Source organism: Plectrocnemia conspersa, unplaced genomic scaffold, assembly GCF_051122295.1.
Source record: "Plectrocnemia conspersa isolate PC_06_02 unplaced genomic scaffold, ASM5112229v1 ptg000006l, whole genome shotgun sequence".
NCBI classification, from domain to species: Eukaryota; Metazoa; Arthropoda; class Insecta; order Trichoptera; family Polycentropodidae; genus Plectrocnemia; species Plectrocnemia conspersa.
Window position 1 is genome coordinate 9,525,479 of NW_028277170.1, and position 120,962 is coordinate 9,646,440.

Sequence of the window (120,962 nt, forward strand, 5' to 3'; positions counted from 1 at the left end):
TTAGGAAGAAAAAAATATTTTACATAGACGGATAAAAAACGACATCAAAGAATTTATTGCTTCTAAGAATACATTATTTTTCGAATCAGATATAAAAAAATGTATTGACATGTGGAGAATAATTGTAGAAAAAGATGGAGAATATATAATTTAATAAATGTTCAACGTTTTAATAAGTTCTTTAACCTGCACCTTAAAAAACACAAAGACATGGAACAACCATATGGATGCCAGTACAGACACGCATATATGTATAGTGTGTTGTATAAACTAAAATACAATATGTATTTCAAAATGAACAATCTCACACCCAAACTGGAAAGCAAAAGTAAAATTAATGACCGCTAAATAAAAGTATACGGCTATCTATAAAGGCAGACTGAAAAATGAGCATCACGGTGTACTGAATGACAGCATGACAAAATATCGCGATAAATATCAACTTTAAATGAATTCGGTGGACCATTTTAACTCAGCATACGTAAAATGCATTGATAGTAACAACCTGACAACGTAATGAAATTACGTACTACAAAAAAAAACATTTATTTTAGGCTGCGTTGCTCGTTGTGGAACAAATGTGTATTTAGTTGAGCAAATTTAACCATAAGATATACAATATACACATGCAATAATAATTTTACAATAAGGCGGCTTCTATAAAAGATGTCACAGGTTTTTAGTGAATATTTAACCTTCCTAAGCCTGTGACATCATTTATGGAAGCCGCCTAAACCATAAATTTTAGTTATGTTGGTGTATTTACATACACATGACTATTGTTAACTTGATTTATGTATTCATAATTGTCTATACTTATGTAACATTACTTTAATCATTATATTGAAGCAAATGCTCAAGTATAAGTTTCATATTCGTATCCCTAAGTTTAAATGTATTGTCATTACTTTTCCTTTATGTTCAGGCTATAAGCCATAATCTCGTTATATGCTTATCAATCATTTCTTACTATTGTTATTTATAAAACATCATTGTTAATTGCGCCTTAGATTCGTTATTCACTTAACGCATTGTCGAGTCTTAGTTTGTTAGCAAAATTCTGACAGCATGGAAGACGTTAGAATAAGTGTTGCAAGTATAAATATAATTGGTCAACGGGCTTTCTGCTAATAAAAAAAATTAAATAACCAAAAAGTTTGTGTACTTTTATATAATAACTCTTTGGCTGTGCTCAAAAAATTCCATTGAACTTCCGTGCGCTGCGCTTTTTTTAATAAATTAAGATATGAATTTTTATACATAAACGTATCCTGTTACTTTAAATAAAAAACATGTCAATTTATATTTAAAGATTTTTACAATTCATAAGAGGTATGTGTCCAACATATGGGTGTTAATTGTTAAAACCGTTCTTCCATACAAAAATGGGGACTTATTCCCGCACTCCATATAATTATTATTAATCGATAATAGCGCAACAGTGGCGAGAATTGAAAACACCAATAATTCTTTGAAAAATATGTGGGAGCCTAGATTTGTTATGGCCAAAACTGGTCGGTATATGGTTCTACTTGAATAGCACTGGCGTGGCGGTTTTTCTCGACTGGCAATCTTCCACGCATTCGGACGCGTCATCTCGCGTCCGTCTTATAACAATGTAAACTTCATAAATCATCAATAAAATACTACTGCAGCGGCTCAAAGTGTATACTTGCCACCCGTCACCATCACCGAACTTAAAATATTTAATTTTATTATATCTATAAATGTTTTTAAGCAAACCTTAAGAGATATCCTTTGATAAGTGTTCTAATATTTCTTTCAAGCAATTTTCAACCTTAAAATATATTAAACAACTGTGATATAAGGTTCAATAGTGAATGACGTCTAGATCTGTCATTCGCACCTGAGCCTTGTGATGGCTGGATCCGTTAAATACACAGAAAGGCCTAAAAATTAAATAAGAATCAAAACATTTATTTTACTTATTCGAATAAGTAACATTGCATAATTTGACGACAAATGGTGACAAGTAGCAGACAAAGATTGAGCTGCTGCAGTGGGATTTATCTCTCTTTCTTACTATGTATGCGTCGCACCACACTTTCCCCTGCTCCGTTCGCAGGATACTCCACTTTCCTTGCACTGGGTCGTCTGCGCGCACCCTGGCCAGGATCTCGCGCATCACCTTCTCCGCCCGCCTTCCGACTGGATCTTCCCAAGATGTGCCTTCGCACGCACGCTTTACAAAGCTGCAGGCCACCCTCAACCAATTGCCGATCGGGTAGTGGCCCACTAGCTTGCCGCAAATGGAGAAAAGCACTCGTCGCGTCAACTTGGACCCATTTTCGAGTGTCGGGATGGAATTACCCCGTCTAAAGCGGAGGGAACCGTCCGCTTCCCGTCTCACCTCCATTCCCAACACTCGGCCGCCCTCCAGGTCCTCTGTCGGTTTAGCCTCCAGGCCAAACTCTTTCAATAACGCCTCCACTCTGCTCGCCTTCACGACGCTCTCGTCCACGATTATATCGTCGATATAATTATCGGTCCCCCGTCGGACCTCGGCGTCCTGTGAGAGGGCATGCTCCACAATTCGGTTCATTATCTTCGGCGCACTGCTCAGTCCGAAACCGAGTCTCGTGAGGCAGTACGGTTTCCCCTCGTACCGCACCAGCTGGTGACGCCAAAGATTCTCGTCCACTCTTACTTGGAGATAGGCCGCCTTGAGGTCGATCAACTTGAGGGGCCCTCTCAGTCGTCTCCATTTGCGCACTGTTTCATCGCATGCGGGCGCTTCCATCCCGGAGTTGCACTCGACGAACTTGTTGAGTTCGCGGTAGTCGAGTACCGGCCGAACTTTCGACTTGTTAGGCTGGGCCACAGCCATCAACGGCAGAACTCCTCGGGTTTGAGCCGACCACGGACGGAGCCAGCCTTTGTCGATCCACTTGTCGATCTCTTTTTTGAATTCGTCTTTCAAATTGTTTCGGCTGACGCTGCCGTAGTGGGAGATCGCGTTTTTGAGGTCTGCAGGGCCATCTTTCCAGATCCATCTGGTCGTCCACGACTTGCCGTCAAACCAGGCGCAGAAGTCCTTGTCATTAATGGTCACAGTCTGTGAACTGGAAGTCGCGGCTACGTCCGTCTTCCGCTCGCATACTCGACGACCTCTTCCGACCGTCGCTAGCGATACTTCGCCGAGAAATTTCACGCGGTCGCCGTTGATATGCACACCGCCGAACCGTTTAATGACGTCCATGCCGCATATTATGTCGACGCCGGGCAGCAGATTGTTCATCACTAAGCAGTCGATGGTCGTCGAATGACCGTCGATGGCCAATCTCACGTTCGCCGTACCCTCGCATCGCACTCTCGAGCCGTCCACTGCGACCACTGTCACTGCACTCGCTTTCGAAGCGATCTCGGTCCGGGTTCGGCGCGAAACTATTGTTTTAGCACATCCTGAGTCTATGAGCGCGCGAACGGCCCGCCCGTCAATCGTCGCATGGACGATCGGTAGCGCCGCAACGTTTACTTCGGGAGACCCACCGGCGCACTGGAACTCCCGGGCCCTTTTCCCGACGGGCATTCGCGCTGCATGTGGCCCGAGCCGCCGCACGTCCAGCACTCCAGCTTCTCTGTGCAGTCTCGGAGCAAGTGAGGGCCTCCGCACCGGAAGCACTTTTTGCCGCGCGCGTCGTTCAGCGAGTTGCGACTTCCCCTCGCCGCGCCTTTGCCGGTGCCGGTGCCGTTGCCCGTCGCTCGCCTCGCGCCGTTGACGTTCGTGGCTCCCACCGCCGCGACACTAGCGCCCTCCACACCGGGCTCGGCGTCCCTTCGCACCTCTCGCCGCTCCGCGTACTGCTCCAAGAGCGGCCTCGCGAATTCGGCCAGCTCCGACGGGGCGGCCGCTCCGCTCGCGTCTCGCGTCCAGACGGCGCTCGCCACTTCGGCCGGCAGGCAATACACAAAATGGCGAGCCATGAATGCATCTGTGTTGACGGACGCGACCGTCGCGAGCTTCCGCAGCTCTTCTAGAAACAGCTCCGGGTGCTCGCCGTTCCACCTCTTCTCCATCAGCATGGAGTAAGCCTTCCGCCCGTCAGGCGCGAATACTTTGAATAGCGCCGCTTTTATGGCCGCCACGTCCTGCTGCGCCGCTTCGCTGAGCGCGTCGACGATCACGCTCGCGCGTCCCTCCAGGAACAGCGGCACGATGGCCGCGATGTTTGCATCTCCTCGAAGTCTGACAACGCGCTCCAATTTCGTGAACCACGCCACAACGTCCCCCTCGCCGTTGAATGGCCGCACCACGTCGCAGATCCGCACTTCTGCCATGCTGCCCGGATAGCTTGTGCTGCCGTCCGCCTAGGTCGCTGTCCGGTTTTAGAGAGCGAGTCCTGCGCGTCTTCCCCTCGGCCGCCTTTCTCCTCCCCCCGGTGTTGCCATCACACCACAGCGACGCGAGCTCCATCGCGTACGGCGTAGCGCTCGAGATTGACGGAGACGTGGTGGAGGACGCAGCATGGCTTAGAAAGCCTACGGACGTTGGACACATCAACGTCGTGGAACTGGACGCAGTTCTTAAAGGCATAAACCTAGCTGTCAAATGGGGAGTTCGAAGACTGACCATCGTGACCGATTCGGCGACGGTCGTCAGTTGGTTGAACTCTGCGTGTGAGGCGGGCCCGAAGGCGAAAGTGTCCGGCGCCGCAGAGATGCTTGTCAGGAGACGACTGGGTGTTCTACGCGAGCTCTTCGACGAATATTGCATAAACGTCAAAATTGTGCAAGTTCCGTCGGAGAAGAATCGAGCGGACGCCCTTACCAGGGTAAAGAAGTCTTGGGTAGACCTGGTTAGGAGAGTTGAACCAGGTGAACCAGTTTGCGCCGCTACCGTTGAGGAGCTGCATCAAATGCACCATTTCGGGGTGGACCGCAGCCTTCATCTCGCGCGAATGGTAGTGCCCAGCGCCACGCGCGGCCAGATCGAGAACTGCGTACGTCAGTGTGACAGATGTCAGTTGATCGACCCGCACCCGACGACGCACGAGGAAGGTTCGTTGGAGGTCAAGCAGAAGTGGACGAGGCTAGCCGTGGATGTGACGCATTACGAAGGAGAGCGATATCTCACGATCGTCGACTGCGGCCCGAGCAGATTCGGAGTATGGAAGCCGTTACGCTCCGAAGCCGCATCTGAAATCGCGGCACAGCTGGAGCAGCTGTTCATTGAGAGGGGTCCACCTGAGGAGCTGCTTATGGACAACGGAACAGCCTTCAGATCTGACCGAGTGGCCGACATGTGCAACCGGTGGAACGTGCGAAGACGCTTCAGAGCCGCGTACCGACCGCAAGGAAACGGTATCGTCGAACGTCACCACCGCACGATAAAGAGAACGGCAGCTAGAACCAACATCTCCCCAGTTCAAGCGGTATTCTGGTACAACCTCGCACCAAAAGACCCGAAGGACATCACCTCGTCGCCGGCTAGAATGATATTCAACTACAAGTGGAGGCACCCGGCGACGACGACGGAAGGGAGCGACGCGGAAGAAGCGAGGTTCGAGGTTAACGAAGCTGTGCTCGTTAAACCAGCGCAGTCGTCGTGCACCAAACCTTGGACCGAGGGGCGCGTGACCGGGATTGTGTCGCGGAACAACGTCATCGTAGATGGCATTCCGCGACACGTCCTAGACTTGAGGAAGGCGCCAAGGGAGGACAGACCGCAGCTGACTACGATTAGCTTATTGCCTCAGCTGCCCTCGACCCCATCAGAACGGCCATCTACAGCAGCAGAAAACGCGACGACTCCCGCGCCCGACATTGAAGATTCCCGAGAAGAGGAGCAGAGCTTAACACCTCGACCAACACGGCAACGAAGACGTCCCGCCTACCTTCGGGAATTTATATGATGAGGGCATCAGGAGGGCGTGTGGTGTGATGGCAACACCGGGGGGAGGAGAAAGGCGGCTGAGGGGAAGACGCGCAGGACTCGCTCTCTAAAACCGGACAGCGACCTAGGCGGACGGCAGCACAGTATTGTTTTTTAAATTAAGTTACTAAGGTAATTTGGGGGTCCGTACGTCTTGTTGACGTAGCGGTTGACCGCTGATTGACGCTCACGCTCCATCACTCGCCTCCCCCTCTCTCGCCCCTCTCGCCCCGCTACAGTACTCCCCTCCAGTGAACTAGCCGTGAGCAGTTCACGATTAAGGCGAACCCAAGACGAAATCCTGCAGGTGGCCGGGTATTCGTAGAGTCCTGGTCGGTCTTGATGTCGTGGGGGGGCGGGCTGCGTAGCGTTGCTTGCTCATCCTCGGTTTCCGGGGGTAAAAGGTTGATCTCCGGCTGCAGCGGTGTCAGTGAAGTCTCGTTCGATGGGAAAAAGTAGTGTCCCACGTAGCCTTCCTGTGTATCTTCAGGTTGGATGAATGCAGGCTTGACGCGATCTATTGACACTGCAACACTTTTATCCCTGATCTTTAGCGTCAAGACCCTTTCCGTACGGGAAAGCACTTCGTAAGGTCCGTCGTAAGTTGGGCTTAACGGAGCTGCAGCTGCATCGCGTCGGACAAACACGCTCTTAGCTGATGCCAGGTTCTTAAAAACAAACGTTGGTGTGCTTCCATGCTGACGAGGATTCTTAGAGCGTAGAGCTGCCATCTTAACACGTAAGTTGTCGACGAAATCTTGCGGTTCGTTGGGCGTAGCTCGAGTGCCAGCTGATACGAACTCGCCTGGCAACGAGAGTGATTGTCCGTATACTAACTCAGCGGTTGATGCTCCTAGGTCGTCTTTCCATGCCGCCCTGATCCCAAGTAAGACAAGTGGCAGGATGTCCGTCCATTCTTCTCCGTTGTGGCAGGTTATGGCTGCTTTCAGTTGCCGGTGAAAACGTTCCACCATGCCGTTCGCCGCTGGGTGGTATGCCGTGGTTCGAATGCGGGCGGCACCCATCAGACTCGTTAGTTTCCTAAAAAGTGAACTCTCAAATTGCCGGCCTTGATCAGTGGTAATTCTTACCGGCGCGCCAAATCTCGCCACCCAACCGCTGAAGAAAGTCTTGGCAACCGTCTCTGCTGTTATGTCAGCGATGGGGAATGCTTCCGGCCATCTCGTAAAGTGGTCCACGCATGTGAGCAGGTACTTGAAATCCCCAGATATTGGTAGCGGTCCCACTATGTCCACGTGGACATGCTCGAAGCGGTTCGTCGGTGCCTCGAAGGTTCCTAAGGGTGCGTGTATGTGTCTGTTTACCTTAGAACGTTGGCACGGTATGCAGCTTCTAGCCCAGTCATGACACTGTTTCCGCATGCCCGGCCAAAAGTAGCGTTCGGTTACCATCTTGGCAGTTGTGTTCGTCCCAGGATGTGCTAATCCGTGTACCGAGTCGAAAACTGACCGCCGGTACTGCTCGGTGATGTACGGGCACCTCTCGTTGCACCAAATACTTGCACCCGACACGTGCCAAGGTAATCGCTATAACGGTATTTCGCCTGCTGCTATAAGCTTTCGTAGTTCGTCATCCGTCGATTGAGCTGCGGCTAGGTCGTCAAAATTGATCGCAGCAGTCACAGCCTCCGTTCTTGATAATGCATCTGCGACCGTGTTTTCCTCACCGGGCACGTAATGTATATTCGTCGTAAACTGTCCTATGAAGTCTAGGTGTCGGAATTGGCGCGGCGAGCACTTGTCAGCCTTCTGATCGAGGGCGAACGTCAGCGGGCGGTGGTCGGTGAAGATTGTAAAGTTTCGCCCCTCGACCATGTGCCTAAAATAACGCACTGCTTCGTACATAGCCAATAGTTCGCGGTCGTACGTACTGTATTTCCGTTGGGCTGAAGATAATTTCCGAGAGAAGAAAGCTAACGGTTGCCAGCCCCTCATGGAAGTTTGCTGGAGGACTGCTCCCACGGCTACGTCTGATGCATCGGTGAATAGCGCTAGTTTCGCCTTAGGGTCCGGATGGGAGAGTAACTTAGCCTCGGCGACGGCGCGTTTGCAGTTCTCGAACGCACTTTCAGTGGTCGAGTTCCATTCGATCGGCGTAAGGTCATTTTTTTTTACTCCGGTCAGCAATTAGTCCAGCGGCGCTTGCGTATCAGCGGCTTTACGTATGTGTCGCCGATAAAAATTCACCACTCCTAAAAATTCCCGCAATTGCCTGATTGTTCGCGGTTTTGGGAATTCGCTAATGGCCGTCACTTTTTCAGTCACTGGTCGCGTGCCGACTGCGGATACGCTATGGCCAAGAAACGTTACTTCCGAAGCGGCAAACACACACTTGGACGCGTTGATCAGCACTCCGTGATCCTTCAATCGCGTAAACACTTCGCGCAAATGTCGCTGGTGTTCTTCGACGTCCTGCGAGGCGACTAGAATGTCATCTATGTATGCGTATGCATAATCGAGCCCTCGCAAAACGCCATCGATGAACCGCTGGAAAGTCTGGGCCACGTTTCGAAGTCCGAATGACATCATAGGGAATTCGAAGAGCCCGAACGGCGTGATAATCGCCGTCTTCTGCACATCTTCGGCTGCCATCGGAATCTGGTGATACGTGCGCACCAGATCTATCGACGAAAATATTCTTTTACCACTTATCTGGCTTGCGAAGTCTTGAATGTGCAGCACCGGGTAACGGTCTGGTACCGTGCGTGCGTTAAGCGCGCGATAGTCTCCGCACGGGCGCCATTCTCCGTCTTTCTTGGGAACGAGGTGCAAGGGGGACGCCCAGCTGCTCTTCGATGGCCGGGCAATGCCATCACGTACCATCCTGTCGAAAGCGGTTTTCGCCTCCCGCATCTTCCTGGTGTCAAGGCGTCGCGGTTTAGCAGTCACCGGCGGTCCAGCTGCCGTCGTTATGTAGTGGACTGTATCGTGTTTAACGCGAGCGTTTGGCTGTCCGTCGGGTCGGGTTATTTCCGCGAACTCGGTGAGCAGCGCGTGGAACTGCGACTGGTTGGAAACAACATGGACTTCCTCCGCAGCGTTTCGTCCAATGGATCTCCCTTTCGTCGTCGAGTGAGCGGCTCCATCAGTGAGTGTCGCGCGTTTCAAATCTACGATGAGGTGGAAATGCGACAAAAAATCGGCCCCGACGATGGGCCTAGTAACGTCAGCCACAACGAACTTCCATACAAACGCTCTTCCTAACCCAAAGTCTAATTTGAAAGTTCGCTGGCCGTATGTCTTGATTTTGGCTCCATTGGCCGCGAAGAGCTCGTATCTTGTGGGTTCGATGACGTCGGCTGCGCGGCGAGGATAAATCGACACTTCCGAGCCTGTGTCGATCAAGAATCGTCCACCCGATCGATTGTCGCTGACGATAAGGCGGCGAGATATTTCGAGGTCGTTTTCCGCCGTTAACGACTCTCGCTGTCGTTTCCCGCCGCTCTTCGGGATTTGTTCCAAGCGCACGGGGGACGGCATCGTCTCGCTGCGCTTCCGTGCGTGCGGTGGAACCAGCACAAGTTGTTTCCGTCGGCGTCTGCGCATGCGCGTCGCTCAGCCGCCATCTTGTTTTGCGGTGCGCGCCGTCCGCCACTGCTTGCCGCATCGACGTATTTTTCGCGAGAATCCTCCATCCCCTCTGCGAGCAGTGCGTCGGCCAACTTCGCTGCCATCTCCAGCCTGGCGTCGTCTTTGACTGTCGCGTGCGTCACCAGGAGGCTGAGTACGCTGGCGCGTGCGCGTTCGGGCAGTTTCCGAACCCACGTGTCGCTGACCAGCTCCGACGGAATCGCGCTTCCGGCGTAAGTTCGCATCTGGCGGAGCAGCTCCGACGGCTTCCTGCCCTCCATCGGCGTCTCTTGCATCTTTCGTAGCCGCTCTACGAACGAAGGTGCGAACGCGACGAGGAGCCGCTTCTTTATCGTCGTGTACGGCAACTCGGAATCCGGCGCGAGTATCAAATCCGCGACCGCAGCTAGTGCCTTTCCGCGCAGTCCGCCAACTAGCACGTCGAATTTTTCGCTCTCGGTAAGCGCTTTCCTAGACCGGAAAACAGCTTCCATCTGCGCGAACCATAATTCACAATTGTCTATGTTAAATGGCGGAAAACCGCCGCTCGCTTCGAACTCCATTCTCGCGTCGCGTCGGGGTCATCAGTTTGGGGGTGCGTACGTCTTGTTGACGTAGCGGTTGACCGCTGATTGACGCTCACGTTCCGTCGCTCGCCTCCCCCTCTCTCGCCCCTCTCGCCCCGCTACAGTAATAATAGAAGGGGTTTTTGCCTTGGGCACCAAATAAGTAAATTTGAGGTTAAACACTGAGTTTCAAAAACTATTACCAAAGATATTGAAATAATATCAGGAGAACATGATGATTCAAATATATTTTGCTCATACTAATCGCACACCACTGCAAAAAACAGACGTATATAAAAGACCGAGTTGGTTCTCCAGGCTAGGGAAGATATCAATGGAGGTAATGTTCTCAACGCCACTGTAGCGACAGTTCTGAGTGCTTTGCAAATATCATAAATAAATTTAAGGAGCAATATTTTAGAGTTGTTGAGGTTAATTTGGAATCACCTTCTTTTCCAAGGTCAACTAAAATAAGTTTTTAATGAATTGGGAACTTTCGAGGGATTATTAATAAGCATTAAAAATATTATTTATTGAATGCATGGTGGATGGATGGTTTAAGTGACAAATAGACTGGGCCACTGCAGTAGTATTTTATTAAAAGTATATAGAGCTTACATGTTTGTTATTGAAATATATGAGTGAATGGTGAACAAGGCACCACCGGCCGTTGAATTCACCAAAAGAATGTGCTGCCTTCTACTGCCGTCACGTCAGTGCTACCAGAGGGTCACCAAGTTTTGGCCATAATAAATGAATAAGCAACTAGGCCCCAAATGTATTGATATACATTCAAAACAATAGTTGTATTATTTAAAAAAATGTAGTCATTAAATGGTCTAGTTTCTAATCACAAATAATCCGAGCAACGCTGAATATTTCAGATAGCAACTACTCCAGCTCTCGGATTTTCTCTAAAAGGGTCTGTGTGCTAGTATAATTTTATGTAACTAAATAATAAATTTAAAATAAAATTTATTTATATTGTATTTTAAGTAAATTTGACGTATTTTGTTTACAATAGAAAAATATTAATTTTTCTTTTTAAAACCGAGATTTCAACATATTTCATACTAGCAACTCTCGCCCCGCGGCATCGTTCGTTGGTTTCTGGTCGCGCATTCGGTTACGTCCGCAAAGGTTCACACAGGCTATTATCTATTACGAGTTACTATCTGCGATTGCGTATTTTGTTTTTTATATATACGTATACTACGTACGCGCGTCCCCCATTTTGATCACCTTTATAATTCAGTTCCTTGCGTTCTTCCAATTTGTCTGCCACGCCCACTGGGTGTGTCTCATGTTATAATTTAATTTAACGCGCGTTAAGCGTTTATATTCTGTTATGTCTAATGTTTTACCATTCTTCACTTTATAACTTTGAACAGTGCTTTCGTTGGGTCTGTTACGAGCATTAAGATTGAGTTTATATTATAAAGTTTCGACTATACAACGGCGTTTGTTTTCATTTTAATTTTGTCCGATATGTTTGGTTTGGGTGTGGTCTTCTGAGTAAACACTCATTCCAGAATCTCTAATAGCACTAAAGCATTTTATTAACATAACTATTAAGATTTCTAGCCGTTTACATTTAAAAGTGAACGCAAAACGTGGATATTATAAATTAATTTTCGACAAAAATCGGTTAACATGTTATTACATTGGGTTCTTCGTGTGTTAAATCTGTGTATTTTCCCTGTAGTCTATTTTTATTTATCATATTGATGTGTATAAACCATTATTGTTGTTTTTTGCCTGCATCTATAGTAATAGATCTGTTTTATATGTATATAAAGCATAACACTGCATGTGTTTAATACAAAAATTCATAATTTAATACTTATTTGAGGGTCAGGTCACCTGTGCCCACTCTAACACAATGCCAATCTTGGCGCTGATAAGCTGTAACTTTGTAATATGTTATTTTTTTGTATAATTTTAGGTTAAAAAACACTTTATTTTATTGAAATAATATTTAAATAACTTATCGCATAAATAGGTACTCTCCCACATATTAGCAAATTTCGAAATAACGCACAAAAATATCAGCTGCGGTGAAAGGGTTAAATACAATAACCAACTTCTTCGTCAACTCTTCAATAAAAACATCACATAACTGTGCTTGAGACTCATCTAGTCTCTTTCTCACGAAATCCTGTCCAATGAGATACGTTTTAAAATGTTTCTGCAAAACTGCACCTCACCAAATTTCTCATACATTTCGTTGATCAAAGAACTAGGAACATCATACCTTTATTCATGCTAACTTACAAAACTGGTGATATTTCAATCTCTCCACATTTTCTATAACTTTCTCTTTTGTAATAAACACAATTTTCTTATTTCTATTAATCTATAATGCTTGTGAAAGCAATACATTCAAACCAAAATATTATTTGTAATTTGTTCTGCTTTGTTTCACACCAACGTAAGCCAATACTTTTGGTTGTTATCATTTAACTATTGCCATTCTTGAGATCAAACACATGTTATTTTATATTTCTTTGACCACTCAATATGTGTTGTTAATGTCCTTATTGTTTTATCTTATATTAATGTAATGCGTCGCTGCCACTATTATACCTGTAATTAATTTATAGTAAAGCTTTCCTAATCACTTGCAATGTTTTATTTTCAGATATACCAATGCGCATGAACGGCTGCCATGTCTAAGATTGAGGATAGAACTGCATATTTAGACAATCCGTTCTTCAAGAAACATATCTACGGTGACTTCTCGCCTTTTTACATAGCGATCGCCATTTGTTCAGTCATCGGTGGGTTCCTGTTAATCTTGAACGTCGTTTGCTGCTGCTGTTCCAAATATTCTGAGTACTGGCAGGATAGACACACGGGTACGTTTTTATTGGATTTATTGTAGGGTTATTATCGATTGTTGCAAATTATTGAATTGTTATTTGCAGGTAATCGTTGGCTAGTGTCACTGTGGACGGCGACCCCTCACAAGCAGCCGTCGTTGGATTACACCGAATTAGAGAAGGGCATATCTGTGATTACTAGACCCGCACCGAAGACTCCTCAAGAATACTTGGAACTCCATAAGAGGGAGAGCGACATCTGAGTTGAAAATGCCGTTGATTATCTTATACCCGGCTGTGGCAGCATTGATGATGTTCATCGTCTGCATCATCATCGTCATGCTAAGGTTTGGGCCTAAGTTGTGTGGACTTAGACACAACGCTCTGACGACACAGTATGACTGGGAGGATCATGCATACGAGCAGAAAGTCTCATATGCCTAATGTATCAACAAAATCATTGCCACTTTTTTTATTAATATGATATTATTTTGTTAGTGTTTAGCATAATTAATTCTTGTGTTGTCAAATTATGTTTCATAATTAACGACGCAAGGGTCGATATTGGCAATATTATATTAGATCTGATTTTTTACATGTTTTTTTATGTATATATAACAAATGTAATTTGAAATATAAGCAGTAGATAAGCGCACAAATACAGTTAAGTCTGAAAGCATACCTCTTGTAAAACTAGTGCCTCAAAGTGCTGCCTTATAAATGCCAGCAAAAATAAACTTGACTGAATTTCATAAAGATTTTTGTAATACTTGGATAAAAAAAATTAAATTATATATGTAATGCCATATCAGTAAGTTGTATACAAATTAATGTTTTATTTTGTTAAATTTCATTATAAATTGATAAATATTTTATTCTGTCAATTTTTAGAAATATTTTTAATTATAATGGTTAAATATTTAAGTGCACAATTCATTTTGATATATGATCATTATTACCCCATTCTCGGTCATGCCTGAGAAAGTTGTATTTTGTGAATTCTCATCTCAAAAATCAGCAAACTTTTCATAAAAATTATAGCATTTTTTTGTTATATATTAAATTTGTATGAATATTTTAAAATGTTTTACATCTGTATGTTTTTATACTTTCTTTTTTTATACTTTACATCTGTATGTTTTTATACTTTCCATGCACAGGAAAGGGTGGGTCCATGCAATAAGTTTATGAGTAATTTTTAAAAAAATACTGTGACCGGGAAGTGGTTAATATAAGTTATCTCATAATACATTCAAATATATTATACAACATCAATCATATTTCCATCAATATTAAAACTGACTGAATTTTATAAAATATTGATTTACTATCAAATTAACAGTGTGAATTACAACATTTTTTTTATATAGGATTAGTCATTAATTTTATACAATGCAAATTAAATGATATTTTAATTTAATTTTTTTAAGAACTTTTTTATTTTTATTTTGATCTATATCAATTTAATTTGGCAATTCCAAATTGTATTCCGTCCATTTATACAAATTATAAAGTTTATATTATAAAATGTAGTGTTTTCATTTTTTATTCCTTCTCTTATGCTGAGTAAATAAAGAGGTAATAAAAAGAAAAAGATTTTTTATACATAGTAAACTCCCTCTTATCCTGCTCAACTGAGACTGGAGAGTTACTGAAAAACAATACTCTAAAATAATACATAATAAAAAAGGAAAGAATGTCAAAATATTAAAATTAAATGATACAAGTTGGACCAGCTTCTCGTAGCTGACATTAAATATATTATACCAATGCGCAATACCAGGGCATTAACATGTTGAATAGAATAATCTTGAGTCTAATAAATGCATGAAACGCAGTCTTCCACTTCTGTGGACTTTTGACTTGAAAACATCTTCAGAATCACTGTGATCATTGATGGCTTCATTATCTTCGCTAGGAAATTGGGAAAGAATATCTTCTAACAATGTATCTTCTCTCTCATCCATTTTATAATGATCACAGTAAAAATTACAAAGCAAAATATTTAAAATTATAGAGTTGGTATGAAAATTACTCAATATATTATAGAATATAGATCATGTATTATCACGAAATATTTGAAAAAACACAATTATACATAATAATATAACGAAAAAGCGCAGAGATTAAATAAAAACAAGTATAGTCTACAAATGTTTTCTTATCGCGGCCAGAATATAACTGAACTCATGAAGGTGTCTGTGTCCTCAGAGACGTCAAGGGACCAAACAAAAGGGAGAGAAGCTATTGCGATGATGATATTGCTTGATAACTAGAGCCCGCTCATTAACGTATTAAAGTAAGGTGGGTGGGACTCACAAGCATTTGGCTTTTTTACTCGGATGGTGCGTCGACGCACCATTTCAATTAATGAAATATAACGTAAATTTTTGGGTATTTCCTGTGTATGTTTTGAATGGCGTTTTTTCAGTGTTGTAGACAAGAGTTTCAAGAGTCATATCTTATCAAAAAATATCAGTTTTACCTGAATCAAGCCGGGGAGAGCTAATTTATCGGGATTTATTTGATGACTAAATTTAAAGGCAGGATTGCTGTAGCTTCTCCCGAAGGCAACAGTTGGCGTTCGTCCTTTGGTTGACACGCGTCGGTGACTTTTTATTGCCTACCGTGTTTTCGACAGTGTGTCGGTTGTCCGTAATTTGTGTCTAAGTAAAACTATATATAATGACTTTTCTTTTTTTAAATATTGTAAAAAAAATAGTGATATGGCTAAATATAATGATTGTGATGATATGTTTTGTAATGATAGTGATGGGGAGAATTTAATTTTTGATTTTTCATCTTCTAATGATGATAGTGAAGAAAGTGACGTCGAAATTAGGCATATTGGTGTGAATCTAAGATGGAATGCAGGCGATTTAATTATTAATTAATAGACGAAGAAGCGGTACCTCAAATAAATCAGAACAATAACATCAGAATCACCACATTAGAAAATTGGAGAATAGTAACTGGTAATGATAGTGTGCTAAAGCAATACTAATGTTTGCCACCAAGTGTTAAATGTCCTGGGCCGCAAGTTTCCGCAAACTGTACATTATTATTATTTTACACTGATGAGTTGGTTGGGAAAATTATTTTAGAAACTCATTTATCGTCAAGATCTACATGGCATAATTGGTTAGATACAGTGGCGTAGCTATGGGGGGGCGGAGGGGGCGGGCCGCCCCGGGCGGCACTTGCTTGGGGGTGGCATATTCGCGATGGAATCGTCTAGTGTGGTTCTTAACCCTGAATAAACTAAAATTTATGTAAATCTACGAATACCAAGAGCTTAACAATAAGCAATTTATTATTTTTAAAAATTCTGATTTTATGACTCTGCAAAAAATGTATAGGGGGGGGGGCGGCAATTTTAAGGATTGCCCCGGGCGGCACATACCTTAGCTACGCCACTGGTTAGATATTAACTTAGATGAAATGAATGCGTTTCTTGGAGTAATTTTTAATATGGGATTGTGGCCGGCAAAATATACACAGGATTATTTTTCCACTCGTCATAACTGCAATTTTCAATTTTTCGAGATATTTTTAAAAGAGATGGATTCGTTCAAATATTTTGGATGCTCCATGTTAATGCTGAAGAGACAAGTAATGATTTGCAGCATAGTATTGAGAAAGTCAATCCATATTTAAAATTACTGGAGCAAAATTTCAAAAAGTATTATGTACCCGGTCCGAATATCGTAATAAGTGCAAAGGGTTAATGTTCGTAGAATACACTAAGAAAACTTAAAAATAAATAGTACTACGGGAGGTGTGGAACGCTCTCTGGACGTAAAAAACCCAGATGCCCACCTGATGGGATGGAATCATAGGCTCCCAATACTAAAGGGCTGGTAGGAATGTTTAGGCTGCGGCTAGCACTTGAATGACACCTTTTTTTCAAAGATTTTGTCACTGTTGATGAAAGTTCTCTATGCACTACAAATTACCATAACACAAAACTATATATCAGTTGTGATAAAGAAATAGTTACAAAGTTTGCTATTATATTATAAGTAATTACACTTTTTGGTGAAAAAACTTACCCTGTGTCTGATTGGAGAGAGTCCAATATATGGGGTAGAATTCTCGACGCAGTCCTGATGGTACTTCTTGTAGTCGTTGTAGGCTGTAGTGGGAGGCATATTTCTCAACACCCCCATCAGCGGAACACAGCAAGATATAAGGCGGATTCTCAGTTTTAGTTGTGGGGCGAATTCCTGGTTTCATCCGAAGAGGCATTGACTCGGTAATATTATCTAAAGTTCCAGTTGAGACGGCGAGCCTTTCAGAAATAATGAGAGGATGTCTTTTTTTCCCTTCTAGGTATCGACTATGGTCGTATGATTAGTGCAACAACTTTTGGTTGTCATTGCTAGGAAAAACATCACCCGAACATTCACCGTTCGATACTTTGAGAGTAGTATATGCAAAGGTGTTGTAATCCCATTCTCCCTTCGAAATTTCGACGTGTGGGGTTATACGATTTGTATATGATTTGGCTCAATCTATACCTTCACATTGGATATTGTTTCGAGAAGTATCATATTTTCAGTTTTTGTTTATATTGTTTTTGAATGCTTAAATATTAGTTTCGAATAATTTCAACAAACAAAATTTTCAGAAAAAGCTGATTTCAATACAAAATATACAAACAAGCCCCTAGTCACTAGAGGTTTGTTTATATATTTATAAGGACAAACACTAGGGCTTAGTGTTTGTCTTTATAATGTCGAACAGATTAACCAGTGGAATTTACAATTTTTATTCATCAAAATATACCAATTTTTTATTGCATTATTTAATACCTTTCTAGCTGTTTAAAAAGACAACAGATTTAATTATACACACTTTCAAATACATTTAAAAATAAAGGCAAAAAAATGGCTTTCCATTTCTTGCATTACACTTTTAAGCCAATTATGTGGCTTCCCTCCAGTAATGTGTTAATCATTACTTTTTATGCTGTATAATACAATGTTTAATTAATTTGAAAAAATCTAAGCTAAACTAAGCTTTGAATGATTTTTGACACAAATTAATTATACACAGGAATGTGATTTTTAGGGTGAAAATAAAAAAAACTTTTATAAGAAAAAAATGTATTCTAAATTTCGAAAATTAACTACATAAAAATGTGTACATAAAAGCATATTCGCACAGTGAGTACAAAACGCTACTAACTGCATGAAATATTAGGGTTTCGATACTATTTTGTCACTTTATTTTACAATATCAAGTACGTGTCGATTATCGTTCTTATACTTTGTAAACAGACATTTATAATTTTTGCGCTTACTACTGTGCTATACATTCATATGTACACGAATACCACAATTTTTATAAATATTTTTAAATTTGAAAGACTGCTATGATTTTTATGATTACACTATATACATATAAATAAATATGTATGAATAAAATATAATTAGGTAAAAAATATAAAAATCAGAACAATACAATAGGAATAGTAATGTAACTAAAAAAAGTAAAGATTCATATTTAATGGAACATTTATATTCAAGTACTTATTTGCACTTGTGCAGTATGAACACCAGTAAGACAGATTCGATATTTTTACGTTTACAAAAATATTTTTCAGTTAAACTGCAAATATTATCTAAATTATACCAGCTTTACAATATAATTATGAAACGTTTAAGACAGCAATTACTGGTATGTTGACATTGTCACTCCAAAGAAAATATAGCTAAAAGTCCTAATCATTAAGCGATTTAAATATGAAGAAACAATTATAAATAAGATTAAATTAAACATTATGCACACTAACATTATGTACAAAATTATTTAGTACTGTAAGTCAATTACTTCAATATAAAATAATATAAATATATTTTTAATAAATATAACTCATCATGGACGTTAAGTAGTTTAATATTAAGAAACAATGTTAAAACTGATACTAAATTAATTAGGCACTAGCATCATACTATGACGTTATAGAAGAGCAAATAACTTCTTAATAGCCTGTAAGTAATATAAATTAAATGTCTTAATTGAGTTTAAATGCCGTTGAGATCGTTATGCCATGACCCACTAATTACTAGCTTGTTCTAAATCTTACAAAACAAAATAACAGTAATAAATGAGAATAAAAAAATATAAATGAATTTTCAATGAATAATTAAATCTTTTTTATTTTCAAATATATACATAACATAAAAAGCGTCCAAACGCCTCACCGAGTGCTGCATATGCAAATTATATTAATCTATACTGTCAACCTCATATAGCTTCGAACTTTTATCAGTCGAGTGTCTTGTCAGCATATTGTATCACGCAACTGCTGTTGTGCAAAAATATGATTTAACATGTTTATTGTTTAAATTACGGAGTTGTTGCAGCGTCGACGACTTCCATGAAGGCTCGCTCCAAACATTGATTCAGTTCGTTATAAGTGACTATGAGGACACTTTGCTCATTGCGGGACACCAGTTGAATCTGAGAAGATAATATTAACATTCATTCTAAAAAAAAACATGAGTGCGTTGCAAAAGAATTGTTACAAATTATATAAATTACATTACATTAAAACATATAATTTTGTCGCAAAGAATCTCAAGTTCTTTTGTTTAATAAGAGTATATTCCAGATTTAAAAATCTTTAAAAATTCTCTAGCATTAAAAACAGCATTACCAAAAAAATTCACATTAACCCTTTAACCGCAGTTGGTAGTTTTATACGCAATTTCGCACTTAGCTGTGGTGGGCACATATTCATGCCATCAATTCTTTAAATATTACAGTGCAATAAATTAAAGTAATTTTCAGTCTTAAATTGTATAAAACAACTATGTTAAAAGTACTAAAGGTACCTATAGATGTCATCCGCAGTGAAAAGGTTAATCATATATATTTTATTAAGCTCACTCTTTTATATATTTAATGGTTAGGTCAGTTGCATGTGTTTATTTAAAGAAATAGGATAAAAATTACGACACATATTTTTTTACCTTTTTATCATTATATAAAAAAGTTAAGCGCTCTGTAGAATATTTATAAAAAATAGTAATGCAATGCTATTCTTACACTTAACATTAATCGACGGGTTGATTTTTCGCCGCCTACTGCATGGCAGTATGCAATTTTGGGAGTATTTCGCACAATGCAAAATTAAAAGAAAAAATATAATAACTTTTGAATTAAAAGAAATTAGAAAAAATGGTGACTTGTTATGGTTAAAGGTAAATTATGTTTTGAGCTTTATTAAAAAAAATGTTTACAAAGAAATTTACAGCATCTTAAACTTTAGTAGTCAGCAGGTTAGAACAGAGCTAATGTGTGACAAATTAAAATTTATTAAAAAATTATGGCTGTCACACCGAAAAAAAATAGTGTAATTTTATGATCTCCATTTGTGTGTACAAAAATATGCTTTCATATCTATCGAAGGGAAAAAATAAAATTGTAATATATTTTTCAATAGTACAAATATTCATTCATAGATAGCAGCACAATAAGTTTTAGTTTTTGTAAATAACTCATCGTTGAACATCAGAGGATAAAAAATGTAGATTCTACCCATCCTGTGGATTATCTTCAGTGGACATGACAGGTAGGTACAATCTGACCCATCGGTTAAGTGTAAAATATTACATGACAGTATTGTGTTATCTTAAGTCTCTAGAAAAAGATTATGTTGATCAAAAACTATGCTATTGCTCGCATACTTCAAATTTTATTCAACATGGAATAATTTTTATTGCATTACTTTGTAAACAATATGAGAATTTTTTAAAAGAAAAACAATTATTTAACAAACTGGCAATATAAAGAAATAAGTTTTGATTCTCGAAGCGAGCAATTAGTCGCTGATCATACATGCAATGCTATTCGCAAGCAATGCCACCCGGTTAACACTGGATCTAAACATACCTTGCTGTTTGTGCCACAGTCTAACTGATTAAGACAATGAACAATATGAGCATTATCCAACCAAGGTCTCCCTTCAGGAGTGATTGAGTGAAACATGTAATCCCTGAAAAGCTTCAGTATATAGCGATCGCCAGTTTCCGCCCACGACTGATCCATGTTGAGCCTGAAATTTACAGATGTTCATGTTACGATAAAATAAACTATGGAAATTATAGTAAATTTAAAAGTGCAGTAATGTTATTGAATCAAAAGCACTCACTCAGGACGATCCACAACTGTGTTGAGTTTGACGAGCAGCCGGTATAATCGGCCATTATCCAACTCCAAAGACAGCTGATCGTCGAGGGCGTCTACTTGACGCTGCAAAGACTCAGTGAACGTATAAAAACGAGCACCAATCATTGGCATTAAATCAATGAGAGATTTAGATTTGGTAGACGCTGATAACAAATACCTTGAAAGAAAAACTTATATTAGTTAAAAAATATCCTATTTGTGACTTAAATCGAACAGAATTCGTACATAAAAATAAAAGACTACACTTTCAGAGGGTCTCAACAGCTTTCTATAAAAGCGAAACGGTCACATAGTGTAAACAAATAACCCTTATTTAGTCTAAGAAAGTAACAATACTCTATTTGCGTTAACACAGTCAGTTCGAGAGCTATCCATTTCATCATCTTATATATAATTGTTTATTCATAATTGAGAAAGAGATGGCAAGTTTGGGTTTACGTCCCTACTATTAACTCTTAACCACAATACAGATACACGTTCGATATATTTATCATTACTCCGATTGATTGATAAATATAAAAAATATAGTAATGATTTTAATTTCTATAAATTCAAAATATAAAAAGGAGTAATGATAAGTAAATCAAATTTATATCCGTATCGTATGCTTTAGAGCTAATAGCGTAAATCCAAACTTGCCATCTATTTCTCAATTATGAATAATGACAAAATGGATAGCTCACGAAACAACTGTGTTGACGCAAGTAGAGTATAGTGACAGCTGCTCTTCATTGTACAAATCTACAAATGATTTCCAATGAGAAGAGAATGATCACAATATTTTGGAATTGTTAAATGATAATTCCTAGTTATTACCATTCAAAAGGGGCTGCAATACACAGCAAATAATATAACAATCTGCTTAGTGGACCATTACGATGAACTTCAATCAAGAAGCGACCAGGAAAGCTTCAGTTTCTCACTAAAGATTTTAATATATTAATAACACAGCTGGCTTAATATTTATATCAATGAAAGCATACGCTATTAAACCTAAGTCCTAACAAATCGAACAGTTTTTCAGTTGTAGTTTTATTTGCAAATGTGCTGTTTTAATAGTATATATACCTTTATATTGGTGTATAACTTATTTTACCGAGAAGTAAAAAATGTAGAGAAATTAGAAACACTCTGAAAAGCACTAATGCTATTGTTAAATCTGGATAAAATCATAAGGTCTATGGTTTTTTTCTATACTTACACAACTAAATTTTTCAAATCTGTCGAATAGTCTCTGGTGACCGTTTGCATGTAAATGTTTATAACTCTAGGGTCCAGCGGTAAGTTAGATTGGCACACGAGACCCAGCACCATCCTTCCCAAAGCGCTCAAATCTTCTTGTTGGGCTTCTTCGGAAGTCATCTGCAAGCCAGCTGATCCACAGCTCGCCACTTTAATGATCTCATTAACGCCGCCCCAGGCGATTCTCACTGTTGTCCCACTCATGATGATCTTTGAAGGATCCAAATACCAGCAAGAGAGACCGGCCGTGTGGATGACGCGCAACGCTGCCGTGATCTGTACCAGAATATTCCAAATCGTATTCTCTGGCATGAATGTGCCGCCATGTGTAGCACGGAGTATGGCATTTTTCTGATGAGTGTAAGGACGAGGAGCGTCGGGATCAGCGTTGAATGGATCGATCTCTTCCAGTCCTACTCTATTCGTCAGCATGTATTTATCGAAAAGAGTAATGCTTCCTGGGAAATAATCGTAGATGAAGACTAGAGCTGAAAGTATAAATGAATCACTGATTAGATTCGTTTACTTTGAGGTTTTTTTATCAGCTATGATACTGATTTAATTCCTGTACATACATTGATCGCCAAATACTTTGGTCGAGAATACTTCTCTCAGCGTCACCAAATTTGGATGATTCAACTTTTTCCATTTTTCAATGATAAGTGGAAGTTTTGTGAATGCAAAATTGAAGTCATGGAGGCGTCTCATTGCGAAGAGTTGACCGGTCTCACGTTGAGTTACTCTGTATGTGGTTGCCGCTATTACTCCATCTTCACGTTCATTGCCTTCTAACGGAAACAACTCAACATATCGTTCTACTGCCAATGGTAAATCTGTAACGAGAATAATTCATATTTACTTGCTAGACAAGTGGTTCAGAAATCAGAAATCGACAACTGAGTATAGAGAAGCACCAGTCAACTGACCAAATTTTGTCTAGTCCTATTTTCAGACAAATAATGTCTGAATATAGATATTAGATTATTTTACATTTTTCTAATTTGGATAATCAAATTGTTGAAGAGAAACTTTACAAATTCAATATATTAAAGATTAAGATTTAAACACACTAAATTTGTATGACAACCTATGCATAGATGAAAGCATAGTTATTTTTCTAGGGGTTTTTAAACACCAGCACCATTAGTCATAATTTAGAGGTCACCAAAAGGTCACAAAAATATGCCTAAAATTGTTAACAAATTGTAAGAACAGTAGGAATACTAACATTGGTCCTTAAAGGCTGATTTACACGATGCCAATCGGCACGCCAGTCAAGGTTGCCAGCAACTAGCACCGTGTAAGCGCTTAACGCCAGTCAATGGAGAAGCCAGTGCACCATTGGCACGCCAGCAGCGCCAGCAGAACAAATATTTTTGTTTTACTGGCACGCCAGCTCCCCCTTCTACCACACTACCGTATTGGCGCAAGATGATTAGCGCTTTTTCGAAACAATAATTCTTTCAGTTGCTGACACTGTGTAAACAGTAAGGCGCCAGTGGACTGGAATGCCAGTTGTCTCGTGCCAGTGACCCGCCAGTTAACTTATAACTGGCAGCATTTAAATCAGCCCTTATTAACCTTTAAGTGGCATGATAAAATAAATATACACTTGCTCTCGACTATTCATGATGATAATTTTATGTCAACAAGCAGAAATAATTTAGTCACAAGTGAACCAAGCTCTTTTTGTTTAGTTCAGAGTTAAGATAAAATGCAAAATATACGAAACATACTGGAAATCTCTAACATGTCTGGCTGAGTGTGTGCAAGTTCATTCTTGATTAGAATTTCAGAGCGAAGACTTTCCCGCAGTTGAAATGAAGATGTTAACCCTGTAAATAAAACCGATTGTAGTATTCGGCTCTATACAAACATACTACCTTCTACATTAATAGTCACATAGACAAATATTTACCCGATTTCATTCCGAGTAATGATGTCTGTTTAATATCGTTGGCAAACATGTGGTGATGCGGCAAACGCTGCATCTGATTACCAGACGAGACTGTTTCACTAGAAAAAAAATATATTGTCCCACCAACATTTTCCTGAAAAAAATTAAAATATATAAAACATACAATATGCGACGGATTTAAATAGTATACAAGTTATACCTGATGCACTTGCATCTTGTTAGTTGTCATTTTTTCGGCTGAAAAAATTTCACTCGTAGTCGCTTTTGGCGGTGATTCTTGTAACACATCGTTATTTGTAAAATACATTCCGGGAATAAATTCTCCGTCATTCTAGTGAAAGAGAATATTACTATTAGTAACCATTTCTTAATTAACTTCATTCAAAATAAATCAGGAAAATATATTTTTGTTTAGGAAACAACAGTGTTATTTATTTATTTACATTTTATAAGTGAACCTAGTTTTTTCAAACTTTTTTCAAGAAGAGATACTGGCTTACAAATTGAAATAAAAGGCGGCTCATCAATTAGTCTCTGGCGTTTAAAGGGTTAAATATGAAAGTAATATCCTAATGCCATAGAAATAATCAAGTCTATACTGTTTAATAGCCCGATGAATTAAAAGTGAGAGATAATGTTGAAAAACGATGAATTTTGCTGAAAATTATCAAAAATAAAATTAAACCCAGAAAGATAAGAACTGACTATTTGTCGATAGTTATAATATTGGCTAAAATAAGTTTCGCATATTCATTTAAAAAACATACTTGCATTCCTCAAAAAAGAGGTAGAATAAGCAAAAACAGCAAGTGAAAAGCACGTGAACGACATCCGTATTGTAACATGTTCTTGGCTTAGTGTCTTCATAAATAAAATTCATAATTAAACATTTTTAAAAATTAAAACATGGTCTCTGAATGGAATAATAGCATTATATGCCCACTACATAAGAATTGTTCTGTTCGAACTACAGAAGTATAACATTGCTATATATTGTCTATAAAACACTATCCAATACTAATGAAAATATGAAATGAAAGAACAATAGACATCCGAGAGAAGAGATCAGGACTCATCAGGACAAACCAAGAGCTCTAGTTTTTTCAACAGGAGCAAAAATTGGAGGACAGGATAATGTGGAGAAAATTTTTGGAGAGGGCAAAGACCAGTTCTAGGTTTTTGGACCACAATTAGTAGACATACTTTTCTAGACATTTCTGGAGATGGAAGTAGATTTGTATCAGACGATTGTGGCACAGTACCAGCTGCATTAAGATTCTGAAAATAAAAATGAGATGAAATATTATAACAATAAGTTAATTAAGTCTTTCCGTTAAATTTACAAATCTTACCATGTAAGTAGCCAATTTAGATCGCTGCAAGAGTAAATTAGGTGGTGGAAAAGAATACATAGATGGATCCATTGGAACAGCTTGATAGGTAGTATTTCTGTCGAAATCTACCTAATATATATCTGAAATAATCATAACTACTTATAAAATAGCAGCACTTAATTAAGTAGTTCAGAGAGAAATTACTTTAGTTTCCAGTTTAAAAGAAGTCAAAAAAAATCTTTATATGTATGTATGTATATATATAACATAATTTAATATACTAAATGTATATACAGTGGCGGCCACCCAAATAAGACACTTTTTACAAAATCATATTTTGGCTTGTTAATGTTTAATTACTGCGTAACAAAATATGGGATTGGTAAAAAATGGTTTAAACTTAAAGCGACACTATCAATGAACAGTTTGACGTGCTATAACTAGTGCATCCCTTAAACCCGAGATTTATTACCCTTGCCACTATTTAAAGGGAATCATTGTCTAATTGATAATTTTTGCTTTTATTTTCATTTCGTACGCCGTGATATCGATTTCTTTCATTGTAAGGATTAATTAAAATAATTTAAATTATTAATAAATAGTGTATTTACCTAGACTATAATTTTAATTAAATAACAAATTTATTATGGTGAAAAGTGCACACTGTGATCCTAAAAAATGAGAACTAATTGTAGATTTAAAAAATGACAAAGGTCGGTTCGTGCAAATAACATCAAAATATCTAAAAAAAATCAAGATGTTAAATATATAATTTGTTAAAACATTTTGAAACACATAAAACATGTGAAAACCGTAAACGACCAAAAAAAAATTTCACACGTGTAGATCGAAAAATAATTAGAATTTCCAAAGAAAATCTAATAAAAACTGCTGTAGACAATAAAAAATAGTGACATAAGTGTTAGAATAGTGCGTAGAAGGCTGTGTGAAGCGGGATTATTCGGCACTATTGCTCGACGTAAACCATTAGTGAAAAAAAAACAATTGCAATTGCGTTCATTTTGTTAAAAATCATTTAAACTGGACAATATTAGGCTGGAAAAGTGTTTTGTTTAGTGATGAATCTAAGTTCAATAGAATAGGCTTTGATGGAAGGCAATATGTTAGAAGATATGTAAACGAAGAGTTCAACCCCAGAAATACCATAAAAACAATTAAAGTAGCTGGTGGAAGCATTATATTATGGGGTTGTATGTCTTGGCATGGGGCTGGTCCTATCCATTTAATTGAAGGGATTATGAACCAGGAAGTATATGTTAACATTATGGAAACCGTAATGTTACCTTATGCTGAAGATTTCGGGTCATTGTCTTGTTTATCAACAGGACAATAACCCAAAACATATTTCACACGGGGCAAAAAAGTCGTTCACATACAATATTATGGATGTTTTGGAATGGCAATCATGCAGCCCGGATCTAAACCCTATTGAACACTTATGGAGACATTTAAAACACAAAATTAAGAATTAATTTGTCACAAATTAAAAATAAATATATTCAATAATAAAAAACGAGTGGGCACTGATTCTTACCGCAAATACCAGCAATTAATCGAGTCAATGCTTAACCGTTGTAAGGCTATTATAAGAACAAAAGGTCACCCTACAAAATGTAATTGGTATTTTTATTTTACTTTATTTTTTTATGTTTTTAAATTTTTAGAATACTCATATGTATCTCGCATACAGGTGAATTTGACTATCAATTTTATAAATTTAATTTTAAATTGAAAATAAATATTTTAAATATTTATTACAACATAGTACTATTCACCATTATGTAGATTATCTAGATAAAAAATAAAAATTTGAAAAGTTTTAAATATTTTATGTAAAAATTGCACTTTACATCGCATTTTGAGAAAACTTCGCGAGTGTCTTATTTAGGTGGCCGCCACTGTATATAGATCAAGATCAAATGGTAAACAAATAAATGCTATTTCAACCTAATAAAACAAATCAAATCGCAGACACTATCTCGTCGTTTTTTTTTGTATGTACATGTATTATATTATATTATGATTTTTATAGTATGGGATAAATCTGTATCTCGCACTTGAGAGCCCTGCATGGTGATTCGGATTTATCAGCATCTCGCATCTAAAGGGTTAAATTATATTTGCGAAAATAATAAAATAGTATTTTGTCGAGAATAGCGAAAAATGTATATATTCAATCTTACATTGATCTTTTGCAAATGTATATTGCCATGTCTTGATGAAACTTGGAAACATTAATCTTATTTGTTGTTATCGATAGTTCAATGCGGAAAAATGCTAACGTAACATTTGCAGTGAGTATGATGTTAATATAGAATATGTATTTTTCGTGAAAATTTTTAAGTTTTTTTAGTCAGACACAAGTAAAGAAATGACAAATACGTTGAAGAAATGATCAATTGGAACCAGATAAAAAAATATATTTAAAAATAATATTAAGTTCGTTGAAAATAATGTTAGTGAAATAATTGATTAGGGCCAAATAAAAGGATATATGAATTTACTTCTATACAAATATGCAATACGTTAAAAATATTATCAGTATAACGATAGATTGGGGCCAAATAAATTCATAAATACTATTCATAACGAATCGAAATTCAGAATAAAATGTACGAAGTGTACGAATGATTTCGAAAAACTTGAACAAGTCAACAAAACGACCTCGCGTCGTTGTGAAATTACTGACGAGTCGTAAATTAAATCGCGGTCAAAACATAAAATGGTTTATGTCGTTTAGTATATTAATATAATTTTCGGGTACTCGCCTAAAAATATCGAGAGATTACAGGTGAAAGGCGAAGTGAAGACGACAATAACGCACACACAGCTCAACGCGCGAACGACCACTGACAGTGTCGCATCAGTGTTGCCACTTAGAATAAAATGATTTTTCTATTGTTCTTAATACCAATTTTCAAATCTAGTATTTATGAATAAACTCTAGTAATTATGAATAAACCAGAACTATTAATCATTTGCCGCGTTCAAAAAGTTTTCATTTGACATCCGTACATAGCGCTGCTTTTATTCATTTAAAAAAAACATTTTTTATACATAAGCTGATACTGTTACTTCATAAAACTTTTTTTTTCAATTCATAAAAATTAGAATATGTGTCGAGCATTCAGTGTAAATTGTAAATAAAAACGTTCTGCTAAATAAAATACGGGATTTACTCGCGTGCCCCATACAATTCTATGATAAATAGATAGCAGCGCCACTGTGAGGAGAATTAGAAGCACCAATAATTCTTAAAAAAAGATTTATTTATATTATATCTACAAATGTTTTAAGTAAACTCAAAATATGTCGTTAGATAAAGGTTTTAATGTTTCATTCAAGCTATTTTTAACTTTAAAATATATTAAACAACTGTGATATAAGGCTAAAAATTTGATGACGGCTAGGTCCGTAATCCGCGCCTGAGACTTGTTCGCCAGGATTGCTGGAGCCGTCGAACACAATGAAAGGGTTAAATCGCAAACAGAATCAGCGGAAATGTACAAAATATAAGCTAATTCAAACACTATATTTATATACATATACCTACTAAAAGTGATTTAACTTCAGTTTCCTAACTTTGAAAAAACACACACATACAAACTAAGGATACCTTCGGATTATTTTTTATTATTCGAACATATGATGTATTTCATTAATTATGAAAATAATACCAATTTCGTGACAAAAATTAGCGCTTATCATGCGCATAGAGCGCTCGCCATTAACAGTTCGACCTTCATCTTTCCAAAAAAATGTAAGGCTCAATGACGCCGCCTGACTAAAATGCGCACTAAACAGTCACATTTTGGACACGTAGTAACACTTAATTTGCGCAAATTCTTCGCTATTCATGGTGTCTGGGCTTCAGTTCTTAGTTATCAGAATGTTGTACAGGGGTAATTGTAAATAAGGGGTTGAAAAAGCCAAAAGCTGGGAACACCGACGATTCCGGGTCTTCGGCCACACTTTCACCTACAGCAGCAATATTTTTGGCTGAACGGGCGCCACGATGATGCATAGGCCTTACTATATTTCCAACGCTTTCTGTCTCTTCAATTTTTTTCACTACGTGGCGAATTGTTCACTGAGTGGGGGCGGTGATATCGCTCACAATCTTTCCTTGAATTTAGATACACAGTTCGTACAGAATTGTTACTTCTGAAAACAATCGGAGCGATGGTTAAGCGATCCATTTTGTAAATGTGTTATTACATACTAACATTTGACACTTTGAACACGCGTGATTATTTACAGCTATCTGATTTACGGTGCTGAAACTCGAATTGGATCACTTTGTATATACAATTATAAATAAAAAAAAATATTTTTTACCGTGAAAAATTTACAATTTAATATTTCAGCAGTAATGATTTTACTACAGGCACGAATTTAAAGAAGCTGCGGTGGCTAACCAAGCAAATTACTCATATCCCATCTCTACTAAAGTCTGCACAGCTTACAGTTAGGCTCACCATACGTCTCGGTCTCACACCATAGGTCTCGGTTTTATAGGGATTGTTACGGTTTCATATTTTTAGATATAAAATCTACGCCGCTTTCGCCCCCGCCGCTGCTCTCGTAAAGCATACTACAGATCTCAGCAATAACAAAGCTTTGAATATATATGTAGGTTACAGTGATTTCATACTAGCAGTGAAAGTACACTTTCACTGGCGTTTTAGGGAATTCATATTCCAAATACAATTTTGCCAGTGAATGTATAGACGAAAATACAAATTCACTGCTATATGCTGGTGAAAGTATAAGTTTTGACAGTTAAATGGTAAAGTCAGAATTGTTAAATATATGCAGCTTTGCAAGGTAAGATCGTCGAAATTGCACCTGATTTGTGCACATGAGTTAGTTAACAGTATACATGCAATTAAAAATATTTTTTTTAAAAATTCAACATGTTTGGATTACTGAAATATTAATAGAACGTATGAATCTTATATTGGTAATAGTGTTGTTCTTGCTGTAACACTGAAGATTTTTACAACTGTTAGATATGTCAATAGCATGTTGGGATGTTGGCAGTTCATTATCGCATTATCAAGGTGTGAACAATTTATTTGGTTGGGCTCGCAATTTTGTCTGATGTCAACACAATGAACCAAGCGTGCTCTCCGTCGCCACTCTGTCGTCATTCCCGGTTCGCTCTTCGCTTTGAATGCCTTTGTCGCTTTGTGTCCTATAAACAATTCAAAAGATTTGTTGCATTCATGGGGTGTTCAATGTTCTAACGCTGGTTCGCTTTATTTCCCATTTATATTTATAAATTTTATCTTCTTTTTTAATTCACATGATTCCGACTATTTTGATATTCTTATTAAAATTCAGACCGAGATTTGATTTTTACTCTGACCCATAGTTGATTTAATTTCTAACTATTTAATTTGTTGCCATTTAAATGTGCGGATCATCTGTTTGCGCACACAGGACCTCGAGCAGTGAATATATAAATCTATTGTGTGATATGCTTTCACCTACTGAGTTGCCGAATGTAAACTTCTATGAGGGAAAGTATATTTTCACTGGGGAATACAGATTCACTGTAATATATTGTGTTGATGTAAAAGTTTTGACGTTTTTGTATGATCCTAGCAAAAATGTTTTTTTCTCGAAACTGATAATAACATATGTTTTCAAATTGTCCTATTGTATAAAGGATACGTCCGCTTTGGTCTAGCCACCATAGAGAGCTCTTATATATTTTTTTAAATATCATCAATTGTCAGCTGCCAATTTATTGGACCATGTGCCAATTTATTGACCATGTGTTGCTTTGAGTGTGAGACAAAAGCACGACCCTTTTTTGCATCGATTGGTGACTGTAGATAAGAAATGGGTAGTGTACAATAACGTAACATATGGAAGAGTGATTGAAGTATACCTGGACCAACCCTATAAACAACTTCGAAAGCTGAAATCCATAAAAAAGTAATGCTTTGTGTTTGGTAAGATTGCAAATGTATTTCGAACTTTTATAATGAAATCAAACAATTACAGCGGAACGATATAGTCAACAATTGATAAAAGTAAACATCTTTGAAAACTATAGACCAGAATTGGTAAATAGAAAATGGGTAGTATTTCATAACGATAACGTGCGACCACTTTTGGCAATGATGACCCAACATAAGCTAAATGAACTGAATTGTAATGTTATCAAGCACTCACTCTATTCTCCAGACCTTGCTCCTTCCGATTATCATTTATTCAGATCACTGCAATTTTTTAATGGTAAAAAATTGATGTAATAGAGCATGTAAAAACTTTCCTTAATGCATTTTTGCATCAAGGTCAACAGAGTTTTACTCCAAAGGTGAAAGAATGTTATAAGAACCGATGGAAATTATGTAATTGATTAAATCAATACAAAAAGTAAAAAATAACATGTTTTTATTTCATATAAAAAACACGTGAAAACTTTTGTATCAACCCAATATACATATATGACATTTTGGTGACTTCTAAAGAGTAAACTTCTTATAGTTCTCAAAATCAAAAAACTATAATTACAGTTAAATATATATCAAAAATTCTTTCCTAAGACAGTGGAAAATCAGTTAATGTTAAATAAACTTTGAATTACGATAAGATTCCAATCGAATGGTCAACAGTTTGAAAAATCAATTAAAAATGCAATGACGAGCTCGCAGATGCTGCTTTATTAACATTCACATAAAGTTTCACCATCATTTGCTATTAACGCCTCCAGCAATACAATAGGAGCAGTGCTGCAACAGTTGAAAGACAAGCAGTGGAAATCATCTGTGTTTTACGTTTAACTATCCATCGGGCGCAATAGGTTAACCGCAATGTGCTCGATGGGCACACATTAAAAAACCATAATAAAACCTAATTAAGTTAATTTATACAACTGTGATAAACATCATTATTAAGGGTGTTAAAAGAAGAAAAAACTACAAAATTTTTTGCAAAAAAAACATGTATTTGACATAACACTAATCGAACAAATTTTAATGAAATTTATGATCTTCTATCAAATACCGTAAATAAAGTAAAATTAGAAAATCGTCAGGTGAAAAAAATAAAATTAGAAAATATTTTAAAAACGTTCACAGTATATCTATTCAGTCATCTTCAGAGGGTATCTGTACCTTCTTCAGTAAAGATTGCAAATCATATTTACATGGGATATGCAGATAGGAGTCTCGCATTTCTTGCATTCGTGATTTGTCAGCCTTCTCAAACAAGTTTCGCTGGTGCATGTTGAGCATCGTTTTATTATAGGGGATGGGGGAAGAGTTTTTTTCTTCCTGGGAAGAAGGACAAAATCTTTTCAGTCTGTTTTAGAGGTTGGTCGGAACATTATTTAGTCTTATAGCGAAACTGATAATTGATTTTTTACAAGTATTTCGAAAATACGTACCTTCAAAAATGGGGCAATGAGCTTCTCTGAACAAATCTTGAACTTCCCGTAGTGAAGATCAAGGGCAAACTACTAAGTTGGGAGATTGCTACTGGGAGCGCCAGGTGTTAACGCTGCCTAGCAGCAGAGCACGGTGACAAAATGTCCGCGCTGTGCCTGTCAGATCAATTACGCCCGACGGAATGTTAATTTATATGTACGAAAGAAACAATGTTAGATACCATAGCACCCTTGTGTACTGGCAACACTTCGGCAGATCGACACGTGGACGCAATACGCGCGATATCAAAGCTTGAGAAAATCTTTGCTCGTGGCATACATATATTATATTATTACGAGTGGAATACATTATTCAGTAAAATATATACCTTCATTATTTTGTAACGAAAAATAAAGTTTTTATGTATTATTTATTTTAAATATGTAATAAAATAGATACGTTAAATAATTTTATTTTTAATTCTTACGAAATATTTTAGTTATACTTGAATATTATACATTTTAGTTATTGCTATGGCCTTAGAAGTCGTAAATGAAGATTCCTTATTCACAAAGTACGCTTTTATTAATAATTCGCAATAATCAATACCATAGTTTAAAATTGTAATTTCGGACTTTGTGCCAAAGATGTGTAACTTTGAAGCCAAAATAGACGCCAGAAAGCTGGTATCAATTTATTAAGTTGAATAGTACAATCCACCAAAAACTAAATATTTTTGTAGTTCAACCTTTTATTTTATTCTTGATTTGAGACGTCTTTGACAAATCACAAAAATTCAGATATATATAATAAACATTCATTTAAATTAATGATCTCATCTCGGGGTGTATTACTCCAATCTCAAGCTAAAGCAATCAGAGTATGAGAATAATTTAATATGCTAAATATGCTATTATATATATTTTAGGTAAAAACTAAAGAGGGACAATATATTGAGTACTTAAGAAGTATATAGGTGTAATTAAGCAAAATGTAATAATTAATTATAGGTAAACTAGTTTCGCTTACAATATTTTTGTTTAAATCTCACTAATGAATATATTCTCAAATTGTGAGAAACGATATTGCGACACAGGTTTGAGAAGCGCCGCATTTAGTGCGATTCCAACGCATTGCGGTACATTTTTGCTCCATATTAAAAATTTTGCAACCAGTGGATGTTGACCAACATTAATTTTGCAACAGCTCAACAACAATCGCTCAGCTCGGCCGTTTTATCTCGTGCTAGTTGCGTAACTCGAGTTACGTAAACGCACGAGCGCAGTTCGATATTGACACCGGATTCGATTGACCGATTTCTCACGATAGTCTTCGCCTCGTTTTCCACTATACCAGTATTTTCCACCAAAATTTTAATCTGAGCTGAAAATTATATTTTATGCCACAGCGCGACTCGGGGGCAAAAAAATAGTTGACTGATTTTTCACTTCAGAGCTAAAAAGTTAACGTCACTCGAAGCAGGCGGACTGGGCTCGTACATTTTAGTGAAAATTGGATTTTTCGTTTTGTTACGCGAAGCGGGTTTTATTAGTGTAAATTTTCTTGAACTGAAAAATGGGATATTTCAGCAATAAGTTCAGACATTAACATGGTTATACTCATCACACCTCAGTTTTTTTTGAAAAGTGTATTGCGTCGCTTAATTTAATTTCACACTTTCTTAACGAAATATACCAAACGAAACCCTCAAGATTTTCTTTATAGAACATAAAATGTAATTAATAACCAAATTAAATATTCGTAAATTGCTCTTGTTTTAAGAGGTTTACAAACATTTTTTTTGTTTGTTAAATAAACACAAAATACATAATACGTTCCCTCTAAATGAGTAGAGTAAGGGTGCAGGTAGCGGGTAAGACAAAAGCAAGGCGATCAACAAATTTAGAAGAAACCCCTCAATTGCGTCCAATTAATCAGTAAAAATATGAAGCCGTATATATATTTAAAATAATCTATAGAGTGTTTTAATTTTCGACTTTAATATCGTAAGACATTGGTCATCTTTAATTCTTGCTACACGTTATACACACTTTATCAATTCAAACTATTTGTTTATTGTTTCTGTTGGATTTTTTGTTACAAATTTCATGCTGTCCAAAGATATTTCAGTATTTTGTATCACGTTGAGATATCAATACTTTCGGAGGTGAATCATCCGGGGTCCACTACTCTCAATTATAAACGCAATTATTTGGTTACGAGATCTCTCTTTTTGTGTTGCGAATATACACTGAGTGGCCCCCATTTCCGAGGCGGGTTGATATCTCTTTTCGTTTGTTTGAATGGTCATTAGAGTGACCTCTAAATTACTCTGGATCTTTTTCATGTTGTTGGATCCGAGACGCTAGTTAAAGCTCCCATTAAAATTATAATGATATACTGGTATTTTGTAAATAAAGTATATGGAAGCGTTTTTTATAGTATCCTTACAATGTTTTATTACAGAAGTTGTATGAAAGGATTAACTGTAGCTAAAATTTATTGCATTTTTTCTGTTTATTGCAATGTTGTTTTAAAAACAAAATTTCTTTGAAACTTTGACAAAACGTAATTGGAATCAATTCCAAAATAAAATGATATTGCAATATTTTATGGTCTGTATCTTATTTTTTAGATTATTCCTTAAATGTGCTTAGTTTATAAATTAAAATTTATTATTATTTTGCAATTCCAAATTTTCCAGAGCTTTTAAGATCTATTGAATGTAGATGCTTTCTTCTTAGGTCTCTACATGGCACCTTTCAGGACCTTTATCTCGCCGATTATCTTTCACCGGCAAATTAAAGAAAGTATGTTTGAGAAACGTGAGATACTAGCTATTGGAATACTTTAACACTCAGCAGTTATTTATTCATCGAAAGAAAATAAAATAAAAATACTTTTCTGCATCGCTCTCGTTTGCCTACGTGCTTATATAAACGCGTACAATTTATTTTCGTGTTCAAGCGCCCCCATTTTCGCATTTGCAAAATGTGTTTTTATTTCTAGGTAGGTGGGCTTTGTAAAAAGTAAAATCCAAACGTATATAATGAAAATTATACTCAAAGGTAGTGACGAATGTCGTGGAATTTTCCACAAAACTAGTACATGACGCTTCGTATAATTAATTTGTAGGTATTTTAAAATAGTTAACAAATATACATTTTCACGAACAATGGTTATTTTGAAGCGCATTGCTTAATTGCTGTATCGATTACTCGAGGGTCACGCAAAATTTCCAGCATTTTATAGTTTCCTTTTCTTGTTTTTTATCACGTCCACAATACAATGGCTACCGAATATGAGTCATTAGAGTAAACCGATAGTGAATTTGACAATTCAGCATCATCAACTACAAACAGTTAATCTTCGAGTAACATCTAATAATCCAATTACCAAGATAAAAATTTTGTTCGAAATGAGAAAAACGCCACCGTTATTACCTCCACCCCCTAAATTTACGTTTTCAAGAGAATTAGGATTAAAATTCGAAGAGATCCCAAATAACATTTTGTAGTTTTTGGAGTTATATTTTAAGAATGAAATAATTTAGTATAAGCGAAGAAACAAATTAAATTGATATATTGATTCTAAAATGGCCCCATTATCAACCTGACCTTACACGTTCCTTTAAAACACCTGCATGGAATCACGTGTAATTATATATACAGCCCGTCCAAAATATGAACGCTCATCGCCAAAGTATTGATGAGAAAATATAATGGGGTGACCATGTGAAATTACAAGTGTAATTAATTTAATTTGTTGAGGAAAGTGTAAAATATCACTTTCTTACTTATTTTGTTTATTTATATACATATTTAACTCAAAAATATGAGAGCAGTTTTGGTATCACTCTCCAGGTTGAATATCTGTTCAATATAATATTTTTAATAATACCAATAGAGTATTACAGGAATAGTTTTATTGCTTACAAAATACCACAACATGACAATAGTTTATAATAAAAATATAACACATTATTATTTTTAATTCAATTTCCTACCCTTAAAACAGCCCTGATTTAGTATTGGTAACGTTCTTCTATAGGTGTAAACAAATTTGCAGAAAGCTGTGTATGTATGCATGCATACATACACAGCTTTGTATGAGCGCTAACATCTTGGATGGACTATACATATCAATGGCGTGCCGTCTATGCATGCGGTAGATTCAAAACGTCAACCCGCATACATGGTTGAGCGACTATAAGCACGCGCATATGTAACGGCTGAGTCGCTCGCCATCAACTGTACATGCGGTTGACGTTTTGAATCTACCGCATGTATGGACGGCACGCCACTGATTCATTTATATAACGCTGATATTGAAACAGAATATCCGCGAATCAATTTCTTATTATTCTTTAAAAGCAAGTTGACGCGTAGCTTCATACACCTACAGCACTTTCTATACATATCACTAGGTAGGATTCAGATGAGGATTATTAATCCTAATGGGGTGTTTGTACAGCTAATTTAGTACATTTTATGTATGGCGTAAAATTGCAAATCTTCAAGATAATCTTCGTTCATTGCTTGTTGTACAATGCTAAGCATTTTGATAACGAAAGATGAATTGCACGTAATGTTTATACTAAACAGGAAATAGGTTAAATCAATAATACCAAATTGGTGTTGAATCAATATTAAAAAAAGCCAATAATATTTTTTTATCAAGTATTTTAAACATCCAGGGACATAAAACTTTGTGATAAATACATATCTACATAAATGTGATCAGTAGATGATTATACTCACCTTTTCGAAATATGACATAATTTATTTTTATTTGAGATTGTCTTTGGTACACTCGAACAAAGTATTTATCTGCGTATATCACTAGCAAATATTATCTCACAACGACTTTGTGGATATATCAACGGACCGAAATATAATATAATTTACACCGAGTAATTATGTAAGATTTTAAAATGTTGAATAACGCTACGCGCGACACACTTTTAGAACAAACAATGAAAATGTTGCACAACGCCATGAACGAAATTCGCCATCGATTATGAAATAAATTGCCAAAAAGCGTTCTGCGCCATAACTATCGAGTTGAATAGAATGAAACTCGTATATGTATGTATTTTTTTAGTTTATGTACGTTATTTTTTTAGTATGAAGTACCGATATACCTCAATAATCTAAGAAGTGCTGTTACATACGATGCGAGTACGCACAATATATTTGTCTTTAATATATAAATACTTATTTAATACTCTTATGTGACATAAACGGAATTTATGTAATTTTTTTATGAAATAGTGCTACTAAAATATTAAATACTAGTTGCGATTAAAATAATCTATCAGCTATTGATCTCGTTTGTAAAGTTATAGCAAAATATCGCCTAACAATGAGTTAAACATAAATTATGAGACGAGAAGACAGATTTTATATTATTATTTTATAGAGAATTTTAAGAAAAAGGTTTGTATTTCTTGTTAAAAAAAATTCCAATAGGCTAGTCCTTATGATATTTTTTGAGATATATAAACTATATGATAATATATCATATAATATATAAACTTGTAAATTTTTAACGTTACAAATAAATTTAAATAAAATAATATACATTATATAAATTCACTGGTCATACTTCATGGGATAATTTGTCTTCACAATATTCAGAAATTGTTTTTATCTAATGTAATATATATTATATATAACACAAGTTTTAACATATTGCAAAATGTTTCATAAAAAACTATGCAATATACGGCAGTACTTTTTAATTTTGGAAAATACGGTAATGGTATGTTTTATATTTATATTTTTGTATTTACATTATTATTGTTAATTGTACACAATTATCAATTACACGACGAATTAATTGTTTAATCTAAATATATATTAAAAACAACATATTTTAGAGATGTTCTATTGTGTTAATTAGCAAAAATATGTTCTTTACGGAAATGATTAGAAAAATATAAATAATTGATTAATTTAAAATTATTTATTGATCACTAATGTCAACATGAAGGTAATAAAAATAAAGAGATAAATAAGGATCTATTTTCGGTAATTTATTTTACTGTTTCTTAAATATAACTGAACATGAAAAATATAATTATTTAAAATATTGTACAAACTTTTTTTACATTTATTTTTTACATTGTTAAAAATTTGCTATATAAAATTCCTTAAGTCGATTATAGGATTTTGTAGTAATATATTGGACATTTTAAATATTGTTGTTCTTCATTTTTAAATCTTATTAAAATTCATAATTTTATTATTAATTTACCAAAAATATATTATATGCATACACAATATATTTAATAAAAGCTGTGCTTTAAGCTCTAAGATGAATATTATTCAGTTGATTAATCTGATTGAAACAAAATATATTGTAACCTCGGATTACAATTTTTTTTTTTAAATTTTTTGGGTTAAGAATCGACCAGTGTCTTGAAATACAAGCAGTATGTTTTGCGTTACTATCTCACGAACTTCTCGATAATCGACAATCTTCTTGCAGTGAAGACATACATATTAAAAAATAATTTGTGAATAATGGTGGAATTCTAGTTCATTAGGATCAAGTTTCTTCCTCCTTGCACCATTTCATTATTCCAGCCCACGGATCAGCAGGTCATTTCGAACTTTAAAAAGCTTTACTTGATGCTTCGATATGACTGTGGAAACAAATCTTATCCTAAGAGACTTTTGCAAAAGTAATTTCCATGTCAAGCTATGTCGATAAAGCATGGGGTGATAAAGTTAACAAGATAATCCTAAATTCTGCTTGAAGAAAACTATGGTCTAATTGCGTTTACAGGTATTGATCATGAATGGGAACCGACAATTGTCTTTGAGGAAGATAATAGGACTAGAGGGAAATAAGGACGATATTCAAGAGTTGGTGGAGGAGCATGGTAAAGAGCTGATTGAGAGCAACAACACAAGGCTACAAAGGAGGCTAAGAAACCCCTCACTTAAAATGAGATTAGGTATATGTATTATTAAAAATTAAGCTGTTACCAGATTTTCCAGCATTTGAAAAGACACCCGAAAGCTACTTGCTAATCTGGTACCATCGTATATTTAATAGTAACGCCTTCTGTCGCAACACCGTCTCAATAGATTTAGAATTAAGATAATTACATTTTAAGCGCACGTTGTGTCACTATTGTTTTTTATGGTTGATTGTGACAGTAGGTTATGTAAGAATATCAACAATGAACGAAACGACCCGATCGAGTTTTTTATGTGTTCTTCTTCAACAATTCATCTTTCGCTTGGCACTGAACCAATTTTATATCTTACGAATCGCGCGTTGTTGAATAACGAAAATTCTGACGCGGCCGACATATATTTAGTAACGCGTGAAAATTACACGGACATTTGCTCAGGTATTGCTGAAAATATAGTATCAGAGAAATTATGCTGCTAGCATGCAAATGTATAAATTATACAAAAATGTGGTATTATTTTTTAATAAAAAAATATAGTGGTTTTGATTGAACTTTATAAATCGATTTGTTTTCTTCGTTTTTAAAGTCAGATCAAAAATTGTAATATTACCGAAAATGTAATATTATTTTTTTAAAAGTAGTATTAATATTGAATTCGTTGAAAAGTGACTATAATATATTTCGGTGTACTGAGCAGCAAAACGTTGTAATGAAATGTACTATAAGTGAAATATTGCATATAACTTCATTCATCCGAAATCATTTTATATCTATTATGCTAACCTATGGATTAATTCATCGATATTCATGAAAACCGAGCTATCTAACGAATCTATGCAAATCCTGAACACTTGTAACAATAAAAACAATATCGATATCCAGCATGGCATGCGTGTTCCCTTGTCAAATACTACACCACAATTTAATATTATTATTTAAGATAAACAACTACAGCCTTTATATTGAAATGTTTATATTTTATAATGTTGATAAGGCATCTTCCATAAATTATTTTACATGCTTAGGGGGGGGGGGGGTTAACGGAATTGTATCAGTGTGAACAAAATTGTTGCCCATATTGAACATATGACGATGATTTTAAAAGTATGATTTAGAAAAAATATTCATATTTTAAAATAAAACTAAAAAAAATTAAGGCATGGCAAACTTTATCGCAAGCCTTTGAGAAATAAATCATGATGACATCTACTTGATTACCTACATCGAGATTTTTCGTCACAAAATTAAAAAAAACAGAACAGATTCGTTGTTACAATCTCGATACAATCAAAACAAGTAACCAAGTATGGTTCGACGCAAACTTTTGGTGTTATGGTGTTGTATAAAATCAACACCGACCTATAATTCTCTATCTTAGATTAGTTTTCCTTTTTATGTAATTTTCCATACATCGGGAAAGTATTTTTTTTAACGAAAGGTTTAAAACAAACAACAAAAAATGTCAATTTTTAAGCATACCAACTGGAATGAAATCAGGATCTTCAATTTTTGAAAAATACTAAAGGTCAGAAATTGTGAAACTTTCGATCGATAGACATTCCGGTTTATATATTTTTAAGTCGTCGTCTGAATTTTAACTCGTCGGAGTTGCGTCGAGCTAGCAAATGTATTCGCTATTTTCCCGTCACCTTGATAATGGCATTCAAGATTCATTCTTTTAAATCTGTGATTCGTTATAATATATAAATATTTAAATACACATTGAGAGTTGCATGGCACAGTAAATTTGTATTTTATTTTATTGTAATATACATAGGATATTATTTATACTTTTTTGAGGTAAATAGAGAAACACAACTATTCCCCACAAAATTATGTTTAATACCAAACAATTGTATGATCTGTGTAATTGAGCAAGTTTGCCTAAAATATATATGTACTATATACAGCTCTATTATTCAATTTTAAATTTTAATTATATTTGTACTTCGCACAATAAACAAAATCGTTTGTTTAAGATTCGAGATAAGCATCGTTTTAACCGTTTAATTTTAAACTAGCTTATGAACTAACGTATGTCGTTAAATATTTGCGTAAGGTAAACGCCCATTGACCGCGTGCATTAGCAACGTTAACACTTGGTAATTGAAAGAGATTGTGTTTATGTATTATACATACATACATTTATGTTACAAAAGTCACATTTCATAAGCTACATTAAAAGGTTAACAGATATGAGTAATGTTTAATTTTTTCCCCCACATATTTGTTTGTTAGATGTTATACATTTTATTTCTTTATAAACAATTATAAATAGATAACATGTTTTAAGCATATTCGATACAGAAAGTAATTCATGGGGTGCTCATTTTTGAAAAACGTTGTTTTAAAATTTAAACAGGTTAAATGCGAATGAGCGGTAGCGAGTGAGCGTTGGTCAGAACAATGAACACCCTATGAACACAACAAAACAGGTTCTTGCAGGAATTGTACGGCTTTTGTTTCGATACAAGGTGGTATGAACACGTTAATTATCAATGAAAATATAATTGTACACAAATAATTGTGTATAGTTTAAGAATATATAATTATACTAATATTTCTGCTCCTGATTTAACAATGTAATTGCCCCAAATAATACGTTTTAATAACTCCTTGATTACGTTGCTCTTAAGGTGTGAACACATTTTGGAGGTGTGTTCAAAAAGCGATGCATTTGATCAGTAAATAAATTTATTGTATAATATTTTATTTTTTTAGATTATATATAAAAATATATTTTTTCAAGTGTAGCTACTGGAAGGGGGATGGGTTACCCTTTGGTGACACAGTATTTGGAGAATGTTGTGACTGGTGGTAGCTCTTCAGTGGCGCTCAATAGGCCAAGGGCGAAGCCCAGGTGACAAGCGCAACTTCTACATCCGTTCTGAAGGGCGACTTAACTGCGACTATTGCTCGGATTATTCATTCTGGAGTCTTAAAAACGTTATTAGGAGATTCAAATGATTCATCGGAATTTCAATTATTGAGTCATATATTTCCTGTCTGTGTGACACATGCTGGTCGTGGCTGCCAACATGTGTCACACAGACATATTATTTTTATTTGTATTGTTCATTGAATTTATGTTAGTGTTTGATGCGATTGGTGTTGATTGGCATGCGTAACGGCGTAAACTGAATATACATACTTCTCATTGTTACAATCGGTGTGTGGCAGCGTGTCACACACTTTTGAGCCCTTTTGCAGCCGTTGCGCAAGCATGTGGGTCACGGTCAGCAGTTGGGAAATGCTATATAAAAATGCTTTCTCTGTTCTGGGCGCCGGCTCTGTCGCGGTAGCCCTAGTGCCGGTGGCGCTTCGCGGCCGCAACCGTTACTACGACTTGTTGCGTCGTTCGCTCATCGTACCGCTTCGCACTGTTGTTCGTGACCGGTTCGCGTCGCGGTCGCACGCGTTTCACTACTAGTGCAGTGCGTTGTCAGTGAAGCGCGGCCGATTCGAACCTGGATATTGACGGGAGTGCACCTGCGGTCGAATGCCTCGCCGCTAGCTTACTCACAGGTATGGCGGTGAATCAGTGATCCTTTCAGTGAATAGTGAATTTGGTGAAATAAATCAGTGATCATTCCCTATGCACATACACACATATGCCCACCATAAAATGAACTCCTATTTTCTATGTATATTTTATTAAAAAAATATTTTTTACAAAAATATTATGTCATCATCTCGTCATCAAAATTTTATTTTTGCATATTTTAAATAGTTTTACTAGTTAACCACAATCAAGTACAATATACGTATAAAGTAATATAAAATATTATTTTGCTAATTGAATATGAACCTCAGAATTGCTTCAAATATAAAATTTTGATTTATATAATCAATTATTACATCACACATTTTTCCATATTTGATCTTGAATTATTTTGAATGATACAATATACATACGTATATGCATAAATACTAATTTCAGTTTATATAAATCTACAAAACATATTAATTGTAGAATAAATTTTACAATAATTTTACATTTCATTTAATTTATATAATCGATTATTATATAACATCTTTTTTAATATTTGATCTTGAATTTTTTTAGATGATTTCGATCTATATCCTTATTGAAATAATTTTCTTTTATATAAGTACATAAAATACATTAGAATCTAAGCGTAAATTAACCTCATATTTGGAGAATAAAAAAAGATTTATATAATCATTTATTACATCACATTTTTTTTAGTATTTGATCTTGAAATTATTGAATAATTACGATCTACATATAATAGCACTATTTTAGTTAAATGTAATTTAATTATAGCACAAATATATATCAATGATTATATGAAATTATTTCAATGATGTATTTTTTGCAAATCATTTTTGTCTATTTAAGACTAGGCTTACCATAATTATGAAACTAAACCGGGAATTAAAATTATAAAAAAGTTATATCAGAAATATTTGTTTATTTTGGGATGTGCTGAAAAAGGTCATCTCAATTTTTTTGCGAAACTGGGACCGATGGGAAGAAACCGGCACACTCCATATAAAAAACGGAACCGAAATGATGATGTGAAACTAGGACATATGGTAATCCTATCTATGACTAATTTGAGTGCATATGTACAAAATATCTTTTTGTTAATCCATGACACAGACACGTAACGCGGCACTTTATAAATAAAAAATATATATAATATATATAAATATACATATATTTATTACATATATATTTATATGTATCATATAACATCATATTTATTTTTATTATTGTTCTAAAAAATATCTAAAATAAATTGCAGCTTTAAATAATTTAAACGACGTTATAATTAATTTATTAAAATAAGTAAAAATATCATTTTATTTATATGGACACATTTATTGCTTAAAAATAAAGGTATTAAGGGTTGTGGGTGTGAGGAAGCGATGCTTATGAATGCTCACTGCATATATTGTAGTTTGCCGCCAGTCAATCCAGAAACAACACATTGGATATTCGGTATATCAAACAATCTCTCAGTTTTCTAATTAGTTAAAAGATTTAGACCATTTTTTTGTTAAATAAAATATTTATAATGGTACGTTTATCACTATAGCTTGATATATGCTGAAAAATTATACATTTTTTCTGCGGTAATTATTTTTTGCCAAAGGCATCTTAAGTGGCTGAGTGGTGCTGAATCGAATACGGATTTCTTATTTTCATCGCAGCATTATTCATTTATCCCTGCAAGTAGCAATCAATTATTATTTTTTGCGAATATATATGCAGAATAAATCGCGATTCATTCTGCATATATTTTATCAAAAAACAACGAACCTGCTAGATCGCAGAGCAATTCGTTTCTGCGGTGATATAAGAAGAATTCTGCGACGAAAATAAAAAACTAAGAAAAAAATGATGTAAGTGTTTTTAATTAATTTTAATTTACATCGTCTTCTAGCTGTGTTGTTTTTTTTCTTTTTTCTTTAATATATTGCCTTTTCTATAAAAATATAACAACGTACAAAAGAGACGGCTAAAAAGTCGATCAATTGGATAGCAATAAAATTATAAATAAATTAAATTCAATTAAACACCTACACAAACACCCAATTTAAAGATTCTGATATTTAGCAAAAATCGTAATTAATTGTATGCACAATACACGTAAGTGTATTCATACACAAACATATGTACATGTAGCGTAACGAGAGTTCAAGAAGTATTTCATAACAGATTCATAGTTACGTATTCGACGGTATCGTCGTCATGGCGTTTCTTGTGTAAGCCCTATATAATTTGTGGTTTTGTTACTCGCGATTGTAACAATGCAAAAATATTATGAGTAATTATGTATTTTGCAAACCTTGAATCGTTTAAAAATAAGGATAAATATCTAACGAATTTGTAGTTCTTATTTATAATTAATGAATGCTTTATATTTAATTATTTATAATCCTCTGATGTCATGTCCGATTCCAGACGTTGGCGACCACCTTATTGATTAGTTCCAAGTATCCCTTCTGGTCCTTGGCTGCACGAAACCCTTATTCAGCTGTCATCCCCATCCATAGGCGTATATTTCGTAACCATGACATCTTTCTTCCGACTCATTTTATACCTTAAATTGCTCCCATTATTATGGTATGAAGAAGCTTTTATATCGGACTTTGTATCATGTGTCCAAAGAATTTCAACTTCCTCCGTTTGTTGGTTGAAGTTTGTTAATTCATCAATCAATAATATAATTCAGTCATTGGAGATTCTCTTAATCCATTGAACTTTTAGCATACGCATATAAAGCCACATCTCAAACGCTTCCAATCTATTTATAAGACTTGATGAATTAAATTCTTGTCTGAAAATGCAAGTGCATGCTTGCGAGATCAGCTTTAAATTTTAAAACTGGCTTTTAGCAATTCGATGCGTAATTTGATCTCTTCGTCGAGGTCGACAATTTACCCAACTACACAGGTATTTGAAATGCTTTACCCTCTCAATTTTATATTCGTCTAATGATAAGCTTACCGGGCCTACGGGGAGCTTGGTTATAACCATAAATTTTGTTTTATCGATGTTTATTTATAGGCACTGTGGGGGTTCTTCTTCGTATACTCACGCAGTAAATAGCATAACCACGATAATTACAAGAATGAACATGACAATGGTATAATATAAACAAAAACTGACACTGAACGGACCACCACAATGACCCTCGTATGTCCAGAGGAAGAAAACGATTTAGTCTGCTTCTTTTATTTTTTATGTAAATTATATTCCTCGTGTTTCTTTTAAAATGATATATCATTGTATTCTATCTTATTATTTTTTTTTCAATTTCTTATGCCTGCACTACACTCTCTGGAAGTTGGCCAAGGTTGGCAAAGGACGGAGAATATAGTGGGTTACTTCGGTTGAGTTCGGTTCTGCCTGCTCTAAGATATCTCGGAAGCTGTTCGAGGTTACCGAGAACGGGAAGTAAAGTACTTCAGTCGACTTGGCCAGCTTCGAGCGTTTCCGAGAATTATCGGCATTTTTTCCGAGTCAAAGGGACCGAACGAGCGCGAGTGGTGAGATACTTCCCCTTTCGCTCTCTCGCGTGCTAAGTGACGAGAGTGAGAGAGATAATGATACGGCGCTTCGCAAACTGAGATAGAACGAGTAACTCGGTTTAATTTCAGTATGCGCGTATGCGTTCTATGGTTAACACGCACGACGTGGTCAACTTATAATACCACATGCTACAGTAAGACGCATGTTAACATTCTTTTATGAATATAAATTATAAAATGTCTTAAAAAAATAAATTTATTGCATTATTGTCAACAAAAAAATAATTTATATTTTATTCGTATGTGTATCTAGATATGTACATATAATATATAAAATAATTAATAAAAAAAATCTATTAATTATTATTCCTTCAAAGGTTTCTCAAGTGTCGAACCCTTTACCTTTTAGTCTCGATTCCGTTCGCCATCAGATTATCCCTACGATCTCGGTAGGAATATTTTGGCTAAAGAAAAATTCCACTAAATGTCACTTTCAAAAGCTTTCTGCGATAAATATCCCAAGATGCTCTGCTTTGTTACACATTTCATTCTAATGATCCGTCAGGTATTTGCGTCATCTATGTCGCTTCAGTTCGAAGCATTCTCGATTGAATCCCTGAATAACCACTTCTTCTTATTCTTGAGATTAATTTTAATAGGATATTTGGTTATTATCCGTTCTTGTATCCCATCGCCTTTCTATTAGGAGCGTTGGGATACGATTAACTGGGTTCTCACAAAATGTGGGTTGCTGTGGGGACCAAAACAACATAATAAGATTTTCCGGAAACTAATATATAGCCCTCGTCGACGCGCAGATGTATGTACCAATCAAACGCGACCAAGAATTAATGAAGCTCGCGAAAACAGAGGACAAAATTTAAATAAATAAAATAGTCTCAAATAAACAATCTCACGCAAAAAAATGACATCTTATTTTAAATACGTCATGTATTAATTCGTAATAAAAATCTTTTTTGGACTCCGGAACGTCTTGTCGCGTCCTATATTGATACCCGTTGGTGCCAGGATGTCCGCACTTGCCAACTCGCCTGTGGCTATAGCCATCCGGCATCGCATATTGAATATTTAATGTCAGCTACGAGGAGTCAATCCGGTTCGTATCTTTTAATTTTAATATTTTATGACCTTTATTTTATATCATACTATGTATTATTTTTTCGCGTATTGTAATAATACAATTTATTATTTTTTACCACCGTGACACGAATAGTGTTGCTCTCGCTTGTATCTAACCAAATAAATTGGCCCTCACACTACACCCCCTTTAGCAATTTATAATTGCAAAATTTAACTAGAAAGAGAGACAAACACCCAATAAACATTTATAATTGCATTATTTTCTGGTAATAAGCAAGAGTATTCATATTAGTGATTCATAATAATAAAATGTATTTGTATTATAAAAAATGTAGATAGTGGTGATAAGATTATCGCCTTTATCGTACCTCTTATATGTCGAGTGTCTTTATGTGAACGTGAGAATTACAATTTTATTATATGTATTTTAATATTATAAAATTATATTTTTGAGATTAAGTCTCATGCGTATATAAAAATATATAAATTTAAATAAAATATGACATACCAAAAATGTATATACATCGATGATGTTATTGAATTGTACAATTTATTAATTCGATATAGATAAATATATTTTGATAAAGATAATGTATTAAGTTGATTGTTTTTGTCTTTGTTACTTATTTATCTTGTTATTTTAATTTCAATTTTAAATTATAATCAAAATTATGAAATGTTCAGGCGCTCTATCTAAGCCATAGTCAACAATAGAGCCACTGAAGCGACTGTATTCACAGAGAAGTCACTTCAGGGGCTGCTTTAATGTAGTTAATGCTGCTGTAAATTACTTAACCGCTTTTCTAGCTTTATTTGAGCACTGGAATATTTTAAAATACGCTCTTAACGCTGATAGATCATCAATTTAATGTTTTTAATTATGGACACAATCAGTTAAAATAATACATATTCACAAAGTTGAAATAAAATATGTTACTGGATGAGGTATTGCTGAAGTTATTTTTCAGTCAATCGAAAATAATCGATACATACGACCAAGTTTATAAATAACTTTTTGTGCTACTTTTCACCGAACTTTTCTTGACTTTCATTGTTTTTCAATGCTACAAACAGCCTTCCTGCACATTCTTAAGAGGAAAAAACTTGATATTAATGAACTGGAATTCCTCCAGTAAATCGTTCTCAAGGTCTTATTCATAACCAAAAAGGCTTGAGTGGCAAATCAATTTTAAAAATGTATGGCATCACTGAAAGAATATTCATCGACTAGAGAAAAATTATCAGCTCAGTTGAGGAGAAAGTGACGCAATTTGCACTACTCTTATTTCAAATCATCACTCGTATATTAAATCAAGATTCATTCATCTTTTTGCTCGATACCAAGTTATTCGCAATCCGAGCTTCTACTGTATATGATTATATTTTCATATGCACAATTAATATATTCGTAATAAATTAACATAAAGTTTAAACATAGCTGAGTGTTCAATTCATCCTGGTTGTGAATCTAATATTGTGACTTGATTTTCTTAAGGGGTGGTTTTTATTTAATCACGCTAGCGATGCAATGCATGTAACACAAATGAATTCATTTTATATTCAGAAAGTAGCAAATTGTAAAAATAATAGTTACTAAAAAATTAGCCTAAAGGTCGCTTTTGATAAACATACTCACCTGCACAATAATAAATATTCGCTACCTAATAAAAGTGATCAATGACAAATAAATATGTTATTTATAATATTTGATATTTCGAAGGGACTGTTAGGATTCATCATTTATTTATTTATTTATTTATTTATTAAAATTATAACCATCGTGACCTGACAGGCAAACCTAATGCGTCACGATAGTCAAAAGTACTAATACATCATAATACATACAAATATAAACAAGACAAAACAACAGACACAAATCACCTCAACAGGTGTGCATTGTCCCATACGAACTGAACCAAAACTCCATATGTGCAAGAAAAAATGTCAATATTTCTATGGATAGAATTGAGCAGATGAATAGCCTTAGCCAGAGAAGAGTTGGCAAGTGCTCCAGTTCTACACTTAACAGGCAAGAATAGTGCACGCGACCGAGAACTATAACCACCTTCAGGAGCCCACATTTGAAGCTGCTCGAGCACTGAAGGATTGTCTACGATGCCCTTGAGCAATTTCCAGAAGTGTTTAATTACATAAACACTTCTGCGAGTCGACAAAGAAACGTATCCCAGGGCTCCCAAAATAAAAGCACTGGAAAACAAGAACGGATAATACCCGTATTCCTTCAAGTATAAATATCGAAGAAATTTACGTTGTACTTTTTCCAGCTTCAATTCATTACATTGATTCATTACGCCTGGGATCCAAATGATGGAGCTAGTTTCTAGTATGCTGCGGACTAGAGTATCATAAAGAGTGCGCAATACTAAAGTATTCCTGAAGTAACGCGCATTTCTCAAGATAAAACCGAGCATTTTTAAGGATTTGCTATGAGTCTCTGCAATGTGCTGGCTAAATTTCCAACGTTCTTCGAAAGTCACTCCTAAATCCTTAGTTGAAGAAAACCTTTCCAGAAAATATCCGCCTAGATGGTATGAATATTTTGCCGGCGTTAACGACCTTGAAAATGAAATTGTGTGACATTTCTTTACACTGAAAGGCAATTGGTTATAGCAAGCCCATTTCCATATAGAGTTGAGATCCTCCTGTAGGTCGAGGGAATCAGAAATCGAATGCATTTTCTTGTAAATTTTCAAGTCATCTGCATATAATAAAAAATCTGAATGCTCTATTGCTGTTTCTATGTCATTAATGAACAATAAAAACAACAATGGACCCAAATTGGATCCTTGAGGTACTCCAGTAGGGGTCTTATATCTTCTGAAAAAGAGTTATTATACTTGACGAATTGATATCTATTGGTCAAATAATTTGAGAATAGATTTATGAGATCATCACAGCTAAACAGCTTTGGTTCTGACCTTTTATATATATATACATAATTATAATAATCATGGCCCCCACGTCCTGAATCTGGCTCACAGGCAAACATGTTAATTGGTACCCACTGCTTTTCGAAATATCGATTTTTTTAAACTAACTTGCATACTATTTAATTTGAAAAAATAAAAAATTCTTGAATTTAAAATAAAGATTAACTTATTTTAAATAAAATTAAAATTAAAATACACAACACTATTAAAAAAATCACTCATCAATAGTTTTTTACAAACAACATTTGGGAGTAATAGGGTCAGGGATAACCTAATAATATACTATTATAGTTTTAAATTAAATTCTCAATTTGAATAAAATAAAAAAAATATGTTTTTGGTATGTTTGTTAAAAAAACATAATTTACATAAAATAAAAGGCTAAATACAATTTTCATGATGATTCAATAATTATTTACAATATTATTTACACAATTATTTACATTTTCGTTCACATAATTATTTACATTCTTATTTACACAATTATTTACATTTTTATTTTAAATTATATATACATATACGTGTTTGTAAATTATTTCAAAATACATTTTCTTGATTTTATTGACGCAAACTTTTCAATCGTTTCGCTATTTTTATATACTTAATGTACTATGTTTTTTTGTTTGAAAAAATATATGAGAAATTAAAAAAAGCAATAAAGAAATAAATTAAAATATAATTTTCTTACTGTGAATAAAATTTGTTGAGATATATACTTGTATTTTGAAATTTGAACATATATTATTGCTTCCATTCTAAACTTTTATTTTCCTTTATCACATAAATCTCACTGTCCAGCCAATTAAACTTAAAAATGTTAATTTGATATTTATGTGTAGAATTTAAAAAAAGATGGGATGTTATATTTACTCTAAGGTAAAAGATAGATATTCATTAACATTTTCTCCGGAGAAATTAATAATAACGAGAAAAGTTGTACTGCAGAAAAAGAACTTCTTTAAATTATACAGGCTAAGTTTTGTAAGAACATATGTATGTGTGTAGTAATTATTATATTTATTATATTAAAATTTGTACGGATTATTTAACATAAAAAAACTAGTTTTATGTTTTTAAAATTAATCATATTTTCTTATGAATTTCTTTTTCTCAGATGAAATTTCAATATATTATATTAGGTTTGAGCATTTTGAACTTCTGCATCGTCAATGTTTGAACGTAGATAAAATACGACGAATCCAATATTTGTCTTTACTTTGCATGAAATGAGTATTAAGTTGTTTAGTTAGATTTACAAAGATTTTTAAAACTGATCTTGGGCGCACATGAATCTCAGAATTTAAAAAATAATTTACTGCCACTTTTTATGCCGCTTTTGTAGTCACTCGACCTGTACAACGAACTCCAGTTATTCGACCTGCACAATGTTATTTAAGGTCAGACTTTGGCCAGTGTCGATGAACCGATGCGTCTCATATTATTTATCGTTAAACAATGCAAAAATGGTTTTCAAATCCAATTTAATATTTGAAAAAAAAATGTTAAGGGGTGTACTCATTTTTTTATACTATGTGTCATAAAAATATTATTTTTAAAAATCTAAAAAAAACCTTAACATAATTTTAAATGTGGCCTAAAAATATTTAATCAAATACTCATTTTTAATAACTATTAAATTATACCTATAACCTGAAGGTGCAGTAATTTTATATTTTATCATAATAGCGCTTAATGAAAATGAAACTGTTTACTATGCAAGTAAGGTATTCGACACTAGGAAAGTAATTTAAACTTTTTGAATTTTCGATTATAACCTCACACAAGCCGATGCAGTTAAGGCTTTAAGCGCGCTTAAGCGATTCTGCGAAAGACTGTTACTGAAATTTTATTGCCTGATAAATAAATATTTTATTATTTTAATATATTATACGATAAAACTCTTACTTTTACTATACAACTTTAAAGAGAGATAGTGTAAAGGAATTATTTATATTTAAATAATTTTTAGTGAATTTATTATTCTTGTAATTTTAACACAGCAGATATACTTCTTAATGATACACAAATAACATACCTACCTCTATTGACGTATGATACAATAAGTATGATTTTATTAAAAGTTTTTTTTATTAAATCCGCACAGGGCTTAGAGATGGAATAATTATCTGAGCTCTATCGACTCATTGCGATTACCCAAGAAATTTCCTTAAGAGACATTGAGCTAACAATTAAAACTGTGGACGCTGATAGCTAATTAACTAAAAGCTAATTAAAATAAACGCATATACGTATGTATATCATACCAATATAAAATAAATTTAAGGTATTATTTAGACTAAATAAAATATATGTATTTATATATGTATTTAATACAATGATGAGAGCAATAATTAAATATTATTAGGACTAGAAGTCGCAATGTTGATAAGCGAAATCTTAAAATATTTAATGTATATATTTGAATAGACTTCAGTTAAACTGAACGTTTTGTTAAAAAATGTTTCTAAAATGACCTGCTTATAATACAATTGATACAAGTAATATAGTTGAACTGGCATCACTGAAGTTTGTTATTCTCATAACGAAACTAAGAATTGTATTATGTTCGACTTGTGTCATTATATGAAGGTCAATTTGGTGTTATTAAGAACTTATTAAAATATATAGTATGCTCTGGTTCAAATACAAATTAAAAAGGTGAAGGACAATGCAATGCATCCATAAAATATTATACATGGGAATGATAATATATTTGTAGCATTACAGCAGATAATTACAGACCAGTAACGTTGCTCTTAGCAGCTACAAAAGTATGCAGGTGTATGCTTCTTGAACAGCAGTATGGTTTCCGTCATTGTCACTAAGGTTTTTTTCTAAATCAGTTTTGAAATCATTAAATTCTGGTGTACAAGTCGACATTATTTTATCAAAAAAGTCAATCATGATTTACTCGTGAATAAATGATATATTTTAGGATTTTCCGAAAGTCTCATGAAGGTATTCATGAAAACTTATTTTCAGAAGTATATAATACCTGTAATGAAGTAACGCAAGGATCCAACTTATGTTGTTTATTAATGATATATTTTTATTATATGAAGCTTTTTCAAGAGAGAGAAGGCAATTTGGGATTCTCTCGACCTATATGAGGTTTTCGATTATTAATGGAAGTAGGATTTATGTCATAAAATGTCATACAATTTAATTTTCAAGGTCATCTATGCCAGTGAAATATTTAATAATTCTACCATCTCTGTGGATATATTCTAGACGGGCCTTTCTTTACTAAAGATGATGTGACGTTTGAGAAGCAATCAGATCGCAGATTGACAGAGTATTACGTACTATTTTTGATGCCCTAATCTGCAGCATACTAGAAGCTGGATTCATTATATGGATTTCAGGCAGCAGTGCTCGAAAAAGTATAGCGTAAATTTCTTGGGTATTTGTGTACATGAATCAATTCCTGTTTTCTAGTGATTTTATTATGGGAATGTTGGGATCCGTTTTGCTGTTAACTAACAGAAGTGTTTATATAATTAAACAATTGAGGTATAGTCGACCATCCTTCGGTGCTCAAGCAGCTTCAAATGTGAGCTCCAGAGGGCGGTTATAGTACTCGGTTGTGTCCTCTGTTCTTACCTGTAATGGATAGAACTAAAACACTTTCCAATTCTTCTTTGGCAATGGCCATTTGACTGCTCAATACGATACATCGAGATCTTAATATTTTCTCGTGCATATACGGTGAGTGGGTTTAGTTGGTATGTGAAAAGCCACATATTTTAACGTGATTTATGTCTGTCTGTATTTAATTATATATATTATATATATACACACACACACATACACATGCGCGACACGTTGTAATAATTATTTGATTTATAACGCTTTTAACGTGTATTTGCGACAAGTCTTTTCTCACGATCATCGGATGGTTCCGATGGTGTAAAAGTTAATTACGATATACTATTTTAAGCAGATTGGATAGTTAGTATGGCTTTAAAAATTGACTTTTAAACAAACTTGTACCATTTCAAGCTTTGGAAATTACGGCCGATATACAAACCTAATTAATATATATAAACCTAAACCTTTGGTCTTAGCAGTCTGTTCGGTTGGTCTCTGATACTACCCTTATTGTGCGCAAACTCTCCCAAAGTCATGAATCGGCGCGAGTCGGCGCGCGCCGTCGCAACTTACTCATGGCGCGTCCTCAGATGCGGGCGATCGTGCCCAAGCCGCCCGGGGGCGGAGCACCCGTTGTTCCGCCGCCCGTCTCATGCCAGCGCAGCGCCGCATAACCCACTCGCAGCCGGTAAACACAATTTGCTTTTATACTAATTATATATAATAAATTTGTGCACGTGCGTTTCGCGTTTGACATTGCGCGCAAGTCCAACGCCGCCAATGTGTTACGCAAACAATAATGAGTGCGCGACTTACTACGAACGTAAGACAGCAATGCAGCTCTGATGCTAGATATGTCGAGAGCTATTGGATTGCATAATTTTTTATATTATCAGATTTAGGCGATTTAGAAAAAAATATACTTTTAACAATGGTGTAATTTTTTTACATAATATGTAGATAATAGTGATTATCAACCTTTTATCTCTTAAGTACATAGTATAGAGATGTATTAGATTCGTAAAAATAGTGACACAATTCAATTTCAGCGTAAACGTGTAAAGCATCACGTACTGATTATACGTAATATGTATCGCGAATATGGGTAAAAACTATATAACTGATTTCAATAATATTTTGCGTTTAATTATTATTAATAAAGTTAAAAATTGAAATGGTAATTATCAACCTTGAAATTTTTTGAAATTATGAATACATTGTTATATAATATTAATAAAAAATGATTCGATTCGATACCGGTAGTACCGAAGGTCAATTTTTGTCATAATACCGGTATTACTGGTATTGCAATCCCTAAATATTAAACGTCTGGATTATTTCTTGTGCTTGAAAGTTTGTGAATCTCCAATTTTTTAATATATAAAAAACATAATAAAATCATAAATTAAAACATCATTTATTCTATTATTTATTTTATTTATTATTAAAAATTATAATTTTACTAAAAATCAGTATGCTATATCTCAAAACGGGAAACCATGCACCATGTCACAGTACATATAGTATTATACATACATATCTTTAAACACATTTTTTTGTAGAATGTGAACAAACATTAGCAAAGTTTTAAAAATGGTTTACATCATAATATGTTTATATATAAGGCTTAGCATTTTATATACTTTTTAGAGAAGTGGAATTCTGTTCAACTTACATATTTTCTTGCGAGATTGTTGTACATTGCGTATGAATTTAGAAAATAAATAACAACAACGTGAAAGCAATCTTTCTTGTAGCGCTGTTTTTATAAAGAAATTTACACTAAAAAGGATTCTCTGTTTTCTAATTATAAAAGTTTGCATACTGCTTTCAAGCAATAGGAAAATCTTGGAAAACTTGATTGCATTATAATTATATAATTTAATATTTTAACCCAGGTTTTTTTTCGCGTATTAGTTACTGACTTATTTCCTCTTTTGTAATAACGTGTGTAAATACGTTAAAAAGTGAAAGAATCCTATCGATAATAACTCGTAAAACTTCATGATTTGCATTGATGAAACCGAACTAACCTTGCACTTTAATAAACTGAAAGTATATTCACTTTCGCAGTTTTATGAATGCATTGTCTCGAAAGCAACTCGAATATAATAACCGTAGAAAATCTACAACAGTAAAACGGGTTATACAAATGTATAAATAGCTTGAAAGTGGCTATGTTTAATGGTATTTTTATTGTCTTATGTATACATAATTATATTGAAGCTAAAATACCGTTATAGAGCAATGCTATATATAATAATAAAAAATTCAATTCAAACAATTGCTATTGCTATTTAACTTCAAGGTCATATCAACAACTTTAAATGCTATAGAAAAACATTTCGTATTTTTCAGTAATGTATTTTCATTAAATACGCAAAAGGAATAAAACATTTTAAGAACAATATATATAAAAAAAACGTTTCAGACTATTTATAATAAACATCTTATGTAAAAACTGTTGTATTGCATTGATTATAATCCGTTTTAAAATATATATATTTAAACAAATTGTATCCTCTCAATTGAGACTATATTATAAATAAAATAATTTAATAATCGATTATATCAATAATGCAGTTGGCCAATGCTGCTATCGAGTGAATCTTCATTGACACACAAAAAATTAAATTATGTATTTTATTCCTATATTTCAACATTGCACTATTACAAATGCGTTTTAGTAGCGCAACATAGTAACGCGTCAACAGCGATAGTGTGCATCACCGTTTATAAATCTATGCGCACTAGTTTCAAATTGTGCAACATTTTATGCACACGTACACATATTATAATCTAATATATTATGCACGTGCATTATGTGAATATTGTATAGTTGAATAATTATGAACTATGTAGTATACGACATTATTGATACGTGCGCTTTGTCGTCTTTTGTGTCACGCTGTTTCTGTGTCCATTCAGAGCTGTGCGAAGAAAAATCTGCGCCCGGGGCAAGCCTAAGTTTAGCGCCCCCTCCCCTCATATAGATAGTACTGATACATGTTTTGTTTAACATATTAAAAAATTAAACAAACATAGGAAATTCTAATTTTAATTTAAATATGAAATTTCTGATTAAATATCAGACGTTGTAAAAAATATGACACAAAAATTAAGATTTTTATACTGTACTTGTTACAATTTGAAGAAAGTTTCACCCTTCTCTTTAAAATTGTTCTTTCTTATTTTTACTCTGGTCCTAATATAATATAATATTAACCGAGCTATAATATTTTTTTAATTTTTACAGCCACCTGTAGAAAAAAAATATATTCTATAAGCTATTTATAATTCTATCTATATCTAATAATTGTGTTACTTTGTTTTCAATCGAAAGATTATCTAAATTGCTCAGTCTATCATGAGCTATTAAATATCTTAAATAGTTTTCGACTAGTTCAGGTTTACTGAAGGTTCTTTCCGATGAAGCTGCGGTTACTGGAATACTTAAGAAAATTTATATCCTGTCTCTATATTTTTATAATTAGCTGTCTAATGAAATCTTAAAATTAATTAAAGAATTTCTAAATGGTTCATTTTTTTAATATTTTCACCCAAAGGCCAACTCATTTTCACTTGCGCACTTTGAGCAGTTTGGAGGACAATCAAAAGAAATCTAAAATAACTTAGTATTATGTCCTCGCTTCACTAATCAACTATTACTTCATTTTTAATATTATTCTAAGTTGGTTATTTTTATTCCTGAATATCTTACGGCAGAGTATTTTTGGTTAATTAATTATTAAATTAATAGTTTTAATAAAAATATCGCAATTTTACTGTCAATATAATTTGATAAGCCCCATAACTTAAATTATTTTAAGCACAACAAGCCTTTTTTTAATTTGTAATGATAATTTTAACCACCCTTGATTTAGGCGCCTAAAATTTCATCTACAATATATATTATTATTATTCGGGTTTAATACATACATATTTTTTATTGTCTTGTATTTTTTGCAGGACACGGTAGTATTGAACATAAATATATAGAACGAATGCATACAATAAATTAGTACACTCTATGACGTAAAATAAATTATAAAATCAAGAAAACAATCAGACATTATATAGTCCAAGCGTAACAGTTGCCAACAAACTTATAGTGGCTGTATATATTATAGTTACATTTTCTAAGAATAAATAATGCACAATAATAACTTAAAAAAATAATTTCAATACAATACAGAATATCGAAGAGTTACTATTATATTTATATGTTAAAAAAAAGGATAAGCGAACTTCTTCATTTTATTTTAGGTTTAAGCAATAAATAAAACACATACTATATATGAAAATAGCACATAACAATCATTGTTATTAACTCAAAAACCTATCTGCAATTTTAAGTTGAGTAATAATCATCGAAATTACTATCTAAGAAAAGTTGGTTAAATATACTGCAATCAAAAAAACTTAGATATTTGAGTTATGACCCTACTGATTTAACATCAATAAATCTGATTAGCAAAATAAATAATACAGTGTAGCTGTAACAAATTGCAAAAGCATTATAAATAAATAATAATTTTCATTGCAAATGAATGTACATATATAAATTTCGGCTAACCCATTCTAATTGTATGTACTGTCGATTGTGAAATAAACATAATTGTATCATGTCATTTTATTGCGTCTTGAGCTAATTTGAAGCTTCCTTAGTTAAGAACTGTCCATTTTACACAATTTGTTTTTGACCTACCCACTCGATATTTATTTTTAAAGTATAACAATAGCCTTTTCAATAAATCCGCATATTTTTAATACTTCTTTTGAGAAAATACTTATATTCAATGGAAGGATTGTTTGCAAGCGCTTTTCAGGTATTTTTGTATGTGTTGCTATTGTAGCAAAGTAAAATCGACGGATAACAATAGGGTACGTACTTTATATACGTTAATATGTGACTAATATGATTAACGCTTTGTTAAAAGTTTTAATTGTTATGCAACGAAAGCAGGGCAGGTCGAATAAAACTATAAACGTGAGCTTAATCAAGAGATGCTTGTGAAACAATTTGCACTCCGGTTGATACTGGAGATTGTTGTGGAACGTTTAAAATAAATCGAGTTAACAAAACTTTGAATTAAAGTTAACTGTTAGTGAAAAACTAAAGCCAAGCATTGAATAATTAAACATTGTTCTATCAAATAAGTATATTCGGAAAACTGTTTAGTTTACTATACTTAGTATTTTCGTTTAATTTTCCAGTCAGTTTGAGCAGGAGTTTTCAATCTGTTCTACGAGAAAATGATAATTGAAATTCCATCAAATTCTTTTTTACTGCTTTTAATTTTTGATTTACTGAAAAGGTGGAATTTTTTTAGCAGATGCAGATTATTTGATAAAAGAGAAGTAAATGTAAATTCAAGTATGTCGTGTAAATATAAATATGCGCAAATGAACAAAAAAATAATGCTAAATACTTTACATGGCACATAGTGTCCTCGAGCTCCACAATTAACAAAGAATTGTTTTTCAATTACATTACATTAATTGTCATGTTTAGTATCTTTAAACGTTGTTTAGTCGGCTAATCTGATAGATGTTCATTCATTCGAAGTTAAAGTGAAAGCTTCAAAGCTAAGTTTATGATGTAATATATAGCTAAATGCTAATTCATGCTTACGAATTTTACGAATAAATCCAAGGATTCAAGAGTCGGAACATTTTCTTTAAAGATATTGAATGAATACGTAGTACCCATTGTTGTCTTCATGATTTGTTTTTTTTTTTTAATATAATGAACATTGCGTTGCCCATATTTATGACCAATTATTCTCCTGACTGTTTATAAATATTCCGTGTTTCAAACAATAAGAAGCGCTTAAACAATCTTCCTTACATTCGCGTACTTCTAAAAATATTTTTTACGCTGATCCTTTATTGTGAGTATCAATAAAAACCTTTAAGACGACTGTGTACAAAATCTTTTTGTCCTATTTATTTTTTCATTTTTATTATATTGTCGAAAAAAATATGCAGACTGAAAATCTTTCTTCTTTTGGAACAATAAGTCCATCTTTGACAAAATAAGAAGTTTCAAATAAGAACTATACGAGAAAGGAGCTCAATTTTTTTTCCTAAAAACAGATTTATGAGATTGATGATTGTGATATTTATGTGCTTAAGATATGATTTATTAAAATAATTTTATATTAATTACTGATAATTTAATATGTTTTTTAGAACATCGCAATAATATTTATTTTCAAAATATTATTAGATATTTTATTTTATAATACCGGTAGTATCTAGGATCGATTTTTGCCTCAGTACCGGTATTACCAGTATCACAAACCCTACTCTGGAATGCTTCTTTTAATTTTTGGTAAGGCAGCTTCTATAAATTATGAGACAGGTTTAAGGGGGAGGGGAGGGATTCGGAAGTATTGTGACAGTCTATTAAAAAATATGACATCATAAATTTGAATTTGTTCATAAGGATGCACAATATATTTTTATTATCATTTATTTTAACAAAAAGTTTTCTTATAACAGAAATATAATGCAATTCACCAAGTTCCAATGTGTCAGCGTGTGATTTATTTACTATAAATTCTTATAAATATCGAGTACATATTCTGTTATTATTATACAGAACTTTTGCAAGAAATTATTTATGTACATCGCTTGCACATAAATACATATATACTATATATAATACTATTGTCTTTGTAAATCAAAATAATTTTAGCTCTGTGACGTGACGTATGGGGGGAGGGAGAAGGGGGTCTGGCATAGTGTGACACCTTGTGACATTGGAAAGGGCGAGGGGGCTAAAATGTATAGAAACCGTCTAATAATTGGTGCGTTTAATTGTGTGTGTATGCATGTTTGTGGTGACTCACAGAATATGTATTATATATATACATATAGTATGTATCAGTGGCGTACCGTTATTGAACTAGAGGGACTAGACAAGTCCTTTAAAATATTTTAGCTAAAATTTAAAAATAATAACAATACAATATTTAAATCGTTGACCATATTATTCATACTCGTTGTGTGCGTTGGCGTAGGTCAGATTTGTAGGGACTATACTTCGTTTCATTTAACAGAGTCACTTTGAGAAATAACAATTTGACGTCTTCAAATTATTATCACTATACATATGTAAATCACTACTTCAACATAAAAAAATTACAGTAACATTTCTAATTTTGTTAAATTTGTTGTAACGTATTGGGGTTATTTCTGTCATGTTACAGAGATTTAAAATAAATAAATATATGATAATATAATATATAAAAAAAATGTTAATATGAAAATCATCATTTCTAACTTTTTTATATATTTTTTTTAACTTCTAGTCCCCTGTTTTAAAAGTTACGGCACGCCACTGATATGTATATATATATATATACATATTTTTTATTAAGGCTGTCATGACACATTAGGGAAACTTATTAAGTATTGACATCAGTTTTATAATGAATACATAAATACATAAAAGGCCCAAGATTAAAAATCACTTTAAAATGTTATTTGAGGTTGTACGACTAAATATAATAAGACATAATATTTTGCATAAAAAAAGTTTTGTATGAAGAAAATTTATATTTTTTTATTATTAAAAAAGTTTTTTTGCGTGGTGTAATAAAGCATCATACAACTATACATTATTGGAATACGTCGCTTGCTTTACCGCGCGGCTGCGTCATCCCCATGCGGTCGTCAAGCTCGAATGCGCGCCACTCCCACCCGTTACATAATAAATAGTGTCACCCATGTAATCTTGTATTTTGTATGATTGCAGCTGCGCACGAGGGCGGGTCGATGCGGCGGTGAGGGCTTGCCGCCGATGCAAGCAGGGGCGGAGGAGGCGTGCGCGCTCGCGGGCGTGCTCGTCGCGCGCCTGCACCGGGGTGCGCGCTCCAGGCCTCGCCGACCCGCGTCGTGCAGCTTCGCGTGCCCCGCGTGCGGCGACGTGCTGCAGCGGCCGGTGACGTCGGCGTGTGGTCACACCTGCTGCCGTGCGTGCGTGCGCGCGCGCTGCTCCGCGTGCGGCGCACCCTCCACCACCCATCTCACCACCAACGTTCTCGTGCAGAGTCTCGTCGAGCGGTGGTGGAGCGCCGAGCTGCTGAGCGCGCGTGCCGCTCAAGATGCCGAGCGCCTGCTACACTCCAAATCAGACCCGGAGGCGGCGCTCAACAAATGCAACAAGGCGCTGCACTTCTGTGAGTATCTTTATTATGTTTGTTATTGTTTGGCGAGCGTGGTTTTGTTTTGACATATTTGGCGCAATAGGGTGACGTTTGCGCAATGCGCGGCGGTGCGGATAAACAGCATTATTATACAAAAAAATGGATGATCGATTTATTCTTTTAGTATGGGTCTTGGTCCGCTGCACTACATTATTCGCTCATATCCTTGATTTTCTCTAACATATCATGCACTATCTTATTATTGTGTCTATCTATTGTTTTTTTAACCTATTGACATAATTTTTATGATTAATTTTCAACTCGCGAAGGGTAGATCTTCTTCTTACTCTAATTCCCTCGAGGATTCGAATAATTTACAACCATTTTCCATTCAATTTTTGTGCATACATATATGTATAAAGTATTTTTTACGTGTTACACCTATTACACATATTGAATTAATTAAAAATAAACTTATGGATTTTTAAAGATTGCGTATTGACACACTTCTTTATTGCTATTAGTTATAATTTATATTAAGTTTTACATACATATTTTAATTACTGACCTTATATGATTTCTTGAGGCAACACTGGATTTAATAGACTACTTGGCTCTCGATCCAATCCATATATGAATGAAAGCTGGAATGGTTAAAAATCTCCAATGCAATGGGCATTCATTTGTAAAAAATCTCATTTTTTCGGTAATACGAATGCGCGAAACGCTACGATTATTTTGTTTGCATTTTTGCAATTTAATTTGCTGCGTAATATGCACTTCTTAAATCGAGTGACATTATTATTTACGCAATATTTAAACACATTGCTACAAGCTCGGTTTGAACGAAATGCTAGGGTAAAAAAACGCAGGTGTTCCCTTTGTATCTAGCGGCTTCGCTTGTATGCGAATAACCGTTATCTCATGTATGACTCCGTTAAGTGTGTTACGTGATTAACAGTTTCTACGAATATTTTTTGCCGGCTGCATTAGATAGTCTTGTCATTTTACTAACAAGTTGGGCCCCACAGTAGTATCCTACCCTTTGTGTCTTAAGTTTGTTATTTATTTATTGTCACGTACAGTTAATATACGTGAGGGTGTATCCGTAGGCCCTAGGCTTAAACTTTGGATTCCGAACGTCGAGCTGAACTAGAGTAATGTAAAGAGAGAAGCGGTGGCTTCTGAAGTTGGGTCGGCCTCCTCTTGGTCGAAGTTCGTACGAACCTAGTGAGTCCAACCTGGAGAGCTCTTCGAGTTCTGATGATAAATTGTTGGGTATCCTACCATAGGATAAATTTTTTTGAAACATATTGTTGTTGCCCACTAGAGCAGATTATCGCCGGCCGTTTGGATAGCAATCCCGAATGCACGTGCAATCTTTTCTCAAAGCATTTGCGACGGATAAATTTAAACTCTCTGATTTATGGCAGGTTCTTTGACTTAATCTGAAATAACAAATATTTTTTTGTATATCATATGCCGAGGCTTATGATTTAATAGCATAATATTTAGTTTCTCATGGCTGTAAATGAAACCCAGACATTACAAAAATATTATTTTAATATAAATGTATTATTTCTGTTATTTAATGACGTATATAATTTATCGCTGTCATTAAGTATTTGTCTTTTTCGATTTACACAAAAAAATATGCAGCGATTACAAATCAGTCTTTTGTAATTAATGATTTAATTAAATGATTTTTTTTACATAAAATAAAAAAATATTATTATTATTTTTAACATAAATAGCAATTTTAAAATATGTATGTCTTGTTGCATCTGAATGATTTAAGCTCTAAAAAATAATGCACTTATAACAAGTAAAAAAATTTCATACATTTTTTGTAGTGATTTTAATAATAAAATAATTATATTTACTACTACTCATAAATATGATATGAGATAGAGCACAAAACTAAGCCACCACGTTTTAAAAATGTACTATATATGCATATATATATATATATATATATATATATATATTTTTTGCGTGTTTTGTCAGATTTTTAAATAATTAAACCATAATACATTAAGGAAAAACTAACGATACTGCCAAAATCAGTGTGTAATTTTACATTAACGATCTTAACGATCTTATCGACAGCTTATCTTTAATAAATAAACAAGTTTTTTGACATATTCAAGTAACTATACCATATATCTTTTCTATATTAGATTATAAAAAAAATCATTGATCTTTGCGATTTATTTATATTTTTGTTAACTTTTATATTTTATCATAGATTTTTGCATTATTGTTTGTTTTGTACTACTGGATAAATAAGAAAATGTCATATAAGTTCAAAATAAATTATTTGGCTAGTGTATGTATCACTTTGTAGAGAAGTGCTATTTTAAACAGGTGGTTAAGTATATTTTCAAGTGACTCTCGCTTTCTTCGAACAGTAAACATTTTAAATTGCCCTTCTGAGAAAAGCTATAAACATTACGAGCATATCCACCTACATTCAACTGAATAAACCAGTGTACTATATTTTAACTGGCTTACTAATAATAAATTCTAATATTAAAATTAATTGCAACATTTTATTTAAACAAATATTTTAAAGATATATTAACTACAATAGATTCATTAACAAATCATCTAATGAGCGATTTGTAATTTTATTTAATTTAAACATTAAAACAAAAATTTAAAATTTTATAAATATATAATTTAGCGCACTATTATTATTATTATTTCATATTTTTGCTTAACTTACGAAATAAGCTATGCGTTTTTGTGTTATTTTTTAAAATATAATTTGCGAATTTTCTGAAATAAATATTAAGTTGACTGTTTTCAGTTATTAAAAATAGCAAGCTTTTGAAAGTTTTACATACTATATAGATTATATTGTAGAAGTAGATGTAATTAAGTTATTATCAAAATACATTATAAACTTTGTCGGTAACTTTTTAATATTATATAATTATATAGTTTTGCTTAAAATTGTTTATTCAACATCGCTCTGAATTGTAATGTATCCATTGCTTAATTAATTGCACGTACATAAAGGTGTACATTAAATAATTATTTATATTAAAATATCGCGTTATTTAAACGGTTAAATGCTGATGTGCAAAGTTTCAGAGTTATTAAATTTCATTGCTTAGCTGCACGAGAAATCTTATTAATATCACTTTTTGTGTCACGCAAAAGTTTTGACATTTTATTTCTAATTAACGTCTCCGGTTTTAAAATTAGTTTTTATAACGTTGATAAAGACATTTTACTTTTACGTAAACTTAGAATTATACCATAGAAATACAATTTTATTTTGACAATGTGTATTTACAAAATACAAAAATGGTTATATTTTTGCATTTACATTTGTTTGTACTTTATGTACTTGTGTACATATATTACGTAACCCAAAATATCGTTTTTTAATTAACCATAAAAATAATACTTTTACATTTTTATTTTATTTATTAAAAATATAATTTTTCATTTTCCCACATCTCGGGTCATTTTCCATTAGGGTAAAATGTTGAAGGCTTTGATTCAGATATTCCGATAGCCGCTTTTTCAGTAAATAATAGTCAAGGAGCAAGGGAAGTAAATGATAGTCGAAAGGAGCAAGGTCTGGAGAATACAGTGTTGTAGAACTATTCGACTTCTGTTGAAAAGTGCAGTTCTTATAGTTACTTCCTCGTGCAAACGATTAAATTTATCACAATATAGGCTTTCAGGTTTAAGAATTTCGTTTTACACAATCCCTTTGCAGTCCCACTATATACATAAAATAACTTTTTTACAATGAACCCGGGCTTGGAGATAAGTTTTGTTACTTGACACTGTAAATGATCGAAATCCAAATTCAAGATCCAGAAGCTCCGAATCTGCGGATATGCGCCGGCTTATTTTATTCACTCAATTCGTGTGGAACACATACACATTGTTTCCAAGCCTTCCCAATCTTCTCAATGTGCTGCGTTGAATTGAACTGGTTTAGTTTCTTGACTTTAATTAATAGAAAAATCAGATTGAAATTAAATATGTAGTGTTGAAGTGGCGCTTTAAATTTCCTTTTATATTAGATATTGCAACAGAAATCCCACATATCAAAAAGCAACATTTATCTTGAACTATGACGAAAAATAGAATAACTCCGTTGTTCTTGTCGTTTTCAGATTGCTCATGATTTATAATAAATTAATATTATTAAAAAAGCCGTTTGAGAAAAACCCACTAAATATCTAGCAACATAATGTTGATGCGCGTAGTGCAAATTCATCCGCGACAAAATACCTTTAACACCTTGCTTTTTAATTGACACGATTATCAGCTGTAAATATTTTGATACGTTGTTTCATAATCGACTTGTTGGCTGGGCCTGTTCTAGACACGTTAGCATTGAAAAACTAATGTCCATATATGATTCAAACATATGTACATACATGTGTTTTTCATGTATTTATAATACACTGACCTACACCACTGTTTTAACGTACGTTATGAAATGTTTATCCTGATAAGCATTTGTGCGATATGCATACAGTAATTTTCTTGTAGATTACAATTACAAACATTTGTAAATATATAATTAGATATTTGTAAATATATAATAAACCTAATACAAACTTTTTTTTACTGAGACGTTTACTTTAATTGAGCAAATTAATTTAACTACTCATGTTTTCAATACATGTTCCGTGTAATAATTATAATCATAATGAATTTTTGATGAAATATATAAAACGTACTTAGATATATTTTCATTACGAAACGTGCAAACATATTTCATTTTCAAATTAGTGCGAATTTATCACATTTATATTTGGAAGGCGGAAGTTTGACTCAACTAGTCCGGTTCATAGATCTTGGTTAATATTCCTGCAAATATATTTATATATTATAAACTAATTAAATACATAAAACACTTAAACGCTCTATAAAAAGTTTATCATTGGGACATTTACGATTATACGAAGCATTTGTAAATAAAACATTTGTGCACAACGAAGAGCAGTTTATTAGAATGAAACTGTTGCTAGATTTCTTGAGTAATCAACATCGCTGCGAAGCAATGTAGAATAATATCATTTTTGAAGTGGTAGATTTGTGTTACAACATTATTCTATCAATATTTTTGCCGAAAATGAGTTATGATATACACTAAACTAAATTTCGTTCTTTCAATCGGCTAGAAAATGTATAATCACATGTGTTACTTTTCTGTGGAACACAAATATTTAATTTGTGCAATAATGTGTTTAACTGTATAGATCAGGGTTTCCCAAACTTTTTCAGCGACGGAACACTTGGCAAATCCGAAAACTTTCGCGGAACATTTAGCTTATTTTTTAGGTTGGGTAATTCATAATAGTATAAATAAAAATAAAAAATGTTAAAAAAGAAATATCATTTATTTAATAAACATAAAAATTCAAATAAATAAAACTCTTAATGACTGATGATTTTGGGTTCTTAAATTACAATTTTTTTTATATCAGGCATAATATTGATTAGTTGTATTCTCAGTTTTTGGATTATTTTCTTCTTCGATGATAGATGTATCAGTAGAAATATTTGGCCTTTCTTTCGTCAAATTTCCTGTTTTCAACCAAAGATCCATGAGTAGTTTTTGAATAATTTGTAAATTCTGTAATATTTTTATTTTGTCAAAATGGAAAAAAATCTGTATTGTAAGCAACCAGACTAAATTAATGTACAAGAAAATCGATTCATTTTTATGCAAATTTTATTTAAATCATTTATATTTCCAAAAGTATACACCCAATCCTGTTTTAACGCAATAAATTACAATAGTTTCAAGCTTTTTTATCAGATTTATGAACAATTTTTATGTATTAGCAAGACTAACAATTTTTTTAATATACTCCAAATTTTTGTGAAATATCTATTTAGGCTCCGCGGAACACCTATTTTGGACCCGCGGAACACCAGTGTTCCGCGGAACATAGTTTGGGAAACCATGGTATAGATAATAATCATATTGTGTGTGTGCAAAACCTTGACGTGTGTTTTTTATATGAATTTTCCTTTTCATGCATCTAAGTTAAGATTTTGCACGTGTCGTTAATGAATCCCGTGGGTGTGAAGGTTTCGATGAGGATCAGAATTCTGTTGTGAAACTTGACGATTCTTATCGATTTCCAGATTCAAGTTTATTGCGGAAGGTTTCAACGAGGGTTTGAGATCTAATTTAACTCTCACAAGCTCTTCTTAGGCTTAATGAACTTACAGACACAGTTTACGCTCACTGACATAATATGTTGACGAGTTAGCTGAATAATATCAATATCCTGACGCGTGGCTATAACATCATGTTAATAACAAGGGCATCGAACCGTTATTTTTTACGTTTCGGTTTTCGTTCTCAAAAAATATCGGTTTTTACGGTTCTTGGTATTCAGTTCAGCTATGAGTGATTATTTTTAAATATTTTTATTCGTACAATATTAAAAATTAATTTTCTACCATATTTTAAAACATTTTATTTCTTCTATTGTCTATGAAAAAACTATATTGATTAATAAAATAATATAATTAATGATTATTTAAAGGTATAATAATTATAATTATATGTATATTATATATATAACAGTATAATTTATTCAACGAAACATATGTAAACAAAGCTAATTCGTATATTCACGGTTGAAGTATACATGATTCTTAGGTATATTTATTTAGAACTAAAAATATGAAAGTTTCCTCTAATTATTAATATATCTTCCAATGTAATTTCATTTATATTATTTCGATTGTCCGCAAAATAAATTTTTAGCCAGCTCCTGAAGCCAGGTGGTTTTAGGAGCTCCAGAAACACAATTTAGGGTTGAAAGCATTTTCAATCCTAAATTGTGTTTCTGGAGCTCCTAAAACCACCATTGCAATTTTGTATAAATGAGGATATGTATTTTTATTTTCTTCTCAAAATTCTGAAATAGGTTTTTTTTTTGAGTAGTCTTTGTACATGGTTTAAGTTATTCAATATAAATTCAATGTGCACATCTGAAGAAATAGGAAATCTATGTGTCTCTATTGCCAATTCTTTACTTCTTAAAAATCCTATAAATCGTCTACCTTTTCATCGGATGATTCACTAGCTGATTGTGCTTGTTCATTTGTAAAAATCGTAATTTGTTCCAAATATTTTTAAAATGTTGCACAGCTTGCATTTTTTATGACTGCGTGCTTGAACATGGACCGAACCGAATATTTTTTCGGTCTTCGTTTCGACAAAAATAACGGATTAAGTTCCGGTTCGAAGTACTGTTAATTACATATTTTTATAACGTGTAGCAGCAACGAGACGTCTTTATCTTCTTCTGGGTTCGAGTTTAAAAATAACTGTATATAGCATTTTGTACATCGCGCACATACATATGTATAATTGTACATATTTCATTAACCATAAACTTAAAAACGACAAATTTGTAAGTCAGTTTTGTCTTCGATAGAGTTATTTCTAGTTAAAACATTTACTCGTAAACTATACAAGTATTTCGCCGGAAGGAATCTGGAAAATGTAACAACGTGCCACTTGGCAATGCTTACAGGTGTCGATTGTCGTTTTATCATATCCACAGCGACTTTAGGTTGTTTTATCCAGACAGCGAATCTTTATTTGTGCGAACACTCAATAAACATATAATAAATAATTTTAGTTCTCAATTAATTTGTACAATTTACCAAAAACGAAATATTGTCGAGATGTAAATATTTTTGTAGACTGAGCGCTGGTGGAGAAGTGATGTTTTCGGGTCTCCCGCTTGATCATCTGTGTTGTTCTCATCATCATCTCACGATATGACAAAGTGTCAGACCTTTTATATTCTTGATTCGAGACGTTTCCGGCGAATCACAAATATATATTCGACCAACGAAATATGTTCACGCCTTGAATAAGTATAATTCTCAAGATGAACATATATTGACGTCACAATATATCGCAGCACGCCGATTGAAAAACACTGCAATGGGCATTATTTTTTTGACTTAGATGTCGATTCTATCCCACTGTGCAGCGTGCCAAAACTAGTCCGTGTGCCCTTGTCGGCCGCGGCGTTTCGCGGTCACGTCGTCATTACGTAAAGGTTGCTGACCTTACGCACACACAGCTTACGCTCACTGGCGCTCGCTACTAGCGCGAGTATTGCTCTCTCGCTCACACTAGTGCAGGGGTACATAAACAATGGGGCGCGGCAAACGATGCAATTATAGCCTTGATGCAATTATAACTATATAAATTATATAACAATTTTTCACCAATTATAGCTATGCAAGTATTTCAAATATATTTAATGCAGATGCAGTGTTTTTGACAAGATTATAAAAATAAATCAGTAACAATCATAAATGTCAGCTAATTGCTTTGTTATGAGATTTAGTCTCATTCAATTAAATACGCCACATCTTGGTCTACTTTATCAATAGCGCATATCATTATCAAATGTCGCGGGATATCACATGTAGCCTTGAGATATGCGAGCTGATATTTTTTATAAAGGGTGTGTATTGTGTAATCTAGATTGAGACTTTAACAAGAAACTGTATGATTAGGATTAGCATAATATTCTCATTATGAATTCGAGCTAAAAGCGCGATACTTTGTTAAAAGATTGAGCAGAAATATTTTTTTCTTATTAAATCCACTGCAGTTCAGATTATTTAACTACAAAAATTATGTCTTAAATCTATATAATTTAATATTTAGGGTATATCCTGTACCAGTACCTAAAATAAAACACGCAAAATATATTGTTTTTATTATTACTCTGGTATATGAAACAGTAAATATATTTATGTATGTAAATTAAAACTACTTATTTACATACCTGCTGTTTGGTTATATTTGTTTATTGCATATTTTTGAAGCAATCTTCCATTTGAATATATGTTTTTCGATCCATGTTTTTAATAATCTGTTATTTTTCTTTAACTAGCTAATATAATATATAAATTAATTATATTAGAATAGTATTTATTTGATTAGTCACGTGTAGTGTACATAAAAACGATTATATTTTCATGCAAATATTTTCATATAAAAATTGTTTTTCTATATGTTACAACTTCTTCCTTGCATATTTTTTGTTGCCTGTAGAAGAAAGCCTCTTCTGAGCTAAATATTAATCGTCCAGTATACATATGATATCCTTCAGTATGAATAATTCGCAGCAATCTATCGTACAACTGAAAGACTATTCCCAAAAAAGATAAACCATTTTGCCTGTTTAGTAATGTTATGTATTCCCTTATAATTGAAAACTGTTTCGTAAACAATAATTTCACTCTTAAAATCTGTTTTCTAAATGTTTAAAAAAAATCCTCTCATAAATATAACGCCAAAAATGTGTTAAAACATATATTTTTAAATCAAAAGTATATGAAAAATTATTGTTATTGCTATTTAAAAGAATTCACTTTATAATATTTAATGACACGTATTTTTAATTTTTGCAAATTGATTTATATTTGCAATTTTATTTTTGGTGTATTTTTTTGTTTTTCTGCACATATTTGTAATCAATGTATCCGTGAAAAGCAATTAAAAGAAGTCGATAGGCTCCTAAAATTCCGGTATTTCTATTCCGAATCATTTATTGCCTAAGAAAAATGATGAAAAAAAAATGATATGACATTAAGATTGCAAATCCATGAGCGCTTATTTCAAATAAATGCCTACAATTTAGATTCACAGGTATTATCACTTTTCCAAACTGCCTATTAAACCATAGTTATCCTCAAGATTATCGGATGTTGAGTCAGATTTAATAGTAGATTTTCATAAAATAAGCTGATACTGAACAAAAATGCCAGTAAAAAACAAGCTCACATATTCCACTGATTTAAAATTATTTTCCAAAAATTAGGGTGCTGCTTAAAAAGTTTGCGTACTCCTGTAATATAGGCACCGTGCTCACGCTCACATTGTCGCGCTTCCGAAATTATGTTCCACATACAATATTGTGGATGCACCACCGAATCTATTTCCGAGCGCGTTCACAGATGGAAATAAATCAGATCGACGATAATAGTACCGTTGTATTCATAAAAGTCGAGGCGTTTTTACCTTGGGCGTTTTGCGATAAGTGATAACTTACAGCTGTTTGTGAATATTAAGGGTCAACCAAATTCATGGGACCAGTTAAGTTTCGATATCCTTTCGACATTGAATAACGCTTATTCTTTAATGACGAAGGAATGTTATATTAAGATAAAAAAATACACAAAAAAATTGCCTAAGTAATTATGTTTAATAATTAAATTTTTGGGGTATCATGGGATATTTTAATTTTTTAATTTTACAAGAGTAGTGTATAGCTTTAAGCAAATTAATAAGGGACACACGAAAGTCCACGGTTATTGACGGATTGTCAACACCGCCCCTAGCAACTTTAAAAAGTGCTTTATTGAGTAGACGTTACGCCTAGAAAATTTATCCATCCACGCTAAAATAGATGTTTCTTGATTTTTACAAAAAAATATGCTGAATAGTTTTGGGGAATTTGAGGCTCAGAAAGTTTAGAGCCGTTGTAAAGTTATTGAATACATATTAATGTGAACATTTGTTTATTTACTGTTAGCGATCTGTTATTTCGGTTCAAGTGATTTCATAATAAGACGTAAATGCTGTCTGTCAATGTGACAGGAATTGAGAGATGAATGTTTCTCTCATAATTTAAAGTCGCAATGTAACGAGCAGAAATGAAAGTAAGTCAAAGCAGTACGGCTATGTTTAAATATTAAATAATACGATATAACTGGACCTTTTGATTATTTATTTTCCAAAACATCCGATTTCTTAATGTATAATACATATACGACATTCCATATATTTTAAATTAAAAAATTGTTTGACTGATAAACGATATTTTATGCTAATAACCTAATTTTAAATATATTCTGCTATTAACGTTAAAGATAATTTTATGTTGTGCATTATCATAGTTGACCGTAAGATGTAGACAAAACTTATGATACATTGTATATTTTTATCTCATTATGTAAGTTGAGAGTCGCATGTTTTCAATTATTATGTCACACAATGCGGCGACTCATAGCGCCCGTATCACTACTACTTGTTTTACAATACTTAATTTTTACAAATTGATTATAATTAAAGTGAGACAAGAAAAAAGATAATATTTTGAAAAATAAAAAAGCATTAATTTATATAAATTAAATTTAATGTAATTTATCGTACGTATATACATACATTACGTTATTAAATAGGTCGTGTTGACCAATAAATTCGCAAAAGAAAGTCTTGTAAAAATAATCATATCGCAATTCCATACCTTAGTTCTTAGTAGTAATAAATGTAATAAAAATATAACAGTTATTATTTTAATTAAAAGAATAATAATGAATTACGTTTACAAATTATTATATTATGAACCGTGTGATGTTATAAACACCCTACCCTTTTATTATTTACACTCCCGAAGTAACAATAAACATATCAATCAAGTCTTATCAAAACGTTCAATGACCTCTCATAAATATATTTTGTGTATTTGCTTGCATTTTTTACAAGTGCTGTCAGAAAAAATTAATATTTCAATAACTAAAATTAATAAAGTGATGTCCAGATTATTTTAATATAATAAATAAATTGTATTATTACTTTTAAAATATTTTTTCTAAAAGTATTAGGAATCTAAAACACTTTTCTCTCAAAAGAATAATACAAAAAACCCCCACTTTTCTACCTTAAATAATTAATATTTTTCTTTGGTCTTTCTTTTACTATTATTGTATAATAGTTACTTAATTATTTGTAAATAAAATTAAATAAAACAATTTTTATTTTAAAATAAAACATTTAAAACTCTTTATATATCGTCGGTTAAATATTTATTTAAATTTAATTTAAACCATTGTCACATCAAATATTACCCCAATACGTCACGATGGTAAACAACCATCAATACTCTCTATACACTGTATTACAATACAATACAAACAATAATACATTGTAAAAAGGAGAAAAATACTATACAAACCAGCTCCTCATATCTGATACTCATTGATCAATGTGCAATGCCAGCTGTTTGTTGATTATTGCGCAAATAAAAAACATAAATTCTGATCATAGATAATCAATATACACTGGATTTTTTGGTGTGGAATTTTCGCGTGTACAATAATCAGCAATGCCAGGAGCTGGATGGCGACAGCTGAATGTGTCTTGGATCTAACGGGCATCAGAAAAGGACGTGGTCGTGATTCTCGAAGATGTTTCAGAACCCAAAACTAGATTTTTTCGAGAATAGTTTAACTATCAATGGAGTCGGAGCAAGTAATTATAGTGTAAGAGAGCGAGGGACCCCTCATAAGGTTAAAACCCAAACGTCATAAGTAGGGCGCGAGGCACTACTTATGACGAACAACGCATAGCAGAGTAACGCAAGGGCTTGGCACTGAGAGGAACCGAGGGCCAAGGCTGCGACTTAAGCAACATATACATCTCCCGAAGTTCAGGGGGTGGTGTTGTGATAAGGATGATACGTAATGCATGCAGAGCAAAGCAATGCAGGCCAGCCAACAAGAGCACGTTTACACGTGCGCACGAGAGAAATACTAATGTAACTCTAATAAAATATGTAGTACTACGGGGAGTGGGTCTCGCTCATCCGGCCGTCACAAGCTGGGTGCCCGCCCATAAGGTTGGACTCGTAGGATTCAAGTAATGATAACGGCAGTGGTGCACGCAACGGATAACAAAGAAGCTATACACCAGAACCCTTTGGTCCCTTCCATCACCATAAAAGGCAGTGATGCCGGAGACCATCAGTAGCTAAATCGCGACGGTCAACCCGACTGCAGTCGTCACTCAGACGATCAAGGAAGGAGGCCTTAGGCTAGGCCTCAAAAGCTAGGTTGGGTAATATCCGGTCGTCCATGGGCCAAAACTCCCGATCATATGAATAATGAAGGAGCAAAAAAATGACACATTATGCTATAAAGGTCAGATGATTGATCAAAATCCATCTTCATAAATCATTTAAATCACTCTGTAGAGTGAAAGAGTCTTCAATAGATCAAATGCATCTGAATAACTTTAAATCATATGCATACAGAAAAAAATAAACTCGTAACTGCCGTATTTAGGTAATTAATAAATAATTGAAGAGTATAGGGTCTAAGAAAAACTTTTTTTTTTAAGGAATGGGTGAAATATGCAATAACACATACAATATGAAAGAGAGTGATGTATAATTTCAGAAGACCGATATGCAAATACACAAATCGTTTAACCTTTTATATGGTATGTACAATAAATTCCTTTTAAAACTTAAAGTAAAATAAATTTATTGCTATGAAAATATTTATTTAATATTATATTTAGAGTATAGTAAATAAGTCGTTTTCAATTTCCTTATTCATATGCACGCGATGTATTTGCGGAATATTCCATGATATTTTACCATTGTGCTTTCATTTATAAATATCTCACTACAAAGTCGAGACTTGAACTGCCCTTATATTAAATTATAAACTTTTAAACAGTGTATTAATATTACTTCTTGTATTGATTCAATATGCAGTTTATGTCGCTCGTACGCATTTAGGTGAAGCTAAATGCTTATGTAATACAATTTTATGAGCATTGGTGCTACATAAGCTTGTAAATACATTTTTTAATATAATATATCAATGTATTTATTTAATAATTGTTTTGCATAGATTTGAGTCCAAGGTTGAGATAATAAATTGCCTACGTTATTGGTGCATCGTGATCATTTAAATTAGTTTATGACGCTGAAAAGCTGTTCAGGAAATAAAATTGTTTATTAATATGTTGAAAAACATAATTGCAGCAATATACTGATTCATTACAAATAAAGATTACACCGTATAATAATATTTTTGTCACAAAGATAAGATAAGGTAATCTAAGATGATTCATTTCTTTTATTTTTGATTAGGTTTAGCTTTTGAGCTATCTTGATTTTTATTTTTAATTGTTTTTGCAAAATAAATTGATAAAACCATAGAATTTTATTTTTTATTTCATTATTATGATTGATTATTATAGGCTATGATAAATAGTACATGTTTAAATAGTTTATTATGTATTAAAATAAATTATTCAGTATTTATTAGTTCAGTAAGGGTAGCTATTTTTAAATCACGGTGTAAGATCGAATTGCGGACCAGTTGGGAAATCAACTGTAAATATTACAATGGTCAGCTTTAATATATTTTTTAATTTTAATTCGTTTAATTAATTTACCTAAATTTACTGAAAACTTAATTTCAATTAATTAATTAATATCCAAGAACACTGCTCCTGTTGTCATTTTTATGACAAAGATTTTGATTAATAACATGTTTTTATACTTCATATTGAATTTTTCTAATATTATTTTTTTTATAATATCTGACAAATAGTAAACTTATGAACCTGTAAATAAAAAAAAATAACTATTACATTTGCCTGTTTACATGCGATTAGAAAATATAGACAGAAAAGAGTTTATAATATTTAAAAAATATTTGATGGCAATAAATCAATTTTTTATATGCTTTATTGGAATACAGTCATTCTTGGGAGCTTTATGATTAGCAAGTCAATTAAAAATATACATATATTAGTTCATTTTAAATATATAAAGTTTTTTAATTTTATTTTTAGTAAGGTGTTTTTTAATTTACTCCTATCGAATTTGCATTGATTTTCATGAATCAATAGCTTCAGATTTTTCTTCTGCAGTAGAAACAATGTTTGGCGATGGAGCTTAGTTTTTTATAATTTATTGAAGGTTCGCGGTGTAAAATCTTATGGTTATGGTTTGTCTTTTAGGAAGGTAATCCGCTATCAATATTCCATTCTCGTCTCAGCGGACGGCACCATATTTTGTTTTGGGTGCTGCTGTACTACTAATGTATCATAAAAATATAGTCGGACTTCTTTCTGATCAACTTTACTTATTACTCATAATTAGGGATTTCAATCCCGGGCTAAAATTTTGATCCCGGGATTTCGGTATTGCAATTAGTCGATCCCGGGATCCCGGGACCAGTCAAGGGATAATTTTCATGTTATTTTATCGATAAAAATAATTTAAAATGAATAATACAATATATTTTTACATCTGTTTTTTATAACGTACAATGTATAAAGTACGTATAATTTTAGTCTTGGACTTAAAATAGAAAATAATATAATAAAAATAAAAAAGGGAAGGTCTTATATATTTATTTGAGAACACACATGTACATTCATAGACACAATTAATTGAAAACATTATTTTGAATAAAACTCACGAAGTAACATCAAAGCATCAAGTGTTTTATCATTTAGCCTTGATCTGATTTTGGTTCCTAAGCAGCCTACTGCTGAAAAAGCACGTTCAGACTCACAGCCTCAAAGATTCACAGATGACACGTGCAACTCGCGCAAGTTTGTACACGAAATATAACGATGTTGTCAATAATAATTCGATTGTGCTTGATAAATCAACCAATCCAAAAATTCGGGATTATGTTTTATAATCCCGGGACTCATCGGGTATTGAAAATCGTTCGGGATCCCGGGATCCCGGGATTCGGGATCCCGGGATTGGAATCCCTACTCATAATGTTTTTACGCGGCTTATATATGTATATTCATAGCCTTTACTTTTTCTCAAATATTTCTGCAGTAGCAGTTGCACATATTTAACGGAGAGAATAGTCTTTAATTCGTTTCCTCTCATATTTAAATTTAGCTGCCCATTTTAGAGCCAATTTTTTATGTCTTCGAGATTTTATTTCAGTGTTTAGTACGCCCTTTTTGCATAGCTCTTAATCTTTCCTTGTATTAAGAAGAGAGTGATTGGCAAAGTATTTATTTATTTAATAATATTTATAGCACTTCGGAATTAAATAAAACGCATGTTATTTTGTTAGTTTCTACTATTAGTATTTTATTAAATTATGAATATTAAATAGATGATGTTTTTCTGATCGACATTTTCATTATGCATATTTCAGATTTATCACTTGTCTCATCAGTCTCTTCAGAATCCAATACATCTAGATATTTACGGGCTATGAATAATCTTTCTCCACGATAGATTGTGTTATTAAATGTATAGCATCCAATGTCGTCATTTTTTTATAAAAATTACTCAAGCCATAATTTTCCTCAACAAGAATTTTGAGAAGACCAGCATTGTTGATGTAACACCTTTGTCCATGGGTTGAATTATACTTGTAATATTAGGCGTTAAAAATAATTGCATCTATAAAACCGTCATTCGTTTTCAATATGCTTTCATTCGGATTATTTATTAACAATACTGCTTTCGGAGGCATCCCCTTAATTTTTAAAAATCACGATTTGGAACCAATCAATGCTCTCTTTTAGTTATAATTATTTATTATTTATTTATTTTATTAATTTATTTAGCTTAATAGCTAATCTTTACATCTAACAAATTTAGTAAACATATATAAAAATATATAAAAAATACATAACAAAAAGAAAAAATGAAAATATACAATAATAAAGTCTTAATATTATAATTTATTTCTATATGTAAGAAGGTGTTTTTTTATTCTATTTATGAAACCCGTTATATTTTTGCTGTTTCGGATTTCTCTTGGAAGACTATTATATAAATCAAAACCTCCGTACATAATTCCCCTAGCCGTACTCGTTTTCTTATACTTAATTTTCTTTAAATTTTCTCTATTTCTAGTATTATATTTATGTACATCTTTATTTCTTATTAAATACTTATTAAAATATTTTGGTAATATATTATTTTCTAACTTATATATAAATACTAAAACATTCATACTCAATATTTCTTGAACATTCAACCATTCTAATCTATCAATCATACTTTTACAATTAGTTAATCTATTTTTATTTAAAATTACTCTCATTGCCCTATTTTGTAATTTTTGCAACATTTGTTTATCTAATTTATTTAACATATTTAATAGTGTTGCACAATAATTAAAATGGGGCAATATTATACTATTATAAATTATTTTTTTTGTATTTATACTTAATATATTTCTTAATCTAGATAATAAACCTATTTTTCTACTAATTTTTTTTAATATGTAATTACAATGTTCTTTAAAATTTAATTTTGTATCAACAATTACTCCTTAATATTTTATATTATCCACTATTTCTATACTAGAGTTATTTATAACTATTTTGTTACTATTATCTAACACATTTTTATAATTAATAAACATACATTTAGTTTTATTCTCATTTAATTTAAGTACATTATTCTTTAACCATATTTCTAATATACTTAATTCTTTACAATTTCTTTAATGTTATCACTTATGCAATACATTAATGTGTCATCCGCAAATAGATGAATTTTACATTTTTTCACGTTATTAACTATATCATTAATATACAAAACAAATAACAATGGTCCCAATTTAGACCCTTGTGGTACTCCATAAGACACTAATTTCTCTTCAGAATATACATTATTTATTTTAACTTTTTGTTTTCTTTTATATAAGTAATTATTAAACCATCTTAAAACTATATCACTTATACCTATACTCTCCAACTTTTTCTGTCTATTGTTTCGAAGGCTCTCTTGAAATCTAAGAAAACTGCTCCAATGATTTTGTTTGTATTCTTAGCCAACAGCCAATCATTTATCACTACTTGTAATGCAGTTTCAGTGGAATGCTTTTCTCTAAATCTTGATTGTTGTTCACATATTATGTTTTGAGAAGTAATAAATTCCTTTAATTGTTTGATTACTACTTCTTCTATTATTTTTTCTATACACGGTAGCATGTTGATTGGTCTCATTTCTTCAACTTTTTTACTATTTTTTATTTTAGGTATAGGTACAATAGTAGCAATCTTTAAATTTTCAGGCATTTCTCCTAAGGAGAGTGCTTTATTTATTAAATAATTTAATTATTATTATTTCCCATGTTTCTTTAATTATATTTATATCTAGTTCATCAGTACTAGTTCCTTTTTTAAATTTACATAGTATGTTATGAATTTCATCTAATGATACTGATTTAAATTTACTAAATTTTACAATTATTGCTTTATTATTATATTGTACTAAATTACTAATCCTTGGTATTGAATTCACAATTTCTTCTATGCTCTCAATGTAATATGTATTCATTTTTTCTGCTATTATATAAGGATCTTGATATATATTTCCATTAATTTCCATTTTTATTATGTCGTTTTTCTGAGTTGGATTAATTAATTGTTTTATTGATTTCCACATCTTATTTGGATCATTTTGTATTTCATCTATCAATTTTTCATAACATTTCTTCTTAGCCATTCTTAATACTTTGACTGCCATATTTCTACATTGTGTGTATGTTTTCCATTTTTCATTAAAGACTTTATATTCTATTTGTTCTGTTTTTAATATTTGAAAAATTTTGTATGACTCATCTATAATATTTTGTATGACTCATAATAATCAACACATTTTTTTATTTCATTTCATTTTAAGTGATCTATATAGATTTATTGCTTTTCTCATCTGCAAAGGTTTAATTTTATGAGTTCCAGATGCATTTAATCAACACATGATTAGTTAAGATAAATTTATTATATTTTTAGTACGGATAATCGATAGTACACTGTATTTTTATTAGTTATCACTAATCTTGCGTTTATAATATACTGAGAACATATGTTTCTTCGATAAATGGACTACCATAAATATTAAAAAATAATAGGAAGTAGATAATCATGTATCATATACGATGATTTTCTTAATTTAAAAATAAAATATATTATATAAAATATCTAAATTTTAAATATAAAAATAATATTAATATCATTTTTTAATAGCTGGTTTTGGAATGAACTAAGTTTGATGTATACTTTGACGTTTTCGCTATTATACCCCTCATTGAACGTAACAGTACATTACATGAAAATGTCGCAAGTCGACCGAAATTTTAAACGTTTCATAATAATGCATAATGTAATCGCCGCTAAGGCGATTATGTTATGTAACTCGACGACGAAACGAAACTCATACGTATACATACACACATAAAAAACATGCTCTATAGTGGTTTTCGAGAGCGAGTTTTATGTGTGTAAATATTTTATTGCACAAAATCCTCGCCAATGTTACTTAACTTTTTTCTGTACCATCCATAAGATTTATTTCACACGTCACATTGCGTCCGCGAACTTCACAATTCAACAGACACGTAACTTATTTTATCGATTTTGATTTATTTATACTATTAAAATATAATTAATAAATAATAAGCAACCAGCCGTTCACCTTCAAATGATCGTTTTGGACGAGTTATGTAAGACACGTATGTTGTTACAACTCTTTAATTTATGACAAATCGAACAAGCATGCCAGTTACCGTTTTATTTGCAATTGTGGCGTGGGTGGGTGCACAGCGTGGCCGGCAAGACGCCGATTCAATTTATTTATTAGCACAGGTCCGTATTAGACTTTGGAAAAATCATTATATTAATATATTTCTATAAATTGTTATACATTTTTAATAAGAAATTTAGTACTTTTTTTGTACTTTTGTGCAGATTTTCCGTTTTATTTTTAAATAAATTTAAGATTTTAAAATCATCATAAAAACGGTTTTAAAATAATTACAATATTAATTTAATTCAATTATACTATCAATGAAAAGGCTTTACCGTTCTGGTCTTCTTAAAACTCTTGTTGAGGAAAATGATGGCTCAAGCAATTTCAGGGAAAAAATGACGCGACATTAAAGGCTACACATAGAATAGCACAATTTTAAGCAAAAGTAAAGCTGGTGAATAAAGATTCTCCCTAACGTAAAAATATATGTATTACAATCTAAAGAGACTGAAATTAGTTATTAATCTGAAATATACAGATTAATAGAAAATTTTAAATGTTTTCAAACTGTTGATCGGAAAAACACTAAATAGTGGTTAGAAGTTAAATAAAAATTAATGCTTCAGATTATCTGGTTTTAAAATTATCCATAATCGAGAGTATAAAAACTGTAATATATTAACTGGCAGCTTATTCTTCGTCATTATCTTGTCAATTTAGTACAACTGACATCATTTCTCAGTTAATTTAATCGACTTTTATATTGGTTGTAGCATTAATTTCAGTCAATTATTGTAGGTACTTAAATATTTATTTAAATTACTACATATAGGAATTATTGTTTAATTCGCGAGTTTTTAGTAAGATAGGCAAAAAGAATGACAGTTATCCACAAAAAAAAGCAATTATTTCCAATGCATTATTAAATGTAACAAAGGTGCTCTTCTTTGCTTCGAAAGAAACAGGTGTTAAGTTAATTGCGGATCGATTACAAACGTTTGCACTGAAATAACCATAAGTTTGACCGTTTTATTTTTCGCCTTAACGAACGCATATTGTGTTTCAGACCGAAGCATCACACTGATTTAGCCGCTTCCAATATAAACACTAATTCGTCGAACGATCTCATCCCGGCCGATGAGATAAAAGATTCCTATTATTAGAGTGACGCGATTGACCTCTCTGAATTTCATCATTTATTCGCGTGCCTTCGACAGGAGTATTCGCATAGTTTTTTTTTAAATATGCACTTGCATTCTTTATTATATTCTAATAATTCATCTACAAAATTGAGATTAATTTAAAAAGCAACCAATGGTACTGACTATGTTTCTGTATGATTAAGAAATTAAATATCACTATAAACTAATTTTTTAATCACATTACTGTATTTATAATTTAATTTAAACGCTCAGTTTTAATTTGTTGGTGTTAGTTAAAAAAATGGGTATAACGTCTTTTTGATGTATTATTATAAACTGACGTATTAATAAACTCAGGGTTGATTATCTTGCTCGAAATAAATTAAATGATAATATTGGATATTATGCATGGAATAACACAATTTTAGTCAAAGTAAAGCCATATATAAACATTTGTTCGATCGTAGAGAAAGATTCTTCATAACGTGGTAATATCTAGATATATTGGATTCCTAAGAGACTGAATGAAGCAAGTGATATATCTGAAATATGCAGATTGAAAATGTCGATATTCGAAAATTATTGAATGATTCTCAATAGCAAAATTTTTTTTATTTTTTTATTATTATACATATTTTAAAAACAGATAAATTTTAATAGTTTGCTTTATCAGTGTTCTACAATTATTCGTGTCCTCGCTAACCTGGATAATCGGTGTTTACTGTAAAATTTTTTTAATAATAGAACAAAGCACATGTATTTACAAGAGTTTATTTACAAACCACATAAATTATCTCTACTTATGCATTAAAAAAAATGTGTCCCAAGAAGAATAATGGAAAGATAATAAAATCTAAGTTTTTATATTACAGATTTTATATTTTAAATTTCCTAAAATATAATTTTAAACTTTGCATTACATCATTATATTTAATTGGTGCACTGTTTATATTTGATAATAATTAAATATTACTACAATAAAAAAAAATTAAAAAAATTGAAGATAATAAAATCAAGAATATCTTAAAATTTAACAAGTCTTAATTTTGTTGGCTTGTGCAAAATTCACTTCCAGTTATTATATTCTTTATATTATTAATGGAAAATTATCTTTAGAATTATGTACAATATAACTTATTCTATAAATATTACATAATGAACTAAATGCGAAGTTTATGTTGTAAACATTTAAAAAATTCTCATTGAAAAACTTACATAAATTCCTTGCTGTTGCAAGGTCAAAAATAAACATCGACTACGCTTACGTGATTGAGTTATGTAAAAGGCCGATTGAAAAATATATATAGGCATGTGAAAAATGCTTAATGATGTAAAATATTATTTTTCCTATATATACCTAATGCGTGATACAATATATGATACCAGGATGTAGCTCGAGCCTCAAGCAAGGACTTGCGAAAACACAGTACAAATGTAATATTTTTGATATTATCATAAATAAATATATATATATAGTTTTTATGTGTAAATAAAAAGTAGTATTTTATTATTTATCATAAATGTTTTTATATAGTAGAGATAATTTTATATTTTTTTAGTATGGCTAACCACGTATAATTTATTGTGTTTAGGAAAAGTTAGAAGGACAATGCGACTCGGTGCATCGGAGTTCTAGTTCAAATTGGGGGCCTTTATAAATGTAACACCGTAAGTGAAAAAATGTTAAAAATGAAAAACAAAATGGAATGCTAAGTAGATACGTAGAAAGCTTGAAGATATAAGTCAAATGATGTGGTGTAACATCTCAACTAAAGGAAGAAAATGAGAGCAATTCCTTGAGTCTTTTTCTTTCTTGATTTACATAAGCTTTGACACTAATTTAAAATTTATAAGGTCACTAAAACATAAATCGAATCTACGAAAATCGTAATTCTATATACAAATAAAATTGCTAAAATATGTTCCAAGATATTAAAAAGCATAGCATAATAATTATAATTATTATTATATGAAATACGATTTTTACACAATACTACAATAGTGCTTATCATAATATTATGATTATGACTAAAGACGATAATTGCGAATTAAGCATGAAAATTATACATGATATTTACATATGTATGTACATATAAATTATAGGTAACCTAAAAATTAACTATTTTTTTATCATATTATCGTCTTTACCATTATGAATTGCGTGAATTGCTGCTACAATAGTCTAAAATCTAAGCTTTAGACTTACATATTATTAGAAATGCGCTTACTATCACAGATTATATACATACTTTTGTAAAATAGTTTGTCTTAAAAATCAACCTATTTATTATGTGCTGTAATTCATATAGAACGAATACAAACAATTTTAAGCTTTTATTTTTTTTTTTAAATATTATTACACATTATAAAATTGTTACAATTTTTGGTGATCCTCTACATATGAATTTGTATTTACACACAAATAGTTTGAATTAAGACATAAGATCCTTAAAAATTATTTTATATATTGTATTTCAATCATCTATATCAGTGATGCGCAAACATTTTGCATATCTGATCCCCGTTTTGTTTGAAATTTTATCGCGACCATGGATTTTTAATTAGCAACATAGTTGAAATGAAATACTTTGTGGAACTTGCACTCATGCTTCTGGCTTGATAGTCTGAATAAAACAGATCATTTTTTGAAACGGTGGTTTTATTTATGCATGTGGGTTTTATTTATGCATATTTTTTAATGTGTAATACTTTTTAAAAACTTTAAAGAAACTACTTCAATGATAGAGACCGAGAGAGTACGTGATCTGCTTCGCGTCGCTTGACATTTCATCTGGCGACTATGTCTCATGTTCGCCCTTGTTGCGTTCACAGAAATTAAAATACATTTATTTCGGTATTTTACTGATTCTTAATTCTTGTTGAATAAAAACCATTTTTGACAAATAAATTTTGCAACCTAAAAAAAGTTCCTTTAAACTCGCAAAGGGTCTGTATGGCACCATTTATATAGGTATTTGCAACTGTGTTTGATAGCCGTCCCTCAAAAAATAACATCATATATTAAAATAAATGAGCCATAACTACATTCACTACTGCGGTTGAACAAATTGACAGAAAAAAATCTCTTAAATCTTTATGTATATTTAAAAAACATGAAGTAAATGGAAAATTATTCATATATTGCTATTACTCCAAGGTTCCTAAATAAACCTAATATTATATGATACTTTTTTTTCGCAATCCTTCACAATGGCATACACATTTACAATTTAGAATTTTCTAACCATTCTAAAACACGATTGGGTAGTTTTTTAGTGAATTATAATAGGGAGTTGTGTTGGAACACTGTTACTAAATAAAATCGCATCTAGTGTCAGGATTAGTTTTATCTTTATAACATATACATATGCTTTCGATTAAGTAATTTTAAACACTAATACAAATAATTATATATTTATATACATATATTAACCAGTGAAAATAATGTTAAGATAGTATTAGAAAAATATCCTGGACTTCTTAATCAATTCATAAAGAAACATAATCTGCGAAAGACTAATAAAAATATATTCGCATGCTTGTATTTTATAACAAAATTACACATTGGCGCTTTTATTTAATATTTATGTAATGATAAGTAATAATACAGATTTATATCATTACAATATTTTAAGGCGTTCAATATATTATGATAGAAGTAATGATTAATTGTGCAACGGTGACTCAAGTTTTGCTTCAAGCTCAGTTAACTCAAGTTTTGATTAATTATTTTTGTATGGCAAGTCATTGACTAGGTAAGAAATCAAGTTTTGCTCCGAAAAAATCTTATGATTTTTGTTACATAATTTTAAACCAAAATTTATATAAATTCCTTAAATATTGTTATTAATACATATTTGGACGTTTCATATGCATACTTTACAATTATCCGGAAAATATATTACAATTTTTAATTAAAGTAAGTCTTGAAAATGAAATAATCAAACATGCAATCGAGAATATGTATTTCTGGGATTTTAGTATATTGTCATCAACTACTTTTTAATAAAAACTAAATAATCGTTAGAATAAATTTATTTAACAGAAATAATTTGCAAAGTTAATTAAAAAAGTATATAAAACTAGAATCAGAAGTAAATTGTTTTATAATCGAATACACAATGAAATAAACTGTATGTTGAATTTAGATATAATATTATTTAAATTCCAGGGTTATTCACTTATAATTCAATATTTCGGTAGTGATGCACCTGTCATAGATACGAATTTAAAAAAAAAAAATTCTGAAAATTCGTGAGCATGCCAGGAGCATCACTACCGAAATATAAAAACGTAAGTTCTAATCGCGACGAATCCCGCAATTCAAATAATATAAATAATTGCGAATTGTTTTTTGATATAATATATTTACATTTACATTAACCATATTATTTATTATTGTAACATAAATTGAAAAAATGTGGATGTAAATTGATAATTGATACATTTAATACTATCTACATAAACATCGTAAGTGTATAAAATAATATTTGCAGAGTAAATATCATTTTGTGTTATAAATATTTACAATTAAAATATTTGCTTTTGAATGTATACGTATGTGGTTAAACGTAGTAATAATATTTGGAATATGTGTACGTATTACAGGAATTGTAATATTTTGTAATATATACATAATCATATTCGCAATAATTAACATTCTATTAGTACGTTTGATACATTTATAAAGTATATAAATGGCGTAGAAAAAAAACAACGATGTAATGGGATATATTACCATTTTATCTAGTTTAGTAGCCATTGATATAATAACGCTTTCTGCACATTAGTTTTAAACGCTTTATATAAAACAGCTGCGGTGAAAAAATATGTGTATCATAAATTAAGGACTCATACTTAAAATGCACGATTCCAGATAGTCGTCTTTAAATCTCTATAAGAGATTAACGGTCATTTACCCATAGATATGTTTATTCACTGTCAAAGCCGAGCTATTGACTCGTGAAAGTAAGTTTGTGTTTAATAACTCTATAAGTATAATATTATAATTAAATTAAAATTGCCTGATTAGTGTACTTAAATACATTTTCATATTTTAATTTAATATGCAGATATCTAATTAAAACTTATTCATTTTACACATACAAAATCAATAAAAGTGATGACCTACATATATTGTGTTGCTACTGATCCGATAGTTACATATTATGGATTATAGATTAGTTTTCCGTCAACACAATAAATAATACCAATGATGTAACTACATAGTACATCATGCCGAAATAATATTATATAAAAAATACCCACAGACGCATATTTTGTATTAGTAATATTTATTTATATATGTATTGTGAAAAATATCATTGAGTTTATTTATTTAATTCATATCAGTATTATATAACTATACGTGGAATGTAGTTCATTGACGTTAACTACACAAATCAAAAATAAAAATGTATTTGCTAAGGATTTGTCTTTAACGTTAATTATGTAACCGAATGTTAAATCTAGAATGGTCTTACTGACCATGAACTACTAGAATTGGCGTTTTTGGCCGATGCTAGGTTACATAACGTGTTTTTTTCGATCGGACACGTTACATAGCACATCGCGGTTTTCGGTTACTGACTAATCTGCCCCCACCTCTCATTTTAGTAGCAAAGTGGGATTAAGAAATTTCATGTAACACACCGAAGTTATTTAGTGCAGTTGGTCCATAATGATTCTTGCACGTAAAATATCAGGCCCTGGTTACGTTGCCAGCGTCGCAATCTCGGGATTATATAACCAGAATCCGATTCCTAACCGTACTGTGTTGTGTTACTATTCGTAACACCAATCTCGTAATTATTTCGTAAACTCAATGATACACATGTGGACGTATAAATGTAATATATTTAGACATCATCTCAAAACCGTAGTATCTAAATTGATGATACAGAATTGGCACATGTCATTTATCTTATTTTTTTAGGATCGCAAAGTATATTTTGAATTTAAAGTTTGTAAAAAACATCTTTTATTTTTGAGAATACTTCTCAAAAATTTCATTTACGAGAATAGTTATCCTTTTAAAAACAAATAATAATGCAATTATTTGTTTTTTTATGAAAGTTTTCGATAGCTTATCAAAAAAAAAGTGTAGTAAGAATGTGTTGGCGAATTAAAAATCAGCAAAAATTATTTTTTTGATTTAAGTTCCCTGGATTTAAATCTATGTAAATATAAAAGATTTTGACTGATTTTGAATATTATAAATCAGTAAAATTAACACAATGCTGATGCATATAAAATCCTGGATTTATTTTTACTACAAATATAAGTTTGTATATATATTTAAATACATATGTTAGCACATTATTGTTTGCTCAGTAGGACGATGAAATTTACCATAATCTTCCCGTAAATTTCGATACACAGTTTGTACAGAATTGTTATTTCTTTAGATAAAAGTCAAATGGTATTTTTTCCTGAAAAAGCAAAAAAATATCTCGGTTACCACGAAAATTTATATCTGAATTTTTTCTCGAAGAATCCGTGCTAATTATTAAATAATCAAATGGCGTCCACATCTGGAGTAATTGGCGCCCTTTTTGGGGCTGGCGCACCGGGCGACCGCCTGTATAGCTGTTCCTGTCTGTAGAATAGTTAAGCTGTGGTTAAACGATCCATTTCATTTGACACTTTGAACACGCGTGTTTATTGACAGCTGTCTGATTTACAATGCTGCCAACATAGAAAACTCGAATTGGATCATCCTTTATATACATTTTTATTTTTTTATTAGTATTTACATAAATATTACTATACAAATTAATACATTATATATGTACATACATATGTTTGGAATAATATAAGTCCGATTTTTTTCGGTAAAAGAAATATGATTAAATATTGAGGTAGTGTTGCAAAGCCGCATTGACACTTCTAGTCATATAATATAACTCTATAGTGAGAAATATTATTACAAACGGAACGTAAGATATTCATAAATTTAATAAGATGAAATTCATTAACACAAGTCTTTGTTGTTTCTACAAAGTAGATTCTTTAATAGTTTAAAAGCGGAGGGACTCTAATGATTTTAACTTATACAATGTCTTAAGTGATTAAAGAAGGCGGTAACTACGTTATCTATAATATATTATTTATCAATAAATTATACATATAAACTTTAAAATATATTGAGTTTTAAAAAAATTATGTTGAGTTTTTAACAAAAAATAATTTATAAATCGTGTTTCCATAGATAAATAGATAAACAATATTGTTATGTGTATAACAAACTAAACATTTGTCACAGATAGTGTGTGAACCATATACTACGTACATGCGATCAGACTAATGGCTTTATATAATTGTTTATTATTGTACACATTAACATTAAGCATTATGTAATTACTTGAACGTCGATATCAAAGCATGCGTATATATATATAAACATTTATTTTGTTATCAATGTACATATATTTATAAACTTTTCTTATATCCTATTCTATTAAAACAGTACCGTTCATATAATTATTTATTGCATATTTATTTAAATAGATTTTATTGGTTGATTTTAGGGCTTTATGTATAAAAATATATCATTGAAAAGTCAACAGTAGCAAATTCAAAAAGTGTTTCATTGAGTAGACGCTACGCCAAGAATATAATGAATTGTTTCCTAACGCTACTAGCAAAAATATACTATACTCTATATGCGTTAGCACATATAGTTCGAGAGCTATCCATTTCATCATTATTCATAATTAAGAAAGAGATTGCAAATTTGGGTTTACGCCCCTACTATTAGCTCTAAAGCACACGATACGGATATACGTTCGATAAACTTACTCTGAATGATAAATATAAAAAATATAGTAATGATTTTAATTTATATAAAGTTCAAAATATAAACGGGATTAATAATAAGTATATCGAAGTATATCCGTATCGTGTGCTTTAGAGCTAATAGTAGGTGCTCAAACCCAAGCTTTCTATCTCTTTCTCAATTATGAATAATGATGAAATGGATAGCTCTCGAACTGACTGTGTTGCGTTTTTAGGATATAACACATCTATTGAGGTGCCCCATTATTATGGTAAAGCCTATATATCTATAAGGAGTACATATACAGGCTTGTCCATAATAATGGGGCACCTCAATAGATGTGTTATATCTTAAAAAATAGTGAAAATATAAATAAAAAACTGAACAAGGTTAATTAAATTGTTTATTTTGAGCTTATTTAGTTGGCCTACCTACGAGTTTTAATTAAAGCTGCAACCCTTTTTGGTATAGTGATGGATGAACACAATTTTCTTCATTCCATCTGCAATTTTTCTCGCAGCTCAATTTTGGATTTGCAATTGCATTAAGCAACCTTTTCTTCTAATTTTTCCTTGTGGTGAATAAGTATTCCGTTTTAATTAATTTCCATACTATGGAGCTATATTCGAGGACGATACGAACTATCGTATCGTACAGAACGCTACTCGCCAAAAAATTATTAAAGTGACATGCGCTTTGTATAACGAAGCCATGAATCTCCGACGCCTTATCGCAAACTTTAGCGATGTGTATACAAAATCTGCGTCCCTTATTCGTATCTGTTGCGGCCAGGACGTTAGCGCTTGAGAACCCTCTTTTTTCACGAGTCAGCTTGCTTGCCAAACACAAGGATGTTTTCCTTGATAGCTATGAAGATCTGGAAAAATATTTGGGATGGTGTTTAAATATTTTAGGTGTGCACTGAGCTGGAAAAAATATTTGAGATGATGCTCAAATGTTTTAAGTGTACACCATGTTTAATTATTGTTTTTATAATGGCCATCATGGAAAACCTGTCAATTCGTGTAATAATAAAAAAATAGTTCATCGACGGTGGTATTCATGCTTAAAACACATCTACTTAAACTGTAAGAGAGTTCTGACGGGCAAGGAGATCTGAAAAAAATGACAACGTGACACTTGCGATTCTGAAAAGTAATCGATTGTTGTTCGACCACCTCCGCAGCGACTCCATTTTTTTTTAATCAAAATTTATGCGAATGCTTTAAAACACTTGTAGGTCATCAGCATATAATTAATATTCCGAGTTTTTAATTGCCGCATGTAGTATGTAGTTGATGATGAGAAAAAAGAGCAGATGACCTAGAATGGATTCCGTGGTACTCCAGAGTGATCAATATATAATGTTTATCGGATCGAAGCTATTGATCTTCCGAAAAATTAGCTCATGATAAACTTTGTCAAATGCTTTTTAAAAGTCCGTGTAGACTACATCGTTATGAATTTTAGAATCAAGAGATTTTTAACCACCATTGTGAGCTTTGATATCATATGATTCGCTGCATTCTCGTAGAAAGCCATATCAAACATTTTTAAATAACTGAAGTTCTTATTCCTCACAATTTCTAGAATTATGTTTCAGATTTTATCCATTTAAATATTGCTATAATATATTGTATAACGTGCTCAACATATATTTTTAAATAAATCATATATGTACATAATATTAGCATGTACAAAATAGCGTAGGGATCATTTTATTTATATATACATATATTCTTTTTATGATATTCACGGTCAAGGTTGACCGTAAACGGTTTGTGCCAGTTCACAAAATTCACGTAATTAACACGTTACTCAATTATGAGGCAAAATGAAAGTAGAGCAGGTGCATTTATCCGATTCGATATAACGTAACGTTTGTTTAATAGAACGTGGAGACTAAGTCGCTAGTATGTATCGTATACATTAGGCCTGTCAAAATCGCGGTCCGCGTTCCGCATGTGGCCCAAACTAAACTTTTTTGCGGTTCAAACATGGTTTGATATTTCCCGGATATTCAGCGCCCCGGGCATGGAATTTTTTTGTTGCTGGTGGGAGCTTTTGTAAAGAAAAATTTCCGAAAGTGAGCTTTTTTTGCGTCCCACATAAAATTAAAATCTTGTAATTTTGGCCAATACCAATGATCGAGTTTGACGGGTCTGGTGTACATACAAGGTGGTTCAAACGCTGTCTCTTTGATGAAGATCTTCATCCACAACTATCGCTTCATAAAATATTAAAAATGTTTTAATCGGTCAGTCCATTTATTATACAGATACCAGTAAGTACACACTTTATGTGTAAATTTTTAAAATAACAATATAAAGTAAAAACAATATTTAATGAACTTATAATATACATATAATAATTAAAATGCAAATAAAAATATATTTTAGTTTTTTTTTCTACTACAAAATGGCCGTTAAAGCCTAATCAGTGGTGGTGCATATCTGGACTCCATATTTTGATATTTAAAACAAAATTTTGATGGCAGAATTTATACAAAATTGCATGTTATGCTTACTTCGGAAACTAAAAAGATTTATGAAGTGGTAGGCGAATCAATAATAATTAGTTAATGTCAATGATGATTTAAATAATCGAACGGAAAAATACGACCTTAAGAATAATCTAGGTTGTGGGAGACCAGCAAATATAGACAATGATGTCCTGGCTGCAGAAATGGAAGTAAATCATATTCAACTATCTATCAGCTTGCCGAGAAACTAAGCCAGTCCAATTCAACAGTGTCAGTCAATATTGGGAAGGCATGGAGACAGAGTGTATGGATTTCACACGAATAGATCGAGGAAAACAAGTTGGCGCATGTCCCCATATCACATGAGATTCTGGATCTTGAAGCTGGTCGAATTTTCTCGATCGTTTAATAACCAGAAATGAGAAATGGGCGTTCTACGATAACAATCATGGTAAAAAGCAGTGGTAGCAAAATCTACCTCGAAGTCCAGGTTTATTTAAAAAAATTGTTAGTGTGTATGGTGGGATTGAAAATGGATATTGCAATATGGAAATATTTAACCTGGCCAAACAATACCAGCAAGCTTCTTTCATGATCAGCTAGATTGATCGCACAAGGAAGTAGAAAAAATAGTCTTGCACTTGTAAACAGAAATACGACGAAATTGACTCTCGATAAAATCGAGGAACTTGACTAAGGTTTTGCACATTCCGATCACCAACATTTCATAGACGGAAAAAATATTTAAAATGCAGATGATGTGAAAAAGGGGTTATCAGAATTATTGTATCAAAGCTTCCAACATTTTATTTATCTATATTTATTCAAAGAAAATAAATCATTAAAATTTTAAGTAAAATAAAATAGAGTATTTATAAAAATAATCATTTCTATAATATTTTATACATATATCGTTATTTTATCTTTGAGACAAATCACCGTCGACTTTGTTTTCGTTATTCATAGTTTTTTGTTTAATAAATACTAAGAAATCATTGATAATTTTATTTTATTAGTTGTTACGATAGACTATGACGTATAGTACTTATTGCATTATTTAAATCTAAAGTTCAATTACGTTTCTATATAATACATACATATACCTACCATATGAAAAAAAAAATAATGATGAGACAGAATAATACTGTAAATTTACATACATATATATATATATCTTTATTAAAGTTTTACTTTACAAATTTTATTAAAGTAAATTATTACTTCCAAATATTTTTTACTAACTTGTAACTATTCTCATTGAAATAAAATTTAGAATAGTTTTTGATTGATCATAAAAATTGTCATGTAAGAATCTTAAATTGTTGTAATTATTGATTGATACAAGCCCATGTACAAACATATATGTATTATATGTTTCACGATAGGATCGACGTTGGTAGAGCAACGAATAATATGATAACATATCAATTGAATCGATTCGTTTTATTTGCTTATTATGTAATTTATGTTAAATACGTACGTATAAACGTGTAAATGAATTTATATAAGAATATTCACAGAAATACTATTTTGATTATTAGTTCAATATATTTAATAACCCACATATCTTTAGTTACGGTTTAATATATTAATCAACAAGGAACACCGTATTTCTAGTTTTCGCTCAACACATGTGATTAAAACTAGTTTCTTGCAGTTCTTTTATTTATTTATGACTTATTTTTACACCTCTCTTTCTGATGTACTATTTATTAGTTTAATAATAAAATATAATAAATAGTTAAATTTTAAAGTTTAGCTTTTACGTGCTCCTTAAATTTGATCTCATACCCAATACTCAGAGAAGTTCAATTATAAATCAAAATAAATCAAGTCATCAAAATAAAGATAGTATTGAATAGCTTTTTTGGGATTTTTTGCATCATGGCGTCATTCCAATACTCTTAAGATAACTTGATCTGCAAAAAGTATCTCTGCAACCTTTATTCTGCAATATAAAAGTCATATATCATATATATATATATATATATATATATATATATATATATATATATATATATATATATATATATATATATATATATATATATAAAAGCCCTCGAAGCCTTCAAGAGCATTGTTTATTATTGATCGATTGAGAGAATAAAAGACAGAATAATTTATGAAGGAACTAAACCTTCTATTCTTGTTAGCTATTGTCATCCTTGTCCATCTATCCAGTGATTGTAACATTATATATTATCTATTTATTTTAAATATATTCAGATATAATATACAATTCTCTCTGAAATTTCTTCGAACTTAAAATAATTCATAAACAAATTATTATTTTCTTACTTTAGAAGAGTTTTGCCTTACAAATTATTATTTGCAAGACTCGCTATAGCTTTTCCTGTTTTACACAATCGAAAATTTTTGTACTACTAAGAATATTGCCTTTCTCTAAAATCTAAAATCAGCGCTCTTCACACATCGGCTTATTCGACTGGTAACTAGTATATGTTTTGTATATACATACATCTTTTAATTCAACCAAAAACCATTAAAATGGGTTTATCGTATATTGTTTAATTACGGTTGTACTTATAAATGTATTCAAGAACTTTTAAATAATATCATTTATAAAGTTTGCTGCGCTTTTTGTCTATTTATTGCTGTTTTTACATTGAACCATCTGATTAATGTATATTTTTGTATGTATATATTTATAATATGTACATTGCGTTCGTGATACAATGTACCACGAATTATGTTACTTTTGAGTACATAAATAAATATTATACATAGTGATTTTTTAAATATTAAAATACTTTTATCGTGTATTTACAAACCGGTGTTTTGGCTATGTTGAATGTTGAGAGTTGTTGTTATGTAAAATTTCAGCTCCGAAGAACCACCAGCTTCTTGCAGTACGATCTCAAGTCCTTAACAGCATTAGCAGATATTCGGAAGCATTGGAGGATGCTGAATCTATTGTGAAGTCGAGGCCAACGTGGAGTCAAGTGAGTAGAATATTTATATTATTTATTTATTTTTAAGACTTTTAACATTTGTGGTTGTGGGTATTTAATAGAACTTGTGGCATACTGACCGCATGCTCTTATCTCTCACTCACTCTGAGGAAAAGTATCTCACCGCTTCCGCCTGATATATATTTATATACATTGTGTCATAGAACTAGGGCATCCAAATATCCGGTCAAATTAATTTATGGTGAAATACCTGGTTCTCTGGGTAATTTTTTACATTAAGATTTTTTTTATATTCCAAAGTAAAATTTATTAAAAAGCTTTTTCTTTATTGTTGATATATTTTAAACATTTCGATGGATCTAAAGTTTCATATTTCATAGATGCGGAATAGCAGATAAAACAAATGTCATTTTTGTAAAGTTGTATCTAAGAAAGACTTAATTTTAGTCATAATATATAAATTTCAAAGTCCACATTTCAGAAATAATTTTATTAAGAAACCAAAATAATAATGGCAAAGAAAGATTTAAGAACCACTCTTGTTTCGTCTTTTGTCTGTGAACGTGGGAAACGGCTCACCTGTCTCAATATATTATTGACATCAAAAATGTTTTTCTACTATGAGATAAAGAATTAACAGAAAACTTGAAAGCATCATAACATGTTTAATAAAAATTTAATAATCTATTATTTATGAACCATTGTACATGCAAAATTTGCTCTTTTCATATGTGCAAAAGTGAATAATAAATATGTTTTGTTACTTGTATAACGATTCTAAGTAATTATTACCTGATCAAATAATTTATAAGCAAATCCTAACCGAATCATAGGTTAGAAGCAAAATCTCGCAAAATTATACGCCGTTGAACCATTGACCCACTGTTAAATTAATCTAGTAAACAAATACTCGTATTTTTTTTTTTTGTTAACCGCAAATGCTCGTGGAGCTGTAAAAATCTTATGAAATATAAATACTAATATAAGTTTTTGAAGAAAGATTACAGAACTTTGAGCTCTATTATAATTGCACTGTTTATGCTATACATGATCTTCGCTTTCGTGGAGTTTTACTTCACGAAAAAGATTAAAAAAATAATTGAAGACTATTTCGGCAATTTTATTCATCAAACTCGTTGGACTACATTTGAGACTTTTTACATTGATTTGTGATTACTCAGAGGATGATTTTTAAGCATATATTCTAACAACAGGGAAAAGAATCGCGAAAATTTGTCGAACGAAAATCGGACCAAAATTTGGAATTTACTATTAATATTTACATTAAATAGATTCAATTTAATTTACGCTCAGTTATTTTCTTAAATAAATAATTAACAAGATTTCAGTTTTTTAATAAATAATTAACAATGGGCACTGGGTACATATATGTATGAATATGTATAAAAATCACAGGGTTAAAGATTTATTATCTTTTCGAATGGTTTTATGTTTGTTTCATGATTCGCCTTGGTGAGATTGCGAACATAGAAACTTTTACTTTCTTTGTATATAAATTCATTTCTATTTAGTATTTGCTAAAAATTGTCTCCATTTATTGTCATTTGAAGCAGCTTATTTAAAATTATTATGTACAAATACTATATAGTTTCACTGCCAACGTTTCAGTAGTTATAATTGCATTCTGTTTAACAGTTCTCCGCAATATTATATATTCATTATCCTTTATAGGTTTTCGAAAACGAAGTTCTTTTAACAAAACAGTGACCGGATTTTTGAACACACAAAAATTGCATAATGTGCGGAATTTTTGTTTAACAAAATATGTAGAATATATTTTTTAATTTTTGGTCTAGTCCATTTTTAACTGTCACAAAAATTTTAAGCATGGTCTGCAACTGATGATGATAATAAACAATATATATGCAATAATAATACCGTTTCCATCAGCAAATGGAAAAGGAAGTATAATTTTCAATATAATATATAATACCTGAACTGATATACAGTGGCGCATTTTGCATATTGCACCTACACGCGTATAAAATTCAGATAACTCAAAAACTAACAGAAAATAATTTACGTAGATTGGATGTTAGAGCAACAGGAAGTTGGTGCTGAGTTTTTAAGAAAATGATGCTGATTTCTCTGATGAGGCACAGCTTAACCTTTCTTCGTATGTTGATAAACAAAATTGTCGCATATGGGGCGAGGAAGAACCTTACGTGATTCACAAAAGTGACTGTTTGGTGTGCATTGTAGTCAGATGGCGTCATTGCGCCTCACTTTTTTGCACACAATGAAACTCAGATTGTAACATTCAATGGTGAGTGCTATATGCGTATGATACCTGATTATTTTTGCCTCATAATCAAAGATATTGACTTGGAAGACATGTGGTTCAAACTTGCCACTTATCTAGTGTAACATTGGATGTTTTGCGTGAAAAGTTCCTAGGTTGAAATATTTCACGTTTTTGGGACGTCAACTGGCCGCCAAGATCATGCGGTTTATCGCCGTTGGATTATTTTTGTGGAGTTACCCAAAGTCTTCGCCGACAAACCCGAAACGTTGGAGCACTTAAAAACCAGCATTTGCCGAGATACCGCCCAAATGTGAAAAAAAAGTCATCGTAAGGTGCAAAAGATTTTGAAGTAAACATTTAATTTTTATTGTTTATAATTAATGAAATACATCAAATGTTCGATTAAAAAAATTAAAATACGAATTTATATGTAATACATTTTATTAGAGATATATACAAAGAATATAGTATAATTTAATATTCTGCTAAGTTATCGATTTAAAGATTATCATTATGTTTGAGATGTTATCTTATATTAAAATACTTACGTTTTAATCTCAAAAGCACTCTGTAGCATAATTTTAATATTGATAAATCGGTAATTATAAAATTTAATTTTGGAATACCGGTATTAGATTTTTATTACTTTACATTATGTAAATAACGATGAGTATAATTATGAAGGCGAGTTGACGTATGGTTTCCAGATATTTAGTTATTATTGTTGTACCTCAATCCATTATAATTTGTACGACCTTTAGATAACAGTATTTATAAAATATATATCATGCTTAATATTTACATTTTAGCATAAAAATCGGTTATATAAACTATCCTTAAAATCAATAAGTGGGATGCAGAGCACTAATTAATAAAGGATTTTTTATTTATTACATTTTGTTTTAAGCGTGTTGGCGAACGTTATTTTGAGATTTGATTACCTATAATTGTTAAGGATGCTTTAAAAGTTAAAAGTGCAAATATATTTTATAACATAATGTACGATTTACAAAGGCAAGTAAACGATTTTACTATACTAAACAGTTATTATTATTATTTTATTAATTTATTTAGCTTAATAGCTAATCTTTACATCTAAAAAATTTAGTAAACATATATAAAAATATATAAAAAATACATAACAGAAAGAAAAAATGAAAATATACAATAATAAAGTCTTAATATTATAATTTATTTCTATATGTACGAAGGTGTTTTTTTATTCCATTTATGAAACCCGTTATATTTTTGCTGTTTCGGATTTCTCTTGGAAGACTATTATATAAATCAAAACCTCCGTACATAATTCCCCTAGCCGTACTCGTTTTCTTATACTTAATTTTCTTTAAATTTTCTTTATTTCTAGTATTATATTTATGTACATCTTTATTTCTTATTAAAATATTTTGGTAATATATTATTTTCTAACTTATATATAAATACTAAAACATTCATACTCAATATTTCTTGAACATTCAACCATTCTAATCTATCAATCATACTTTTACAATTAGTTAATCTATTTTTATTTAAAATTACTCTCATTGCCCTATTTTGTAATTTTTGCAACATTTGTTTATCTAATTTATTTAACATATTTAATAGTGTTGCACAATAATTAAAATGGGGCAATATTATACTATTATAATTTTTTTTTTGTATTTATACTTAATATATTTCTTAATCTAGATAATAAACCTATTTTTCTACTAATTTTTTTTAATATGTAATTAGAATGTTCTTTAAAATTTAATTTTGTATCAACAATTACTCCTAAATATTTTATATTATCCACTATTTCTATACTAGAGTTATTTATTACTATTTTGGTACTATTATCTAACACATTTTTATAATTAATAAACATACATTTAGTTTTATTCTCATTTAATTTAAGTACATTATTCTTTAACCATATTTCTAATATACTTAATTCATTATTTAAATTATTTACAATTTCTTTAATGTTATCACCTATGCAATACATTAATGTGTCATCCGCAAATAGAGGAATTTTAAATTTTTTCACGTTATTAACTATATCATTAATATACAAAACAAATAACAATGGTCCCAATTTAGACCCTTGTGGTACTCCATAAGACACTAATTTCTCTTCAGAATATACATTATTTATTTTAACTTTTTGTTTTCTTTTATATAAGTAATTATTAAACCATCTTAAAACTATATCACTTATACCTATACTCTCCAATTTCTTTAACATTATTTTTCTGTCTATTGTTTCGAAGGCTCTCTTGAAATCCAAGAAAACTGCTCCAATGATTTTGTTTGTATCCTTAGCCAACAGCCAATCATTTATCACTACTTGTAATGCAGTTTCAGTGGAATGCTTTTCTCTGAATCCCGATTGTTGTTCACATATTATGTTTTGAGAAGTAATAAATTCCTAAATAAATTAGTTTGATTACAAAAAAAATATATTTTATGTAATACCAGTGTTTCGCTATTAAAAAATAAGTCGTACCTAATACAGTGTTAATGATATTAAAAGTTTAGTGTAGAGATTCATCAACCACTTATGCCTTATATATTTACCTACATGTAGAAACTAGTATTTAACTTAGAGGTATTAAACTAAAAATTATAGCACAAAGCATTAGCGTAAATTCAATTTCATTGTTCTGCTATTGAAGTCGGGTGAATACATTTTCATACTAGGTCATTAATAATACATAAATGATCTCTCGTACATTATGTTCCTATAATATTTTTATAGTACATATTACAATAGTAATTTTACAGGGGGAAAATATCTAAAAATAGGATCATCTTTATTTTTGATTAATTATTTAAATTTTGTTTTATATTTGGAGAGATGGGCGCAAACAACAATACTCTTTACGTAAACCTTTTATTGCACTGAACCGGCTGCGGTTATGTAATAATCGTTAACGTAACTGAACAGTACCATACCGATGACATACATACGAACGAGTTTCGTATAGACGGTAAAGAACAATTATACGAAAGTATGGAACTAATGTTCAAAGGTAAACGTGATACAGAACAAAAGCTTTGGGATGAATATTGCCGATAAAAATAATTTTATTTCAGTTCCAATTAACTCATTAGACCGTTATTTTTTTATTTCAAGCAACTTCTTAAAAGCGTTTGAAAAAGGAATCGTTACGTCACAGATAATTGTTCAAATTTAACTTGTTCGTTTCGCTCAAAGAAATGTTACATAAACGTCCTAAAACAATGTCACAAAACTAGGGTTACAAAAAATGGCTTCGAATGGAGTGAAATAACATTACGTTAGATTTTAAACGAAAAACAATTTACGTAATTATTTTCTACTATACATACCAGGAGGTATTTATAATATCTTTCATTTCGTTGGGTCATACGTAATTGGCTTTATTCTTCATTTTTATCTTTTAATCGGTTTCTGTTTATTATGTCGTTCTATTGATTTTATGTTATAGATAGCGAAAATATATATTTCTTGCGACCTAAAGTGTTTTCTTCTAAAAAAATATAATAGGTTAGTTGCAAAGTATGTCATACAATTTAACATGTATTTATAACAATATTTTTTCAACTTTAAAAATCAATCATTAAATTTATAAATCCTTAGATTTATTCATTGAAAACATTATAATTGTCTAAATAATATTTCTATGATTATTTGAAATTTATTATATATGTATATTCTCAGCATCCTTATCCGAAGAAGCTGCCTCACGTTTGTTAGCACAAATTGTTCTTTAATTATATTTGCCAATAAATCTAAGATCAATTGTATATATTCATTATTTTTTTATAACATATAAGATATACTCTATGCCTAATATAATATGTACGATCTAGCTTTATTTTATTTAATCAACACAATATTATACTATGTGATTAAAACATTCCCCATCAGTGAGTGGATGGACTATAAATAAACTTTATATCTGCAAATTTTCATGCAACATATTGATGTCGACTGAAAATATAGTAGCAAATATACTGAAATTCAGTTGCTGTTTTCTAAAATTTTAAATCTACTCTCAGTCACGTGATAAAATAAAAATTACAGCTGCATATTTTTTGTTGTTTACGTGGCGTAAATGGGTCGTAAATGTTAAACCATCATCTTTCAAATCAAGTGAAGGTTTTCCATTTAAGTTCATGACTTAATCACTTGACTGCAGTAAAGTATTTATACATAGTGTCTCCTTAGCTAGTTTGCAGAGGATTCAGAAACTTGAAATTAATGGTGAATTATACTTTTGATTTTTATTAAATTTATATTGTTAATGGCGATGTTTATAAAGTCGTTTTTTGACGTAGAACGAAACGAACATTGATACTTCATGAAATAGTAATTATCGATATGTTTTGTATCTATCCAACGGTGAATATATAAAACATGTGATAGTCAAGCGAAGTCTTCCTAATGCTGTATTTTCTGCTTCATATAATTTTTGGAAAAACTTCAGTGAACCTAGGAAAGTCAGTTCTTTAAATTTATTAATAATTCCTCGAAAGAAATCATATCAGTAACATCTGTGCTTTTATCCAAAGCTATAAAAAAATACTTTCAAAACACATTTTAATAAATTCAACGTCACTAAACAGATTTGCTTTGTTTAGAAATTAAATATGATACCAGTGGCGTAGCTATGGGGGGGGGGGGGGGGGCGGGCCGCCCCGGGCGGCACTTGCTTGGGGGCGGCATATTCGCGATGGAATCGTCTAGTGTGGTTCTTAACCCTGAATAAACTAAAATTTATGTAAATCTACAAATAGCAAGAGCTTAACAATAATTAATTTATTATTTTAAGAAATGCTGATTTTATGCCATTGCAAAAAAAATGTATCGGAAGGGGCAGGGGGGCGGCAATTTTAAGGATTTTTCCAGGCGGCACATACTCACCACATAGCTTGCCTTTACTAATGAATCAAAAGTTGTTGAGACGTAAGATTTTTTTCAAGATCCTTAATCTTTTGTATACGGCACATTCATTGCAGTTTATTAAATTTTAAAAGAAATTAAATATAATGCCTTTAAAGCTTGACATTTGTGAATTATTTTAATCTTATAATAATTCAGATTTTATATTATAGTATATTAATTATTTACCGTTAATTAAATGATTGTTTTCAAAGCAACAACAAGTTTAAATATAGGTAAGGAAATATTTATATAATAAAATATTTTCATATATACTTTATTTTTGTTATATTCTGAATAAGTATTTTCCAAACTTGCTAATGTAGGTATTTATTATATAATAATAATTATATTTTATATGAAATGGTTTTTGAAGTGTGTTTTCTACAGAGAAAACGAAAATGAATTACTGAAAATAAATTATAGCAATCAACTTCATAACATTATATAATATCGTTAGGTCGCAATTTGTATACGTTATTAAGTTACATTTTTGTATTTTTATCCCATTACTAATATATTTTATTTTTCCTATATTTCAATTAAATTTTTTTATTTTAGTATCATTGTTAAATTACAGTCAGTTGACTTAAATAATATTAAGCGCACGTAATTTATTTTAGTTATAGAAAAATCTTATAATAAAACCTAATATAAACAATATTTTTTAGTAATTTTATTTACCATATTTCGTATATAACTACAGTTATGTTTTATTGATAGTACATATTGTATTAGTCTATATTTGAGAATACGGAACTAAATTTAATTTTATGAATATCCAACTTTAATTACCAAACTTTTTATTAATAAAAAAACACGTTTTTTTTTAAATAACAATAAATACATTCAATGTATTTAATTAATTATAAAAAATAATATTAATTCAATTTTTGCCTCTGCCTCTAAACCTTTTGCAGCCGCCGATCCTAAAAATGACTTTTTTGTACATTTCGGGCGGTATCTCGGCTTAACTTGGCGGATGCTGGTTTTTAAGTGCTCCAACGTTTCGGGTTTGTCAGCGTAGACACGACTCTTAACGTACCCTATAAACATAATCAAACGGCGGTAAATCGTATGATCTCGTTGGCTAGCTTACGTCACCACCAAAACGCGAAATAATGCGACTTGGGAACTTTTCCCACAAAACATCCAACGTTGCACTCGATAAGTATCAAGTTGCGCCGTCTTGTTGGAACCACGTGTCTTCCACGTCAATATCTTCGATTTTGAGACAAAAATAATCGGTTATGCACTTATAGCGCTCACTGTTACAGTCCGACCTTCATCATTTATAAAAAAGAAAAGCCAAATGACGCCGCCCAACTACAATGTGCACCACACAGTCACTTATTGGGCATGTAATCCTCTCTTGTGAATCACATAAGAATATTCCTCGCCAATTTTTCTATTTAACATACTAAGAAAGGTGGAAATGTGCCCTAATTATGTTTCACTGTGCATTAGTCTATATTTATTTTAGAGTTCTGCACTTTTATACTCGAAATATGTCACATTTGATTGTTAATATTCAAAATACACTCATCCCTCGATACGTTCCAGGAAATATTGAGTAAATCAAGACAGCGCAAGTCGAAGCATAGAACGAAATTAGTAATAAAAGATTGAATAGTATTCATGTGTATTTTTTTAACGTTTATTTAACTTACAAAATAAACGAACAAAATCTTGAGAAACACACATGCACTCCAAAAAGCAACTCAACACACACTGCATGGGCAGTAGGAGAGGTTCCCGATGTAGATCAAGTGCTAGAAATGGGAGTAAGCCATTATTCACGCATGCGTGAATTATTTTTTGGAACCATTTTGAAACTCCTTTTAGAGAAAAATAAAATAGCGTGACTAAAGCATTTCTGAAATATATAGAAATTCACACATTTCTGAGTGCTTTTGTGAAAGTTATTCTCTTTGCTAGGCCCAGACCCCTCTTTTATATTTATTATTTAAAATTAATTAAATCAAATATAGGTTGTTAAAATATAGTCTGCAAACCTAAGATATTCACAAAATTAAAGAAATATTTTTAATACGAAAAATGTATTATTGTTTAGGTGGAATTTCAATTTTTAACATGTCTTATTTTTAGGATGAATTTCTCAAAATTAATATTTGCCTGATTTAAAAAAAAAATAACTTATGTCTAGTTTTGATATTATTTACTTTATTTTCTAAGAATTCTAACCAGACATTTAGGCTATTAATGTCTGTATTATCATCCAGATGTGCATTTTCAAAATTATTGGAATGTAGCTGCATTTATTTTAATGTCCTCGTTCACCTTGGCTCGAGCTACAGTCGAGTCATTGAAAAGCGCGCATATTCTGATTTTACGTATAACCAACAATGACTTGAACTATTGCCCAATAGCCAGCGATTGAGTCAACAATTGATTTACATTTTTTTTCTAGGGTCACTTTGTGAAGGGCGTCGTCCTTTTCAACTTGAATAAACCAGAAGAAGCTCTCACCTCATTCTGCGTATCTGCGTCGTTGTGTCACAGCACTCAGTTGATCAAGAAGCACATCACACTGGTACGTATTCGAATGACATGGCAAGAACATGTTAACTGATATTTTAGCCGAACATTAATTATGTATTCGTTCGCATTTTTAAATCAGGCGTTTATAGTAAATAATAAATATAGCTACGTGTAACACTTAATAAAACTTATAACCCAAATAATAAATATAAAAACATATTATTTTATTCAACAGTGCAGTTGATCCAGTTATTGTTAAACCCTATTTATTGCTTAGCACAGCTTTTAGTCAATGTAGTATTTTTCACGAAGAATTAAATTTGTTTTCATACAAGATTAAATTTTTTTAAATAAACTTTAGATCCTAGAAGACGCAAAAATTGTTTTTTTTAATAATTCGCTGGTTTCATTTGACTTTAAGTAATTGTGCAGTTTACCATCCAAGTGAGTTTTGTCGGTATTCCCAACTCAACTCTAGTTTGGTACAGTTTAAAGTGTATTATATTATTATAAGCTAATAATATGGTTGTAGAGAAAAAAGTGATCTATTTGCAATATTCAAATTTGTTTTGTTTTATTTACAGTGTCTGTCGAGGTTAGTTATATCCCTAAAGAGGCGTCACCAAAGAGGCAAAAGAAGATTGAAAGTCTGCCTGGTCAGAATACAGAGATCTCGTTTCTCGTCGGCATTTAACAAGATAAAACTATCCAAATACCAAATCGAATCGAAGAGTCATAGGAATCACAAGGCGTGTAGCCCCAACATAGATCAAAGGGATTATGAGAGTGGAGACTGGCAGGCTCCAGAGCTGCACACTATTTTAAATCATATATTCACCGAAGTTAAAAAATATTCAGGTACGCATCCGAAATTATATATTTAATAAAATTTATAATGCTTTTTCATGACCTTGTACTAGTTTAGGAATCTAATATGTTATTTTCTAATTGACTTAAAATTTGCTAGCTTAATATTTCATACAATATTAAATAAATACAATATACTATTCAGATTTTTTTTACTATTAGCAGGTTTAAGCATCTCTTTACCTTATTCAGTTGATGTTTTGTAGATAGAATATTTAAAACAATATTACCCACAGTAGTTTTTATATATAACATTGCTCTAATAGACTTTAGATTTTCATTACTCTGCGATGTTTTGGTTCTTTCACACTTGCTTTATTAACATAGACATTTGCAGCAGAATGTATGCTAATAACTTTTCATGAATTTTAGATATGTCACCTTGTCTGACAGAGCTGCAGGTGGAAAGCATTCTAGTAGACCAATCAGATTTTGAATGCGTTCTCTGCTGCCGGTCGTTGTGGCGTCCTGTAACTACGCCGTGCGGGCACACATATTGCCTGCAATGCCTAGAACGCTGTTTGGACTACAGTTCATCTTGTCCACTGTGCATGAAGTCATTGGCAGAATATTTATCTGACAACCATAGGAGCATAACGACGTTCATAGAAGAAGCGATGCGCAACTTCATACCCACAGAGTACATAGCTAGGAAAATAAGTCACACGTTAGAAATAATCGGAACGACCAATTGCGAGCCGCACATACCGGTGTTTGTATGTACGACCGCCTTCCCGTCTGTCTCGTGTCCGCTGTTCGTATTCGAACCCAGGTATAGGCTGATGGTGAGGAGGTGTCTAGAAGCAGGCACGCGGCAATTCGGTATAGCAGCGTGCTCGGACAAAAATGCAACGGGTCCAAATAGATATGCCGAATTCGGTACAGTTTTAGAAATTAAGGATTGCGTTCTGATGGGAAACGGTTGTTCAATACTGTCCACAGTAGGGTTGAAGAGGTTCAGGGTGCTGGCGAGAGGCGAGAGAGATGGATACGACATGGCACGTATAGAAATAGTGGAAGACAGCTGCATAGAGGTGATGAGGGAGAAGGCGGTGATCGATTTGCACGACAATGTAAGGCGGAAAGCTTGGTTGTGGTTTAAGGACATGGATTTAAATTATAAAAACGAAATTACACAAACCATTGGGGTTATGCCTGACGAAGAGGAGCATTGGACGATGCTGAGGGATGGCCCGTCGTGGACGTGGTGGGTCGTGGCAATTTTGCCGCTTGCGACTCAACTGAAGGTGAGAAACACACAATAAAAATTATTGCTTTGCGGTATAAACAATTTTGTTTAGCAAGGATGCGATTTAACATGACTAATGTATATCTTTACTTGCCTAAACAATCACTGTCAATATTTATATTTGATTGATTCATATTAATAATTAACCTATTTTGGTTGTAAAAAATTAAAAAATTAAAAAAAAAATTATATTTGATATAAAATTTATTATTTTTAAGGGTTTTGTATATAATCATAATAATTTGTAGGGGAAATAAAATGAGAATATTGAGGTTGAAGTAAACTTTCCATTCTCAATTTATTTATGTTTAAATCGCTAGTTGTGATTTGCGATCACTAAATGGCGCAGTTTATGCGTCGGACAATTTAATTTAATTTATCCAACTTTTGCAGAAGTATCTGAACAGTTGTTTGTAATTAGCTTTAACAACGTCTCTAAATTGTTTATCATTAACAACAAAAATATTAATCTCTCCAGTTTGATTTTGAAAGGATTACTGGTTATCTTAGTATCTCCTCCATAAGTCAAACCGATATTTTTTGTGGATTAACGCTGAACTTTTACATTAAAAGTGTTCCCAATTCGTTTACAAAAGTCAGTTTTTTAATGTTAAACAATGTTAAATATTGATTGATAATCTTTGAAGCATAATTTGTCTTTAGATATTATTTTGTTTCGTAGTGCAAAAAAATATATATACTTTATATTATATAATTTTTTTTAATTACAGGTGATGATATTAGCAACGCCGGACCTTGAAAAAAGACTTCGTGCCATAGACAGAACATTAGATTATATATATTTTCTAGCGAAAAAACAGACTACCATGAATGAGAGGGCTTTAACTTATACCGACCCACCGTCTGAATATTTCAGCAGCCCTTGAATCTTTCAACCAATCGGCGAGCATTAGCCAACTGGGGGAACAATAAATGTGATATCGTTTTGAATTAGAGAACTAGATGTTTAGGAAATTTTAGCAGACAGCAGTAGTCATGACATGTATTAGCATAGATAAAAAAACACACACGGTCAGTCTTCTGCTTGTCGTCAAAAACATACAAATCAAAAACGTGTTTAATTTTTAACATGATTTATTTCAATGTAACGGTTTAGTCAAATTATTTTTGGTAACGTGAAAGAAAAAAGATGATATTTTTTCTATTTTATTTAATATTTCATTGTACCGATATAGCGACATGTGATCTGTTGTGAATTATTTTATAATATAATTAAGAAGTAACATGAAAAATATTTACCGGTGTTTTATATAGGATTGAACGATGTACTATATTTATTATATATTTGGTACAAATTTCACATATTTAAAGAAAAATACTTATGTACTAAAAATTATCGATTATCCACTTAATCAGTTTTAACTAGAAAATAGCATTATAAAAAAATTACTCTATAATGATGCATTTTTTAAATATTAATTTGTAAATACGTGATATTATAAAGAGTTAATATCAGCTATGACATATTTACTGTGAGTTAAATAAATATTTTTTTAAAATGATTTGCTAAAATATATATATATGAAATTTGTTTTATATAAAGACAATATTACTATGAACATGCAATGTATTTCAATGTGATTCAATTTATGTTGTGAGCTTTTCATCTAGTAAACGGGAACGTATGTTTTTATTTACTTACAAATATCGACTAGTTGAAGAGACAGGTGATTAACGTATATATACTGGTAGATAAGGACAGATGCGATCTACCAATAGACACGATCGATCTGTCAAAAGAGAAAAAATTACAAGGTATTATAATTTATTATGTTATCATCACTTCTGAAAGTAAAATGTAATCTTACTACTAATTACTTTCTGACCAACGTTTCTGAATAACGTGGCATATCACTCAATGTAAATTTAAATCACTCACTAAAATATCGAATTTACCTTGTACGAACCTCACTGCGGTTGATTTTTTATCATATTTGTGCCTTCATTACATAATCAAATAACACGATACATTCCAATGGTTGAACAATAATATTTCTGGCATAAATTTACTTGTATTTTGTTCAAGTGCTCTGCATATGTGATTTTTCTGAGTATATTTTTGTATCTATTTTGTTTTTGGTAATATGTTTGCTCTAACATCAGTAATTACTTTAGTTTTTGGTATATTTATTACCAATTCGTAAATCTTTTGTACGTGGTAATTCTTCCCAGAGTGTTATTAGGCAATCTCACAATATAAAATTAAAACACCTCTAAATGATTTGCTTCTGTGTATATCACGAGATCCCCCATTCCTTTACACCATTTGGATCCTTATTTTAATTTCTACTTCATATCTACGATTATCGGATATTAAAGAATTCTGACATACATACATTTTTATATATAACATTTATCACTTTAGTGTTAGTGATTTTATTGCTGCTCTATTAGTGGTGATTTCTCGCAAACCATAAGTTAACAATGTCTTGCGTTTGTGGTTTATTATTTATAATCATAAAAATACGTGTCTGTTATTGATTCAAGATAACATATGTATATATAAAAGATGTATAAAGGGTATTGATTCACACGCTTGTGTGGTTACATTACTCATGTAATAACTAAAACTCACAATATTGCCACTATTTATTATATGTAGCTCAGACACCCTAAAACGAGTGATATGATATGATGGTAAACATTTTTTGATTTCTTTAGTAACTGATAATAAGTTACAATATACAATTATATATATATATTATTTAAATTCCGGGATTAATCACGATTAGAACTCATAATTTTATCTTTTGGCAGTGACCATGGCAGGTTCATCACTGCCGAAATTTTGAATTGTAAGTGTAATCGCGATGAATTCCTGCATATAAATAATATAAATTTAAAGAAAGCTATATATATGTATGTATATATTACATACATATATCTTACGTGTATAATAAATATTGAGTTCACACAAAAAAAGCAGTGTTATCATTTAATAAAAAAAATATTTCTATATATAAAAATAAGGTTTGATTTTGATTGACAATTCAATATTACAGTGGATAATCGATGATTTATGATTTTAAATATATGGTCCTTAATATATATGAAAAAGAATTAGGTGAAATTCTATCAAGTATTAATTTGTCAATGATACAAAGGACCTTCATATGCAAGACCAGTATTTTTTAACATATAAAACAGAAAAAAATCACGGTTTATATATTTTGATTTACATAATTTATTTTATCGTGAGTATACTTTGTATAATTATTTTTTGCATTTTGTATTGTAGAATGCTAGTTTATTGTGGGTAAAGAAAAGAAAAGATCGACATGTTATTATATCGATCCAAACCCGGCTACGAAAGTATCAGTACAAAGTTTCGACTTTAAAGCATTATTTTTCATAAATGATTTATTTATTAAATTGAAGAACAATTATTTATTTATTTGGATTTGCCCCGGGTCGGATGTATTAGGCGTGCCCCTAGTTAAATGATAAAATTAGATGGATTAAATGTAACGACAAAATATCTCCCATATAAAGACAATCCTTTCCATGTTGTATGTTCAAATATGTATATTAAAATTAATATGTTTGTACATTGATTGGTGTATTTTAAAATATTCTCTGGAGACCTATTTCAATTTTCGTCGTCTTCTATTCCTATTTTATTTATTGTTTTCTTTTTTGTTGTTGATAAACACTTCCATTATGTCAAAATTTACCTTAAGATATTTTTGTAAATTTTTAAATCGCGTTTAAAGATTGAAAGCTTGCTATTTTTCCACATTACCTTAAACGATTTGTGATCTGAGCCAATAATATTAGATAAGATATTTTATTATAAATTTCCAGTTTTCATATATTTATTTATTGTTTATGTTTAATTTATATACATATATGTTAATTATATTTAATAATTTGTAATACTTATGTATAATAATTGTTTATTATCGCAGCTGTGAGAAAATATTCAGCATTTGTATGAGATCTCATAGTTGAATATTCTGTGTAAAGTATATTTTTATTTGTATATGTATATGTATGTATATACTTAATAATATGCAAATTATTTATATATTATTTTTTCATTCTACTAACGCTTTTAATAACGGCAAAACATTATAAACACTGTGTGTAACATATCTTTTTAATACTGACACGTGATTTTTTATATCCTTTGTATACATTTTATTTAAACTTATTTTACTGAGACAGAAACAGTGAGTTGTTTTGAACTTATGTGGCTACGATTTATCTATAATACACTTACAAGTTGGACATGAAAAATATATTTTAATAATAGAGTTATTCACATTATTTACTCTAAACCATATTAGTTATCGTTTTCTTAGCGCTTATGGTCATTCATGCTTGATGAATGTTCTGTTAATTTAAAACATTGTACTTTGCAAAAAGTAATCACCATTATGAGAAATTACTTTAAATCTCAGGCTCGATCGTCCTGTGTACTGATTTTTATGCAAGAAAGGCATTCAGTTGAAATCTGAGTTATACTTGGGAAAAACAATAGCAATTTAAAGTTAGATTTTTTTAAAGCTCTTTTCCTCTCTAGAAACTGCACATTTATTCTATTTTTTCATCTCAGAGCAGAATCATGTTCTTAGAAGTAGGAAGCCTATTATATAGTTGCTTTCCTTTCTCGATGTATATCTGAAGTCTTAGGAAAAATCTTCATGCATATATCCGACAGCCATTCTTGAAAACCTTACTCTTCTAAATAGACATTTGTTCCCTTTCTCTTTCTAAAATACACTGAGTATCCTGTTTTAAAATATAACATTTAAAATATCTCTATCATTAGTCTCTTTGTTGTTTAGTTTTTGAACCATATCAGCATTGGTCTTATTATTTTGTTTTTGTCTAAACTTATATGGTTATTACCACTAAGTTGTAATCGTAGATCATTCACTAATATTGACTGATAGGCGAACTTAGCAGTGGTGCTCTTAAAACTATTGATATTTTTTGTGTCCAACTGAAACTCAATCTTGCTTTATATTGTATAGCTGGTATAGTCATTTAAAATGGTTTCTGACCAATACAAACGATTTTAAGACTATAGTAGCAATATTTATTTTTTTAAATTTTTGCAATTTGTTGTAAACTATGTTCATTTAATTAAAACATACAAGGGTTGATTTTTTAAATGCGATTATTATTCTCAGCCCTAGAAATTAAACCAGTACGACGTTATAATACTTATCAATTTTGAGGTAAATGGTAAACACGAGCTTGCCACCTTGCTTGCTTACATCATAAATCGTATATATTACAATATATTCTTTCATAGGACTATAATTATTATATTTATATGAGACAAAATATTCTTGATAATTTTCAATGTAATCATTAATTTGTATTTCGACTCTTCGATAAGTTTTTATACTATTTTTACCTTGATAATTAAAATGAATATGTATGTACATATATTTATACATACACTTAATTTTGTTTGAGTCTTAGACCGATTATGAAATTATCAAAGTTTTAATTAAAATAAAATTTATAAAAAAGTACTTCAAATATAAAACTATCTTGTATTTTATTAAACTTTATTAGTTGAACCTACCTTATAATGAAAATCAATATTCATGATGGTCTAAGATTTGGGCACAACAGTGTATAGTTATATATAATTATAATTATAAATTAAAAATATATACAGTAATTACAAAATTATGGAAACTTTTTTTCACAACGCAACGAATACTATAAATAAAAGTTACTATATCTTCGATCATTCTTGTGATTATTGTATCAAACTTTCATGTCACTAACGATATAAATAAGACTATATGAAATGCATTTATTATATAAATATTTCTAAATTTTTTCAATATAATTATAATATTATTATGTACTATGAAAAGTTTCTATATTTTTGGATATTACTGTCAGATTTATGTATACATTATAATATAAAAATATATTATATTATGACACTAGATCTTTTTTATCTAAACTGTTAGTTTTTAATGTAACTTACAATTTAATGTGACGATTTTATTTTTTACTTTAAAACGATTAAAGTAAACCTTGCAGTGAACTTCAAATTGTGATATATATTATAGAATGTCTTAGTAAAATAAATTTATTATATTATTGTCAACAAAATATTTATTTATATTTCATTTGTATGTGTACCTATGTATATAAAAGAATTAATAAAAAAAATGCAGTTCTTCGCAAGATGTTTTTTTCATTTTCTTATTGTACCTTCAAGGGTTCTTTAAGGCTCTCTGCTCTCACGATATTTATTAATGACTTAAATATGACAGTTACAAATTTGAGTATTAATCTGTATGTAAAATCTATATATATATATATTTTTACAATTAAAAAATGTACGTAGATTTGTAATTTAGAAGAATATATCAACCCTTCAGTGGTTTGTATAAGGTCAACCAGGGCTTTCTGCTCTTCACTTTATTAATTGATAACATAAATACGACAGTTACACATTCAAGTTTTCTTCTGAATTCGATGATGTAACTTTTTTAGATGTATTTGATCTGTTGCGGACTCCTTACCTCTGCAGAGTGATTAAGATTTCCGTCAGCTGTCTGCCTTTTTCGACTTCGTTCGCCATCAGATTATTCCTAAGATCTCGATAGGAACATTTTAATTCCCATAGATATCGTAGAAACTTGCTTGACTTGCTTGAGAAACTTCCACTAAAGGTCTCGGTATTATTTTTGAGAGCAAGTGGAGGTTCTCTCTACTAGTAAACGACTTCTGCAAAACACATTCAAAGATATTTGGATTTGTTATAAGGAACGTGTTTAACTTTGATAATTTGTCAGTTATTAGTGTCCTTAATGACACTTTAATTCGCAGCATTCTTAAATCGGGTTCTATAATTTGGAGTTCCCGAATAACCAAATACTTCCTCAAAATAAAATTCCTTAAAATATAAGTATATTTAGTAATTATCCGTTCTTCAAACCCAGCTCCTTTCTTTTAGGAACGTTGGGATACGATTCGCTGAGTTCACGCAGAAAGTTGAATGTGGCTAAGCATCTCTTTAAAGAGTGTTGTCGACAATCAAACTATTCTCGAAGTATTTTAGTTTTGGGTTTTGGAACGTCTTCGAGTATCACGATCGCGACCTCTTCTGATGCCCGTTATAACCAGGACGTCCGACTCGCCAATGTTTGTTACCTTCCAGATACTTAATATGCTGACATTGCACATTGATCTATTTAATGTCAGCTATGAGATGGTCCGGTTCGTTTGATTTAATTTTAATCTTTTATGATTTTTTTATGTAACGTTTTTATATATTTTGTAATAATACAATGTATTGATTTTTGCCCATCATTACGAATTGGAGTAATCCGTTCAGTCATGATGGTATATACCAGGGCTAAATGGCTAAAGGGCTAAAATTTTATATTATAATCTCGCGACCCCAAATGGGGTCGCGAGATTATAATATAAAATATTTAAATACATGATTTTAAATCATTTTTCAAGATGCTCATTATGATCATATATCTTTTTCACTGCTTTATTCATCGAGAGACCCTTGCAGCAAAAAAAATTGCACCAGAATTGAACGACGTGCTTCAGAATGCTGTTAAGATTATACATTTTATTAAGAGTCATGCCCTTAACAGCCTCTTATTTTCAAATCTCTGTAAAGATACGGATTCATACTATATAAATTTATTATTACATGCAGAAGTAAAATGGATAACAAAAGGTCAAAGTTTAAGAAGATTATTGTTATTAAAGGACCAAATCGAAATATTTTTAACCGAACGAAAATGTGATCTTATTGCTTTTTTTCAAAATGACCTCTGGCCATCCAAGCTGCGTTATCTGTCAGATATTTTTGCGACATTAAACGATCTCAACTTGGCTCTTCAAGGAAACAATTGTGATATATTTACTTCGAATGATAAAATTGAAAGTTTTATTAAAAATATCAACATTTGGTAAAGTAGGGTAGAAAAGGATTCGTTCGAAATGTCTAGTATCGACAATTTTATAATCGAGAAAATTAATTGTAAAACTTTTATCGCAAAAATTATTATAGGTCTTTCGTTATTTATATATTTATATATCTTTCTTGTCGTGAAGAAACTCACAAGCATAAATGCGGTCGTGAATGAAAAAAGTTTAAGAAGCCCTGGTTTATACCATTGCAACATTATAAGCAATAGCCTAATCCTTTAGGCTATTGCTTATGAGTTGCTATTATAAAACACCAGACTAAACTCAAAAGTATTGGAATTGGGCTATTTTATATAATACATAGTATACTTTACTATATGTTATACGTCATTGTAGTATACGTCATCCGACATCTAAGAAAAAAATAAAAGGCTAAATTTTATGGTACGTTGTTTTTAATTACCCTGCGAATAATGGATAAACCTTTTGATGTTTTGCATTGTTGAAATATTACAATAATGAAACCAATTAATTAATAATGTTTGATCTAAATTGTCGCATTTATTTTTCAATTAAATATAATACCACCAGTTCGCTTTTAAGTTTTACTATGGCTTCGGAAATAAAAATTCTATAGAAGAATCTAACTTTGATAAAAAACACGTTCTCCTTCAATGAGGAAAAAGTATAAATTTTAAATTAATTAAAGAAGTTATTAATTAAAATTTTCCCTTCGATTTCCTCGTAAGAAGTCCACAATTTTGTGGCTGATATTTTTAAATAAAATATTTTCGCTTTTTATTACAAACAATAACTTGAAACGTATAAACGTAAAAATACGTCATACTTTCACTTGTATTTTGTTTAATTGTTCTACATATATTTTTTGCAGGTGTATATTTTTCATGTTGATTATTATTTATACATATAGATCATTGTCGCAAATTCAGAGCAAAAATATTACATAAGTTAAATTTATAAAGGCAATTATAAAGAAAAACTTTTTCATATAATAACAATATTAAAATGGGTAATTATTACACAAAAAATAATAATAATGAACCTAACCGCTCTCAACCTATTTATTTATGCCCACAATAATTCTCTGCAGTATTTTTATATTAAATTGTTATATTAAATGAAGGTGTTTTCTTTCTGACGAACTCGGAAAGTAGTTATTTTTAAAGATAAATAAGTTATCAATAGAAGCAGTTCTCTGAATAATCGTATCTTTTTAACTTTGTATCAAGAAATACGAGTAAAATAAGAAGTGCTTCTCTATTACACGGACAAATGCTCCCTTTCCAGAGAATAAGTATTGAAGCGATTAATAAAACTAATGAGAGAACATTTAATTTTTCAGGAAAAAATATGGGAATTTCAAAAAGGGCGACGGAAAAATATATGGTCTTTTGGGCGATACAATAATAATGCAATACAAATAAATTTGCAATAAAATTTTTATTTTTATCGTTTTATTTAGTTACATGACCCTATTATTAAATAAATAATTAACATGATTTACTACATATTAAAATATATACATACACGAAAATAAAAATTACTAATATTTTTTAGAAAAGACTTGAAAGATAAAAAGCATTATACGGTCTGAAAAAACATAGAATATATATTTTTACTAAATCATAAAATATTTGTTTAATTTTTTTATTCAAGAACTTGTGAGATTTACCCGATATCATAAAACATTTTGGCTTAAACCGGTAATTTAAACAACACTACTGATAAATGCTTATCGTTGAATTTGCCCTTTATGCGATATTCTTTTCATGTTTTGAGCCTTGAAAATTACTGTGAGAACAAACTTTCGGAATTTTCAAAAATTGCATATTTTACAGTTATCGATTTTAAACTATATACGGATAGTCCCAATAACCCAGATCTAGCGCACAGTGTACTTTTGATACCTGATTCTAGGGAAACATTAATTATTCCTGTAGAATATTTAAATTATGAATTCAGTCCATCACAATTTTAACGTTTTCTTCTAATTGATTCTGGAGCAGAACAAGTCGACCCAATGAAAATCTTAATTTTTGATCGTCAAATTCATGCAATGTGGAGCCAAAGCAAGAAAGAATTATTTGAATGGCACATTTTTACTTTCACTCCCTTTATTTTTCTTCATTTTTGTCATTTTGCCTAGAAAGGGTGGAGATTTTGTTTTCCCTGCTTTGTTTATTACCAAATAAGACTCTCGAAACGTTCACAAAATTATTTTATATGATAAATGAAATGTTGATTATGAAATTGCAATACATCAAGCTTTGCGTACGGTATTTCCACAATCTAACATAAATGGTTGCTTTTTTAATTTGGTACAAAATCTTCGAAAGCATTTAGATTCATGTAATCTTTTGCCAAGGTACTATTATGATTCACCTTAAATCCAAAAATGATTACTTCACTTGCTTTGGTTTCAGAACGAGATATAATACATGCTTTTTCTGAACTAGAGAATCATTTATCCAATGAATTAGAAGCAATTTTTAAATGGCTTACGAACGCCTATATAGGTCGCCTAAGAAATAAAAGAAGTAAGGATCCACCATTTTTCCACCAAACGTTTGGTCTGTTTATCATAGAACATTAAACGGAAGCTATAAGACCAATAATTTTGCCGAGACATATTATCGGAAACTGCAATTGAGCTTTTGTAGCAGTTCAAGTCATCCAAATTTATTGATTTTTATCAATGGTCTCAGATAAATCCAAAAAAGGTATAATTTTGAATATGAGAGAACTATAGTAGGTTTTGAACATCAGCGCAAATAAGACGCTACGAAGAAGCTGCCCAAATAATTGGTATAAAGGTTTTGAGATACGATAGAGAAAATTTCATACAATATTCACGTGGTAATGCATATACATAATTATAATATGAGTTAATAATTTTAAAATAATATTGTTTTTAATTTATTATACTTTTTCGTTTTAATTTATATTTTACTAATATTTACAATAAAGCTAAGCGTGCAAGTTTTTTTTAAATTTCAGTCGCCCAATTGAGCGGAATCGCCCATTTGTCGCGTACCGTAGTACGTGGACCCCCTTCTGCACAACATTTTTTGGCGGATCCCATCCCAACCCTAACCACTTAATTTTTGGCTCAATAATCTCGTAGACACCACGTTTTAATTAATATCGATACAAATGTTTGGCTGATTATTTTAATAAATGGCCCTTCGCATTTATAGGGATTAACATTTTTCTGAGCATATAATGAATAAAAATAGCAAAATTAAAAAATTCTAATTTATAATACATTAAACTCATACAAAACATTTCTTGGTCAAACTTTAATCAAAATAGTTTTTATTATTTATTTAGCTTAATAGATAATTTTTACATCAAACAAATTTTAACTAAACATATATAATATATAATATATAACAAACAGAAAATGGAAAAAAATACTTTAAATTTTAATTTATTTCTTAATGCACAAATGTGTTTCTTATTCCATTTAGGAAACCCGTTATAGTTTTATTTTTGCGGATTGTCCTAGGAATATTATTATAAAAATGAACACCTCCGTACATAATTCCCCTAGCCTTACTCGTTTTCTTATACCTGATTTAATTCCCGATTTTATTTTGAAGGGTTGCGAAGTCAGTCTCGCTGCTCCTCTAAAATGTATTTATGATCTGATTCTCAAAACATCATCATTTCCTGATCTATGGAAATGCATAAAAGTCACCCCTATTCATAAAAAGGGTGACAAAATATATATCAAGAATTATAGACCAGTCGCAGTGTTGTCAGCTCCTGCTAAATTATTTGAAATAATTATTCATAAATATCTCTATAATCACTTTCGGCAAGTTTTGTTAGACCAACAGCACGGGTTTCGTCTTGCCCGTTCCACTGTTACTAACCTTCTGTGGTTCACCAAAATGGTGAAAACTTCTCTCGATGCGGGAATTCAAGTAGACGTCGTGTATACAGATTTTGAGAAAGCCTTTGATAAAGTTTGTCATAGGTTAATATTAAATAAATTGTCGAACATCGGTTGCTCAGATAATTTAACTCGGTTATTCTCGAGTTATTTAAGCAATCGTAGACAGTTTGTAACCTATGGTGAACGATTGTCAAAAGAATATTTTACCCCTTCGGGGGTTCCTCAAGGATCCAATCTGGGACCTCTGCTTTTTGTGTTATTTATTAATGACATAAATACAGCAATCTGTACGCAGATGATTTAAAATTATATAAATGCATTCGATCTGTTGTGGACTCCTCTCTACAAAGTGATTTAGACTCTCTGTGGAGATGGGCTTCCGTTAACCGTCTGCCCTTTAGTGTCGGAAAGTGCCATACTGTATCATTTTCTCGATCTAATTCGCCATCAGCTTATTTCCACCATCTCGGTGGTATCATTTTGACTAGAGAAACTTCCACTAAAGATCTCGGAATCACTTTCGAGAGCAAATGGACGTTATCTCTACACATACACGACGTCTGTGATAAATCTTCCAAGATGCTCGGCTTTGTTATGAGGAATGTCTTTCACTTTGACGATCCGTCAGTTATTCGCATCCTCTATGACACCTTAGTTTGTAGCATTCTTGAATCAGGATCTATAATTTGGAATCCCCGAATAGCCAAATACTCCTTTTTAGTGGAAAAATTTGAAAAAAGGTATTTAAGATACCTTTACAAAAGGACATTTGGTTATTATCCGTACTTATATCCCAGCGCCTTTCTTTTAGGAGCGTTGGGATATGATTCACTGAGTTCTCGCAGAAAGCGGTGCGAAAAAGGTGCTGTCGACAATTTAGCTATTCTCGAGGAATTCCAGTTTTGGGTTCCGGAACATTTTCGAGAATCACGGTTGAGACCGCTTTAGATCCGCACTTGTCGACTCGCCTATAGCTGTGGCCATTCGGCTCCTTAATACTCTGGCAATACATATTGACTT

General features: G+C 31.9%; 4 protein-coding genes across 6 annotated transcripts; 3 read left to right on the plus strand and 1 right to left on the minus strand.

The window, feature by feature from the left end:
* The first annotated feature begins 11,147 nt into the window (after positions 1-11,147).
* wrm1 (wurmchen 1 transmembrane protein) lies at positions 11,148-14,399 on the plus strand. Of its 2 annotated transcripts, none has more exons than XM_088188065.1 (3): positions 11,148-11,234; positions 12,691-12,907; positions 12,977-14,399. In XM_088188065.1, the coding sequence occupies exons 2-3, from the start codon at positions 12,718-12,720 to the stop codon at positions 13,132-13,134; spliced, it is 348 nt and encodes a 115-aa protein (XP_088044191.1). In that variant the 5' UTR covers positions 11,148-11,234; positions 12,691-12,717; the 3' UTR covers positions 13,135-14,399. The 2 variants fall into 2 exon arrangements, with proteins under 2 accessions (XP_088044191.1, XP_088044190.1); XM_088188064.1 differs by having other exon boundaries at positions 11,148-11,189.
* Positions 13,142-13,315, plus strand: wrm2 (wurmchen 2 transmembrane micropeptide). Its single transcript, XM_088188066.1, has one exon. It carries the CDS (start codon positions 13,142-13,144, stop codon positions 13,313-13,315), a length of 174 nt encoding a protein of 57 aa, XP_088044192.1.
* A 4,605-nt stretch (positions 14,400-19,004) lies between the features above and the next one.
* On the minus strand, positions 19,005-28,456 carry PAN3 (Poly(A) specific ribonuclease subunit PAN3). The gene is made up of 11 exons (XM_088188076.1): positions 28,354-28,456; positions 25,583-25,704; positions 25,434-25,508; positions 24,430-24,561; positions 24,231-24,363; positions 24,049-24,147; positions 22,888-23,145; positions 22,272-22,800; positions 21,033-21,227; positions 20,774-20,936; positions 19,005-19,339 (listed from the first exon to the last, which is right to left on the minus strand). Exons 2-11 carry the CDS (start codon positions 25,652-25,654, stop codon positions 19,226-19,228), a joined length of 1,770 nt encoding a protein of 589 aa, XP_088044202.1. The 5' UTR covers positions 25,655-25,704; positions 28,354-28,456; the 3' UTR covers positions 19,005-19,225.
* Positions 28,457-43,280: 14,824 nt separating this feature from the next.
* Positions 43,281-111,070, plus strand: LOC148234189 (LON peptidase N-terminal domain and RING finger protein 1). 2 transcript variants are annotated; one of them, XM_088187899.1, is made up of 7 exons: positions 43,281-43,420; positions 62,309-62,732; positions 96,246-96,364; positions 105,941-106,063; positions 106,596-106,869; positions 107,251-108,125; positions 108,859-111,070. In XM_088187899.1, exons 2-7 carry the CDS (start codon positions 62,354-62,356, stop codon positions 109,012-109,014), a joined length of 1,926 nt encoding a protein of 641 aa, XP_088044025.1. In that variant the 5' UTR covers positions 43,281-43,420; positions 62,309-62,353; the 3' UTR covers positions 109,015-111,070. The 2 variants fall into 2 exon arrangements, with proteins under 2 accessions (XP_088044025.1, XP_088044026.1); XM_088187900.1 differs by lacking the exons at positions 43,281-43,420; positions 62,309-62,732 and adding an exon at positions 84,735-84,810 and having other exon boundaries at positions 108,859-109,200.
* Positions 111,071-120,962: the final 9,892 nt, after the last annotated feature.

What these genes read in the sequence shown, in the direction of transcription:
- wrm1 (XM_088188065.1), top strand. Translation starts at nt 12,718, where the DNA reads ATGTCTAAGATTGAGGATAGAACTGCATATTTAGACAATCCGTTCTTC. An exon ending in CTGGCAGGATAGACACACGG is followed by an intron (nt 12,908 to 12,976) that starts GTACGTTTTTAT and finishes TGTTATTTGCAG; the next exon opens with GTAATCGTTGGCTAGTGTCA.
- LOC148234189 (XM_088187899.1), top strand. Translation starts at nt 62,354, where the DNA reads ATGCAAGCAGGGGCGGAGGAGGCGTGCGCGCTCGCGGGCGTGCTCGTC. An exon ending in CGAAGTTAAAAAATATTCAG is followed by an intron (nt 106,870 to 107,250) that starts GTACGCATCCGA and finishes CATGAATTTTAG; the next exon opens with ATATGTCACCTTGTCTGACA. An exon ending in CGCTTGCGACTCAACTGAAG is followed by an intron (nt 108,126 to 108,858) that starts GTGAGAAACACA and finishes TTTTAATTACAG; the next exon opens with GTGATGATATTAGCAACGCC.
- wrm2 (XM_088188066.1), top strand. Translation starts at nt 13,142, where the DNA reads ATGCCGTTGATTATCTTATACCCGGCTGTGGCAGCATTGATGATGTTC.
- PAN3 (XM_088188076.1), bottom strand. Translation starts at nt 25,654, where the DNA reads ATGGATCCATCTATGTATTCTTTTCCACCACCTAATTTACTCTTGCAG. An exon ending in AGACATGTTAGAGATTTCCA is followed by an intron (nt 23,146 to 24,048) that starts GTATGTTTCGTA and finishes TTCTCGTTACAG; the next exon opens with ATTTACCATTGGCAGTAGAA. An exon ending in ACAGTTGTGGATCGTCCTGA is followed by an intron (nt 20,937 to 21,032) that starts GTGAGTGCTTTT and finishes TGTAAATTTCAG; the next exon opens with GCTCAACATGGATCAGTCGT.